The 127,547-nt window shown below is 44.1% G+C and overlaps 2 protein-coding genes and 1 non-coding gene across 10 annotated transcripts; all 3 read left to right on the top strand.

Moving 5' to 3' along the window:
- The first annotated feature begins 2,730 nt into the window (after positions 1–2,730).
- LOC129061093 (U6 spliceosomal RNA) lies at positions 2,731–2,834 on the top strand. The gene has a single exon (XR_008528067.1). It is a non-coding gene; the product is annotated as a U6 spliceosomal RNA (small nuclear RNA).
- Positions 2,835–55,859: 53,025 nt separating this feature from the next.
- On the top strand, positions 55,860–106,004 carry MTMR14 (myotubularin related protein 14). 7 transcript variants are annotated; one of them, XM_054595492.1, is made up of 19 exons: positions 55,860–56,144; positions 58,114–58,262; positions 67,784–67,892; positions 71,785–71,860; positions 72,141–72,201; positions 73,720–73,842; positions 74,904–74,977; positions 80,135–80,205; positions 80,819–80,893; positions 85,628–85,694; positions 86,899–86,984; positions 87,243–87,319; positions 87,498–87,534; positions 90,410–90,480; positions 91,271–91,329; positions 91,505–91,643; positions 92,380–92,559; positions 101,911–102,066; positions 105,430–106,004. In XM_054595492.1, the coding sequence occupies exons 1-19, from the start codon at positions 55,989–55,991 to the stop codon at positions 105,611–105,613; spliced, it is 1,950 nt and encodes a 649-aa protein (XP_054451467.1). In that variant the 5' UTR covers positions 55,860–55,988; the 3' UTR covers positions 105,614–106,004. The 7 variants fall into 7 exon arrangements, with proteins under 7 accessions (XP_054451467.1, XP_054451472.1, XP_054451469.1 ...); XM_054595497.1 differs by having other exon boundaries at positions 101,952–102,066; positions 105,430–105,556; XM_054595494.1 differs by lacking the exon at positions 80,819–80,893.
- Positions 106,005–107,209: 1,205 nt separating this feature from the next.
- Positions 107,210–125,711, top strand: CPNE9 (copine family member 9). 2 transcript variants are annotated; one of them, XM_054595631.1, is made up of 20 exons: positions 107,210–107,325; positions 107,829–107,869; positions 107,975–108,021; positions 108,127–108,230; positions 108,685–108,721; positions 109,193–109,269; positions 112,810–112,873; positions 112,998–113,101; positions 113,341–113,445; positions 114,797–114,838; positions 115,156–115,231; positions 115,344–115,397; positions 115,805–115,866; positions 116,630–116,676; positions 117,578–117,759; positions 118,045–118,172; positions 122,578–122,680; positions 123,295–123,352; positions 123,731–123,804; positions 125,331–125,711. In XM_054595631.1, the coding sequence occupies exons 1-20, from the start codon at positions 107,258–107,260 to the stop codon at positions 125,514–125,516; spliced, it is 1,659 nt and encodes a 552-aa protein (XP_054451606.1). In that variant the 5' UTR covers positions 107,210–107,257; the 3' UTR covers positions 125,517–125,711. The 2 variants fall into 2 exon arrangements, with proteins under 2 accessions (XP_054451606.1, XP_054451607.1); XM_054595632.1 differs by lacking the exons at positions 107,210–107,325; positions 107,829–107,869; positions 107,975–108,021; ... (1 more) ...; positions 108,685–108,721; positions 112,810–112,873 and having other exon boundaries at positions 109,197–109,269.
- The last annotated feature ends 1,836 nt before the right edge of the window (positions 125,712–127,547 follow it).

Raw genomic sequence — 127,547 nt, 5'->3', positions numbered from 1 at the left:
CGAAGGCGATATTATTTGATAGGGTTTGAACTGATCTCTTCTTCCTAAATTACCTTCCTTACAGCCTATCACAGTGCCTCAAGTTGCACCATTACGCTTCCAGGCCTTTGGATCTTGGAAGCGTTGAAGGTTCCCAGAGTCTCCTAGGAAACAGCCAACACCCCTAGGAAAGGGAGCCCCCTAAACTGTTAGCAGCCCATGTCTGGTGGTGGGGATTCATTGGCCGCCAGCGCAAAGAACCGGACCTAAGGTGAGTATCAGGGGACAGGAGAGGAGGCTGGGACATGCTGGTTACTCTCCCCAGTGCATGGCACGAAGAGGGCACCTCATGAAGAACAAAGCATCCAAATCCGGGCTCAAGGTGAGGTCGAGAACACCCTGAGGGCACTCCAAGAACGCCAAGGTGGGTCATTTCTTTCCCTTCAGGGAAAAAGCTTTGGCTTAGGATCTGTCAAGAGATGTGGGTTGACGCTCAGGCAAGCTGACTACTACTTGCTCTCTCTGGGACCTTGTACTTGAGCTCTCTGAACCTGTGTTCCCCCATCTGTAAAGGGGGCAGATTAAACCCACTTAAGAAATGTGGAAGGGGCATTTGAAAAATAATCTCTATTAGTGGGTTCCAAACCCTAGACCTCACACGGGGGTCAATCTGATAAAATTTACATCTATCTGTAGTGTGTGTGTGTGTGTGTGTGTGTGTGTGTGTGTGTGTTTCACAGGGAAAAGGGACTGGTTGTTGTTTTCCTGAGATTATGTACTTCCTTCTATCTTCTGTAAAAGTTCCCTTTTTTAAAGAAATGGTGAAGATAGTTAATGGAAATTTCTTTTTAATATCCTTACTTGACAAGATAAAAAAAAAGCTGTGCTATTTTCATCCCAAATATATATATGTCTGAGGTCTCCAAATTGTGGGATTTCATGGATATATATATATATTCCCATGTGAGGACCCATGTCCCATGTGAGGTCATCTCACCTGTGCACAGAGTGCTTGGTAAGTTTGGTTACCTCCCATTGGTCCCTTGGAGAGGGCATTCTGTCTGTCCCCTGAGAGCATACTCCAATCATAAGCTGGAAGAGTCTGTGGAGAGTGTCTCATTCTATACCTTCTCCCACCTGACAGGTGGAGAACAAAGGTCAAAGAGGGGGATTGACTTATACAAGGAAGTGGATGATCCTGCCAATTAGGCTGATCGACCTGATTCATGAACTTATTCCTCCAGGAAATAAGCTTGCAATAAGCCCCTGCAAGGGGGAGAAGATGGTGGGTAAAAAAGACATGGTCCCTGCTCTTCTGGAGCTCACAGCTTCATTGGGGTGATAGAAGGTGTTAAAAGGAGGGAGCAGGCAACTGGTCATCCTCAAAGAGTATCTCAAAGCCTCTGAGGACTCCTGGTTGGGTTCTGTTCTGAACACAAGTTATTGGAGCCGGAAGCTCCACCTTTTCTCCTTACTCTGCTACGAATTACTGCCTTTTTCTCTATCCTACTGAACAAGCTAGGCAGTCCAGGAGAAAAACCAGAGTTTTCCCTTACTACTCTTGAGGGAAGAACTGAGAATTCTTGCTAAGGTGGGCCCCGAGTTCCTCACTGATTGACTATTTTAGCTCTGCAGAGCAATGGCACCTGTAGAGATGTGCCCACCACCCAAACCACTTCTGACTTCAATATATATTTTTTTTATTTAAAGAAACTAATTTCTCCCTTACTCGGTCCCTGGGTTTGGTAAGACTTATCCCATCACCACCACCATACTTTTCTGCAGAGGGTGGCAAATAAGCAGGCCTGGACAATGAAAATACTCCATTATATCTCACACAGCAACTGGTTCAAGAGTGGGGCCCATATGCAAACCCAATAGTTGAAAATGATTTCCAGTTTATAAGAAAGAGATGTTCTCTTTCTACTGAGATTGTTGAGCTGGGGGAATTGTAAGTTTTAGCTACTGGGGGCCATCTTTGACACCCCAAGCGGACAGTTTGTCTTAGAATATTATGAACATACAAGGAAGACAGAAGGAAGTGGAGAGAGACAATTCTGATGACATAGCTTGAGCACCTAGATCCATCCAGTCCTGAAGACCTGCTTCTGAATTTTTCTGTTATATAAGAAAATAAATTCAATTTTTTGCTTAAACCAGTTTTAGTTGGGTTTTTATCACTTCCAATTGAATTAGCCCCAGATAAGTTACCTACATCCCCCCTCCCAAAGAGAGTAGGTCTGATACACTGGAGTTTTTATACTGCAAAAAATATCTGAAGAGATGAGCTATTTCTGGCATTTTGGAACCAAAAGAGCAAAATCTGAGGCCCATCTCTGCCACTGTTCAACGGCGTGACCCAGGACAGTGATGCTACTCTTCAGAGCCCTATTTTCTCCATCTCTAGAATGGAGAAGACCTCCTTCCTTCGTGTTTTGTGCGGATTAAAGGAGATAATGGATGGAAAAGAGCTTTGTAAACTGAAAATGGCTTTATAAATGTAAGTGATTATCATTAAAGTTTAATAAGTAGCTTGCCCAAGGAGTAGGAATAACAATAGTATTGGAAAGGCACTTGCTGAGCTGGGAGTGGCTGGGACAGAATGTCTCCTCATTTTAAACACGAACCTAAGAGCAGTTACAGAAAGAAAATTTGAGAACTTCTCATTGTCCCCAGGGAGTGGCCAGACCAGAACGGAACAGTTGTGGGATCAAGATGGGGACTACTGACTATAAGGGAAAGGTGATGTTGGTGCTCACTGCGGCAGCACATACACTAACATGGGAACAGTACAGAGGTTAGCATGTCCCCTGCGCAAGGATGACATGCAAATTTGTGAAGCAGTCTATATTAAAAAAAAAATAAGGTGATGTTGGACTGAGCATCTGGCTGAGAAGAGATGCCCTCAGGGCACATCCAGCCAATATCCTACCAAAGAGAGCCTTGTAACTTGCCAGATACCCTTATGTCTAAGTTAAGTATTCAGTTACGTTAAACAGTTATTAAGCTCTTAAAACATTCTAGGTCCCCTGATCTTTGCTTTACATGTATTGTCTCATTTAATTTTCACAATAATCCTATGAGATTGCATTATAGGCTGAGCTGTGCCCTCTCTACCAATTTATATATTGAAGTACTAACCTCTAGTACCTCAGGATGTGACTGTATTTGGACATAGGCCCTTTAAAGAGGTAATTAAGGTAAAGTGAGGTCATGCAGGTGAGCCCCAATCCAATATGACTGCCCTTATAAGAAGAGATTAGGACGTATAACACACAGACCAAGGAACCACCATGGAGGGACACAGTGAGAAAGCAACCACAGGAGAGAGGCCTCAGAAGAAAGCAAACTTGACAACAACAGACTTGATCTTGGACTTCTACCCTCCAGAACTGTGAGAACACAAATGTCTATTGTTTAAGCCACCCAGTCTGTAGTATTTTGTTATGGTAGCCCTAGGAAATTAATACAGGTAGACACTACTATATGGCCATTTTACAGAGGTCAAATGACTTCCCCGAAGTCACACCTCTAGCAAGTGGAGGGGCTGAGATCTCCAAATATTCTCCACTAAAGTGTCCATACTTAATTACTGCACTATATAGATAATTCCGTAGAATGGATTCAATTTTTCTCAATTACTTTTTTTCCTTTTTTAAGTCCATATCATTTAATTATGAGCACCTGCACTGGCAGCAGACTTTTGGGTTCAAGTCTCATTTCTGCTCATGATTGCACTTAAGCCTCAGTTTCCTCAGCTGTAAAGTGAGATGACGATAGTAGTATCTCCAAGTGCTCAGGAAGGTTGAATGAGATATTGTGCACATCAAATACTGAGGACTTGGAAAACATTCAAAGCTATTTGCTGTTATCATTGCGTTGCTAGAAAGTGGTAGTTTCAGGATTCAAACCTGGGACTGGTTTGGTCAAAGCTAGTGCACATAACCCTTACATTGAACTGTTCAAAGTTGCTGAGCCCCTACGGAGAAGCATGGGAGCTATGGAGTCAGACAAATGGGTATTTGTATTCTAACCCTAATACCCAACAACTGCGTGGGACTGGGTAAGTTATTTAAATTTTCTGAACCTCATTTTTTAATCTGTAAAATTGAACTAACAAATTCTTAACCTCACATGATTTAAATGAGGTAAAATGTGAGATGTTGGTTACATAGTAAATGCTCAATAAACAGTAGAGAGGATTTCATCTTTTGTAAAAGGTTATGTTCTAAAGACAAAATGCAATCAAGGAGGAGTATGGTATAAATTATCTTTTATTACCAGCATGTGTTTCTGCACAAATGCTTTCTTTTTAGAGAAAGCTGGCAACAACAAAGCCATGTTACAAGACTTTAAGACATTAAAACATTAAGGTCCCTGAAAATGTCTATGAGAAAAAAAATACCCTTTAAAAAATCCCTTATTTGTCCATAGAGTACAATAAACAAGGTTTCATGTATGCCATCCCATCCTGTCTTTCTTAGGTACTAAAGTTTAAAAAAACTGAAAAGAAAGAAACGAAAGGGAACTCTATTTTCAGGTACAGAGCCATTCAAACCATTCTGCTTTTAAAATATTATTAATTCTTTAAAAATGAGGGATAGGTGGAAAATTCTAAAGGATTCATATTTTTATCTGTATGTAGAATTTCCTCCTTACTTATCCATAAAGTCTCCAAAACATGAGAACAAAAATAGATTAATTTTTACTTGTGAGTATTAAATAACACTGTCGCCTCTTAAGGGGTCAATCATTAAATGTGTATGTGAAACTGTAATGAAACAGCTGTGGGCCCTGGCTGGGTGGCTCAGTTGCTGGAGCACCCTCTCATACACCCAAAGGTTGCAGGTTTGATTTCTGGTCAGGGTGCGTATGGAAGGCGACCAACCAATGTTTCTCTCTCTCTCCTCTCCTCCCCACTCCCTGTCTCTTCCTCTTTCTCTAAAGTCAATAGGTATATCCTTGGGTAAGGATTTAAAAAGAAAAGTCAAGTCTATGGTGTTTGTCCAGTAATCCTTTTCCTTTTCTTCTGGTAATAGTATCCAGCTTCTGTTAGAAAACTGCCACCCCTTTTCTCTCTCTGGACAGGATGGATATGGGTACCACGCCAGCCAGTTATAGTACCTGTCTTAGTCAGCTCTGGCTGCTATACCAGGGTACTATAGACTATGCGGCTTAAATAACAAACATTTCTTCTTTATGATTCTGGAGACTGGAGATCAGGGTGCCAGTATGGTGAGAGCTCTCTTCCTGATTGTTGTCTTCAAGTGGCGGAGAGAATTCTAGTTTAGGACACTAATTTCATTATGGAGGCTCTACCCTCATGACTTCATCTAAACCTAATTGCCTCCCATTAATTTAATTTGATTTAATTTGCATTTCCCTAATGCCTGGGGATGTTAAACATATTTGATATGCTTATTGTTTGTATATCTTCTTTGAAGAAATGTCTATTTTCTAATTTTTGTATTGGGTTGATGAGTTGTAGGAGTACTTTTTTTTCCTAGAGTGAGAGAGAGACACAGAGAAACATCGCTTTGTTTTTCCACTTATCTATGTTTCCATTGGTTGCTTCTTGTTTGTGTCCTGATCAGGGATCAAACCCACAAACTTGGGGTATCAGGATGGTGCGCTAACCTAACTGAGCTACCCAGCCAGGGCCGAGTTGTGGGAGTTTTTATATTTTCAGAATATTAACTATATGTCACATATATGGTTTGCAAATACTTTTTACCATACCGTGGGTTGTCTTTCAACTCTCTTAATAGTGTCCTTTGATGTACAAATGTTTTAAATTTTGATGAAGTCTAGTTTATCATTTTTTTTATATTGTTGCCTGTGCTTTTTGTGTCATATCCAAGAAATCATTGCTAAATCCAGTGTCATGAAACCTTTTCCTATGTTTTCTAAGAGTTTTATAGTTTCAGCTCTTACACTTAGGTCTTTGATCAATTTGGATTAATTTTTCCATATAATGTAAGGCAACAGTCCAACTTCATTTTTTGCATGTGGCTATTTAGTTGTCCCAGCACCATTTATTGAAAAGACTGTCCTTTCCCCACTGAATGATTATGGCACCCTTCTTGAAAATGAATTGACCATACATATGAGGGTTTATTTTTAGGCTATTTTATGCCATTGGTCTGTATGTCTATCCTTATGCCAGTACTGCTGTTTTCAAAGAATCAATGTTTCAGTGGTTTTAATCATGTTAAATCTAAACATGATAGATTGTTGCCAGTATGCAGAAGTTTCACTGCATTTTATTCATGTTTTAAGAAATTTTCTGAAGTTTGGCATTGACATGTCATGCATTATAATTTCTCCCATGTAAAATAATGGGAACCAGGCTTCCTTCCTGTCTATTTTCATAAAGAATATGTGGTTTCTAACACAGATTACTAAACAAGAGATTCCTGTATTTTATATCTAAACTTTATTGGTTATTTCTATATCTTTAGACATTTATACTTAACATGAACTCTGAAATAAATTAAGATCTTTATGTTCCTTCTATACAGATATAGCTCTTAGAAAATTTTAACTCAGAGCCATATTCTTCCATCTTCTAGTTAAAACCCCAAAGGGTAACTCTTAAAAGTCAGATTTATCAAAGTATTGTTTACATGCAATAAAATCCATACTTTTCAGTATTGACAAATACATGCAGTTGTGTAACCACTACCAAAACTGAGATATAGATCCACCACCTCCCAAAGTTTCTTGCTTTTCCTTTGATGTTGGCTTCTCACCACATCCTGAATCCTGGACAACCATGTGATTGTTTTTTATCTATATGGGTTTTGCCTTTTCAACAATGTCACATATGGAATCATATAGTATGTAGCATTTTGAGCCTGACTTCTTTAACTTGGCATAATGAATTTCAATTCAACCATGCTTTTGGGTACATCAGTATTTGATTCTTTTTAATTGCTGCAGAGTGATCTACTGCATAAATATAGTTTTTTATCTGTTCACCAATTTGAAGGTCATTTCAATTGTTTCACATTTTGAGAATTACAAATAAAGCTTCTATAAACATCTCATGTATAGGGTTTTTTTTGCCCATTTTCTATTGGGCTGTTCATTATCTTGTAATAAAGTTTTGAGAGTTCTTTATATACTGTGAATACAAGTCCTTATTAGATACATGTTTTGCAAACATTTCCTCCCAATTTTAGGCTCATCTTTTCATTTAACAGTATCTTTTGAAGAACAAAAGTTCTTCACTTTGGTAAAGTCCAGCTTATCATTTTTTTATTTTATGGATTATTTTTTCATATAATACCTTTTTAAAATATAATATAAAGATATAATATCTTTTTATATAATATCCTTTTGTGTTACATATTTTATATAATATAACAGGTTAGGGTTGGAATTCATCTTTTGCATATGGATATCTCATTGTTCTGGCACTACTTGTTCAAACGACGTCTTTCTTCTTTTCAATAGCTTTTGCACCTTTGTCAAAAATTAACTGAAACAGCACTGGCCAGGCAGCTCAGTTGGTTAGAGCATGATCCCAATACACCAACATTGGGGGTTCGATCCTGGGTCAGGTCACATACAAGGGGTAAAACCGTTAATGCATAGATAAGTAGAAAAACAAAGTGATTTTTCATTCTCTCACTCTAAATCAACAAAAAAAATCAATCAAAACACATTGAGATACCTCTTCACACCCACCAGGGTGGCTAAAGTTAAAAAGATAATAACAGTGTTGCAGAAAATGTGGAGAAATTAGAACCCTCATACATTAATGGAGGGAATGTAAAATGGAATACGTACTTTGGAAAACAATTTGGAAGTTTCTGAAAATGTTAAACATAATAATACCATATGGCCCAGCAATTCCACTCCATGGATAGGTATACAATGATTAGACCACATCCTCAGTTCTGTGGCACATAGAAAGGCTATAAGAGGCAAAAATGAGTGCTCCTGGGGAACTCTCAATGACTAGCAGATGGCATAGACACAAATTCTCACGCTGGTTCTAAACTGACCATATGGAGCTTTATACACCCTAAGCACAGACAGTTCAACTTAATTTAGGGGCAACAGAACGCTGTGCATGTGTTCCAAGATCAATGTCTTCCGAAGAGCAAATGTATGTACACACAAAAACGTGGGCATGAATGTTCATAGCAGCATAATAGCCCACAAGTGGGGACAACACAAATGTCCATCAACTGATGAGTAGGTTCATAAAATGATACATTTTCTTTTTAATTATATTTTATGATTATGCTATTACACTTGTCCCAATTTTTCCCCTTTGTCTACCTCCACCCAGTGCCCCCACCCCCTCAGGCAATCCCCACACCATTGTTCTTTTCCATGGGTCATGAGTATAAGTTCTTTGGCTACTCCATTTCCTAAGCTGTACTTTACATCTCCATGGCTATCCTGCAACTACCTATTTGTACTTCTTAACCCCCTGACCTGTTCACTCATTCCCCCATACCCCCTCCATCTGGTAACCATCAAACCCTCTCCATCTCTGCGATTCTGTCTCTGTTCTCCTTGTTTGCTTAGTCTGTTTTGTAGATTCAATTGTTGATAGATATATATTTATTGCCATTTTATTGTTCATAGTTTTGATCTCCTTTTTCTAAATAAGTCCCTTTAACATTTCATATAATAATGGTTTGGAGATGATGAACCCCTTTAGTTTTTTCTTGTCTGGGAAGCTCTTTATCTGCCTTTCAATTCTAAATGATAGCTTTCCTGGGTAGAACAATCTTGACTGTAGGTCCCTGTTCTTCATGACTTTCAACATTTCTTGCCAATGCTTCTAGCCTGCAAAGTTTCTTTTGAGAATTCAGCTGACAGTCTTATGGTAACTCCCCTTAAAGGGTTTAAAGTGGGGGAAATCAGGCCAACTGTAATAGCATCATCAGTAAAATATAATTTAAAAAATAAGAATCACACAGTCATTTCAACAGATGCAGAAAATTCTTTTAACAAAACTTGACATCATTTCATGATAAAATATGTCACAACTTTGGTATAGAAGAAACATACCTCAATGTAACAAAGACTATATATGACAAACCCACAGGTAATCTCATAATCAATGGTAGAAGTTTGGAAGCTTTCTCTCTAAGATCAAGAACAAGAAAAGCATACCCGCTCTCACTGTTCCTATTCAACACAGGACTAGAAGTTCTAGACAGAACAATTAGGCAAGAAAAATATGCAAAAGGCATCCAAATCAGGAAGGAAGAAGTAAAATTGTCTCTGTTTGCTGATGACATGATCTTGTATATACAAAATTCCTAAATATGTCTCAAAAGAACTATTAGAACTAATAAACAAATTCAGTAAACTTTCAGGATACAAAATCAACATATAAAAATCAATTGTGGGAACATTTAAGATCTTTCTCCTCTGCATATGTCCTCGGTTGGGCTCAAATAAAAATTTTCTTTAAAAAGTCAATTACATTACTATACATTAACACAGAACTATCTAAAAAAGAATAAATAATCCTGCTTAGCATCAAAAACAGTAAGATACTTAGGAATAAAGTTAACTAAGGAAGTGAAAGATTAGTACTCAAAAAAACTGTAAGACATTGAAGAAAACACAAATAAATGGAAAGATATCCCATGTTCATGGATCAGAAGAATTAATATTGTTAACATGTCAATACTACTTAGAGCCACCTGTATAGTCAATATAACCCCTATCAAAATCCTAGTGTGGGTGTGGATAAATGGCAACTTTCATTCATTGCTGGTGGGAATGCAAAAATAGCATGTCACTTTGGAAGACACTAATAGTTTCACATAAAGTAAACTAACCATTACCATAGCATCCAAAAATCACACTCTTTGGTATTTACTCAAAGGAGGTGAAAATATATGTCTGCACAAAAACCTGCACATGAATGTGTATTGCAGTTTTTTTCATAACTGTCAAAACTTGGAAGCAAGCAAGATGTTTTTCAGTAGGGGAATGGATATATGTGTGTATATATATATACATATACACATATATATATTTACATACACACACATATATATATGCAATATCCAGACAATGAAATATTATTCAGTGCTAAAAAAGAGAGAGAGAGAGATTTCCAGTCAGGTTGAAGATGTAGGTAAACACAGACCACCTCCTCGCACAACCACATCAAAATTACAACTAAACTATGGAATAACCATAACTCAGAACCATCAGAAATCAAGTTGAATGGAAGTCCAACAACTACAGAATTAAAGAAACCACATCCACCCAAACTGGTAGGAGGAGCAGAGACGTGGAATATGCTGGTCCCACATACACATGTGGTAGATAAAAATTCTGGAGGAATAATTCAGGGGTAAGAGGTCCTGGCCCAACATAAGGACCTCCAGCCCAGGGTTCCAGTGCCAAGAAGATAAGTCCCCACAAATTCTGGTTGTAAAATCCAGCAGGGGATTGAGTTGGTGGAAGAAACTGTTGGATTCCCAAGCAGTTCCCCTTAAAGAACCCACATATGGACTTACTCAGACTCAATCCCTCTGAGTTCCGGCACCCAGGTAGCAGCCTGAAAGGCACCACTGGCATACAGGGAAGAACTGAAGTGCCTGGCTCAAGGCAAGAGCCGGGGCACAGTTTCTCACAGACAGAAAGGTGAGTAGAGGTCATTGCCCCTTTTCTGAACCCTACCCACACAGAGTCACAGATTCTACAGGTAGATGCCATATCTGAGATTCCATCAACCTGGCTAACATTGTTCACTCCACCCAAGAGATTCCCTGAAGTTCTGTCCCACCCAAATTACAGCCCACGCAAGCTGTTAACAGTGGCTTTTCCATGTGAACGGCTCATGCTTCACAACTTCTTAAATCCTCTCACAAGCCACAACTAGCCTCAGTGAGCCCCTAGCTGCCATACCTCTTGCTAAGTGACCTTGGCCTGGCACTAGCAACAAGCAGCCTAGACTCACAGCTTAGCTTTTCCTGGGAACCTCCAAGCCCAGCACAAGTAGCAAACATCTCAGATTGCTTTATAACTCATGCAATATGGGCCCTGGGAAGAACACAGGTTGGGGCTGACCTTGTCCTGCACCACTTGGGACACCCCAGAGCCTGCACACCCAGTGGATGGCTGCAGACCACATCAGAGCACCACCACCCTACCTCTGCACACCTGAGTCTTGACAGATGGCGGAGATTAGGAGTGAGTGGTAAGAGCTAGTTCTTGCAGCTGACCGGCCTGGATAAATCCCTCCCATTAACCTGCCAACAGCAATCAAAGCCCAACTACAAGAAGAGGGTGTACTCAGCCCACATGAAGATGACACCTCAAGTATCCAGCTTAGGTGATAGGGGAGGCTGTGCCATTGGACCCTAGAGGACACCTACTACATTAGGCCACACTACCAAGACAGGGAATTACAATAACTCTACCTAATATGTAGAAACAAACACAGGGAGACTGCCAAAACAAGGAGACAAAGAAACATGGCCCAAATGAAAGAAAAGAACAAAACTCCAGAAAAAAGAACTAAATGAATTGGAGATAAGCAATCTCTCAGATGCAGAGTTCAAAATACTGCTTATAAGTATGCTCAAGGTCATTAGTGAGGACCTCAACGGCATAAAAAAAGATACAGTCAGAAATAAAGGATACACTAACTGAAATTTTTAAAAAAATTTACAAGGAAACAACAGTAGAGTGGATGAATATGAGAGTAAAATCAATGATTTGGAACATAAGGAAGCAAAAAACAACTAATCAGAACAATTAAAAAAAGAATTCAAAAAAATAAGGATAGTGTAAGGAGCCTCTAGGAAAACTTCAAGCTTTCCAACATTTGTGTCATAGGGGTGCCACAATGCCACAAGAAGAGAAAGAGCAAGAAATTGGAAATCTATTTGAAAAAATAATGAAAGAAAACTTCCTTAATTTGGTGAAGGAAATAAACATGCAAGTCCAGTAAGCACCGATAGTCCCAAACAAGATGAGTACAAAGAGGCCCACTCCAAGACACATCATAATTAAAATGTCAAAGGTTAAAGATAAAGAAAGAACCTTAAAAGCAGCAAGAGAAAAGAAATTAGTTACCTACAGAGGAGTTCCCATAAGACTGTCAGCTGATTTTTTAAAAGAGACTTTGCAGTCTACAAGGGATTGGCAAGATATAGTCAAAGTCATGAAAAGCAGGGACCTACAGCCAAGGTTGCTCTATCCAGAAAAGCTATCATTTAGAATAAAAAAGTAGACAAGAAAAATTAATGGAGTTCATCATCAGCAAACATTATAATGTGAAATGTTAATGAGACTCATTTAAGAAGAAGGTTGTCCAATGGGCAAGATGTGTGGGGGAATGGGTGAAGATGTAGAGCATTAAGAATTACAAACTGGTAGTTACTGAATAGCCATGGGGATGTAAAGTACAGTATAGGAATCAGAGTAGCCAAAGAACTTATACACATGACCCATGGACATGAACCATGTTGTGCGGATTGCCTGAGGGAGTTGTTGTGTGGGGTGGAGTGGTGCAAAGGGGGAAAATTAGGACAACTGTAATAGCACAATCAATAAAATATAATAAAAAAAGAAAGGAAAAATAAATGAGCTATCAAGCCTTCAAAAGACATGAAAGAAACTTAATGCGTATTTCCAGTGCTGAAAAAAGCCAATCTAAAAAGGCCACATACCATATGATTCAAACTACATTATATTTGGAAAAGGCAAAACTATGGAGACAGTGGATTATAGAAATATTCTATAGAAACATTTCTCATTTTCTCTGGCAGTGCCTGTAAGTATCATCAATTCTTCATCAACTTTTGAAATCACTTCTTTGCTTGGAGGGGTGGAATGGATTCTGACCCTTTATGTATATTTGTATTTATAGCAAGGATTAAAGATTCTCAGGTTAACTTTTTGACAATGACAGAAGAGACCCAAGAACTTTTCATCTTTCCACTCTACAATCCATCTGTAATAGTCTTCATCATAACCACAGATGGCTGCAGCAGACATGGCTGTGCCCAGAGAATAAGAAGGAGGCACTCCTTCCCATGCATCTCTTTCTATTAGAGACACTTTTTCCCACAGTCTCTTTGTAGACTTTTCCTCAGATCCAATTGACCAGGATTATGTAACCTGCATATATCTATCCATGAGAGAGGAAGGTGGTCTCTTCAGTCCACCATATTGGCTGAAATTCAGTATTACTTTTATAATTAGAATAAAATAGTTCCAATTTAGCTTTAAAAATCTGTCCCAAGAATCTCAGTCATTTTAACTATCCTCCCAGCCATCAACTCTAGTAAGAAACCCAATCTATTGAGAAAACTCAACTGATTTGGATTGTCCCACTCAGGCAAATACCTAAGGCTCTGCCCCTTACAACATGACAGATGTGCCTGACACAAAGAAATATGGTCCATATCCCATCTTAGAATTCAAAGTAATGACTTAAAATTTTAACTCTGGACTTCCAGCCAAGATGGACGCATAGGTAGATATGCTTTGCCTCATTGAACAATCAAAAGAAGGACAACAACAAATTTAAAAACAAAAAATACCCAGAACTGCCAGAAAATCAAACTGTATGGAACTCCAACTACCAAGGAGTTAAAGAAGAAACATTCACCAAGACTAGTAGGAGGGGTGGGGCCGGGCAGCCGGGGCAGAGAGGACACACAGCAAGGCTATAGCTGGAGGCCCACGTAGGACTGGGCAGTCTCACATTTGTCTGCAGATAAACCGGAAGGAACAGCTGGGCAGTGAAACAGGCAGTGTGATCCAGGTTTCCAGTGTGGGAAAAGAAAGCCTCAAAACCTCTGGAGGTAAAAACTTGTAAGGTTTATGGCAGCAGTAGAAACTCCAAGCCTCACAGGAGAGTCCACTGGAGAGACCCACAGGGTTCTAGAACATACACAAACCCACCCATTCACGAATCAGCACTGGAAGGGCCCAATTTGCTTGCAGGTAGTAGGGAAAGTGACCAAAAGTCGTCGGAGAGCTGAGTAAGTGGCATTGTTCCCTCTCAGACCCCTCCACCACATACAGCATCACAACTCACCCACCTGGGTTGCCCTGCCCTAGCGAATACCTAAGGCTCCGCCCCTTCCAATGTAACAGGCATGCTGAGACAAAGAAATATGGCCCAAATGAAAGGACAGATCAAAATCCCGGAAAAAGAACTAAGCGACAAAGAGATGGCCAACCGATCAGATGCAGAATTCAAAACACTGGTAATAAGGATGCTCACAGAAATGACTGAATATGGCTGAAAACTAAAGAAGTGAAAGCTATATAAAGTGAAATAAAGCAAAATATACAAGGAACCAACAGTGAAGGGAAGGAAACCAGAATTCAAATCAACAATTGGGAACCAAAGGAAGAAATAAACTTCAGAAAATGAAGATGGCGCAGGAGTGAGTAGAAGTCACATGGACCTCCTCCCAGGACCAATCTGGAATTACAACTAAATTGTGGAGAAATCACCTGGAACAAACAACTGAACAATGGCGAGAGAAGAGCCTTATAACCTCAGACAGACAAAAGAATCTGCTTTAGCACAATCTAACTGGTAAGGAGTGCGGTAGAGACTCAAGAAGGCAGGTGGGGCACCCATGGCCAGCAGCACCAGAGCGATATTGAAAGGGCCATTTGGATCCCCCTGAGAAGAGTGGGGTCTAAACCAAAAGTGGGGATCTCCAGCCTACAGCACCAGAGCCCAAAAAGTACACAGACAACAGCTGTGAAAAGCAGAAGGGTTGCTCTCTGCCAGAAACAGGTGGCTGGAGACGCAAAGAGCCGTTTAAAGGACAAACGCATATATTTTTTTGCAGGAACTTTGCCTGGTCTCTGGCAAAGACAGACCAGATGTGGGCTAGAGATGCCTGAGGAGAGACTGGGGAAGGAGGCTTTGGGGAGAGAACTGAGAAAATGGCTGGCGGGATCTCGGTGTTGACTCCTCCCCCATATGGTAGCAACCATCTGGCTCAGGCAGAGACCACTCCCCTGAGCAGCAGCAGTGGGAGGGGACCCAATAACCCCGCCCCCAGGAGGGACTCTACCTCTCCCTGAGCTGTCTAAGCCAGCCTGCTGAGTGCAGAGTGAATACATTAACAGCTGAAGGAGACAGCCACCGACAATAGATTCCTGGAAGTCTTGAACAGGCTGCCTAAGGTCAGGCAGGGACAACATCTGACATCATCAGAGGCAGATCCAGAAAGTGAAAACAGCAGTCTCCAACTATAGAAGTTCACACCACAAAGTCAGGGGATCAAGACAGATCAACTTAAGAATCAGAAGCAAAAGAGAAGAGTCTCACAAATAATGGGAAGACAAAGAGATACCCCCCACGCAAAAGGAAAGGAGCAATCCCCAGAAAGGCAACTCAGTAAAATAGAGGCAAGGAAACTATCAGATATTGAGTTCCAAACAATGGTTCTCAGGAAGCTCAATGAGCTCAGAGAGAATTACAAAAAAACTACAGGGAAACTATGAGGAACTTACTGCAAGCTATAACATCTTGAAAAAGGACATAGAAACTATCAATGAGACACAAGAGGAAATTAAGAATACAACTTCTGAATTGAAGAACACAGTAGAAGGAATCAAAAACAGGCTAGGTGAAGCAGAGGGCCGAATCAGCGAGCTGGAGGACAAGGCAGAAAAAAGCTCCCAGAAAGAGCAAGAAAATGAAAAAGGACTCAAAAAGAATGAAGAAGCATTGAGGGAAATGCAGGACAACCTGAAACGTAATAATATCCATATATTGGGGATACCAGAAGGAGAAGAAGAGGAGCAAGAGAGAGAGAACCTGTTTGAAAAAGTAATGATGGAAAACTTCCCTAATTGGAGCAGAGAAAAAAAAATCACACAAGTCCAGGAAGCACAGAGGGTCCCATTCAAGAGGAACCCAATGAGGCCCACTCCAAGACACATCATCATTAAAATGGCAAATATCAAAGACAAACAGAGAATCCTAAAGCAAGCAAGGGAGAAACAGGTAGTAACATATAAGGTAGCCCCAGTATGGCTAGCAGCTGACTTCTCAACAGAAACACTGCAAGTCAGGAGGGAATGGCAAGAAATATTCCAAGTCATGAAAAGGAAAGGCCTGCAACCAAGACTGCTCTACCCAGCAAGGCTCTCGATTAAAATGGAAGGCGAAATAAAGGAGTTTCCCAGACAAAAGAAGGCTAAAAGACTACACCTCCACCAAACCAGCGCTGCAAAATATGCAGAAAGGACTCCTTTAAGATGAAGAAAAAGTTTCTGTGAATACCCAGTTCCTTTCACAGTTGCCAATACTTGATATTACCAATATTTTTAATATGTATTAATCTGATTGTGACAATGATGTGTTATTTTAATTCTTCCTTTACTATTTGTTGAAACTAAACCTGTTTTAGTATATTTCTTGCCTATTTCTATTATTAAAAAAAAAGCTTTAAATGACTTTTTGGTTTTCTTTATCTGTTTATTGATTAAAGGTTTGTACAACTTTTTTCCCTAAAAAGAACCCCTATTAACAATGTTTTAGATGTGTTGCAAATACTTTTCTATTCTATTACTTGTCTTTTAACTTTTTTAATGTATATTACTATATAGTTAAATGTTTAATATAGTCATATTGTCAATATTTATAGTTTCTGTGTTAGAATATTTTACTTCAGGTCATGAAAAATATTAGTTCTATTTTCTCCTAAAATCCCTTAGATTCTACATACTGATTTGTAACTCACCTGGATATTTCTTGATAATGTGTGAAATAGGGCTCTATATTTGGTTTATTTCAAGTAATAGTGGTCATGTACCTTATTTGTTGAATAAGCCTTATTTTACCCATTAATTTGAAGTATCAACTTAATCATATATTTTATTGTTAGATATATACGTTTGTCTCTAGAATGCTCATTATATTTTATTGATCTACTTGATTATTTCTGTGCTAATGTCATGTTGGTTTAATTGCTGAGATTTTATAATGGTTTCAATTTTTTAAATATTTTATAATTAACTCTGACATTTAAAAATAAATAAAATCAATCTGCATTTAAGAAAGAAAGAGAGAGAGAAAGATGGAACTCCTAGCTTTTGCGACACATGGGTGGAACTGGAGGATATTAAACTAAGTGAAATAAGCCAGTTGATGAAAAACAAATACCATATGATCTCACCTATAAGTGGACTCTATTCAATAAAATAAACTAACGAACAAAATAAACCACAGGCATGGAAACATTGAGCAGACTGAAAGTGACCAGAGGGGATGGGGAAAGAGGACAATGGTGGAAAGAAGGGGAAGGGACTAGACAAAGAACATGTATGAATGACCCATGGACATGGACAACAGAGTGGGAATTGACTGTGGGAGCAGGGGCGGAGGGCAGTGGGATGGTGGAGGGCAGTAAAGGGGCTAAAATTGAGACAACTGTAATAGAATAAACACAATGTATAAATTAAAAAAGTGTATATTATTATAATTAAAAAAAGAAAAAAGAAAAGTACATGGACTTTGGAGCAAGACAGACAAGTTTATGCTGGGTTTCTAGGTTCTGCAACCTTGAGCAAGGCAACCTCCATTCTCTAAGCCTTAGATTTCCTTATCTGTAAAATGGGGACATTGGTATCTATGTCACTGGGTTATCGAAAGGATGAAAGGTAATAACATAAAGAACCAACACATAGCAGTAAAGAACAACTGTTTTCTTTGTTTTTCCCTTGTTGCACAAGATGACATGTAAATCAATTGAGTTTTCTTTTTTTTAAGTACCTTTTATTGATTATGCTATAGTTGCAACTGTAGTTGTCCCATTTTTCTCTGCTGTATCCTCCTCCACCTGGTACTCCCATTCAATCCAGCATTTCCTGCCCCTCCTTAGTTCATGTCTATGGGTTGTCCATATAAGTTCTTCAGCTTCTCCATTTCCTACACTATTCTTAACCTCCCCCTGTCTAGTTTGTACCTACAAATTATACTTCTTATTCTCTGTACCTTTTCACCCATTCTCCCCCTCTCCCTTCCCACTCATAACCCTCCACATGATCTCTATTTCTGTGATTCTGTTCCTGTTGTAGTTGTTTGCATAGTCTGTTTTTGTTTCTATTTTTTTAGGTTCAGTTGTTGATAGTTGTGAGTTTGTTTTCACTTTACTGTTCATAGTTTTGATCTTTTTTTCCTTAGATAAGTACCTTTAAACACTTCATATAATAAGGGCTTGGTAATGATGAACTCCTTTAACTTTTCCTTATCTGGGAAGCATGTTATCTGCCCTTCCCTTCTAAATTATAGTTTTGCTGGATAAAATAATCTAGGTTGTAGGTCCTTGCTTTTCATGACTTGAATACTTTGCAGCCCCTTCTTGCCTGCAAGGTTTCTTTTGAGAAATCAGCTGATAGTCTAATGGGAACTCCTTTGTAGGTAACTCTCTCCTTTTCTCTTCCTACTTTTAGGATTCTCTCATCTTTAATCCTGGGTAATTAATTATGATGTGTCTTGGTGTGTTCCTCTTTGGGTCCAATTTCTTTGAGTTTCTCTGAGCTCCCTGGACTTATATGTCTATTTCTTTTGTCAGATTGGGGAAGTTTTCCTTCATTATTTTTTCAAGTAAGTTTTCAATTTCTTGCTCTTCCTCTTCTCCTTCTGGCACTCCTATGATTCGGATGTTGCTATGTTTGAAGTTGCCCTGGAGGTTCTTAGGCCTCTCCTTACTTTTTTTGAATTCTTGTTTCTTCATTCTGTTCAGTTGAAGTTTATTTCTTTATTTTTAATTTTTAAATCATGTTTACTCTATTACAGTTGTCTCAATTTTCCTCCCTTGCCCCCATCCACCCATCCCACCCCCACCCCCTGCTCCTACAGTCAATCCATAATATTTAAAGCTGTTTGAAAATAATAGAAATAGGCAAGAAATATACTAAAACAGGTTTAGTTTCAACAAATAGTAAAGGAAGAATTAAAATAACACATCATTGTCACAATCAGATTAATACATATTAAAAATATTGGTAATATCAAGTATTGGCAACTGTGAAAGGAACTGGGTATTCACAGAAACTTTTTCTTCATCTTAAAGGAGTCCTTTCTGCATATTTTGCAGCGCTGGTTTGGTGGAGGTGTAGTCTTTTAGCCTTCTTTTGTCTGGGAAACTCCTTTATTTCGCCTTCCATTTTAATCGAGAGCCTTGCTGGGTAGAGCAGTCTTGGTTGCAGGCCTTTCCTTTTCATGACTTGGAATATTTCTTGCCATTCCCTCCTGACTTGCAGTGTTTCTGTTGAGAAGTCAGCTGCTAGCCATACTGGGGCTACCTTATATGTTACTACCTGTTTCTCCCTTGCTTGCTTTAGGATTCTCTGTTTGTCTTTGATATTTGCCATTTTAATGATGATGTGTCTTGGAGTGGGCCTCATTGGGTTCCTCTTGAATGGGACCCTCTGTGCTTCCTGGACTTGTGTGATTTTTTTTTTCTCTGCTCCAATTAGGGAAGTTTTCCATCATTACTTTTTCAAACAGGTTCTCTCTCTCTTGCTCCTCTTCTTCTCCTTCTGGTATCCCCAATATATGGATATTATTACGTTTCAGGTTGTCCTGCATTTCCCTCAATGCTTCTTCATTCTTTTTGAGTCCTTTTTCATTTTCTTGCTCTTTCTGGGAGCTTTTTTCTGCCTTGTCCTCCAGCTCGCTGATTCGCCCTCTGCTTCACCTAGCCTGTTTTTGATTCCTTCTACTGTGTTCTTCAATTCAGAAGTTGTATTCTTAATTTCCTCTTGTGTCTCATTGATAGTTTCTATGTCCTTTTTCAAGATGTTATAGCTTGCAGTAAGTTCCTCATAGTTTCCCTGTAGTTTTTTTGTAATTCTCTCTGAGCTCATTGAGCTTCCTGAGAACCATTGTTTGGAACTCAATATCTGATAGTTTCCTTGCCTCTATTTTACTGAGTTGCCTTTCTGGGGATTGCTCCTTTCCTTTTGCGTGGGGGGTATCTCTTTGTCTTCCCATTATTTGTGAGACTCTTCTCTTTTGCTTCTGATTCTTAAGTTGATCTGTCTTGATCCCCTGACTTTGTGGTGTGAACTTCTATAGTTGGAGACTGCTGTTTTCACTTTCTGGATCTGCCTCTGATGATGTCAGATGTTGTCCCTGCCTGACCTTAGGCAGCCTGTTCAAGACTTCCAGGAATCTATTGTCGGTGGCTGTCTCCTTCAGCTGTTAATGTATTCACTCTGCACTCAGCAGGCTGGCTTAGACAGCTCAGGGAGAGGTAGAGTCCCTCCTGGGGGCGGGGTTATTGGGTCCCCTCCCACTGCTGCTGCCCTGTGGCGGAGCAGTCCGCACTGGGATCCCGCCAGCTACCCTATCTATTCTCTCCCCAAAGCCTCTGTCCCCAGTCTCTCCTCAAGTGTCACGAGACGTCTCTGCTCCTTTAGCCAGGGATCTACTATCTGTGGCTGCCACTCTGCACTCAGCAGGCAGCTTAGAGAGCACAGGGCCAGGTGGAATCCCACCTGGGGGTGGGGCTATTGGGTCCTTTGATGCTGGTTCCACTCAAAGGGAGTGGTCTCCATCTGAGGAAGATGGTCTCTGTCGCATGGGGGAGGAGTCAGCACCCAGATCCCACTGGCTACTCTCTCAGTTCTCTTCCCAAAGCCTCCTTCCCCAGTCTCCCCTCAAGCGTCTCTAGCCCACTCTCCCCACCTTTGCCGGAGACCAGGGTTAGTGGCTGCAAATAAAAACTTATATGTTGGCCTTTTAAACAGTTCTTTGTGTCTCCAGCCGCCTGTCTCTGGCAGAGAGCAACCTTGCCGCTTTTCGCACCTGGCTGTTTTCTGTGTATCTTTTGGACTCTGGTACTGTGGGCTAGAGATCCCTACTTTTGGTTTAGACCCCACTCTTTTCGGGGGGGATCCAACTGGCTGTTTCAATATCCTTCTGGTGCTACCACCCGTGGGCGCCCCGCCCGCCTTCTCAGGTCTGTACTGCACTCCTTATCAGTTAGATTGCGTTAAAGCCGATTCTTCTGTCTCCAAGGTTACGAGGCTCCTCTCGTAACCATTGTTCAGTTGTTTGTGCCAGGTGATTTCTCCACAATTTAGTTGTAATTCCAGGTTGGTCCTGGGAGGAGGTCAGTGTGACTTCCACTCACTCCTCCGCCATCTTGATTCCCTCCCAAAGTCCATGTACTTTTCTTTGTACCATTTATTTATAAGGATCAGACCTAAGGATCAGGAATGTAATTTCCTGGATTTCAACTGGACCTGAAACATCTATCTTGAAGGCAGAAATCAGAGTGGAGTTTGTTGTTAAGTAATCCACCACACTGGCCCTTGATTCACAATAGAAGTGAAATTCTACCAGACTCTGGGGGTGCCATTTAGCAATATTAAATTTAGGGCATAAATTAGTCTGGCTGGAGAGTTAATTCCCCTTCTGGTTCAGGCAGTTATCACGAGAGATGTCTAGTGGGAATTCATCCTCCTGGTTCAGATTTTCTGTGTACAAGATTTCAGAAGAGCCAAACTTTCCCACAGTATCTCAACTGCTCTTCCTTGGCACTTAGCCCACTGGATTTGTTGTTTAACTTTCACCTTCCCTGCAAGACTGTGAACAGAAAAGCCCAAGGATTGCCTCACCTTGCTCACCACTGACTTCCAGGCCCTGCACAGTGCCTAGCACATAGTAGCACTCCATACAAGCTTCTTTTATTAGTTGATTGATTACTAAGTCATTGAAAGTTAGTCACTCAAAAGTTAAGTTTAACTGTTCATGTCAGGGTTTGCAAAACTCCCAATGGTCAGGTTAGAACCGGTAAGAGAAACTGCCTTGATGGCACCTCCTGGTCTTTGAGAGTTTTCCAGAGGAAATCACTGGGTGCCCTAATTGGTGTGGCTCAGTGGATTGAGCACTGGCCTGCAACCCAAAGCGTTGCTGGTTCGATTCCCAGTGTAGGGCACATGCCTGGGCTGCATGCAAGCCAGGTCCCTAGTGAGGGGTGTGCAAGATACAACCACACATTTATGTTTCCCTCTCTTTCCCCCTTCTCTTCTCTAAAAATAAAATAAATAAAATCTTTTTAAAATTCACTGGAAAGTCACTCCTTGTGTCTTTCCTGTGACCCAGCTGTGAAGTTGTAACCAAGTCACTGTTCCCTTCTTCCAGACTTCAGCCTTTCTTTCTTCCACCCCTCTCCTGGGTAACCACAAAAGACTCCTACACAGTGGTGTGTCCAAGAAAGAAGAACCCTAGCTCTTGGTCCATGCTTGAGAAGATTCCATATATCACAAACACACAGATAAGAAATTTTAGTAAAGAACATACAGGTATCCTGTCCTTTGAGATCTGGTGCTCAGTTCTGGCACTGTTCAACCCATAACCCTAAACGTCCACTCTCACAATGCAGAGCCATGCTTGCTCACACTTCTAAAGAAAAGACACTACATCTATATGGTTTTCAGTGTGTTGTGTCACTGCTAATATTCAAGACACTGTTTCATGGTGTGTGGTGAGGGGGTTGGGGATTTGAGTGGTAGAACTACTTGGATAAGAGAAAAGACAAATCAATGGATTTATCAAAGCCTTCCCTGTCAGATAGCATGACTGCCATAAATTTTTACACAACAAAGCATTGTTTCCCAGTAGTGCCAAGTGCTACTGCCTTGCTGCTTTCCAAGTTCCAATCCATGGTTGGAGAAGTGCTCACAGATTAGTTCTATATTCACAGGAGTTGCACATGGTAATAGTGATAAGTTTATTACCCTTAACGTGGCTTGCATAGTTGCTTAGATGTAACACGAGTGATATGTGATGCCAGTTCTTTACGCTGGCAGTGGGAGGGACACTGTTGTTGCAAATGGGCTTGCAAATGGCTTTACTTTTATCAAAATATTGAATTAAAATGTTCAACAATGAATTTCAGATTTACCTAAATAGTTTTGATTTTAAAATTAAACATTCAACCTTGGCTGGGTACCTCATTTGGTTAGAGCTTCCTGCTGATATGCCTAGGCTGCAGGTTCAGTCTCCAGTCAGGGCACATACGAGAAGCAGCCAATGGAGGCGTAAACAAGTGGAACAACAAATTGATGTTTTTCTCTCCCTCTCAAATCAATAAATAAAAAATTTAATATTCACTTAGTATAATTATATTTTGCCTTTTAATTTTAACAAGTGTTCACATTTCAGGAGAAAAATAATGTTTAAGAAACCATACATGAACAAGGATTTTTAAAATTTTAATATTTTACAGTTGTTAAAATGTCATTTTGGGTGAAAATATATTCAAATTTCATATAGTTTGAAAATAATTTTTAACCTTGCAATCATTACTGTCAATAGGACAGTTGTGAAAAAGTTTAACAACATAATTAGTGATAGTTCTGAAAGTACAGCAGGAAAAATGTATTTACTAGAATAAATTCATAATTATTTCTACATTATGTATCATGTTATTATTCTTCAAAACATCATAAGTCTATGAACAAAACATTCATAAAATTCACAATTCAATCATCTTTTCAAAATTCTGATATTACAATTTATTTTTAATAAATATTTTATTGTCCTATTACCGTTGTCCCAATTTTTCCCTCTTTGCTTTCATTCGCCCAGCCCACCCCCATTCCCACAGACAATCCCCACCCTGTTGAGGGGGAGGGGCTCTGTCCCGCAGAGCCACTCGAGGTCACCGTGGATGGGGAAATAAAATAAGTTGTTTCAGACACTTCTCAGTCTGCTAGGGAAAGGGGGTGGCGATTCCCTCCAGTGGAGAATGCCCTGAGCCCCTGTGCTCAATAGCTTTTATTGAAGGGTTATCAGCAGAGGATAGGTAGCAGGAATGTGCAGGTAATCTCATTACCTCAGTATGTTAATGTTTACAAAGAATAGGTGATGTTTGAGGAAGACAAAGGGCAGGAACACACCAATTTGCATGGGTCTGAGATGAGTAAACATAAGAGCACCAAATGGTTTAGGGTTGGGGTCTATGAATAATGTAAATTTCCTTCCCCAATGTGAGCTGATTATCATAACTTTAGGATAAACAAAACATGTTTCAAGGAGTGTAATTTACTTCCAGGCCTGATTTCCCCTGAGGAACCCCCAGATCCAGTTTAGGGCTGACTCTAGTATTGTTTCAAGCCTGAGCCAGGCGGGTGGAACAGAGCAGCCAAGAGATAAGGAGACTTCTTTCAGGTAGAATGAGGACTCCAGCCATGATAAAGCCGAGGGGTGAGGGTCTTTTGCCCCTTCTCTGTGCCCCCCAAGTCCTTCCCTGATGGCCCCCGTGTGACTGTGCCTGTCTTAGTCTGTCCCTGCCATGGAGGGGTCTTACCCATCCTTGACTAACCAGCCCTCCTCCGGGGCCAAGCAGGGTGATGTGAGGGAGGCAGGGGCTGCAACTCTGACATAGGGGGACAGTTTTGTCTCCTCAGTGGCCTCTTTTCCCAAGGCCTCCTAGATTAGCTCCAGCCTTGGGGCCCTCTCACCTGTCAGCGAGGCTACAGTCCCTGAAACCAGGCAGGACGGTTCCCAACCCCCTGCTGTCCATGTCCATAAATTCAGCCATGGTTAATGTTGTGTTATTTTTAGTCATATAAAAGCGTGGCTTTCCACATTTTTCAGTTTAGGCATTGAATAGTGTTAAGGTAAGAGGACAGAGGTCCCATAAAGACAACTCTGTACATGACCCTCTTTTTTTGCACATCCCCATGGCTGGGGGATGATCACAGCTTCCGGTCCCTAGCCTTAGGCACTGCATTATTCCTCATGTTTTCCCCATACCAGGGCCATATTTTTATAACTAGTCCTTTTATTAGAACTTTCTCCATTTATCCAAATTTGATGTGCCATCTACTTCCTGCTAACACTCTGATACAGGTGACAAGGGATCATGATGTCAGGGGATGCTGGGAAACGTGTAGAGCAGACAAGGGGTGAGCTGCCACCAGGAGAGCACAGCTGGCTTGTAGTGTGCCACTCCCACAAGGTAGTTTCTATAAATTGCCAGGGGTGGGAACAAAAGCATGAAATAGCTTTCAGTATTTACCTTTTTCTCTTAGTAAAATATTTGCTTGATTGTTTCTTCATAATATTCTTATTAGAGAATAGAGGAATCTTCCCCTTAAATGTCCCAAAGGAGAAAGGAAAGTGTTGAATAGATATTATCCCTGTTATTCATCTGTGATGTAAGAGGAAGTGGCCACTTCAAAGGGGAGAAGCAGAAAACTGGTGCAGTTCACAGAGTATAGTGAAGAACAATCTTTCTGTTACCTCCTGTTACAAGTTGAAATGTGTCCGCTCTCAAGAAAAGATATGTTGAATTCCTAACCCCAGTGCCTCAGAATATGACCTTATTTGGAAATAGGATCTTTACAGAAATAATTAGGTTAACATGATGAGTTAACTAAAGCCATAAAACTCTCATAAAAAACATAGATGGTATGCTCCTTGACATAGGCCTGGGCAATGATTTTTGTATTGACACCACAACAAAATGCTACAAAAGCAAAAATAATGAGGGACTGCACCAATCTGAAAAGCTTCCACACAGCAAAGGAAACTAGCAACAAAATGAAAAGGCAACTTACCAATGGGAAGTAATATTTGCAAATCATACATCTGATAAGGGATTAAGATCCCTTATCAGATTCAAATTACATAAAGAACTTATACAACTCAGTAGCAAATACAAATGATCTAATTTTAAAATGGGCAGAGGTTCTGAATAAACATTTTTCCAAAGAAGACCTACAGGCCTTTTATGGCCAACAGGTACATAAAAGGTTCTCAACATTGCTAATGTTCAGGGAAATGCAAATCAAAACCATAAGATATCACCTCACACCTGTAGAATAGCTATTATAAAAAAGACAAAAAAAAAAAGAAATAACAAGTGTTGGCAAAAATGTAGAGAAAGGAAACCCTTGTGCACTGTTGGTGGAAATGTAAATTGGTGCTGCCACTATGGAAAACAGTATGAAGGTTCCTTAAAAAAATTAAAAGTAGAATTACCATATGATCAAACAATCCCCCTTCTGGGTCTCTTTCTAAGGAAAACAGAAACACTGACTGGAAAAGATATATGTAAACAATAATATAAACAGAGTCACTTTAAAACCAGAGCTGCCTGGCCAGAGGAACTGCCTTGTGTGCTTTATGTCTCAAATCTTTGGAATGTTAAAACAGGGCAAAATAGCCTAAACAGTGTTTACAAAGATGATGACTACTAGATTGAAGATTGAAAACATTTAGAATGCACATGACTATGCTATGGTATTTCCACCAGTAAAAATGCCTTCCTTCTTGGTAATGATGTAGTTGTTACCTTTCCCTTTCTCATACATACTCATTGCTTTGGTCTCCAAATCAGAATATTATTGAGCTTCTGCCTGAATTAATGATTCTTGAATAGCTATTCTCATTGATTTCAAATAAACACTTGTTTGCCTTTTAATTTTAAAGGCCTTTTTATTTTTAAGTTAACATATCCTCCCCCATGGTCAGTCCATTGATCCTAAAATACGTATGGCAAGACAAAGGAACTAAAATGGCAAAAACAGTATTGTAAAGAAAAAGTAAATTGGTGGAATCATGCGACCCAATTCTACAGTAATCAAGGCAGTGTGATACTGGCAAAAGGACAGACATATAGATCAATGGACTAGAATGAAGAGTTCAGAAATAGACCCAAACAAATATGACCAATTAATTTTTGGCAAAGGTGCAAAAGCAATTCAATGGAACAGTTGCTCCACTTGGAGCAACTGGCCATCCTTGTGTAAAAAACAAACAAACAAATAAACAAAAAAAAAACCCCTCAACCTAAACCCTAGAGCTTATACAAAAATTTACTCAATTTGAGTGCTACTGATGTGCAATTGTAGGTTCATCAATTGTAGCAAATGCACCACTCTGGTGGGGGGACATTGATAATGGGGGAGGCTATAGTTGTGTGAAGGCAGGAGATATATGGGAAATCTGTAACTTCTGCTCAATTTTGCTGTGACCCTCAAACTGCTCTAAAAAATAGTCTATTTCAGTCTACAGCCATACCACCCTGAACGCACCCAATCTCGTCTAAAAAATAGTCTGTTTCAAATGGTCATAGATCTAAATGTAAATGTAAGACTATAAATAAAATCTTTGTGAATTGTAGTTAGGAAAATTGTTCTTTGACATGACAACAAAAGCACTACCCATAAAAGGAAAAAATGATGTTGGGCTTTATCAAAATTTAAAACTTTGCTCTGCAAAAGACACCGTTAAGAAAGTAAAAACGTATGTCACATTCTGAAAGAAAATATCTGCAAATAATTTGCAAGATTTTAATCTTGCATCCAAAAAATATAAAGAACTCTTAACACTCAACAAAAAGAACACAAACTCAATTTAAAACTGGACAGAAGACTTGAAGAGTCACTTCACCAAAGAGGATATGGAGATAGCAAATAAGTGCATAGAAAGATATTGGACCTCTTAGCCATTTGGAAAATACAAATTAAAACCATGAAAAAATACAACTGTACACTAGTGGACTGGCTAAAACAAAAATTGTTGACAATATCAACTGCTGGTAATGATGCAGAGAATTGGAATTCTCATGCGTTGCTGACGGAAGTACAAAACGGTACAGGCACACTAGAGAAACAGTTTGACAGTTTCTTATGAAATTAAATATACACTTACCATATAACCCAACAATCCCACTCCAAAATATTTACCCTGGGAAAATGAAATCTTATGATCACACAAAAACATGTACATGAATGTTTACAGAAACTCCAATTCAAGGTCACCATAAACTAGAAGAATGTTTGACGAGTAAATTAGCCAAGGTCCCAGCTCAACTAGCTCTAACGCCACGGAGTGGGCACCAAGGCTGTGCGGTGCAGAAGGAGCATGGGCTCAGGCCCAGCCTGCCTGACGCTGAGTTCTACCACCTTAGCCCCGGAGCCCTGGCTTTACCCTCTTCGTACCTTGGTTTCCTCAAACACAAAATGGAGTCTGTTAAACTGAAGAGTAAATGAGTTCCCACATGAAAACATTATAAATAGTGCCTGACACGGACCTTCTAAATACAAGTGAAAGCTGGTTAGCATTGTGAGCTCTCTGCTGGTAGCTTCAGCAGCCACCACATATTGGACACCTACTATGTTTCAAGCACCCAGCTAAATTCTTCACTTACATTATCACATCTCGTCCTGCCACCCCTATGGGGCAGAGATTATTGTACTTATTTACGAGTAAAAAGACAGACTCAGGGGAAATAATTTGTCTATGGTCAAAGATTGATGGAGACAGGTATCTGCCTCATGGGCTATGTACTGTAGCAGCAGCTTTCAAAGTGGGGTCCCAGGAACACTGGAAACAGAAATACAAATATTTGGGCCCCAGCCCAGGCCAACAGAGCCAGAAACTCTGAGGGTGTAGCCAGTGTTGTTTGCTCTAATAAGCCCTGCAAGTGTCTGACTGAGTTCTGATACAAACTCCAGGCTGAGAACCCCTGTTCTGGAGGACAAACAAAATAATCTGCAGTTCTCAACATTTGGGAGGCCCACCAGGCTTTTGAGTCTCTAAACAGAGAAAATAAAATTAACCAAATGAATTTAACTATAGATTAAGTTGGAGTCATCAACTGAATAGTAAGGATTTGTTTTAAATGACTTTTAAACAGCAACTTCAGCAGGAATCCTTAGTGAAATACATCTTTAAAAAAAAAACTACGGAGCAAATAAAAGCTGACTTCAGTAATTATATTAATAGTAATAATCCTGGTATCGTTATTTTAGAACTCTTATAAACAAGACAACAGATCCAAAATGAAGTCTCTGATGCTAAACCACATGGCACCAAACCAAGGCTTAATTAAAATTTCAGCTCTCCCAGAAATGAAATCTTAAACCAGTCAACCAGAAATCGCCTGATCGACACTAGTTAAGTAATTCACCTGATAGACCCCAACAATCCCCTAAAGGAAAGTGACCTTGCTGTAACCAATCCACTTTTTCGTCTAATATAACTTCCTCGTTCTCACTCTCTTGTGCCTATAGAAGTCTTTCATTACCTCAGAGCCCCCTTCTATCTGCTAGATTCGATGCTGCCTGATTCATGAATCATTGAATAAAGCCAAGATCTTTAAAACGTACTAAGTTGAAATTTTTAAAAATAGTTTTGGTGGCAACGATGGGATCTAAAAAAGACTTCTCATGGCTTCCTGGACAACAAGCAACGCAGGTGTTAATACCCACTGAACCCTTTGCGTCCTCTGTCTTTGTTGCTCTTTCTGAGGTTTGTGGTAAGTTTCTCCTGGGTTCCAGCTCCCCTCTCCTTTGCATGAGCTCCCCATATAATTGGCTTTCCAGTCCACAGTTAGCAGGTCAGTCAACACTGATGGAAGGCTCTAACAGAGCCTTAGCCCTTGGTTAGTCTGCAGTCCCAGTCCAGGGTTTACCAGGTCACCATGAGCTAACAGATAGCTCCACCCAGAGCTGAGTTCCCTACCCCTGGGTTAGCCATAGCTCCAATTTGTGGGGTTGCTGGTCCAGTCCAGAATTCCACTTTAGGAACTGCTGGTTTTGTGGGTGCATACCTACGGCCTTCTTTTGATCAGTTCATAGTACCATCTCTTTGGTTGTTTTTGGCCGCCAAGTTTACACTTGGTTTCTGCTAATGTACATATGAAGTAAAGGAATAATAGATTTGTTGTTAATGGGAATGTCAGAGCCAAACCCACAAAACTGGTGGACATGAGCAATTAAAAGCTATTAGAATACTTGCCACCTAAATCCAAAATTCTTATGCTAGAATTATTTGGTCACAAAATGGGTTAGGTTGATGCAAAGTGACTTGCTACTCTCAAAAAACTTTTGTGTGACAAAGTACACCGTAAAATAAAAAATTTTAAAATCCACAAGCCAGTGCCATTAATTTGGCTCCAATAGACCCAAGGTTTAGCTAGAGAAATGGGGTACTCAAGTTTCAAAGAATTGATTCACCACCTTCCAGCATAACTGCTTATGTTATATCTTAGAACTGTGGTCCTGGAGCTATAGATCTCTGCAAAAATGACAAAATGTTACTTACACATCCTAGAATTACAATGACCATGATGTGGGTACTTTTCAATTAGACAAAATTGTTTATTTAACATGTGTACTTGGAAGTAAGGGTTCCCAAATCAACAAGCAGAATGGGATTTAATTGGTATGCATAAGCCTCCAAAGGGCTTCAGGACTTCAAAAGAGCTTCATTGAAAGATTCATTGTAAAAGACTACTGAAAAATTAAAGCACAAGAGGTACCTAAAATGAAAAACTATGAAACTGATGTGACCCCTACTTCTCCCCTTCCTATCCTCCTTTACCTGAGTACTCATGTTATTGAAGCAATGTCCCTATGCTCAACACTTCAAAAGGCCAAAACTCAAAATGTCAGGGTTCGGGGTAAGGAAAGGTTTATTGATCAAGAAGGCACCAACCGAGAAGACGCAAGACATAGCAGTGCCTCAAATCCATCTTCCTTACTGGACTAGGCCAAGGGTTTTTAAAGGGCTGAGGGAAGAGATTCGCAGAAGTGCTGGTGGGGAAAATTTTACTCCAAAGTTGGAGTACCTTGGAATTTGGCCACTTACGGTAAAGGAGCATCAACACTGGGTCTTCCCAGACAAAGGACCATTGGCTTCTGAAAGGGTTCTGATGTTCAAGTTCCAATTAGGCCCTGGTCCTCTGATTCCATGGAGTGGGGAGAGGGAATGAGAATTTGGTTCTGGGGGCAGCTGGAAGCCAAAGTTCTCTCTTCTGTGTATGCTTTGGCTGCATGACTTGTGGTTTTGGTCTGTTGTCTCTAAAAAACAAGCAGGATAGAACTATTTCAAGCTGGTTTTGTGGTTACAATTAGCAGTCTACTAATCCTCTGAATTGCCTTTCCACTCTGAAGTGTGCCTAGTTAGTGGCCTTACAGTTACGGGTCTTCCAAGGCCAGAACCCTAAAGCACCTGGGCTTCCCCCATTGCCCAGTATTCAATGTCTTATTTGCAATCAACTAAGACACTGGAAAAGAAGGTTTTGTTAATTCCTTCTACACCGATTCAAATGCCCCATATCTACTTTCAAAGGAGTACCCCAATATGGGTCCCTCCCAGGGTTGATAGGACTCTGAGGGATTCTCTGGTAAATTGCTATCAGCTATTCCCTTAGACAGCCATTAAAATTAATGGAAAACCTTGCCAAATTCTGGTAAATACTTAGGCTACTCTGTACTTTAAGCCTCCTTTGTTCAGGATCCTGAAAATGGGTTTAAACCTTCCTTGGTCAGGGTCCTGGGAAAACTAACAGAAGCCTGAGAAGGGTTAGATTTCTTACCGGTGTCTGCTTTACTGGTTCTCTGCAGTGCCTGGTTGAGAAAGGAAGGTAAAATTTCACATTGATCAATCCTTTCATCCAGACTTTTGTAAATTTTGTTTTGGGTCACCCATTGGTTATTGATCCTTTCTTTCCCAGGGACGGGTAATGCCTTCTTCTTTGTTTCATTTTGTGTCTTGAGAACTTGGCTGGGCTTTTTGCCTGACTGGGGCATGCAGGTTGTCACTTCTTGTGCACGCAGACAGCTCAGCTATCTGGTTGGGGGACCAAATACGGCTTGACAAGATTTGGGGTTCTGGCTAGGATCCTACTAACTATTGCCAGCTGTCAGGGGAATTGTCTAAGTCTTTCTCTTTTTTGAAAATATATTTTATTGATTATGTTATTGCAGTTGTCCAAATTTTCCCCCGTTGCCCCCTCCACCCAGTACCCACCATTACCTCCAGTAGTCCCTCCCCCTCCTTAGTTCATGTCCATGGGTCATACCTTTAAGTCCTTTGGCTACTCCATTTCCTATACTGTTCTTAACAACCCCCTGTCTATTTTGTACCTGTCAATTTGTTCTTCTTAATCCCTGCACCTTTTTCCCCATTCTCCTCCTTCCCCCTCCCAACTGATAACCCTCCAAATGATCTCCATATCTAGGATTCTGTTTCTGTTCTGCTTGTTTGCTTAGTTTGTTTTTTAGATTTAATTGTTGACAGATATGAATGTATTGCCATTTTAATGTTCAAAGTTTTGATCTTCATTTTCTTCTTTTTTCTTTGTTTTGTTTTTTTATTTTTTTCTATACAAATGTCTATTTTATTTTATTTATTTTTTCAAATACATTTGTCTCTGCCTACCCCCCACCACTTTCCCTTGCCCCCTCCCTCCCTCAGCTCTTCCCCTTTGGTTTTGTCCATGAGTCCTTGCTATATGTTCCTTGACTTTCCCCTTCCCTTCCTTTTCCCCCGCCCCCGTCCCTCCTCCCTTCTTGTTTCTGTTGGTTCTTTTCCTTTCAGAGTTGCTGGTCTTATTTTCCTTGCATCTTTGTATTGTTGGTTAGGTTCCACTTATAGGTGAGATCATATGGTATTTGTCTTTCACCCCCTGGCTTATTTCACTTAGCATAATGCTCTCGAGTTCCATCCATGCTGTCACGAAGTTTAGTAGTTCTTTTTTTCTTTCTGCTGTGTAGTATTCCATTGTGTAAATGTACCCTAATTTTTTGATCCAATCATCTACTGATGGGCATTTAGGCTGCTTCCATCACTTGGCTATTGTAAATTGTGCTGCTATGAACATTGGGCTGCATAGGTTCTTTTGAATTGGCGTTTTGGGATTCTTAGGGTATAGTCCCAGCAGGGGAATCACTGGATCAAAAGGCAGTTCCAATTTCAGCTTTTTGAGGAAATTCCACACTGCTTTCCACAATGGCTGCAACAATCTGCATTCCCACCAACAGTGTACGAGTGTTCTCTTTTCTCCACAGCCACGCCAGCACCTGTTGTTTGTGGATCTGTTTATGATGGCCATTCTGACAGGTGTGAGGTGGTACCTCATGGTGGTTTTGATCTGCATTTCTCTGATGGCTAGTGATGCTGAGCATCCTTTCAAATGCCTCTGGGCCCTCTGTATCTCCTCCTTGGAAAAGCGTCTGCCTAAGTCCTTTGCCCATTTTTTGATTGGATCGTTTCTCTTCTTGGAGTGGAGTCAAGCGAGTTCTTTATATATCTTGGAGATCAAACCTCTATCTGATGTATCATCAGCGAATATATTTTTCCATATGGTTGGCTCCCTTTTCATTTTGCTGATGTTTTCTTTAGCCATGAAAAAGCTTCTTATTTTGATGAGGTCCCACTTGTTTATTCTTTCCTTTATGTCCCTTGCTTTAGGAGACATATTGGTGAAAAAACTGCTGTGTGGGATATCTGAGAGTTTCCTGCCAATGGTCTCCTCTAGGACTTTGATGGTGTTGCGACTTATATTTAAGTCTTTTATCCATCTTGAGTTTATTTTTGTGTATGGTGTCAGCTGATGATCCAATTTCAATTTTTTGCAGGTAGCCGTCCAGCTCTCCCAACACCATTTGTTGAAGAGCCTATTATTGCTCCATTTTATGCTTCTGCCCTTTTGTCAAATATTAGATGCCCATTTAGACCTGGTCTTATTTCTGGGCTTTCTATTCTGTTCCACTGGTCTATGGATCTGTTCTTGTGCCAGTACCAGATTGTTTTGAGTATAGTGGCTTTGTAGTAGAGTTTGATGTCTGGTATTGTGATCCCTCCTACTTTGTTTTTCTTTCTCAAAATTGCCGCAGCTATTCGGGGTCGTTTATAGTTCCATATAAATTTGAAATGTCTGTTCTATTTCTGTGAAATATGTCATTGGTATCTTAATAGGGATTGCATTGAATCTATAAATTGCTTTGGGTAGTATGGACATTTTGATGATATTAATTCTTCCAATCCATTAGCAAGGCATATGCTTCCATTTATTTGTGTCTTCCTTAATTTCTTTCTTCAATGTTGTGTAGTTTTCTACGTACAGGTCTTTTACCTCTTTGGCTAAATTTATTCCTAGGTACTTTATTTTTCTTCTTGCTCTATCGAATGGTATTTTTCTTTCTGATTTCTTCTTCTATTTCACTGCTGGTGTACAAAAATGCCTTTGATTTCTGAATATTGACTTTGCATCCTGCTGTTTTGCCAAATTCACTTATTAGGTTGAGTTTTTTGGTAGAGTCTACAGGGTTTTCTAATATATGCTATCATGTCATCTGCAAACAATGATAGCTTTACTTCCTCCTTTCCTATTTGGATGCCTTTTATTTCTTTTTCTTGTCTGACCGCTGTGGCTAGGACTTCCAAAATGATGTTGAAAAGAAGTGGTGAAAGCGGACATCCTTGTCGTGTTCCCAATCTTAGTGGGAAAGCTTTTAGTTTTTGCCCATTGAGTATGATGTTGGCTGTAGGTTTTTCATATATGGCCTTTATTACATTGAGGAATGCCCCATTTATTCCCATTTTGAGTGTTTTGATCATAAATGATTGCTGTACCTTATCGAATGCTTTTTCTGCGTCTATCAAGATGATCATGTGGTTTTTGTCTTTTCTTTTATTTATGTGATGTATTATGTTTATCGACTTGCGTATATTGAACCATCCCTGCATCCCTGGGATGAATCCCACTTGATCATGATGGATAATCTTTTTAATGTATTGCTGGATGCGGTTTGCCAATATTTTGTTGAGGATTTTAGCATCTATGTTCATCAGCAAAATTGGCCTGTAGTTTTCTTTCTTTGTAGGGTCTTTTTTCTGGATTTGGGATTAGGGTGATGCTGGCCTCATAAAAAGAGTCTGGGAGTCTTCCCTCCTCTTGGATTTTTTGGAATAGTCAGAGAAGGACAGGGGTTAGCTCTTCCTTAAATGTTTTGTAAAATTCTCTTGTGAAACTCTCTGGCCCTGGGCTTTTGTGTGCCGGGAGTTTCTGGATTACTGCTTCAATTTCCCCATCTGTTATTGGTCTGTTCAAGCTTTCTGTTTCTACCTCCTTCAGTGTTGGAAGATTATACTTTTCTAAAAATGTGTCCATTTCATCAAGGTTTTCAAATTTCTTGGCATATAATTGTTCATAGTAGCTTCTGATAATCCTTTGTATTTCTGTGTTATCAGTTGTTATTTCTCCTCTTTCATTTCTGATATTATTAATTTGGGTCCTCTCCCTTTTTTTCTTGATGAATCTGCTTAAAGGCTTGTCAATTTTATTTATCTTTTCAAAGAACCAGCTTCTGGATTGGTTGATCCTCTGAATTGTTCTTTTCGTCTCTATGTCATTCAGTTCTGCTCTAATCTTGACTATTTCCTTCCTTCTACTTGCTCTGGGATTTATTTGTTGTTGTTTCTCCAATTCTTGAAGTTGTAGTGTTAGGTCTTTTATTTGAAATGTTTCTATCTTTTTTAGGTAAGCCTGTATTGCTATGAACTTGCCTCTCAGGACTGCCTTTGCTGTGTCCCATAGGTTTTGGACTGTTGTCTGTTCATTTTCATTTGTTTCCAGAAATGTTTTGATTTCTTCTCTTATCTCATTATTGACCCATTCATTGTTTAATAGTCTACTGTTCAGTCTCCAACTTTGCAAGTTTTTGAAGTATGCAAGTTTTTGAAGTTTCTCTTTGAGGTCGATTTCCAGTTTCAAGCCCTTGTGGTCCGAGAAAAAGTTTGGTATTATTTCAATTTTCCTGAATTTGCTGAGGCTTGCTTTGTGTCCTATCATGTGGTCTATCCTTGAAAAACTTCCATGAGCATTTGAAAAGAATGTGTATTTTTCTTCTTTGTGATGTAAGGTTCTATATATGTTCAGTTAAGTCTCTTTGATTCAGTGTGTTATTTAGCGCCACAATATGTTTATTAATGTTTTGTTTGGAAGATCTGTCCAATTTTGACAGTGGGGTGTTGAAATCCCCTACTATCAGTGTGTTTCTGTCTATATCTTTTTTGAAGTCATCCAACTTATATACTTGAGGGCTCCTATATTTGGAGCATATAAGTTTACAAAGTTTATATCTTCTTGACATAAATGGTATATGCTTCCATTTATGTCCGTTGTCATAAAGGGACATAAATATCTCTTTATAATACTTCCTTTAAGTATTATAAAGTGCCCCTTTGGGTCTCTTTTTATGGCCTTTGTTTTGAAATCTACTTTGTCTGATACAAGTATGGCAACCTCGGCCTTTTTCTCTTGCCCATTTGCTTGGAATATTTTTTTCCATCCCTTTATTTTCAATCTGTGTAGGTCTTTTGGTCTGAGGTGGGTCTCTTGTAGGCAACATATGTGTGGGTAATTTTTTTTTATCCATTCGGCTATCCTGTGTCTTTTGATTGGGGCATTTAGTCCATTTACATTCAGAGTTATTACTGATAGAAACTTATTCATTTTTTCTCTTTGTACCTGTGTTTTTCTCTTTCTCACTCTTTTCCTTCATCTTCCTAAACCAGTCCCTTTAGCATATCTTGGAGTGCTGGTTTGGAAGAGATGTATTCTTTTAGCCTTCTTTTGTCTGGGAAACTCCTTATTTCCCCTTCTACTTTAATTGAGAGCCTTGCTGGGTAGAGCAGCCTTGGGTGTAGGCCCTTGCTTTTCATTACTTGGAATATGTATTGCCATTCCCTTCTGGCTTGTAGTGTTTCTGTTGAGAAGTCAGCTCCTAGCCCTATCAGGGCCCCCTTGTATGTTACTTTCTCTTTCTCCCTTGCTTGCTTTAGGATTCTCTGTTTGTCTTTGATAGTTGCCATTTGATGGCAACTAATGATGATGTGTCTTGGAGTGGACCTCCTTGAGTCCCTCTTGAGTGGGTTCCTCTGTGCCTCCTGGATCCATGAGATCCTTTCTCTCCTCAAATTGGGGAAATTTTCCATCATTACTTTTTCGAGGAGGTTCTCTATCCCTTGCTCTTCTTCTTCTCCTTCTGGTATCCCTATTATACGGATATTATTGCGTTTCAGGTTGTCCTGCATTTCCCTAAATGCCTCTTCATTCTTTTTGAGTCTTTTTTCCATTTCTCGTTCTTTCTGGGAGCTTTTTCCTACCTTATCCTCCATCTCACTGATTCGATCCTCGGCTTCATCCAGCCTGCGTTTGATTCCTTCTACTGTGTTCTTCAACTCAGAAATGGTATTCTTCATATCCTCTTGTGTCTTCTTGATAGTTTCTATGTCCTTTTCCAGGTTGATATAGTTTGTTGTAAGATCCTGATAGTTTCTCTGCAGTTTCTCGTAGTTATCTTTGAGCTGGTTGCGCTCATTGGGCTTCCTTAAAACCATTGTTTTGAATTCAATGTCTGATAGTTCCCTTGCCTCTATTTCATTTAGCTCTCTCTGTGGGGAGTCCCCTTTTCCACTCATTTGGGGGACACTTCTTCTTCTTCCCATTTTTGTGAGAGTCTGTTAAGTTATTTATTTATTTATTTTTGCTTCTGCTTCAATTGAGCCGTCTAAATTTCCTGACTTTGTGGATTAAACATCTATAGTAGTAGGTGGGTCTTTTTATTTATTTATTTATTTTTCCTTTACTTTTCTTTCTGGGCCTGCCTCTGATGATGTCAGTTGTTGACCCTATATTACCTTGGGTCATTTGTTTGAGCCTTCCAGGAGTCTACTGTCTGTGTCTGACTCCTGCTTTGGGCAGCTCTGTGACCCCTTCAGCCAGGGATCCATTATTTCTATGGATTGCTCTGCACTCTCCTGCCGGCTCCTGGAGCGCGCTCCCTGGCCCGTCAGGATCCCCCACCTGCCCGGGCTTGCCCCAGCCCAGGGTGCTTATTCACAACCTCGTGTACTCGTCTGGCCCTCCAGGCCGATGGGCACCAGGCACTGGTCAGTTTAGGGTCTTCTACTGTGTGCTTTCCCTGCTTTTGGCTCTTTGGATGCGTTGCCTGCCCTCGCCAAATGGAGACTACAGAAATGGGAGGAAGTCAGCTCCAGGACTCTCCGGTTAATCCTGTCTCCAGTCTCTCCTCCAGGGACTCTGGCAGCTCTGTGACCCCTTCGGCCCGGGATCCACTATTTCTGCGGACTGCTCTGCACTGGCGGGCCCGTGCAGGTCAATTTACACCTGCCCTTGCCGATCTGCGCACTCCCTCGTAGGACCCGTCAGTGCTAACCTGTGGGAGGCCTTGCCAGCCTGCGCGAGCCCTCGCCAGCCCGCGCGAGTCCACACACACACTCGCCAACCCTCACCGGCCACTTGGCACAAGTGTGAGCGCCTGCACTGGATGATCTTCATTTTCTTAAATAAGTCCCTTTAACATTTCATATAATAATGACTTGGCGATGATGAACTCCTTTAGCTTTACCTTTTCTGGAAATCACTTTATCTCCCCTTCCATTCTAAACGGTAGCTTTGCTGGATAGCAAAATAAGGTTGTGGGTCCTTGTTTTTCATCACTTTAAATACTTCTTGCCAGGCCCCTTTAGCCTCTAAACTTTCTTTTGAGCAATCAGCAGGCAGTCTTATGGGAACTCCCCTGTAAGTAACTACCTTCTTTTCTCTTGTTGGTTTTAAGATCTCTCTTTATCTTTAACATTTGGTATTTTAATTATGATGTGTCCTGCAGTGGGCTTCTTTGTGTCCATTTTGTTTGGGATTCTCTGTGCTTCCTGGACATGTATGTCTATTTCCTTCACCAAATTAAAGAAGTTTGCTTTCACTATTTTTCAAATAAGTTTTCAATTTCTTGCTCTTCCTCTTCTCCTTCCATCATCCCTATGATTTGAATGTTGGTATGTTCGAAGTTGTCCCAGAGGCTCCTTAATCTATCCTTGATTTTTTGAATTCTATTTTCTTCTTGCTGTACTGATAGAATATTTTTTCTTCCTTATGTTCCAAATCATTGATTTGATTCTTGGCTTCATTCACTTCATTGTTGGTTCCCTGTAAATTTTTATTTCACTTAATGTAACCTTCATTTCTGCCTGGGTCTTCTTTATGCTGGTGAAATAATCAATGAGTTCCTTGAGCATCTTAATAACCAGTGTTTTGAACTCTGCATCTGATAGATTGCTTAGCTCCATTTTGTTTAGTTCTTTTCCTGGAGTTTTGTTATGTTCTTTCATTTGGGCCACATTTCTTTGTGTCCTTATTTTGGCAGCTTCCCTGTATTTGTTTCTATGTATTAGGTAGAGCTGCTTTGACTCCATGTTAATAGTGTGGCCTATTGCAAAAAAGTGCATCAGTACGTTGGGTGAGGCAGAGCCTTGGGTAATCACCAAGGCAGGGCAACCCATATGAGCAAGGTTGATGGAGTCTCTGTGTCACCGCTCTGTGGCTGTGTGTGTGGGAGGGCTCAAAGAAGGGACAATGCTGTCCCCTGGCCTCTGGAGTTTTGTCCAGGAGGAAGCTGTCCACTGGCACTTTCCCTGGTGCCAGACACTTCAATTTCTCCCCTTATGCTACTGGTGCCCTTCCAGCTGCTGCCCTGGTGCTGAAGCCCAGAGGGAGTGAGTCTGCATAAGTTCTAAACCTGTTGTGGGCCCTTTAAGAGGAGACTCCTGAGAATCCCACAGTTTCTTCCACAACACCAACCCCTACAGATTTTTACAGCCAGAAGTTATGGGGATTTATCTTCCTGGCACTGGAACCCTGGGCTTGCTGGTCTGGTATGGGGTTGGGATCCCTTGCTCCAGGTACCCCTCCCAATTTTTATTTACCACATATGGGTGTGGGACCACCCCACTCTGTGTCTCCACCCCTCCGCACCTCCTGCCAGTCTGGATGAATGTGACTTCTTTAATTCCTTGGTTTACAGACTTCCATACCACTCAATTTTCTGTCAGTTCTAGGTGATACTTGTTTTGCAGTCTAGTTGTATTTTTGCTGTGGTTGTGCAAGGATGCCAGCCCTGTTTTCCTATTGCCTCCACCTGGACTGGAAGTCCTAAATCTTTCTTTCTCTCTCTTTTTTAGGTCACTTAGTTATTTTTTAATATATTATTTTTTAGGCTATTACAGTTGTCCCACTTTTCCCTCTTCTCCCCTACTCAACCCAGCCTATCCCCCACTTCTATAGTCAGTCCCCTCTCTCTTGTCCATGAAATCTGTCTTTCTTTGGGCTATCTTTGGGAGTGTCTCTAGATCTTGAAATGATAGACTTTTAGATGCTCTGCATCCTCTTTGGGGATGTTTCTTGTGTCCATGGGGTTGTTCAATATTGAACAGAATATATATTTTGTCCTGGATGAAATTTGACAAGCTATTTGGAAGGGTTTTTTAAAGTAATTCTATAGTTGAAGTAGTCCAAATTGGAAGTTGATTTATTAGAATTATTAACACCTAGAATCCCTGACAGAGCCTGACAGAAACTTTTTAAGACCTTTTCTTTTAAGCTAAAATGAAACTATATACCCAGAGAAAGAAAAAAATTCCAAAGACAAACAGCTGTACACTTACAACATAAGAATCTTTTGATTTCTGTCTTAAAGATCTTCTCTCTAATATAAAGAAACAAATAAAAATAATGTAGTTGGATGGGTGAATCATCCTTCAGGTTGCAGCCCAATTATCTGAGGAATTAAAAATGAACTTGAGTCTTTACAAGAGCAGAAAAAGCTAACATATATATATATATATATATATATATATATTTTTTTTTTTTTTTTTTACCAATTCAGTTCAAAAAATTTGTAGGTATTATAAAAACTCTGGATTTAGGAAACGAAATTCTTTCTGGAGGAACTTGCATTATTTCTCTGTGCCTCTGAGCTAGAAATGTTCTAATGTGGTTTCTCTAGGAACCCATGAGGACATTTATTTGTAAAACAAACTTCAAGTAGGTGATTGTTATCAGAAGCAGGGGAAAAGAGGGGAAAGGCTATTTGGAACCTAGGTGAATGAAAAGTCTTAAAAGCCTTCTTCACAACTATTACTAAAAAGTTTAACCCATCTGAACAGGGAAACTTATACCATCTGTCAGAAACACAGTTTGGATCCAACTGTTCTTTTTATAAACTAGTGAGTCTTGCATTATCATACCCTCCTCATGACTAAAACGTTAAAACAAAAGCTGTAAGATCTTTGTTTGTATCTGCATGTTTATGAATGTCTATATATTTATATTGTATGTCTGTGTTTTTTTTCTACCTCCTGGCGATATTGCCAAAATTAATTTGTGAGTTCTCTTTTATTGGCTTAAAGAAAATTAAACATTTATGTAAATCAGGTACACTCTCTGAAATATAGAAAACTATCCCAAATGTTTTTCAGGTTCTCGTGATTTAGGATAACCTGTGGGGGGAAAATCTAGTTTAAATTTGCTAGGTTTAACTAAAACAAGCATATATTTAGAGTTATCAGAACTAAATATTATACAGACATACAACTTTTATTCTACCTAGATTTACTGAAAGTTAAATAAGCTCATCTCTATTACAGAATTTGTCAGAAAGAGAGATGACTTAAGGTGATGATTAGCAGTTTAATGTGTAATAAAATTTTCATGAGTAATCTAAACATAATTATTATGAACAAGTAAATTAAAAAGATATAAGTAAAAGTGATGAGGGAATGCAAGAGTTGGAACATTTTAGTTTTAGTTAATAGTTAATAAGCTTAGTAGTTAATGCATGTAAAAAGCTCTTGTTTCAGGAGCTGAAGGTACAGTCCTCTCTGACTCTAGGAGATCACAAGCAATTTGACTTTTGTGCTCCAGAAAATACCATAAGCAATCAAGATGGGACCTGAGCCATTGTGTTCCAGGGAGACACATCCCACCTTCCAGAACACAGATAAAGAAAATCACCCAGGACACAGGACACAGGACACAGCCACCGGATGAAACGATGTTAAAGAAATTGCCGGACTGCAGCTTTTATCTGATTAACCTCTTTCCTGAATTCCAAATCCCTTACCTACATATTTTTCTCCTTATAAAAAAGGCTGACTTGAAAGGAAATGTAAGAGGGTCTGATAGGGTACACAGTTTGTCATAAAGATACAATCCCTGTCTCTGCTTACTGGTTCTGGTAGTGATGGGCTGAGCAAATACCAGCTTTACTGGTATCAAAAGTTTACAAATGAACTTTTCAATAATAATTATCCTTTACAGTATATCTACTTAAAAATATAGTTTCCAAAACCTTTTTAGTAACTTGAAACCTTAAACTGAGATACACTAAATGATGGATATTCATTGGATATCTAGATCATTTCCAAATAATGTAAAACTTTGAAACATTAATTTTTGAACATAGGTGTATCCACTTCTGGCTTCCTTTGATATTTGGGCCTATTAGGAAACATATTTTTGTATCACATTGAAATTTTTACTATGAGGAATATACTTATAGAAATTATGCCAATACATGAAATAGGAGTATAATGCTCCACAAATTTAGTTTCACTAGGAATTAGGGATTCTAAGTGTTAAGAATTCTAATAAATATATTTAATTAAAACTACTAGAAATATTAAGTAAACATCTTTATTTAAAGGAAAGTAGGATATGTTTTTGGTGAGAACAGGTGTAAGGTAAGCAGATTTGTTTGTTTTTAAGGGGAAAAAGAGAGTAAGTTATCTTAAAGTAAAACAACTGGCTGTTCCAGAATGAGAAAGAAGGCAAAATCAATCAATCAATCAATCAATAAGGACAAAACCTCAATGGAAGTAAAACAAAAGTCGTAGATTTGTGGAAAAGAAAACAGGAGAAGAATTTTATGTGTGGTCAAGCTAGCTAATTATGAAATGAATTTAAGTTCTTTAAAAAATGAGTTTTAATATCAAAAGTACACTGGTTCAAAATTAGAATTTGGTTTTCTCTCTGTTAAAAGTTTTTTTTATTATTATTGGTTTGTTCTTAATAAGAAAAGCTTTTTCATTACCTTTCAAGTAATCTGCCTGGAAAGCAGATTTGTGCCTTAACAGACTAATACACTGTGCTTTACATTGTCTTTGTCAGGTCTTAAGAAAACACAGTCTTCTCAGTATTAAAAGAGTTAAGGGTTGTTTTTTGTTGTTTTTTTTTTTAACAACTGTGTAACTGTCATAATGTCTGTATTTGCCCTTGAAGTCTTTAATTGTCAGTTTTTAAAATTTTTTATTATTTATTGATGTGACATTGGTTAATAAAATTACATAGGTTTCAAGTGTACAGTTTTATAAAACACCATCTGTATATTGTATTGTGTGTTATACATCACTGTTGTCTTTTTCCATCACTATATATTTGACCCTCTTTACCTCTTTTATCTCCATCTAATTGTCTCTTTGGATAAATGGATATTTTTGACAAACTTTCCCAAAATCAAAATCTAAGTGAAGTGTTCTTTGTGTGTGTGTATCTGTGGGTTTGTTTTTTTTTTTACTTCTAACTAACTTTGGGATTTTACAGAGTCCCTGAAACATTTCAGATTTGTTCTTTCTCCCTATACAAAGAGAAATTTAAATTAATGAGGTTTATTTGAGCTGTTAAATTATACAGGAAGCATTTTCAAATAAAATGTGATGTTTAACTCTCTTAGTTTATATTTGTATAAGTACATTATTAAAAATAAGTGTTCCAGAAATTGTATAAAATTTCTAAAAATCTGTTATATCCTGGTATAAGGTTATCAGTCATAATTCCAGTTATCATTTAAAAATGTTGTATGTCACAGAAATAACCAAATTTCCTTGTCAATTTCATTATAATAAGATCTCATCAGGTCTTCAGCCATGGACATTTTTAAGTCTTTTGTCATTTATAGATAGTTTTTGTTGTTTTTTTCTACTTTGATGCTTTGGAAAGCAGATTCATGGAAAGGGCCCTACCAAGTATTTCTGACCACTGACACCACTGCCAAATTACAGTGTCAAATCTTGGTGTATATTTCACAACTCATGAAGGCTCCACCTGACATCCAGTCCTGTCCAAACATAAGAGACCTCAAGACCAAATTGATTAGGAAGAAAAGTAGCTGACTTTGAGGTAGACTGCTTCCTCCCAAGAAGTCAAATGAAGAGTGTTTCCTTTCATTCCTCCTTCTCTCTCTGACCATCTTTTTTCCTCTAATTCTTACATTATGGAAGTCTTTATGATTCTTTTTCTTCCCCTTTTGCTTTGCCCTGGCTTGGAAAGATAATGTCATTGTTCACCTATCTCAGGCCACATAAAGGAGGGTAAATCAGCTGTTGGATTTGCTATGATGCTGGTGGTCTTGTAGTTTTTTGCCCATAACAAACTTTTCCCTGATTTCCAATGTATTAGTTTCTCTGGAGCGAGTTCACTGGGTAAACACTTCTGGGGAAGTAGAAACGTAGTTACACAAAATACACTAAATACATAAACAGGCCAACTGGCTTAAAGAAATATCCCCAATATTCTAGCTGGTTTGCCTTATGGGGACCCTGGCTCCGGAGTGGCCTTCAAACCATAGATGTTGCTTTGTTACTAACAATTATTTTTGTCTCCCTAATAAGCTTTATTCTCTCTGACTGGAATGACAAAAGAGAATGGAAAAATGTAACCAGCTCCAAGAATACAAGCCTAACATCATCTCTTGTGAATACTACACTGAGACCTGAAGAGGTAATGATAGCTGAGAATCACTCTAACACTGATATTTTTAAAAGATTTTATTTATTTATTTTTAGAGAGAGTGGATGGGAGGGAAGGGGAGAAAGAAAGAGAGGGAGAGAAACATCGATCAGATTGCCTCTTGAATGTGCCCTGACCGGGAATCAAACTGTCAGCCTTCTACTTTGCAGGATGATGCCCAACCTACTGAGCTACACTGGTCAGGACTAATACTGATATATATTTTTTAATCAAACCTCTTGTATGGTCAAGGTTACGCTGCTCCGTAGGGGAAAGGAAAATTTTTTCCTCTACCCTTCTGAATTCTTGGCTTGGACATCCCTATAATAAAAGGCAGATTAACATGAAAAAAACAAACAAAAGCTTAATAACACACATACTTCCTGTACCTATGGGAAAGACCCAAGAAAACTGACCACAATGGCTAAAGCCACCACCTTAATCTTCATCTGAAGACAAAAGATGATCTCGTTGGTAGGGGAGAGTCAGTAATGGGAGGTTCCTGTGCCCCCACCTCTCTTCCATTTTGACAACCGTCAACTTTATGTCTAGATAGGTCTGTTTCTGTTTTATTTATTCATTTCATTTTTTTTTGTTTTTTAGCTTTCATATATAAGTGAAATCATATGGCATTTTTTCTTTGTGTGATTTATTTCACTCAGCATGATACCCTCTAGGTCCATCCATGTTGTCATAAATGGCAAGATTCCATTCTTTTTTATTGCTGAGACATATTCCATTGTGTATATATACCACCTCTCCTTTATCCATTCATCTACTGATGAACATTTAGGTTGCTTTCATATCTTGGCTATTGCTACTAATGTTGCAATGAACATACACAGGGAGGCATATATCTTTTTGAATTAGTGTTTTTAAAGCTAAAAATGGAACTGCCTTTTGACCCAGCAATACCACTGCTGGGATTATACCCTAAGAATCCCAAAACACTATTTTGAAAGAACCTATGCACCCCAATGTTCATAGCAGCACAATTTACAATAGCCAAGTGCTGGAAGCAACGTAAGTGTCCATCAGTAAATGCATGGATCAAAAAACTATGGTACATTTACACAATGGAATACTATTCAGCAGAAAGAAAGAAAGAGCTGCTACCCTTCACGATGGCATGGAGGGAATTGGAGAGCATTATGCTAAGTAAAATAAGCCACGCCGTGAAAGACAAATACCATATGATCTCACCTATAAGTGGAACTTAACCATCAAAGCAAGCAGGCAAGGAAATTATGACAAGCAACATTGAAAGAGAGAAGAAACCAACAGGGACGGGAGGGAGGGAGGGTTGGAGAGGGGTAGCGGGGAGGGGAAGGGGAAGGGTCAGATCAAGGAACAGGTGCGAAGGACACATGGATGAAGCCAAGGCGGGGAAGGATTAAGGTGGGGAGAGAGCGGATGTGGCAGGGGAGAGTGGTGGTGGGTAAATGGAGACAAATGTATTGGAACAATAAAAAAAATTTTTAAAAAGAATAAAATTACTCTGATTTCTCTTCAGATTATAAAAAAGAATAAAATTAATTAACTTCCTTTAAAAAAAGAATTAGTGTTTTTATTTTCTTCAGATAAATACCCAGAGGTGGAATTATAGGATCATATGGCAGCTTCATTCTTAATTTTTTGAGGAACTGCTCTACTGTTTTCCATAGTGGCTGCACTCATTTACAATCCCACCCAAAGTATATGATTCCCTTTTCTCATGAAGGTTTTGACTTGCATTTCCCTGATTGGCGGTCCGGACCATCTTTTTATGTGTCTGTTGGCCTCCTGTAAGTCCTCTTTCATGAAATATCTATTCAAATCCTCTGCCTATGTTTCACATGATATTCTGTGGGTTTTTTGGTGTTAAGTGGTATGAGTTCCTTATATATTTTAAATATTAACTCATATGATACATCATTTGTGAACATTGGAACAGTAGGCTTTCCTTTTGTTGATGGTTTTTATTATGCAGTTGAAGTCACTGCCTTCTACATTATATCAATGAGTTTCTAAAGGTAAGGTCATCCATCTCTCCTGGCAAAGCAAATGGAGATTTTCCTTACAAATTTAAATGTCTTACAAAGGGTAATTTCTACTTGGTTCTCAGGGCTTCTCCCCTATCTAGTGATCCTTAAAATTAACCAGCCTAAATTAATTCTTATGCTAAGTAGGCATATTTTAGAGTGACAAATTTTGTTCCCCTATAGCTCCTAAGCTACAAACCTGTGCAGCATATTACTGTACAGAATACTGTAGGCATTTGTAACACAATGGTATTTGTGTAATCCATTGCACTATAGTACAAGGGCTACAAAGGCTAGTCCACCAAGTGATAGAAATTTTTCAGCTCCATTTTAATCTTATGGGACCACTGTCATATATTAGGTCCATTATTGACTGAGATATTAAGTCACATATGAATCTACTTACTTCCTTGTTCTTTATTCTGAGGCAGGGTAAGTAATAAGCTAGGAAAATTCCTTGGCAAATGGAATAGGGAAACTGAGACAGATAGCTGAACAAACTGGCCAAGTAATTTACAGCCAGATACAAAAGTTCACTTCCCTAGAGACAACACCTGGGCCTCAGTTGTATTTCAGGTCCAGGCCCAGAGAAGCAGCAAAACCAGGTGAGTTTCACCAGGACCAGCTGCAATGAATGACCCCTTGCCCTGGCACTGAACAATCAGTGAGATCACGACCCTGAAAGAGCCCACCTGGAAAACTGATGCATATTCTGCTGAACCCTCCCCTGAAATTCCCACCTGCAAGAAAGAGAAAAAGGCCTCAAGACAAAGGACCCAGTGCATGTGCACAGTCTTCCTCTACGGAGCAACCAGGGAACAATGGGCAAATCTTCCCAGGCTAGTCCCCTGCACCTGTCCTTAAGCCTCCTTTTCTCTGACTTCCCAACAAGCTAAGGCAGCCAAGCCTAGGCTCTCCTGTTGCTTCTTCTCTTCTGAGCTATTAGGGTGGCCATTGACAGGGGCTGTGAAAGAATTCACAAAGAGAGGAAGATGTAGGCAGCAAAGTTATATTCATTCTCCAAGAGAGGAAAGGGGCCAGGTGTGGAGAATTATGCTGGCCCTGAGGGGTTTGGGGTTTTGAGATTTTACTGAATTATAAAGGGTGTGGGGAGTGGTGGTGTGTGGCTGCGGGGCTGTTAGGGGCATTGCACCACAGGAGATTTTGGTTGGTTTTGCATAAGCTGCAGTTTACTCCAATGTTATCTTTCGCCTGCAGCTGTGGGGAGTGGTTAGTCATGGTCTGTTCTTGCTTTTCCAGTAATTTTCCAGTCCTGGAAACATAAGCTCAGAAGAGAAAAATGGCACTCATGTTTAACAAAGTCATAAGCCTGCTCAACAAATGGCACCACAATAGCAAATGGCGCTGGCTTTGTCCTTTCATGAGCCCTCCCTCGTTTCATTATCCCCAGCTTTAATAAATGTACCCTCATCGCCCCCTGGATTCATGTTGTGAAACTGATAAACAGAGATTTGATCAGATTACTGGGGAGGATTAGGGAGGAGCCCCAGGAGGGGGTTGCTGAGGTAATAGTAAACAGTCTAGGACAGGATTGGTTGAGAAGCTTCCAGTGCACATGGAATTATGGGCCAGAAGATTTAAACAGAAGGAAGGCAGACTGGCTCTCTTGCTCTTCCTCAAGGATGCCTGGATGATTGTGCTGTAGTGGCCTGTGTTTCACAAAGGACGGTATTTCACATGGGAGAAGGAACTCTGGGCACAGCCTAGGATTGGTCAGGCATGGCAAGGGTGACAGAGTTATCTTTCTTTGGGGGTTCTAGAGTGAACATGCTCTGAGGCAGACGCCTGCCATTCTTCCAAAATTGTGTAGCTTTTGTATCTTATATTGTTTTAGTTTGTAAATTAATCTTATAAAGATAAGGTAATTAAAAACTAACAGGGCGAATGATAGGGGAACCCAGAAGTTAAAGATTTCAGCCTTAATTGATAGGCTTAAGTGGTTAAAGCTGGAACTCAACAGTTAAAAAGATTTCAACCTTAGTCAATAGGCTTAAGTGACTAATGCAATGTGGAAAGCTGTTATTCCCAAATTGTGTAGCTTTTGAATAAAGACTCATTTTCTATTTCACCAAACTTCTGCCCCTAGTATTTTGCCTAGATGGTGGCAGTGGGCAGCAGGACCCCTTTTGCTGTTCAGGAACAAAATCTTTCCTACATGAAGTCAAGAACCACACACTACCAATTGGCCCTAGGCAGACCTGCTGAAGGTCAGGTCCCATATCCAATAACACTTCATTTCCTATTTTTATCTGCCTTGTTCCTATTCCTTATCAAATAAAATTTTCCTGTCTTGCACCCATTTTACAGTTTTCTGGACCCTTGGGAACAAAGACTATCCACTTCATTAAGTTTGTTTTTATTACCTAATTTCATAAAGTTTGTTTGTATCAATGGTTGGTTTGTTTCACCTACGTTGCCTTCCTTAACTCTGGCTGGTCTAGCTCAGTAGACTGAGCACCAGCCTGCAAAACCAAAAAGTCACTGGTTTGATTCCCAGGCAGGGCACATGCCTGGGCTTGCCAGAGGCAACTGATTAATTTATCTCTTGCTCATTGATATTTCTCTTCCCCTCCTTCTCCCTCCTGTCCCCTCTCTCTAAAAATAAAATAGAGAAGTCTTGTTGTGGCAGATTGGGAAAGGACTCAGTCGACATCAGGAGTAGTGAAGGGAAGGTAAACTTTATTTTATTAACGCATGCGGGCCCACTGGAGTAACCTCGCAAAGTCTGGGCCCCCGAATCACGATCCTGTGGTCCTTTTATGCTTGGCCTAAGTGGGAGGGATTCTACAGGGTAGGGCATTGTTTTTGGTGTGAAGCAGAAGAGAGCCATTATTCCTCAGCCAGGATCTTTCCTCTATATCTCCCTCTTTGATGCCTATATTATATATGGCATCATCATAGGCATCATTCTATTCCTCTAAAGTTACTCAGCCTCGACTTGGTTTGACTTCAGCAAAATCAACCTGCGAATCTTCAAATGGGGCCGTCCCGGATAGCTGGATTCCTGGGGGGGGGGGTCTTTGGCCCTTGCTGGGGGTTGTTCTGGGCAATTTTGGGCATCTAGTGTATACGGATGCACATATGCTTGGTAGTCTCGCTATGTAGTAATACTCGCTATGTAGCAACACCTCTCATGCAGTTTTCCCTAAATGCATGAGATGACGGCATTCTTGCACCAGGCTGTGTGCTGGCCCCGCAGGACATATAACCTTCCATCTGGAAGTCGCCAGAAGTCATTTGGGGTCTCCCGACATTCTTCTTTCTTGGCCCAAGCTACCTCCTCCGGAGCATATGTGGGTTCCTGGAGGTCTTGTGTGAGTAGGGGAAGCACTCGGGCGGGGTGTGGCCTCACCTCTATCTCTCCCCTCACAGCCTGTTTGGAGGTCTCATCTGCTTTCCGGTTTCCTTGCGCAGTATCTGTGTCCTCCTTCTGGTGTCCCTTACAGTGTATTACTGTTACCGTTTTCAGTGCCCACACTGCTTCTAGTAGTTGGTAATATTTTATCTTTATTCTTTATTTCCTTTCCTCCTGCCGCAAGGAGCCCTCTTTCCTTGTAAATTGCCCCGTGGACATGCAGGATGGCAAAAGCATACCAGGAGTCAGAGTAAATGTTGACTGTTTTTCCCTCAGCTACTTTAAGGGCTCGGATGAGGGCCCATAGTTCCGCTCGCCATGCTGACCACCCTGACCATAGGGCTGCTACCTCAAGGACCTGATCGGGGCTTACAACAGTGTAGCCAGTGTGTTGGACCCTGCCCTGTATGTAACTGCTGCCTTCGGTATACAGGGTCAGATCTGGGCCGGTGAGTGGTTGATCCTGGAGGTCGGGCCAGCCTGCATAGACTTCCTCGGTGACCTTGATGCAGTCATGTTCAGGGTCCCCTTTGCCAGCCAGGAAGAAGGTGGCGGGGTTTAGTTTTTGTATTGTTTCCACGGTGACCCATGGGTTTTCATACAGGAGACCTTGGTACTAGGTAAGCTGGGGGTTGAAGAGCTACTTGTACCCATGTCTATTTAGGAGGCTGGTGAAGGCGTGTGGGATGTAAACCTTGATGTTCTGACCCAGGGTCAGTTTGTCTGCCTCCCGGATGAGGATAACTGCAGTGGCGATGGCGCACAGGCTTGGGGGCCACCTGGGTGCTACTGAGTCCAGTTGTTTTAACAGGTAGGCGACCAGTCGCTGCCAGGGCTCAATTGTTTGGGTTAATACTCCTAGTGCAGTTTTATTCCTCTCACGCACAAACAGGTTGAATTCCCTGGACACATCTGTAAGTTCTAAGCCCTGAGCCTGTCCCAGTAGGGTCTTAATAGTCTTGAAGGCCTCCCGCTGCTCTGGTCCCCAGCAGAGCGGGTCTGCCTCTGTGCTGGTCAGGGCCTGGTACAGTGGTTTAGCCAGAGCCAAATAACTGGGGATCCAGATGCAGCAAAACCCTGCCGCCCCAAGGAACTCCCTGAGTTTCTTCCGTGTAGTGGGGGTTGGCAGGGAGAGGATGACTTCCTTCCTCTCTGCCCGTAGTGTTTGGCTTCCTTGGATAATAACAAAGCCGAGGTATCTCACCCATTGTTGGCAGATTTGTGCCTTCCTCCAGGTTACCTTATACCCTGAGCCCGAGAGCAGTTGCAGGAGGCTGCACATGCCTTCCCAGCAGGACTCCTTGGTTGGGGCCACCAACAGGAGGTCATCTACATACTGGAGCAGGGTGAGCTCTCCTCCCCATGTCAGAAACGCCACCAGGTCCTTGGCAAGAGCCTCCCCAAAGAGTGTGGGTAAGTTCTTGAACCCCCAGGGAAGTCTTGTCCACGTAAGCTGGGCCTTCTGTCCGGTGTAGGGTTCTTCCCACTCAAAGGCAAACAAGGGCTGACTTTTCTCAGCTAGGCAGAGGCAAAAGAAGGTGTCCTTTAAATCCAAACAGGTAAACCACGCCGCCTGCAGTGGAAGCTGCCCAAGGAAGGTATATGGGTTGGGCACGATGGGATGGAGGCTAATAGTAGCCTCATTAATGGCTCGCAGGTCCTGGTCTGGCTGATAGCCTGTACCGCCGGGCTTACGCACTGGCAGGAGTGGGGTGTTCCATGGTGACTGGCATGCTACCAGGATACCCCCTTGTAAATGACGGTGTATGATTTCTGCTATGCCGCACCGGGCTTCCCGGGGGAGGGGGTATTGTCGTACCCGGGCAAGGGTTGCCCCGGGATTCAGATCAATGACAAGAGGTGCATGGTTAATGGCTAGTCCAGGTGGGTTGTCCTCGGCCCATACCTTTGGGAACTGGTGTTTCAGCTTCTCTGCATCCGAGCTTGTAGTGTCTGTGGAGGCTGAGTATAGCTGGTATTCCTCCTCACGGGGGATTGTGACTAGGAGGGTGAGTCCTCTCCCTACCTGGAGGCTGCCAGGGCCACTTGCCTGGAAGGTTATTTGTGCCCCTAGTTTTGTTAACAAGTCCCTTCCAAGGAGGGACACTGGGCATTCAGGTAAGTAGAGGAACTTATGGGTGACTTGTTGTCCCCCTATTTGGCTTCTGAGCACTGGGCTGTCCCGTTGTCCCTATTATCGAGGTTGTTGTCCCTGAGAGTGGTGCAATTGGTGTGGTAACAACAGAGTGTTCAGCCCCTGTGTCTACCATGAATGGAACTGTGTGACCCCCTATCTGGACAAGGACCATGGGCTCTCAGGGGCCTAGTTCAAGGGAGCCCGGTCCTCCCTAGTCAGAGTCCAGTCCTGCCAGCCCTAAAACCGTCGGTAGTGGGGGCTCAGCGGTGAACTGGTCAGGCCTAGGTCTGTCCTGTTTCTTCTGGTTTGGGCATTCCCTTTTCCAGTGTCCTTTTTCCTGCAGTAGGCACAATGATGCCAGTCAAGGGGTCCGTGGCCCCTCCTTCCTCCTCTTGTGCCCGGTGGTCCCTCCCTGTTAGATGAGGGCAGCTGTCCTAGTGCCGCATCCAGGAGTATGGCCCTGTTCATTTGCCTTCTTGCCTCCCGCTCGTGGTCTCCTCTCCGTTATTATATACTTTGTTCGCAATCTCTAGCATTGGTTGATGTTCATCCCGGCAAAGCCCTCCAGTTTCTGCAGTTTCTTCCATATATCCGTGGTAGCCTGGATAATGAAGGCAGTGTTCACCATGCGCTGGTTGTCAGGGCTCTCCGGATCAAACGGGGGTAGATGGGGTATGCTTCGCAAAGGCGTTCATGGAAGTCCCCAGGACATTCATCTGGCTTCTGAATTATGGTGGCAGTTTTGGACATATTTGTGGGCCTCCAGGTCCCTTCTTGAACACTGTGCAACAGGGCTTCCCAGTATCTCTGGAGGGCCGCTCACCCCTCTTCAGTATTATGGTCCCACTCTGGCTTGGTCTCTGGAGCCGCTCCCCACGCCCAGGCCTCTGGGTCTAGTGTCTCAACTAGGGCAGTGTTCTGTAAATATTCCTGAACTTCTTGCAGAATTTGTCGTTGCTCCTCCATGTTAAACAGGGTGAGGAGGAGCTGGCGGCAGTCATGCCAAGGGGGCCGATGGGTTTGCATGATGGACTCCATGAGCTCGATGAGAACTTGGGGCTTCTCCAAATATGACAGGGTGTGGTGCTTCCAGTTCAGCAGGTCAGTGGTGGTGAATGGTTGGTAGTACATGATTGGCCATCCGGGCTATACTGTCTCATTGGGGCCTATCTGGGGTGGACCCTGAGCTTCCCTGAGGGGCATCTGGAGGATGGGCTTCACCAAACGCAGCCTCCCAGTGATAGGGCTCCCTGGGCTGCCTCGTCCCCCTGGGGCAGTTGGCAGGGAGACCAATGGGGGAGGTGTTCCTGGGCCGACCTCAGGTCCTACTATACCCGGGGCAGAAGGGGGTGGGCAGATGGGCATTGGTGGCTTTTCACTGGGGACTCCCTGGTAGATGGGGTGTTTTTGTGTGCTAGCGGGTTGAGTGACTAGGATGCACAGCTTCCTGCACTTGGGGGTTGGCATTGACCGAACTCGATTCCGGCCTTCTGCCCTGTTCCTATTTGTTCCTTTTCTTTCCTGTTGAGCTCCTGCGCACCCTTGGAGCCATGCCAGCATTTGCTGGGCCAAGTCCTGCCACCAGTCTATATATTGGAACTGGTCTGGGTGCCCTGGCCTCCCTGTTACCCTGATGTGGACAGCGCTAATAATTCCTAAATCTAATGTTCCCTCCGGGGGCCATCCTACACCCAAGGCGGGCCATTCTAATTCACGGAGTGTAGTCAGGGTATCTGGACCCATGGGGGGAGAAACGCCATAGTCTGCCTTGAATTTGTTAAAGTTCCAAACCATGCAGTCTGTGGGGGTAAGACTGTGGGGGTAGACTGTCCACCTCCCATGTTCCCCTTTATGGTGCAGACAGACAAAGGGTCGGGGTGCCTCCAGTCAGAGACCAATCAGGTGCCTGCCTGGCCTCTTTCTCTTGCGAGAAACTTAAACCCATCTTAGCTAAGAGTTCAGGTTAATCAGCCGTTGTGCCATATGATGGTGTCGAGGTATCAGAGGTTCGGGCCCACTCAGGCTCCATGGTTATTCATCGTGGAGTCACAGACTGGGTGCCCAGCAGCCAGCAGCTGGGACCCCCACTCACTCGCTCACTCACTCACTCAGAGGCTATACAGTCCGCCCTTTCCCTCCTGGGAACGCCCTACCTGGTGGACCTCGTGGTCCTGGGAGGTGATCAGTTCCTATTACATGGGGGGAGCCGGGCGGGGAGACAGGCCTGACTTGGGGTGGTTTCCCAGGGAAAACTCACCCAATTCTGACACCATGTGGCTCCCAGGTTCCGCTCGCTCTTCTCACGGTCCAGGGTCGGTGTTGAGGTTCCGAGCACCATCCAGGGAAACCTCAGCGTGAAATGGGTCCAGGAAATTGTGTTGGGCAGTGCCTCCCTCTTCGCTGCTGGACCTCCCTGGGGCAGCCACCGGTCCCCACCACCCCCACCTGAGGCAATTTGCCTGCGCAAATGGGTCATTTCCTGGTCAGGGAACCAGATGTTGCGGCAGATCGGGAAAGGACTCAGTTGACACCAGAAGTAGCAAAGGGAAGGTAAACTTTATTACGCATGCGGGCCCAGTGGAGTAACCTCTCAAAGCCTGGGCCCCGAATCACGATCCCGCCCGCGATCCTTTTATGCTTGGCTTAAGCGGGAGGGATTCCAAAGGGTGGGGCATTGCTTTTGGTGTGAAGCAGAAGAAAGCCGTTATTGTCTCAGCCAGGGTCAAAATGGTGTTTGCCGGCAGGGTCACGATCTTCCCTCTATAGTCTTAAATTGTCCTCTTTAAGCATTTTTGACACTATTAATCCATCAGAGATAAATATTGAGGTATTTGCAGATGAAATAATGAGATTTGCTTTAAAATAATTTTACTGGATGGGGATTGATTAAACAGCTAGAATGGCAGGTATTGATTATTGTTGAAACTGACAAATGGATACATGAGGGTTCATTATTCTATTTTGTCCACTTCTGTGAATGTTTGCAATTTTTCTCTATGCATGAAAAAGAGATTCTACAGAATGAAACTCACGGATGTTCTGATCATAAATCACTAAGTGTCAATGAAGGTCATAGTGGGCATCTGACCTTTTAGTCAAAAATTTATCTTTGTCTTCAGCAAGCCCTGTCCATTGTTTTTGTGCATCTAGGTTAATACACCTTTAAAGTAAGTGCAATCACCCTCATAATCTTATTAACTATCCTGTAATCCAATCCCCACCTTGGTTACTCCTGTCTTCAGGTAATATTCCTTAAATTCTCTCCATAATTTCAAATGCATAGAAGAAACGGCAAAACTGTCAGTTCTCTGGAGCATTTGAGATCTTGCTTCCCGTTATTGTTGCCTGTTTGGATCATATACACTCTTAGAAATTTTTTTTTACACCTTTGGACGTTCTTATCAAGGCCATTAAGAAAAAGAGAAAAAGAACATGGGGATTTCAATCATAGAATTTCAAGCCAGTTATGACTGTGGTTTTCTTCTTCAATAAAATAGGTGAAAGATAGGAGCACCACAAAATCACAGGTACGTTGTTAAGGAGCAGTGAAAGCAGAGTGCCTTATGAAATGCTGTTTTAGTCTTACTATTATTATGGTTGCCAACACTACTTGCCTCCTATAGTTTCCACCTCCTCTCCCTGAAACGGTTTACTTCACTCTTACTCTGCCTCTTTCCCATGGTTCCTTCCTTCTACTTCACTGTCTCCCGCCACGCCCCCCCCCCCCCCAAGCCCCTGTCCCTGCCCCAGCCCCAGCCCCACCCCCAGCCCCACCCCCAACGGTTTAGCCCGGTGTCCCCAGGGGAAACCCTGTGGGACGGAGAACCAAGTATCTGTGAGTGAGACCACTTGGATCGTTCCGCGTTTCATAGTGGGCTGGTAATCAGAGGGCAGGGCTCGAGTTCCGGGCTCCCATTGGCCAGAGCCGAGGTAAACATCCGGAAGGTTGGGGCGGGGCCGGAAGTGGAAGCGGAAGGAGGAGGCTGAAGCGGTTCTGGAGGTTCCGGGCTTGGAGCTGGTACCCCTAGGTACCATGGGCCGAGTTGAGGCGCGCTGAAGGGGACGCGGGACGTCGAAGGGACTCAGGCTGGGCCATGGCTGGCGCTCGGGCCGCCGCTGCCGCCTCGGCGGGGTCGTCGACTTCTTCGGGCCATCCGCCACCGCAGGAGCCGGGGCTCGGGGAGCTGCTGGAGGAATTCTCCCGGACTCAGTACCGGGCCAAGGACTGCAGCGGGACCGGCGGCTCTAAGGTGCGCTCGGAGGCCTGACGAGCAGGAGAAGGTCCTGGCTTGGAAAGTTGCAGTGGAAAGACTGAAGTTAGGGGTCAGAGGAAAGAGAGAGGGGAGTGCCCAGGATCTGGATCTGAAGAGTAAAGGTTGGGTTTAAAAACCAAAAAAGGAGGAACTGAGGTCAGACAGAGGCGAGGAAGGATGTCTTTTTGGTTTTAGACAAGGGGTTTGGAGAGCAAGTCTCAGTGAGGGGCTTTGTTCAGAGATTATAGAGGAGGGGCTGAGGAGGGTTACTTCCCTGCATGGGGAGAGGAAAGAGGGAGACAAAAGCCTAAAATTAAAAAAAAAAAGTCTAGAGTATTCCTCCATTTCAGAGGTCAGAATGAAGGGGCTGGAGTAGTGGGGCCGAATGGAGCCAAGAGATGAACTGTGTTGCCTCCTTATACTGTCTCCTATATGGCAAGACACTAAACTTAGGCCCATCCCTTTCCTTTCCCAGTAGAGCAAGAAGACCGCACACACTCCCGCTGTTCCTTCATTAGAAACAGGCCTCACTTCCTCTTTTTTCTACCCTTGGGATTCCTTTCAGTCTCCTATTTCCAGACCTGGAAGGCTTCCAATCTGGTCAAGCCATTCCCATCCTAGGCACTGTCTGGCAGTCTGATGGGAATCTTGTCGACTGTGCAATGACCTGTCTCTCATTCCCTGCGTGGTTTTAGCAAGTTTAGCATCAGGTTTTCCAGTGGATTCTGTTCCATCCTGGGCCACGAAACTCTGGTTTGGTCCCAGAAGTTATCTGTGCTGCAACATACCTCAGTTCGCATCTGCTAGTCTATGGACTAACTGAGGAAAGACTTCAGTCATGATGGGAATTTTACACTCTCCAAACCACTAAGTATGTTAAGAGTTTAGTCTGAGGAACATCTGTTTCTGCATTGTCTGAAGTGCTTGTTAAAAATTAAGGTTTGTTGCTCCCACTCAATCCTACTAAGTCATAATTTCTGAGTGTGAGAACCTGGAATTTGTGATTTTTCAAACAGTCTTCCTAATGAAACTCATGCTCCTTATTGTGGGAGGATTCCAAGTATCAGCTCCTGTGAATTTTTTCCTTCCCATTGCTCTTTTCACAGGCTGAATAGGGGTAATGGTTTTACTGGGCCCTTTTTGTATCTTACACACCCTTGAAGATTATGGTTGCCATAAGCTATCCCCGACTTTCACTGCACCAGCCCTAAAGCCTCTCTGAGCCTCCTGAATTCTTGCAGACTTCTCCTGATGTTAGAGGTCTTATGCGTATTTTAATGGGCCTTTCCCTGAACTATGAATAAAATGAGCAATTTTAAGGGGAACTGTTCCTTTAAAAACAAAACAGGTTTTGTTTGTTTATTTTTAGAAAGGGGAAGGGAGGGAGAAAGAGAGAGAGAAACATCAATGTGTGGTTGACTCTCTTGCACCCCCCAAATGGGGACTTGGCCTGCAACCCAGGTGTGTGCCCTGACTGGAAATCCAGCCGGCGACCCTTCCATTCGCAGGCCGGTGCTCAATCCACTGAGTCACACCAGCCAGGGCTATTCCTTAACTAGAGCTTCTAAGTACTGGTCTGTGGCTGGAGAATGGGAAAGAATCTGGAGCCAAGGGAAGAGAAGGGCTTAGTCCAGTTAAAGTAAACTACAGCAAGGTTATTATTATTTATGGATTATGAACTCCTTTGAGAGTCTAATGAAAGCTGTAACTCTCTCCTTCAAATGTTTATCAAGACAATTTCACTGCCGCATTAAAGGGTTCAAGACCCTCCCAAAGTATCCCACATGCTGCTTAATGAACTACACATTGAGGGCCTGTGACCCAGCAATAGATCTTTTCCTGGCATAGAATAATAATCACAGAGGCACATGTCATTCCCAGTGACCTCTCCAGGTCATGAACTCCCTAATAATCACATTCGGAGTCCCAAAATCTTCTTTATGCCCAGGTCTCGTCCTCTGTACAGGTTGAGCGCATCGAGAAGAGATGTCTGGAGCTGTTTGGCCGAGACTACTGTTACAGCGTGATCCAAAATGTGAATGGGGACATCTGCGGCCACTACCCCCAGCACATTGTGTTTCTGGAGTATGAAAGTTCTGAGAAGGAGAAAGACACGTGAGCATTTTGTGACCAGAGTATGCCTGTCTGGGGAGGCCTTATCCTCAGAGTCAGGAAGTCTGCAGCTGGGCGGAGTGCTGGGCTGGGCCAATTCACTTTCCCCAGGTGTTAAGTCTTATCTGCATCTTTATTTACTTAAGGGTTTGAAGGGTTTGATATCTAAGTCTGGCAAGGCAGCAAGGTATAGAATGGGAGTTGGAAGTCACAGCCCTGGACTTCTATTTCACTCCCACTCTAGAGCATCTCATTGTCCTAAGACTGCTGACTTCACACCTGACCTCTCTGAACCTCAATGTCCTTTGTTTTTTGTTTGGTTTTTTTTTTTAAGAGAATGCGGGTGGTAAAAGAAATGTGGGTGGGAGGTGTTTGTCATATGTCAGCATTAGCCTGACTGTGGTCTGGAGTCTGGTTGCGTGAGTTTACATGCTGGCTGCCTAACTTGCTGGTTGTGTAACTAACTTGGGCAAATTATTTAACTTCTTACTTTTCTCATTGGAAGTGTACCTCTTTAGAAAAGTGGCTACTGCAATCCCTGATGATGAACGTGCTGTTACAAGCCTGGCATGTTTGTTGTAAGAATTACAAATAAGAACTACCATTTATTTAGGGCCTAGCCGACATAAAGCATCTGGCACAGGCTGCGGCCTATGGGTGGTCAGCAAATGGTAGCAGTTGTTTGACACCAAAAAGTAATCACAGAATTAAGCCTCTAGGAAATGCTCTAAGTCTATCTCAAAGTTTGTTTCACCAGTCTCCCTGCTTGCTGCTGATTTTAAGGGAATTCTAGGGGCTATTTTCAACAATATCTGTGAACGTCTGACCCCATGAATGCAATGTTAGAATAAGCGCTGCAGGAGTTATGCTGCGTAGTGTAGCAGGCCATCCACACCCGCAGCATGCCCATCAGTGCACCCAGGAACTGGCTAGAGACTCTGAATCTCGAGCTCCATAGCCACGAAATCAATCAAAATCACAGCATAACAAGATGCCCCAGTGGTTTGTGTGCACATTAAGGTTTGAGAAGTGCTGTTGTAGGCCTACCAGCAGTCTGGTGTGTGTGTGTTTCGGAAGGCCCCATGGTAGAGATCCTTCTTAGATGGAATTGGTAGGATGAGTAGGAGTGTCCCTGAAATATCGTTTAGGACCAGTTTGTGCAGGGTCTTGATCATGAGGCCAAAGAGTGTGGACCTGTGGGTGTTAGTAGTTTCATTTCCTAGTATCTCCTGAACACTCATTAAAATCACACATTCTAGGGCTCCTGAATCAGAATTTCCAGAATCTACAGTCTCAGAGAGCTCCTTAGATCATTTTTACATACGCTCTAATCTGAGAACTTGTGCTGTGGGCCACCAGGAGTCAAAGAAGGCTTTCAAGCAGAACAACCAGTTTAGAGGAGTTCAATGACTATGCATTAGTTTTCTCTCCTGTAAAATGGGATGTCTATAAGTATGCCATCTCATGAGCTCGTGGTGGGGTTCACTGAGAAAAGTCAATGTATTAGAAAAACAAATTGTACGTAGAGCGTGGAAATTGTATCATAACCTCAGTTGTATACCCTAAGAACTCCAGGGACCTCCAAGCCTAAAGAATTGGGATTCCCTATGGTTCTGTTATTTGTCGTTCCTCTGTGTTCCTAACTTCTTTCAGAGTTAGGTCAACTCACCTTCTATAAGCCCTTAAGCTAAAGTTTCTGAATGGGCGCTCTTTTTTCCTTGCCCTTTCCCCATTCATAGCCCTCTTCAGTGCTGACTGCATTCTAAAACCTTACAATGGTATAATGATACTAAGCTCAGCTGTAGTCACAATGGTGCTTTTCTCACTTGATTTTGTGAATGGATCACCTGGGGCTCTACTTCCAAGGCAGAATCGGACTCAGTGGGCCTAGAGTGGGGCCTGAGCACCTGCATTTTCTAACAAACTCCCAGGTAATGCCAAACCACCCTGTAGCAGCAGTGCCCTAAGGTTTGGTTTCCTCACAGCTTTGCTGCGGAGGATGTAACTTTAGTTCTGATTAAATCTAGCCTTTGAAGAGAAGGAAACTAACATTTGTCAAGTGCCTAGTCTTTGGCATGTGTTACAGTTTCACACATGAAATTGCTCAAGTCCTGCAACCACCTGGGGAAGGAGACAGTATCACTTCAATTGTACAGAAGAAGCTGAAACCCGCTGAGGTAGTTAGCAAAGTAGGCTTAACACCTAGGTCGTCTTCACCCTGCTCTGTCCACCTTGCTACCTTTTTTTGTGTCATCACCATGGCTCTCCCACCTTGTCTAGTAGGGTCTTACCTTCTCAGCCAGGGTGACTGTGGTACATCCCTAAACCTGGAGTTTTTTATTGGAGTTTGTTTTTACTTTTCATTGCTTGCAAGGCCTTGAAGTGATACTGAGTGAGTTAAGTCTGTTCATTGAAGAGAAGGGAGTATATGCATGTTTAGGTGGGAAGAAGTAGAAATTTTTCTTCTTTGCATATCTGGCTTTGGTATTAATATGACATTAATTAGACTGAATTACATAGGGTAGAACTGGATTCAGGAAGTGGTTAGGTCTGCTTAACCCGCCTCTTTGGTTTAGCCCATCATCTGGGAATAGAAGCCTGGACAAGGAACTCTGAATAGCTAAGACATGTTTTGGGGGGTTTTTTAAATTTTTACTTACTAACTTTAGAGAGACAGAGGGTGGGAGAGAGAGAAAAAGAGAGAAACATTGATTTGATGTTCCACTTACTTATGCGTTCATGGTTGACTCTTGTATGTGCCCTGACCAGGGCTGGAACCCACAACCTTGACATGTCAGGTGACACTCTAATCAACTGAGTTATCAGCCAGGGCTGGCCAAGACATATGTTTATCAACAAGTATTCATTGAGATCCTGCCATGTGGCAGACCCCAGCGATCCATTTGGAAGCCTTACCAGTAGATAAAGTCCCTATCCTTAGGTCTAGTGGGTAACACAGACCAGTAAATAAGCAGTGAGAGTATAACAAGAACCAGAATTAGGGAAGTACAGATGAGGCCTCGGGGGATAGTGGTTAAAATTCTGCACCCATTTCCCTCAAGCGTGGAGGGGGGTTGTTGTGTTGACGGGGGTTGTCGGGGCTTTCTCCACACCAATTCTCAAGACACCAGTTGGGTGTCCTACGATTCAACTCAAGTCTGACACTGTCTCTCCAGAGATAGCATCATATTGCACAGCTTAAGGACTAAGTCCTGCAAGACAAACAAATATACAAGCCTACTCATTCAAATGTGAGCATCATGTGCCAGGCACAGTTGAGTGCTTTGCACTATAAGAAGATGATCCTGAGGCCAAGAGATAGTGAAAATAAAAACAGGAACTGGGAACAGAAACTAAATTGGTTCTTTCAGTGGGGGAACCAGGAAAATAAACCATCAGCTAGCCTAACAAGCGTAAGTGTGCTCGCCTCTACATTAAAAGGCTGCGCAGAGCCCCTATGAGGGAAGTACTGGCATGTTCTCTACCTTGGTTTTGTAGAAGGTTTTGCTTGGTCTTGCTCAATGGAAGGACTCAACCTGGGAGAATCAAATGTAGTCTCAAGGCATTTAGAGCTCAGAGGGAACTGCTGGTGTGAACCAAGAAGAGTCCGTTGGAGCAGACAGTGCTGGCTAGATCGGTGAAAAGGGCCTGGGGCCACCAGAAGGCAGAAGACTGCTGTGAACAGTACTGTATGTGCTCTCTCTTGTATTCTAATGGCCTCTGAGTTTAATTAGGCAATTGTTTTGTACTGAGGTGCCTTTTTATATCATTAGAGAAACTGAGTGAGGAGGAGGTGACAGAACTTGGTGTTCAGTGAACCATGTGTTTTCTAGAGCTTGGCCGGTTGGCCTGTGCCACCCTCCAGGCACCCTGAATAGGCACCCTAGCTTCTTCAAGTTTGCCACTCATTAAAGAAGATATAAAAGATTACAAAAGTAACATTTTAAATCAGACCTTCAGAAGAATACACAGCGGAAAGTATAAGTCCTCTTCCTTTACCCTCCCCCTGCCCTTATCCTCCTCCCTCCCCCCGCCCTTCTCTTTCCAAGATCAAACTGTTAGTCCAGGGTTTTATTTGAAGACCCCCTTTTAACTTTAATTTTAGACCCCTACTTGATAGTAGTATTTTTGGTAACTGGCTTGAGAATGTATCTATGAAGGCTGCTATGAAATCAGCAGTGTTTTAAAAAGACTTAGTATTTTTTTCTTTTTTTTATTGTCCTGTTACAGTTGTCCCAATTTTCCCCATTGCTCTCCTCTGCCCCTCCACCCCGGAGTCAGTCCCCTCTGTTATCCATGTTCGTGGGTCATTTATACCTATTCATTGATTAGACCCTTCCCCTTTTCCCCCTTATTCCTCTCCCCTCTGGTCGCTATCAGTCTGTTCCTTGTTCTCTTGCCTCTGGTTCTATTCTGCTGGTTGGTTTTGTTCATTAGGTTCCTCATATAGGTGAGATCATGTGGTATTTTTATTTTACCACCTGGCTTATTTCACTTAGCATAACACTCTCTAGTTCCATCCATGTTGTCATGAAGGGTATGAGCTCCTTTCTTCTACTGCATAGAACTCCACTGTGGTAAATGTACCACAGTTTTTTGATCCACTCATATCTGATGGGCACTTAGCCTGTTTCCAGCACTTGGCTATTGTAAATAACATTCCTATGAACATAGGGGTGTGTAGGTTCTTTTGAACTGGTGTTTCAGGATTCTTAGGTTATAATCCCAGCAGTGGAATCACTGGGTCCAAAGGCAGTTCCATTTTTAGTTTTTTGAAGAAAATCCATACTGTTTTCCACAGTGGCTGCACCAGTGTGCATTCCTACCAACAGTGTACTAGGGTTCCCTTTTCTCCACATCCTCACCAGCACTTGTTTTTTGTTGATTTGTTAAAGGAGGCCATTCTGACTGGTGTGAGGTGGTATCCCATTGTGGTTTTAATTTGCGTCTCTCCGATGGCTAGTGATGTTGAGCATCCTTTCATATGCCTCTGGGCCCTCTGTACGTCCTCTTGAAAAAGTGTCTATGAGGGTCCTTTGCTAATTTTCTAATTGGATTGTTTTGTCTTTCTGGTGTTGAGTCATATGAGTTCTTTATATATTTTGGAGTTCAAACCCTTGTCCTAGGTATCATTGGCAAATATGTTTTCCCATATGGTTGGTTCCCTTTTCATTTTGATGATGTTTTCTTTTGCTGTGCAGAAGATTTTTATTTTTATTTTTTAAGATTTTATTTATCTATTTTTTAGAGAGAAGAGGAAGAGAGGGAGAGAAACATCAGTGTGCTAGAGAAACATTGATGGGTTGCCTCTTGCATGCACCCAACTGGGGACCTGGCCCGCAACCCAGGCATGTGCCCTGACTGGGAATCGAACTGGTGACCTTTCAGCTTGCAGGCCATCACTCAGTTCATTGAACCACACCAGCCAGGGCTGTGCAGAAGGTCTTCAATTTGATGAAGTCCCATTTGTTTATTATTTCCTTTATTTCCCTTGTCCTAAAGGGATATATCAGTGAAAATTTTGATGTGTGGGATATCTGAAATTTTCCTGCTATGTTTTCCTCTAGGACTTCATGGTGTCATGGCTTATGTTTAAGCCTTTTATCATTTTGAGTTTATTCTGTTATATGGTGTAAGTTGGCAGTCTAGTTTCATTGTTTTGCATGTACTATTCCAGTTCTCCCAGCACCATTTGTTGAAGAGGCTATTTTTACTCCATTCTGTGCTCCTCCTACATTTGTTGAATATTAACTGACCATAGGGTTTATTTCTGGGCCCTCTATTCTGTTCCATTGATCTATGTGTCTGTTTTTATGCCAGTACCAGCCTGTTTTGATTACAGTGGCCTAGTAATACAGTTTGGTATCAGGTATTGTGATCACTCCTACTTTGTTCTTCTTTCTCAAGATTGCGGAGGCTATTTGGGGTCGTTTTTGGTTCCATATAAATTTTTGAAGTATTTATTCTAAATCTGTGAAGTATGTCATTGGGATTTTAATAGGGATTGCGTTGAATCTGTAGATTGCTTTGGGTAGTATGGACATTTTAATGATAATTCTTTCAATCCATGAACATGGTATATGCTTCCATTTATTTGTATCTACTTTAATTTCTTTCTTCAGGTGTTCTGTAGTTTTTCGAGTACAGGTCTTTTACCTCCTTAGTTAAGTTTATTCCTAGGTACTTTATTTTTCTTTTTGGTTATTTTCCTAATTTCTCTTTCTGATATTTCATTGTTGGTGTACAAAAATGCCTTTGATTTCTGAATATTTACTTTGTATCTCACTGTGTTGCCAGATTCATTTGTTAGGTCGAGTAGTTTTTTGGTGGAGCCTATAGGGTGTTATATGTACACTGTCATGTCATCTGCAAATAATGACAGTTTTACTTCCTCCTTTCCAATTTGGATGCCTTTTATTTCTTTTTCTTGTCTGATCACTGTGGCTAGAACTTCCGATACTACGTTGAATAAAAGTGGTGAAAGCGGACAACCTTGTCCTTTTCCGGATCTTTGTGGGAAGGTTTTTAGTTTTTGCCCATTGAGTATGATGTTTGCTGTAGGTTTCTCATTTATGGCCTAAGTTGAGGTATGCTCCTTCTATTCCCACTTTGCTGAGGGTTTTTATCATAAATGTGTGCTGTATTTTATCAAATGCTTTTTCAGCATCTGTTGATATGATCATGTGGTTTTTGTCTTTCCTTTTGTTTATGTGGTGTAGTATGTTTATTGATTTGCAAATATTGTACCATCCTGGCATCCCTGGGATGAATTCACTTGATCATGGTGTATGATCATTTTAATGTGTTCCTGGATCTGGGTTGCCAGTATTCTGTTGAGGATTTTAGCATCTATGTTCATCAGCGATGTTGGCCTGTAGTTTTCTTTCTTTGTTGTGTCTTTATCGGGTTTTAGAATTAGGGTAATACTGGCCTTTTAAAAGGAGTTTGGGAGTCTTCATTCTTCTTGAATATTTTAGAATAGTTTGGAAAGGATAGGAGTTAGCTCTTCCCTAAATGTTCGGTAAAATAAAGCTGTGAAGCCGAATTCAGCTGTGAAGTCCAGGGTTTTTGTGTGCCAGGAGTATTTTGATTATTGCTTCAATTTCACTAGTTATCAGTCTATTCAGGCCTTCTGCTTCTTCTTGATTCAGCTTTGGAAGATTATATGTTTCTAGAAATTTGTCCATTTTGCCACGGTTGTCAAATTTCTTGGCATATAGTTATTCGTAGTAATTTCTTAAAATTCTTTGTATTTCTGTGGTATTCGTTGTAATTTCTTCTCTTTTGCTTCTGATTTTATTTATGGGTCCTCTCTTTTTTTCTTGATGAGTCTGATTAAAGGCTTGTCAATTTTGTTTATCTTTTCAAAGAACCATCTCTTCTATTTATTGGTCCTTTGAATTGTTCTTTTGGTCTCTATGTCATTTATTTCTGCCCTGATCTTGATTATCTCCTTCCTTCTAGATTTGGGCTTTGTTTGTTGTTGTTCCTCTAGTTCTGGTAGATGTTGGGTTAGGTTTATTTGAAATGTTTCTATCTTTTTTAGGGAGGCCTGTATTGCTATGAACTTCCCTCTCAGGACTGCCTTTGTTGTGTCCCTTTAGTTTTGGGCTGTTGTGTGTTCATTTTCATTTGTTTCCAGAAACTTTTTGGTTTATCCCTTGATCTCATTGTTAACCCACTCATTATTTAATATCATGTTATCCAGTCTCCATGAATTTGAATGTTTCTGAGTTTTTTCCTTGAGATTGGTTTCTAGTTTCAAGCATTATCATCTGAGAAGATGCTGGATATGATTTCAGTTTTCTTGGAATTTCTCTAGGCTTGTTTTGTGTCCTACCACATGGTCTATCTTTGAAAATGCTCCATGTGCATTTGAAAGGAATGTATATTTTATTTCTTTGGGGTGAAAGGTTCTGTATATATCAATTAAGTCCATTTGATCTAGAGTGTTGTTCAGTGCCACAATATCCTTGTTGATTCTTTGCCTGGAAGATCTGTCCCTTGTTGAAAATAAGGTGTTGATATCCCATGCTATGAGTGCATTGCTATCGATATCTTTCTTGAAGTCCTCCAGTATTTTCCTTACATACTTGAGTGCTCCTTATATACTTGGGTGCTCCTTATGTATACTTTGATGCGTATATGTTTACAAGGGTTATATCTTCTTGATGGATTATTCCATGTTATGAAGTGTCCTTCTTTGTCTCTTTTGATGGCCTTTCTTTTGAAATCTATTTTTTCTGATAGAAGTATTGCTACCCCGGCTTTTCTTCCATGTCTGTTTGCTTGGAATACTTTTTTCCATGCCTTCACTTTCAGTCTGTGTAGATCTTTTGTTCTGAGGTGGGTCTCTTGTAGACAGCTTATATGCAGGTCCTGTTTTCTTATCTGTTCAGCTACCCTGTGTCTTTTGATTGGAGCATTTAATCCATTTACATCTAAGGTTATTACTGATAGGTATTTATTCATTGCCACTTTTCCCCTTTGTTCCTCTGTTTCTCTCTACCTCGCTCTTTCTCTCCTTTCCTTCATCTTTTTAAAGCAGTCCCTTTAGCATCTCTTGTAATTCTGGTTTGGTGGAGATATATTCTTTTAATCTTAAAAAAACTTAGTATTTTTGATAATGCCAACAGTTATCCATGCTTTAAAAGCTACAGCAGTTGTGTAGGGTCACTGAACTTACTCATCCTGAAGCAGTTATTTGTGTACATGTGCCTTGCAGTAATATGCAGATCCCTGGAAGGATTGCAGTGTGGGGTTAAGGACCCTGTAGGACTTGATCTGGAAGTTTTACCCTTGTTAAGGAGGGAATATGAGAGTCTTCCCTCCCTTCTACTTGGCTACTATGCATAGCTGGGATAGCTTTCCACTCTTTAGCTTTCCTGCTGCCTGTTTCTTTTACAACCAGAAGCTCTGGTGGGCTGATTTGGAGCCTTTTGCTAAGGAGCAGTAGGTGAATCTATGAGAATAGACCCTTATTTTAGAGGTCTGTTGATTAGATAAGGGTGTGATTTGCTGAAGCTCATTTTTAAACCTGAGTCATTTTTTAAAAGCTCCCTTACTAAACCAGTGCTATAACTACTGTGTTCCTTAATGTCAAAAATAGCTTGTCTTTCACCTCCTTTGTTCCAGCAAAAATGGCCCTATGATTTCCAGAGGGTCTCCAGAACACCTGTTATCTTACTCTGAGAGGAAAAAACTGGTAATAACACTCAGTTTGCTGTGTGTATTTCTGTGTTTTATATACCATGTCTTTAGAGTAGCTCATATTTTTTTCTTCTCAGAGGTTCTGAAATCAGGATGACTTAAATTTTAATACCTATGATACAAGCACTTTTTTCCTGAAAACCTTATGTCCATGATCTAGAATTTAGGGATGAGAGCACTTACTAAATTTCAAGTGGATATTCATACATACATGCAGACCTAGCTTGCAGTCTTGGTGAAAACACACACACGCACATATACACAGATACCCACCTAGAAACCAACCTGACCTGCCTCTCTTGTCCGTGTCTCAGGTTTCAGAGCACTGTGCAAGTGAGCAAATTGCAAGACCTTGTTAACCGCAGCAAGACGGCCAGGTGCAGAGGACGGTTTGTTTGCCCAGTGATCCTGTTCAAAGGCAAGGTAAGATCATGCCATAGCCTTAAACACTCCCTGAGACCATCTTCTGGGGTAACTGGCTTAATGCAGAGTGTGGGATAACTTTGTTCTTGGCCTTTGGCAACTGAGTATTGGTGGTTATTGGGTGCCCGGTGCTGTGGAAGCAGGCCAAAGAAACAGACCATTCTGATAACCACCTTCAAGGATAAGCCTACGTAGTGAAGGGTTTGTCAAAACACCACAGTACCCGACCCTGTGTTTTGGAGCCAGACTGCCTAGCTTCAGAGCCTGGCTCTGTTTCCTGCCTGTGCAAGGCCTTAGTTTCCTCCTCTATAAAATGGGAATAACAATCATGCCTACATCAAAGGTTTATGGAATAGATTAGATCAAGTGAGTTACTACACTGTTGTTTGTTCATTCTTTCAGTCAAGTATTTACTGAATGTGTACTATGTTCCAGGCACTGTTTCAAGCCTTAAGTTACATCAATATGTAAAATGGATAAAAATTCTTACCCTCATGGAGCTTATAGTCTAGTGACAATTGTTAATTTGCTCTTATATGGTCTCATTTCACCTACCTTTTTATAATTCTTTGGTGTAATTGATGTTCCCAAAATTTCTTTAGGCTACCACACTGTAATTCAGAGTCACATGGTGTGGTGTAAGAGGAACTCACCAAAGAGTGATGGTAATGTGGACTAGTGGACTAATGGCTTCATTAAGTGGACTTAGCTTGAGAGCATTGAAAGATTAGCAGAGTACTAATTGGCAGGAAGGGGTGGGATGGTGTTCCAAGTAGGTGATACAGTGTGGGAAAAGGCATGGAGGCAGGAACAAGACACGCCAGAGGCCAGGAGACCTCTCTGATTGGATTGGAAGGTACATGTCAGAGCAGAAGATGGAAGGGACTGCGTGCAGGAGGCTAAATGCTGACCAGGGTGTTTGCATTTGCCAGCAGAGCCATTGTGATTCTTGAGCAGGCAAATACAGGGTGAAAGTAGCATTTTGAGGAAGATTACTCCAGGAAGAGTGGACTTAAAGTAGAGAGCTGGAGGAGGTGAGGGCAACAAGGATGCAGTCTCTTTAGTCATTGTGCAGGTGTCTGAGCGCATGCGCCATAGCTTACACCCCTGTGGCTTACAGGCTCCAGTTGTAGGTACCCAGCATGAGCGGTTGAAAGCCAGGGCAGGGTGGGCAAGGCAGTGGGGAGAAGAGCTCTGTGGCTTGTTTCTGTCCCTTGTGTCTGTCTTTTGTAAAATGGGAGAAAGGCAAACGTGAAATGGGTGGTGGGAAGGTAAGTTTGGCCAAGGGCTTTCTTTGGCAGGTTAACTTTAGGGGAAAGTGTGTATGGAAATTAAATCCCCAAAGGTGATCATGTTAAAACTATTTATTTTCCTCTTTGGAAAGTTTTCATGTTCCTGGAAGTTACCAGAACACTAGTTTAAAGATCACTGCTCTATGGGGCATAGAGCTTGTCCCTAGAAATTACACAGGAAATACTCAAACCAGTGTTTCTCAAAATGTATTCCATAGAACAGGAGTACTGAGTCTGTGGCCTATTAGGAAACGGGCCGCAGAGCAGGAGGTGAGTGGCAGGCAAACGAGCAAAACTTCATCTGTATTTACAACCACTATGGCAGCATTAGATTCTCATGGGAGTGTGAACCCGCCTGTGAACTATGCATGTGAGGGATCTAGGTTGTGCATTCCTGATGAGAATCTAACGCCTGATGATCTGAGGTGGAGTTGAGGCAGTGATGCTAGCGCTGGGGAGCGGCTGCAAATACAGATTATCATTAGCAGAGCGGTTTGACTGCACAGAGACCATAGTAAGTCAGTTGCTTGCAGACTCATCAGTGAGTGACAACTGACAATTAAACTGCATCAGGTGACAGGTTTTAAAGCCATCCTCCACCCCTGCCCAGGTCCATGAAAAAATTGTCTTCCACAAAACTGGTCCCTGGTGCCAAAAAGGTTGGGGAACACTCTCATAGAACAGTAGTTTAAGGACATGAGAAAATGATTCCCTGTTCAGCAAGAATGAGAAATACTGCATACTAGGTTTGACCTGACCCCCAAGCTCCAGATACATAAGGTTCATTGATACACGTACATTGACACAGTAAAGGCTCTGAGAAGTCCTGTAGCAGAGGAACCTCTGTAGCTTTGTTAGGTCTGGTATTTCTTACTCATTTGTCTGCAGGCCATGAGTAAGGAACTTTCCTGAATATATTTGGGAAATGCCACACTGAACAGCTTAGTCTAGTGGAGTTGCTGAATGACAGATGGTTAACACTTACAGACTAAGCAGGCCTATGAACTAAGATCCCTAAATCAACGGATTTCAGAGGGATGGTGATGAGTTGAAGGGATTATTCTGAGGAGGCTTGGGCATTCTTTAATCTTTATGAGGGCTTTTCTCCCATCCAAGCACTAACCAGGCCCTACCTATGAGGGCTTTTCTGTTAATCCTGCTTTCTTCCTTTGAACTTCTTGTCCAGGCAATGTGATACCATTTTATACCCATCAGCTTCCCCTGACTCAACTGGTGTTCACTTAATACCTACTTATATGTGCTTTAGTCTAATCGTGTGTCTGAACATCTGTCATTTATGTGTATGAATGCCTGTCATTTTCTCTCTGCTGTAATTTCTTTGAGGGCAGAGACCTTGTCTTACTGCTGTCCTTCCAGCACCTGGCAAAGTGCTCGCCTAGCTTGTAAGTGCAAGCTCAACAGGAAGACATTGCTCTTGGATAAAGCACAGTGGCCCTGTGCTAGCTTCTAGGGGGACAGAGATGAAGAAGACAGTCCTTGTCCACATGGAGCTCAGTGAGTGGGGAAGGCAGACAAGTGAATGAGCAGTTGAGAGGGAGATTGGGAAGGGCACAAAAATGTATTCTGTTGTGCGGTAACGATGTTGTCCTTAGAGATGTATGGCACTCCGAAGGTACTGGTTACTAGTGCGATGATGGCAGTGTTTATTATCAACATTACTCCAGAACACGAGCCTCTGCCAAGTTGGGGAAGGGGATGGAGTTAATTGCTTGCTTCCTACTTCAAAGCTCAGTTCAGTGTGGCTAGTTCAATTGTGGGACTAAATGTTTTATTTTATTTTATTTTATTTTATTTTATTTTATTTTATTTTTAATCGAAGTATAATTGACAGCATAATATTATATTAGTTTCTGGCGTTCAGCATAATGACTCAATATTTGTGTGTATTGCAAAATAATCACCACAGTAAGTCCAGTTAACATCCTTTGCCACACTGTTACAATTTTTTTCTTGTGATGAAAACTTTAAGATCTGTGCTTTTAACCACTTTGAAATATGCAGTACAGTATTATTAACTCCAGTCATCATACTGAACATTACGTCCCATGACTTATTTTACAACTGGAAGTTTGTACTTTTTGTGTATGTTTGTGATTTTAAAGATTTTACTTATTTATTTTTAGAGAGAGGGAAGGGAGGAAGAAAGAGAGGGAGAGAAACATCAATGTGTGGTTGCCTCTCGCGTATCCCCCTGGGGACCTGGCCCACAAGCCAGGCATGTGCCCTGACTGGGAATCAAACCGGCAACCCTTTGGTTTGCAGGCCAGCACCAATCCACTGAGCCACACCAGCCAGGGCAAAAGTGATAGAAATTTTAAAAAAAAGAAAGAAAGAAAATCACAGAGATCTTAAATTTTTTTACCACAAAGAAGAAATGCTATTGTGTGATGTGATCGAGGTTTTACCTAACCCTATGGTGGTAATGATTTTGCAATATATAAGTATATCAAATCAGTATATTGTACACCTTGAACTTACACAATGTCATATGTCAGTTATTATCTCAATAAAGCCGGGAAAAACAAAAACAAAAAACTCTAGAAAACCATCTGATCCTGAAAATTCTGTTTCTCTCTCAGCATATTTGCAGATCAGCCACACTGGCTGGCTGGGGGGAGCTGTATGGACGCACTGGCTACAACTATATTTTCTCAGGTGAGTGTTAAGCTGTGTCCTTTGGGACTAAGAACAAGAGCCCAGTCATAGAGAAGAGCCACCCCCAGCAACAGGTAGAGGGTGTGACCAGGCTGGGGAAAGACTAGGAGCCTTTGTTTATCACTTGAGCAGATGTTTGGGATACAAGACCACCAGCATATGAGGCGTTGGTGGTAAAAATACACAAGAACTGCCAGTTAGGGATGGAGCTGGTTGGGAAGCCCCTGGGTGGAGCCCCGTGCCACCGCCTCCATGCTGACAAGACAGGTTTCTCTGGCAGGGGGTGCAGATGATGCCTGGGCCGATGCAGAAGACGTCACAGAGGAGGATTGTGCTCTTCGGTCAGTGCCAGGTTGTTACGGGTCTGGGCTTGTGTTGGGATTGGGGTGTCTGACCAGTGGTGGCCATTTCCATATTGACAGTGTTGATTCATCCCTGGTCCAGGTGAGTGGATTTGTACCCTTCCTCCCACTGCCAAGTCCATGTAATAGGGTTGTCGAAGTACATCCCGTAGTTTTACACCGCAGCTGGCTTTACTGAATATTTATTTGAGCAGCCTTTCTTCACCCTGCTGTGCATCAGGATCCCAGAGATAATATCCCAGCCCTGGGTTCCTGGTACCACAGTCAGAGACAAGGCCCAGACATTTGTGTCTGTCTTAGCCTACAATTTCCAGGGTGTGGCCAGCGTGGTGATGGCTGGCCTGCCTGCCAGGTGTCAGACAGCACACCTGGTGCTGAGGCGCAGGACCAGAGGCTTCAGTACCCATGTGAGAGGTGTAGGGACAAGAAGCTCCACAGCTGTGTGATTGGTGCCGTAAGAGTACTTGATACAAACACGTATTTTCGGCCCCTCTGATGGCAGGAAATGGGCTAGTTCACACTCTTCATACCTTCTTTCAAAATGTTTTTAGAAAACATGATAGGATATTTTGGAAAAACTCCTTTGCGTAGTCTGTGCCACATGGAAAGTCTTCAACTAGTATCCAGTGTCTCTGGAATACACATGAGCACCCCAGTAAAATCAGCTGCCCGAAATCATGGCTCAGTACCTGAAAGGCATCTTGCTGTGCCCAGGGTTCTGCCTGTTAGTTCCAAGAGCAGTAGCTCTGGCTTGTGCTCAGGAATGTTTGGCTCTTTCCCCGAAGCCAGCCAACCTCTGCCTCAGCCAGGCCGTCTTCCACAGCATACACTGTTCTTGGCTAGGAGACTACGAGGGACAGCTAAGCAGTGGGCATTAAAAAAAAGAAAATTAATGGTGACTGTTTACTCCTTCTACTTTTGCCTTAGTCTGTGAGACTAGTCAAAAGGCTGTCTGGGGATTAGGAAAATTGTATCTTTCTCTTCGCTTCATAGGCCTCCTGCTTAGAAGGAATTCGGTTGGTAGTATTTCATGATCAGTTGATAAGATAGCTTTAAAAAGTCCATCTCCCATCAAGAATTTCAATCTCTTACACTCTGAGCAAGCTGTGGCTAAAAATGGTCATAAAAGGTGGAGGGATATAAACTCTAATGGAAACTCAAAGACTCTATCAGCCACCAGCTTGCTGCTTTTTAGAACTCGCAGATTATCTTCGGTCTTTTGGCTTACTGTCAAGCTGAGCTAAAAAGCATTTTCCTGGTTCAGAGCTGCAAATTGCTTCTTTGAAATGCATCCCAGAGTTGGGGGTAATCTCTTAGAAAGTCACCTTCTCTACATCTTTTCTAGAACCAGCTTTCCTGTCTCCCCCTTCCATCTTCTGGAGACGGGAAACAAGTTCTTGCCGGTGACATCTGTACTTCCTCGAACATGCTCCCCGCCCCTCAGACTTTCCTGAATGAATGTGCAGTGCAATTTCTCCCTCTGGCTCTTTGTTTCAGAAGTTCCGACACACATCTTTTTGATAAGGTCAGAGGCTATGACATCAAGCTGCTTCGGTACCTGTCAGTCAAATACATCTGTGACCTGATGGTAGAGAACAAGAAGGTGAAGTTTGGCATGAAGTAAGTACAGGGCATCCACCATGAAATGGGCAGAGGCGATGTGTTCACAGGCTTTACAGGTTGGTGATAGTACATAGCAGTTACCAAAGGGTCACCACCTGCCAGAACTTGTGCTAAGGGTTTCTGTCATCCTTTCGTTGTGTCTTCAAACAGCCCTGTAAGACAGGTTCTAGTGTTACCCCCTCTTGCAGGCAAGAAACTAAAGCACAAAGAGTTTAAGTAACTTGCTCAAGGTCATCCAGGTAGAAACTGAGGGAGCCAGGAGTCTCTAACCTGTGCTCTGCTGCCTCTGTCTCATAGACTCCCATGAAGATTTGCCTTTGGCTCTGAGTTCTACACCATTTCTGGTAGATTAGAGGCTCTTTTAAAAATGGATAAAAAAGATCAGTGTTTTATTTCACGTATGAATCATGTTTTATTCCACGTATGAATCAGATCTTCATCTGATAAGACAAAGGTTGAAAAACATGGAACCTGGGTGAGGGTGATGAAATGGTAGGATATTCTGAAATTTTATTTATTTTTTATAATACTTTTAATTATGCTGACGTTTTCCAAGAAAATATGGCATACTGAGGCTGAGCTACAGTTTAGCTCTCTGCAGATATCTGAAGTCCCTTATCCCTTCCTCCTTCATCTGTCAGAACTCTCCTAAGTCTTTACCTTTCAGGTGTTGTTTGTTCCCCCTGTTTAGGAGAGTCCTCAGAGTAGTGAGGCGCGCGTCCCCCAGAGTTATTTGGCTCGCATCTTACTCCACACTCCAGGTCAGAGGGCTGTGCTGCCTTCATTTGTGGGACTTAGGAGGCAACCGGTTCTGCAGCTTTAGGTTCTCGTTGTGGTTGCTACAGTGTTAGAGGGAGAGTAACCTCTCTGGCTTAATAAGTTAGGGTAGGGGCAGTTACATTTCTTAATTGTTCAAAGTAAGCACTGCTGAAGGGCATCATTTGTAACTCTGAAGAATAGTTTCTTTAGCAAGAGGTTCATTTAACTTGTTATAATACTCATTGGGGAATGGCGTGTATGTGTTGTGATGTCATAACACATTGTGTCCTGTCTTGTAGTGTAACCTCCTCCGAGAAGGTGGACAAAGCCCAGCGCTATGCCGACTTCACTCTCCTCTCCATCCCGTATCCAGGTAGGGAGCTCTTTTCAGGGTCTAGTCAAATGATAGGCTCCCAAGGACTGGGGGCCCTTGGAGGCCATCAGGAGACCTTTTGTACTTAGGTATATAAGTGTCCCAGGGCTTTTCGGGAGAACCTTGTGTCGGTCAGCATAGCACACTGTGGATCCCAGTCATAGGCTTTCGCACTCAGGGCAGGGCGTTGTCTTGAAAGGGGCTTTCCACTTGGAGGGGTCCAGGGGTTGAGTCCTGGCTTGAGTCCACAGCCTTGAGCAAGTTACTTCATCTCTCCCAGCCTTAAGTTTTCTCAAGTGTCATTTGGAGAAAGGCTTAGTTCAGGGTTTTGCTGTGAAGATGAGATGAGATCACATTTACCAAAGTGCTCTGCAGGTAAAGGAGAAGTGGCATTATTAGTACTGTGGGTCAGCAACTAATCACAGTAGTCTGGCCCAAGCAGATATGAACCTTTGTCTGAAATTGCCTCAGGCAGGGCTGTTCTGGTGGTAGAAGAGTGTAATTGTTCTGCCTCCAGTTGTACAGAGTTGGTGATGGCCTCACCATGTCGCAAAGCACTTTGGTGTGCACAGAGGTAGCCGCATTTGTCTCTGGTGTATAGACATGTATACAACTTGTAGCGAGGGCAGTATTCTCTGCCCTGGATCCTAAAGCTGTGTCGGTCCAGTTGATAACATTTAAGCTTTCTGGCAATACCTGCTTATTCAGCAAGGGAGGCCAATGAGCTCTAACGGCAGCATAAGACGTTTTCAACAAACAGCAGGAAGTGTACGCTTTCTCCTTTGAAACATCTCTCCTGCTTCTCAGCACAAGCATCTGCCTCAGTCCTGTGTTGAACCTTGTCTCCTCATCTTGTAGCCACATAGCCTATAGCAAGGGCAGGCCAGTGACAGCAGTTTGCTGTATCGCCAGGAGGCCTTCTCATTAGAATTGCAAGGTCATCTAGTGCCTGGTGGAGAGCGTATCCTCATCATTGTAAGCGGGTGACCCCAGATAGCCTGGTCCTCTTACAGTGGCTTCCACCAGAGCCTTCATTCTTCTCTGCCAGCTTAGCATTTGGTGCCTTGTAGAGCTGGGCTTGAGTCCCAGCCATAGCACTGCATATCCTTGAACAAGTCCCTTAATACCCTTCTGAGCATCGGCTTCCTCATCCATAAAATGAAGACGATAGTGCTTATTTCAGAGCAAGGTGCCAGACCCATCCCTAACAGGTGCTTCGTAAACACCGGACCAAATGATGGGTACATGGAAGTAAAAGCTTAGAGAAGCTCCTCTTCCCTAAAAGCCACTTTAGGTAGTTGCAGACATCATGATGATTCCATGAGCTTTACAGCATCAGAGCTGTGTCATGACAGGAGTGTCCCAACCAGAGCGTCTTATCCTGGAACTGTCGGGTAGATCTGGTTTTCAGATCAGGCTCTCGATGCCCAGGAGATGCTTTGAGGATACTTGACAGGTGGAAGTAGTCTGTGGAACAGGAGAGGTCTGTGGGGCCTGAAGAACCAAGCATCGCTTTCTTTGTTTATATTTAGGCTGTAAGTAGTACTTAATTACAAAAAATAGTAATATTTAGAAGTTACTATTACAAAAAATGGTGATATTAGAAGTTTGAAATACACTGCTCTAGAACAATAGCACAATATCCTTTCTGCTGTAGTTTGGCAACTTGTTATTACTCCCAAAATGTTAATACCCCTTGTTTGACTCTGTTACTCAGTAGGCCGTAGTCCAGCTAACTTGGAGATAAAGATGTTCATCACAGTGTCTGTTTATACTAGCAAAATGTGGAAAATGTCATTAATAGGAATAACTATTATGTAAATGATGTTACAGCCATTGATAGTAGAATGAAACATTATAGTCATAGAAAAATGCTTTAACTTTTTGACATGGAAAAATGCTTAAGACGCTAAGCAGGATACATTATATAAAGTGGTCCTCCCTTATTTGCAGTTTCATTTTCTGCAGTTTTGGGTATCCATGGTTAACCATAGTCTGAATATATAAAATGGAAAATTCCAGAAGTAAACACTTACAAGTTTTAAATCGCATGCCATCCTGAGTAGCATAATGAAATCTCACGCTGTCATGCTCTGTTCTGCTCACGATGTGACTCGCCTTTGCTCAGGGTATCCACACTGTTTATGCTCTACCTGACCATTAGCCACCTAGCAACCATCTTGGCTTTCAGAGCAACTCTCATGGTTTCACAGTGCTTGTGTTCAAACAACACTTATTTTAACTTAATTATGGCCCCAAAGTATAGGAGTACTGATACTGGCAATGAAGATATGCCAATGAGAAGCTGTAAAGTGTAGAAACATATAGAAAAAAAAGAGTTTATGTAGGGTCCAGTACTATCTGTGGTTTTAGGCATCCACTGGGGGTCTTGGAACATATGCCCCATCAATCAGAAGGGACCGTAGTACAATTTCTTTCTTTTTTGAAAGAAGATTTTATTTATTTTGAGAGAGAGGGAAGGGAGGGAGAAAGAGGGAAAGAAACATTGACTGGTTGCATCTTGCGTGCCCCGTACTGTGGCCCCCAACCCAGGCATGTGCCCTGACCGGGAATTGAACCAGCGACCTTTCAGTTTGTAGGCTGATGCTCAGTCCACTGAGCCCCACCAGCCAGGGCTACAATTTCAACTAAGGGGAAAAGTCCTTATACAAAAGGTTGAGAAGGAGATATGCTAAAATTGTAAGATGATATACTCTGAATTTTTTCCTTTTCTTCCCAAAATGTTCATATATTACATCTGGTAGTTTTCATATTGAGGGGAGCGGAAGGGGGGATCTATAAAACAAAGCCAAGGATGGGAGAGATGCCATTGCACGCTCAGGTAAGGGGACAGGAGAAGCCCTTTTTACTTTCTATACTTATGTTCTTGAATTTCTTCACATGCTTGTATTACTTCATACAAAGGAAAAGAGCCCTGGCCAATGTGGCTCAGCTGGTTGGAGCATTGCCCTGTTAAGCTAAAGGTTGTGGGTTTGATTCCCAGCCAGGGCACATGCCTGGGTTGTCGGTTTGGTCCCTGGTTGGGGTGTGTGTGAGGCAACTGATCAATGTTTCTCCCCCCCTTCCCCTCCCTCTAAAATTAATATTCATGTCCTTGACGGAGGATTTTTTAAAAGGTGGGGGTGGGGGGACGACAAAATTACTATTATCCAAGCCAAGTCATTGAAATGGACTTTGCTGAGGTTTCAGGGGCCTCATTTAAGCCCCCTAATGACTTTGAAGCCCAGGCAGGAACTCTGATGGTATCAGTTGTAGTTCTATCAGAGCAACTTGGTCTTAGATTGGCCCTTGAAAGTGAGAAGTGTTCTGGGAGCACTTCCTTCTGGGCACCAAAATAGATGGGACCAAAAACTCCCAACATGAGTCTAATTTGTTTCCTCTTTGAGTGTGGCTGTTCTCCCCCACACTTAGTCCCATTTCTCTTGCCTCTTAGTAGGTTCAGAAACCTGTTCAGGTAATGAATGTTAGAAATTGCCCTGGGTACCAAGTCTATTTTAATTCTGTTTGTTTCTCACAAAAAAATTGCTTCTGCATCATAGGCTGGTCAGGGCTCATCCTAGAGCCTGCGGTGTTGATTTGAGCAGCTCGAGTTTGAGGAAACAGCACTTCACAGGAGCTCTAAGAGATAATTGATGTCTTCTAAACCTGGGCTCATAGCTCAGGACCTTTATCTGATATTTATATTTCTTCTTTCTCCCAGGGAGGCACCCAAGAATAGGCTGAAGTGTTAGAGTTGAGGACTGTTTCTTGGCTTCTGAGGCAGAAGTGAGGTCTGGGGCAGTAGAGTGCAAAAGTATGTATGGGATGAGAGCCGGGCTACAAAACATATGACCTGTGTCTCCAGACCTTCATCTCCAAAGGAACCCTTTCTTTCTTCCCTGGACCTCAGACAGGAACTTGGCCCAAGAGGAGTAGCTAGAGAGTTCCATGTGAATTTTTTGGCTTGTGAACACTTCCATGGAATTTGGACAACTGTTTTGCCTTGGAGGATCTCACCAAAGTGGGACCTGTGGCCAAAGCCATGTGCCTTCCAAAGTTTGTGTTGGCCCTGGTTGAGGAACTGAGAATAACTGCGAAAAGCTACTTTCAAAGTGCTCCTTTCCCGTCCTTGGGGCCGAAGCCCCTGTGCTGTGGTGTGAGAGCAAGCCTCGGTCTTTCAGAACCAGGCAGTTAACCGTAAGCTGCAGGGCTGGCACTGTGGGCTCCTGTTGCCGTGCCAGCATGATGATGATAATATGCTGCCATTTGAATGCCATTGTACCAGTTGCTGTGCCAGGTGTTTTAGATGTTATTTTATTTTATCCTTAACTATGTTACAAATGAGAAAATCAAGGCTTAGAGAATTTAAACAACTCGTTCGCAGTCACACAGCTAAGCAAAAAGCTGAGATTTGAGGCTGGGAATGTTGCCTAAGCCCTTCTCTCTCCACTGTTCCTGTCTGTATTCCTGAGGGTTTACCCTAGTAGAGTTTCTTACAATTTTTCCAGCAAAATACTTCTTGGCCAGGTTTGTTGGAGATGGATGTGTCTCTTGAGCACCTGTCACATTTCAGACCCTGTTTGTGGTCCTTTCCAGTATGGCACAATGTTTAGTCCTCACTGAAAGACATCAAGGTCAGTGTTAGAGTGGAGAGGAGTGATCTGTAAGTACGTAAATTGCCGAGATAGTGCTGACGGGGCTCAGATTGCAGGCCATGCTTTTTGTTTGCTGGCTGTTGACTCTTCAGGGCTACGTAGGACAAAAGGGACCAGAAAGGAGAAGTAACGAATAACCAATGAGCGCAGATGGGGAGAGATACAGAGAGGCAGAGAGGTGTGCAGGCAGGTCGTACATCCTCAGGAAGTCGAGTAACTAGAAACCAGAGGAGCTCAGGAGGCTTGTTCCCTGTCTCTCCCCTCCCCATTTTATCCCCTCCCTGTTCCCCCTACCACCACCACCCCCGCGCCCCCCCCCCACATATATATAGATATATAGATATATATATATATATATATATCATGTTAGCTATGGCTTCATCTGGGGCCTACCAGTGTGGAGAAGTGTGTGAGCTGCCGGCCACCTCAGTCCTGCAGTACTCAAGCACCTCAGGAGACTGGGCTACAAAGAGCGGTGTCATAATTCTGCTTTCTTTTCCAGGCTGTGAATTTTTCAAGGAATATAAGGATCGTGATTACATGGCTGAAGGGCTCATTTTTAACTGGAAGCAGGTACGGATAATAACATTCATCAACTTGGGTCTTAATGTTTCTTTGTAAAGGGAGACCATGGAGAACAGCTAGTAATCTTTTTGGAGAAAACAACTACCCTTTTCCTTTCTGTTCTCTTCCCTGAATGAGTCTCATTATTTTCTCTCCCTCTTGTATATACATGTTTACATTCTCATCATATATACTTTACTTTCTCCCTTTAATTTCTCTCTTTCTTTAAAGGAGTTTCCAGGGACAAGATAGGAGGAGTCCTTCCCCTTTGCTCCACCTTCTGTGTCAGGCCGGGGGGCCAGCATTCTGTTCCTTCCCCAGCCAGTGGGAGCAGACCACAGAGGCCTGCTGGAGGCTGCATACAGGTCACTTACATCTGTCTCAGCAGTAAACAGTCAAATGGCCAACTGAAAAGCTCCACTTGGCAGCAGTATCTGGTCCCTTCATTTTTAAGCTCTCACTCCCAGGGTAGCAGAGGCATCTGGCCCGGAGAAGGCAGGCTCTATGGAGGGACATCGTGCCTGCCTGTGGTAGCCACAGCTTCAGGGCCACAACCTGCCCTGTCACCGTGGCTTCTCTTGGTGTCCAGCCTGCATCTCACAGGTGTCTTTTCTGTCCCCAGGACTACGTCGATGCCCCACTGAGCATCCCCGACTTCCTGACTTGCTCTCTAAACATTGACTGGAGCCAGTATCAGGTGAGGGGCCTGACTGTAATAGGGCAAGACAAGGGAAGGGGCCAAGGGGACTGTTGGTGCCTGCCCCACAAGTCCATCATGCAGATACCTGAAGACCTGGCTGGTGTTCTCGGACCTTCCACAGCCTAGGACAAAAGGCACTGCTAATCTGTTTAACTCTCTCTCTTCTGATTTGCTCTTGGCCCAGAAAATACAAGCCTTCTGAACGTGACTCACTCAAAGATTTGCGTCCTCCAGGGGATTCTTTTTCCAAAGGACCTCACGGTGGCTGCTTTCCAGCTCTGGGCTTTAGTGACTTTTTCCATTTTTCCTTTTAAATGCATGTTCTGCCAGAGGAAGTGCAGAGCTGCCTGACCCCATTTGATTATAGAAACCTTAAAATTATTTCCATCGTGCTCCCCTTTGTCACTGTTTGCCATGGAAAAGAGCTCAGCCTTACTGGGTGGATCCATCTCTCTGCTGTGTTCATCCACTGTACGAGCACAAAGGCCGTCAGCCGTCTTCCTTGCTATTTGCTTCAGCCAGGACAAGTAGCCTTATTCTCCCACCACCTCCCCCATATTCTGTTGCCTCTGCCTGGATGCTACCTCCTGGCTTCCTCTTATCTGGCTGACACACTGCCTTTAGGATTTGTCCTGGGTGTTCATTCCAGGAAGATTTCCCTGATGTCTTATTTCCCTCATCTCCAGGATCAGATCCCAGTATGTACGTTCCCATTGACCCCCTGAGCATATCTATCATGGAATTTTCCACTGAGCTGTGGTCACTGATTGAGAAATCTGCTTCCCCATCTCCAGTAGACTGAGCTCCAGGAGGATGGGGAACCACGGCCTGTGCATCTGCAGCACAGAAATACACAGAGCCTCGAGCTGGAAAGGCCGAGCCAGTGAATACCTTGAAAACATCCTGTTTCCCTCTTCCTCCTCCCCCAGGTCTGGACAATTCCTGTCCACCCTTGGGTCACGGAGAGGCTCAACTCACTTGTTAGGCAGCTGTGTGCTACCATATGACCTTGGATTTTGTTTTCTTGGTAGCAACTGGTCTGTAAAGGTAGAGGCTATGCTTATCTTGTTTTATCTTGTACATTCAGCCCCTAATCGCAAAGTGGGAGCTTCATGACTATTTGAGTGAGTGAATTAGAGTCGTCTCAGGTCTTCTGTATGCAGGTGTTTCTATAAGAGAGGGAGTTTTAGAAAGGAGAACGGGCCAGTTGTTTGTTGTGCCCCAAGAAGCCTGGATACGGAACAGGTTCAGAGAAACCTGCTTCCTGGTCTCAAGTTCCAGGCTGTACCCGGACAGATTGAGTGGCCAAAGGAACTTACAGGCTTTCTTCTTAATTTATTGTATGCAGAGGTGTCAGATAACACTTACTCTCTTACGGCATATTCTTTCTCCTTATGTAGGTTCAAACAGGTTCTGATAAATTGCTTACCAGATAAGATGCAACTGTAGGGCTGCAGTGTGTTGACACTGCCAAGGACATTTGTCTCTCTGAGAAGGAGTCCTGTCTGTGTGTGTGAGGAATTCTGTGTAATATAAGCCCGGGGTCTAGGGCCTTGAGCAAATGACCTCACTTGTCTCTGAAAGTAGAGTTGACAACACCTATTTCAGTATTGTGGCAAGTGTGGTTCAAGTATGATTACCGTGTGAAAGTGTCCTCTTAACTGAAATGCCAGGCTGATTTTAATGATGATAATTAAGAACTAGGCTACTAGCTTGCTACCTCAAGGAAGCAAACACTAATAATGTTCCAGACACAAAAGTAGAAGGGCAGGGCTTCCTCCCAAGAGTCTTTCCTCTCCAGTTGCTCATTGGTCTTACTGGGCCTCCTACCATCCTCTTCTCAGCCAGGTGTAGGTTTTGGCCATTCAGTCCCTTCATCATGGAGATCCAGGACTGCCCATTGCGCCTCATCTCCCCAGGTGATCTCATTCATCATTCACTCCATTAGCCCACTGCCAGGTTGCCGAGGCCGGGCCTCTCTCACCACCTGTATCTGTGTCTGCACCACCTTCCACAAGTGCCCCTCCATGCTGCCACCTCAGACTCAGGCCATCCAGAATGGAATTGGCCACAACCTTCAGGGCCCCCAGGCCCTCCAGCATTTACTTAGATGCTCAAACTTGAAACTTGGGTGCTTTTCTTCCCCCACATCCATTGCCAGGCCCCATCAGCTCTTTAAATCTCTGTCCCTGGTGAAACGCTCCAGTCCTTCTTGCCTCCATCTCTTAGCCTAGTCCAGGCCACAGTCATCTCATCTCAGTGAATGCATTTGAACATGAGGCACATGGAGGGGTAACTGGAAACAGTGAACGTAGAGCACTTGAATAGGGCCTCACAGGTAGCAGTGCTCGAATCATGGAGTGAGGTCATCATCGTCATCCCCTTCCCTAAAACCCACCACTCACTTTGACCATTTTCCTCAGAATAGAGTCCAAGGACCCTTCTATGGCCCACCCAGCTCCTCATGTTCCATCCTTGTTCTTGTGACTGGCCATCCTCTCCTCCAGCCACACTGGCCTCCTTTCAGCCCCTTCGGGAAGAGTGCTTTCCAGGTTTGCACATGCTGTTTTGCTGCCAGAAACACTTGTCTGCTCCCCCGCCCCTCCTTAGATGCATGTCACCATCTCCAAGGAGCCTTTCCTCATGGTCCCCATGGATCAGGCTCGCCTCACCTTACCAATTACACAGTCCTGCAGCACCCTAGAAGTCGCCTTTTAGTCCACACACCTGCAGCAGTTCACTTCTCCTTCACTCAGCTGCAGCCCCGTGAGGGCTGAGGTGATCGTTCGCCGCTGTGTGCCAGGGCTGGGCCCTCAGGGATGTTCACAAGCGGGAGCACTGTTGCAGTATATGTATGGGCCTTGCTGCCTTCCACGCGATCCTATTGAATTCCATAGAGGTCTGCTTTTTCTTTCTGGGCCCTAAGACCCCTTTCAGTGTCTGCTTCTCTTCAAGCTAGCCCCTGACAGAGAATAGGCAGTGAAGGAACATTCTACAGGTGTGGCCTAGTACCTAAGCACTAAGCCTTGGGGATGTACAGATGCCAAAATGGTCTCTGTCCATACTGGGCTTGTTCTAGGGAAAGAGGCAACAACATAACCATCATCTGCCTAGTAGAGGTATTGACCAGTGGCCACAGAAGAAGACTGCAGAGAACATAATGGGGCTGGGCCTTTGCATGAGGAGTTTGCCAGCCAGGGGGAAGAGTACTCCAGGCATAGAGATGAACAGGCATGGTGCTCAGCTCTGCACCCAGAGACTTTTTCATGGAGCATGTCGGATAAGATGAGTCTAGGTTTTAATGTATTTCCCAGGTCTTCCTCACCTTCTGCAATCCCCACACTATTGTTTCGTACTTTGGTATTATAGGGAAAGTCTCTGCAGTGTAGCATGTGATAAGAGCATGAACTTCGAAGTCTGGCAGGGCTGGGTTAATGCCCCAGGTCAGCTTAACTCTGTGGCCCTGGGCCTCTACCCACCCATTGCTCCTCAGCCTGTGGTTCCTACCCGAGCACTGGGCTCATTGTGATATACTCCGCTGCCTGGTTTCAGTGTCCCCTTTGAATAACCACCGTGATTGAAGCTGTGTAGGTTCCAGTCCTTGGTCAGGTCCTGCCCACCCCTGACTACCCCCAGCCCACCTGACTTCCCTGGGCGTTGTGCTGCATAGTTTTTGCCTCCTGCTCCTGCTCCTGCTCTTCCCCACCCTGTGAGAACTATAGCTCTGAGGGAATCTATTGGCAATGGTGTGTGTGACACGTTTGAGCCAGATGAGTGGAGAGACCCCTGTGCTACTACGGGTAATGACTTTATTAGTGCAGCATTGCAGCACTGTCTCTGGAGCTGCGGAAAGTGGGTCAGAACTCTCCAGGGCCTGTGGGAGGGTCAGGTAAATGAGTCTGTTTTCAGTTCCTGGGAAAACCATGCCAATTACAGGTGCCATGTTCACCCTCCCTCTGGGGAAGTGCTCTCTCTCTGGTATTCTCCACCCACCCTGCACGGCCCTAGAACACTGATAAGCAGCTGTATTGCAAGGCTGCCCTACTAGGGGGAAAGGGGCTGCAGAACTGGGTCAAGCCCCTCCATGGAATTCCAGATTACGAGGGGACTATTTCTAAGAGCATCTGTTCTAGGCCTCTTACTTGAACTAGAAGAGAGGTCCCAGTCTCTTTACAGCCTTTAACTATTTTTCATCTCCCACCTTGTGGGCCTACTGTTTTAAAAGATTCTGTCTGCCAAACAGACTGCATTTATTATTCATCAAAAGACAGAGTACGCAGTGAATAGCAGTAAAAAGTGAATAAAACATGGTTGATGAGAAGATTGATATTTTCCTTGGTTTCTGTGATGTGATAGCAGAGGAAGGAATGGCTCTTTCTGTTTGGCAACAGTGGCCACTAGCTCAAGGTTCTTTGTTTGCCTCTGTTAATCCCCTGGAGAGCCCTGTGGGGAGCCCAGGGCTTAGAGGAGGCTGTTGGTGGGTTGCCTGACCTTCTGCGTGGCTTCCCCCTCCCCGATGTCATGTTGGGATAGAGCGTACTGAGTACAGGAGACCCGTGGGGTGAGGGCGCAAGGGAAGGTGAAAAGAGGTCTCAGAATGGGGAATGAAGTCTCCGATTAATTGGTGTTTGAGACCAAGAGCTCGGGGTATTTTATTTTTTAAATACTTCAAATTCCCAGTATGATATAAATATCTGTTCCTAGACCCCTTTTATCCTTCTTCCCCAACAGAGTTGGGACCTGGTGCAACAAACACAAAACTACCTGAAACTGCTGCTTTCCATAATTAACAGCGACGGTGAGTCAGCCCCTGCCTGAGCCTTCAAGCCATTGGATCTCCTGGGTGTTCCCAGGTCATGACACTGAGAATGTGTTTTTGCTTGGGCCACATGAGTACCTTTTGCTCTATGGTAGAAGGATCTGGGGATTCCCTTCTCCATTGGCAGCTTTATTCCACGTCATCAAAACCATAGAAAACAAAATTAGAAACTCGTTGCTGTCAGAACCCCACTGGATTGGTTGACTTTTGAGCATCCGTGTTATGTGGGGGGCCAGAATGGCCTCTTTTAATTCAGAAAGAAAGAGAAAATCAGTCCTGGCTTCTTATTGCACATAAGCAAAAGCCTGTACGGGACCAGTCAACCCACCCCAGTTCACTATTTTGATTGGATAGACCTTTAACACTTGGTGTCTCTGGGGCAGGCTGACTCTTGCTTCTCGATATTAATCAGGAATTTCATGGGATTGCACTTGCTTGAACAAGTAGAAATACATTAGCTTATATAATCAACAAGGCCCAAGAACAGAGCCAGGCGCCCAAAAGATATCACAAAGAATCTCTTCTCATTTCTCATACCCACTATCTAATTAGCTTCACGGCTGGCAACTGTTCAAGACTTGTTTCCTGGCATCTTAACTCCCCCAGAAGAGAGAGACCGCTTCTGTCCCAGAGCTAATGCTCATAGGCCCATCTCTGAACCAGTCCCTGTGGCCAGGTTTGCAAAAAAGTCACATTCCTGTGCCTGGAGCTAGGCAGTGATTCTCTCTGTTGCAGTACTGCCTGTCAAGGGGGCTTCTGGAGAGTTGGGTGTTGTAAAAGCTAGGGAAGGCCTACTGATACCTGGTGGGTGCTAGCCAAGGACCCTAAATGTTCTTGGGACAGCCCCGCAGAGTGATTTGTCTTCTCCTAAAATATGTATAGTATGCTCCCTGAGAAATGCCGGGCAGTGACGTGCAGGTCAGTCCCACCTCAATGACCTGGGCAGAGTGGACTGCCCACGGATCACTGCTTCCCTAAAAGTGCACTGTAGCCAGAAGAAAGAGATGCTGCAGACAGACAGGTGCCCACCGCCACCCCCTTCTGGGACTAGATTGGTGAAGAATCTTGGGGAAGCCCACCAGGCGGAGGGACACTTGGGGTGGTCTGGCTCTCACACCAGGCCAAGGGGGTGACATGTTTCCTCATCAGCCTATGTTTGCTTCTCTTCTGGGTTCCTGAGTAGATGACAGCGGGCTGCTAGTACACTGTATCTCAGGCTGGGATCGGACCCCCCTCTTCATCTCTCTTCTGCGCCTTTCTTTGTGGGCTGTGAGTATGGATGGGCTGGGTGGAGGGTCAGGGAGCACTCAGAGGCCCGTACCAAGAACTACCCTTCGGGGGCATTAGGACTATCTCCAGAAAGTAGGGATTTAGAGTGAAGTGTTGTGTTTAACTCCATTTCTGGGGGGCTGGTGGGCAGCCTTGCCACTGAGTTTATAGTTGTGGTTCAGCCTCTGGAAGCAGGAAGGGTCCCTGTCTCGGGGAGGCATCTTTTTGATCTTGGCATGTCATCCCCGTCTCTTCCAGGATGGGCTCATCCACACGTCCCTAAAGCCTGCTGAGATCCTCTACCTAACAGTGGCCTATGATTGGTTCCTCTTTGGGTAAGCCTTTGGGGAATACCAGGCTTTGGGTGGGGGGGATACCATGAAAACTACATTTCTGTGTGTACATGTGTGTAGTGGCTTCTGTGACAGTGTCTGAGGTCGCTGTGACTTGGGTCCCCCTTTGCCTACCTGTCTCGGTGCTACTCACTGTGACCTCCTTGCCTTTTTGTTGCAGGCACATGTTGGTAGATCGGCTCAGTAAAGGAGAGGAGGTGGGTACTGTTCACAGTCTGCGAGCACATGCCAGGGCCCCAAGAGCTTGGACTTTTTACCCACAAGAGGGACAGGATGATGGTCTGTTTGGTATCCACACTTAAGGGGACGGTCCCTTCCTGGTGTCCTCTGGGATTAGGCGGCAGGGGAGGAGAAGCACTAGCACCACAACCCCTGGTCTGAGCCCGGGTCCCTGTCCTGCACTGTGGAGGTAGCGCTGCCCACACACTGCCTGTGACCTTCGCGTGTCACTCCTTTTCCCATTTTTGCTGCCATCCTTCTTAGAGCTGACCTTGTTTTCTCCATTCAGCTCTGGAGCCAATTTACAAGTCCTTTTCCATCCCCCTCATCCTTACAGCTAAAACCAGGTGCTCTTCCCTGCCCTCTCTCCTCTCATCGCACCCACTCAGCAACTTCTAAGTCCCGGGGGTATCCATGCAACCAGGGTCCTGCCCTGCTTCTCACCACCAGCCCAGCCCCAGACCAGGCAGGGCCAGCTGGGCTCCAGGATCTCCTTCCTGCCTTGGGGTTGCCCCTTCCCCCTGTCTACTCTGACCTCTCCACACCCATCTTTTTTGCTGCTTTTCACAGTCTTTGCCTCTTTAATATCCTTGTTTTCCCCAAACACAGACCTAGAGTCAGACCTGAGTTTGAGTCCGAGTTGTCCCACTTACTACCTGGGTGACCTTGGGTAATGTGATTAACCTTGAGTCTCCTGCTGTCCATCCTGCTGCCTCACAAAGAGGATGAGTCCATATGCCCGGCATGGCAGCCACCATGCAGTGTTAGTTCTTTTTCTTCTGCCCCCTTGCTACCCCCCTTACCTTCTTGAAGCACCTTCCTCCCTCTCCTGAGGCTGCTTTCTTTTCCAGGCATCTTACCTTGTGTCTCCTTTTGTTCCTCCCTCATAGCTCTCCCTGCCCCTTCCAAATCTCTTCCAAGCACTTACTGCATCTGCCAGGGCTGCAGAGCTCATAAGCCAGTTCCTCAGAGGCCTCTCTGAACTTTGTTAGAAACATTGACTTTGGCACTGTAATCTGCACGTAAAACCCCTTTGCAGTCTCATTTTGAGACTCACTGGCCCTCCAGGACATCCTTCCTCCATGCTGTTTCCCCCATCCCCAGTGCAGGCCAGATTCTGCCTTCAGAGGGTCTCTGCAGAAGGTGAGGCTGAGCCCAGTGGGGTCTGGATTTAAACCCTGGCCATCTCTCAGCATATACAAGAGGCTCTCCTCAGCTGAGGGTTGGTTTTCAGGGTATGGGCTTTTCTCTTACCCCCACCAGACACTGAAGATATTGATGGCTTTCTGCTGCAACAGCCTCACAAGATGAGGAGCCCCCCTGGCCTGGGGCCTCCTCTTCATCTTGGTGTGGGGGTATGAGGGGAGATGGTAGGTAGGGATAGTGGGTGGTAGGGGGCTGAGGGGAGGGGGCAGCTGCTATCTTTGAGACAGAAAGATGCAGGACAGCATTTCATATGTAACCATTCAAATGTTTTTGCTGTTTTTATAATTCATAACCTTTGTTGGGGGTTCCTGGGAGGCTGGGATATGAGAGCTTCCATTTGTCCAGTAGATTGCACAGTAGGGAGCGGTTGTGCTGGGGGCAGCTGCTGGTGTGGTTGCAACAACCAGCCTCTGTTGCCTGGGTGCTAACTTCAAGGTGAGCCTGTACCCCTGGATCCCTGAAGGTCATGGCTCATGCCTGGCCAGTCCCCTCTCACTGGGGCCTCTCTGCCCTTCCCTGCCCCGTTGCCACCCTTCGGACCAGGCCCATTCCTGACCTTACCAATGATCATTTCAAGAAACCTCTGTTTGCTGTGCAGCACCCAGGCAAAACATGCCCCACAAGTCCAACTTATGTATCTGGCAGATTAAACGTGACATTTTTTTTTTTAAATTGATGTTTTAAAAAAACTGAGGCCTATTAAATAGTATTCTGTTCCCCTCCCTTGTCTTTTGAGGTTCACAGCACCTTAGCATATTGAAGACTAAAAAGTCTTGGGTGAAAACACCTGTCTAATTCTATTTTATGTAACAACATTTTCATACTGACTGGATGCCCTCCCCCCCCCTTTTTTTTTTTGAGGATATCATATGGGGTTCTGGGATACCATGAGGGGAACATGGACCATACCTGTCAGAATCACTGGGGAGTTTTAAAAACTGCAAAGACTATGCCTTTTGTGCATTTAATGGAAGTCCATCCGATTAGGGCGATGGCTGAAAGGCAGAAGGGTGGCGGGGCTCTGGCTAGAGGTCAGGAACCTGCTTCTGTCTGTGCCCACCTCAGACTTAGACCTGGCCCTCATAGCACCTAAGCAGAGCAGGGGCTAGGCCCTGGCTGCCCCTCACCCCTGCTTCTCCTGAGCCACTATTTCTGGGCATCGCCCCCTACAAAAAATCTTATCCCTTTCCCTACCGTTGTGTTCCTTAATTTGTGTTCATTTAATCTCCTTGTCTCAAAACCTCTCCCAGCTGTCGTTCTCTGTTAGCTTCTCTCCCTGGGGTTCTTAGGAGAGGCTGAAGGGAGAAGATGCTGTGCTCTTCATCCTTTTCAATAGCTTGAGATCATGCATGTTAAGTATGAAGAGTTTGAAAAGTCCCTGGCTTACCTTCTTGCATTCCCGGGAAGAAAATACGATCCCTTTCTTCCTTGCCCCAGCCAAGTGCACTTGCCCAGCCTGCTAAGCCCTCGCTCTACACCCACACGATTTACAGACCAGAACAGCAGCAGGGTCACCCGCACAGGGCTGCTGCCCTGCAGAGGGTTGACCAGGGTGGCTGGCTGCCCTTTCCTGGGCATTCTGCCACCTAGATTCTTCTCTCTGGAGAAGGCTTTCTTTTCATGTGTGCTGTTTTATTGTCTCTTCAGATTTTCTTCTTCTGCTTCAATTTTTTGAAGCACATCATCTCTGAGGAGTTCTCTTCTCTGAAGACACAGAGGTAAGGAGAAGCCTGCTTTCACACTGTGCCAAGGCACTCGTGGAAGGGCCATTCTGGGGCGGGCAGGGTCGTATTTGCCATCTTATCCCTGCCCTGCTTCCCTGCTCGCTTGGCATGCCGGCCTTCTTTTCCACGCGTACCCTCTGAGGCCAGGGTAGGGGTCCCTGGTGAGGGCTGCTGGGTAAAGAGGCTGTTCTGCCTGTGAGGCAGGGCTGGGATCAGCCTGCAGTCATACTGTTGGAGAGGTTTTGGGGCAGATAAGTGGCTTTTCCTAACTAGGAGAATAGGATGCTGTGCTGTAGAAAAGCCAGCCCAAGGACAGGAAGACTTGTAACTCCCCACAGCCCAGCCACAGCAGCCAGTTCTTCTGCCTGGATGGATAGTTGCCACCACCCTCGACCCCGGGCTTCTCTAAGGTGTGTCTGCACCCCTGTGCAGCCCGTCACCGTGGAGCAGTCTGCTCCCAGACTGGGGAATGCAGGAGTCTTGCTTGGCGGTTGCCTTAGGACCCCTCTGAGAGCAGGTGTCTTTTCTGAGTTCCCTTTCCAAATTCAAGCTCCTAGTGTGTTTGGCCAGATTTGACCTCTAAGGAGCCAAGCAGACAGGGAAGAGGCAGGCTTTGCTGATCTCCCAGAAGTGGTTCTGGGATTTTGCAACACTCTAGGGTAGGACCTGTCTCCATGAGTTGCCAGTGAGTTAAAGCTTCTTTCCAGGTGAGCGGCATGGGGGTGAGGGGTCAAGGAAGACCCCAGCCCAACGTGGAATTCACCATTCTGGGTTCTGTTTATAGGAGGAAGAGTTTACCAGCCCGGGATGCAGGCTTCACTCTGGAAGATATCTGCATGCTGAGTGAGTCACAGGCCCCAGCAGATTTCCCTTCCTCTAGGCCTCTTTCTCACTATGGACCACACAGGAATTGTTTTTTTCTAGAAGCTTCTTTCTCCAGTTGTATGGTGTGGAAGAGGTGGGGGACCAGTAGTGGGAGAAGATAATGTGCTGAACAGATGGCCTTGGCCTCTTTCAGGACGAAAGGACCGTGGCAGCACCACCAGCCTTGGCAGCGACTTCTCTCTGGTCATGGAGAGCTCCCCAGGAGCCACTGGGAGCTTTACCTATGAGGCCGTGGAGCTGGTCACTGCAGGAGCACAGACTCAAGCAGCTTGGTGAGGGGCCAGGCTGGAACTAAGCTTGCTCACAGCTGTGGCCCAAGGTCACCAGCTCCAGGGAGTCCCAGGAACAAAGGGGCCCCTGGCAGTAGGGCTGAGAGCACAGCTCCATGCCCTGCTGTCTCTTCTGGGCCTTTGAGGCCAGCCATCTGGTTGGTGAGGGGCACTGCCAGTGGTGGCCCAGGAGCACGAAGGGCTGGGGCTGGTTGTGAAATCAAGGAAGAAGCGACAGGGCTGGGTGAGGGAAGGCTAAATGTTGAAGGGACTCCCTGGGGGAGCTCCCTTGTATTATTTGACTGGGAAGTGGGGGGAGTTTAGAAAGAAGAAGAAAACGAGAAGAGGTGAGTACAAAGTGATGATTGGGAACTGGGGACTTGGTTAAGTCAACTCCTTTGAGAATCCGATGAAATCTGAGAACCTAATGACTTTCTCCCTAGACAAATGGCTCAAGATTTTGTATAACATTTGGAGGGAGGGGCAGTTACTGAACTGTTAGTTAAGGATCTGTTTTCTAGCATGTGCTGTGAGACAACTAGGTATGATTTGGATTCCACAGCCCTTCCATGAAGACTCGACTCTTGCTGCCCGTGGCTGAGTCTAAGGGAGCACTGGTATATGCCATTCCCACGTGGCACTTTCCCACCGGAAGTTAAGATTGGGCCCTGAGATTTGGTAAAAGTAGGGCTTGCCTGGGGCAGCCCCTTGGCCAACAGTCCTCCTCTTTTCACTGCAGGAGGAAAAGCCACTCATCCTCTCCACAGAGTGTGCTCTGGAACCGGCCACAGCCCTCAGAGGACCGCCTGCCTTCCCATCAGGGGCTGGTAGAAGCCAAGTCTTCCAGCTCCTCCTCCTCAAACCATTCTGACAACTTTTTCAGGATAGGTAGCAGTCCCCTGGAGGTCCCCAAAGCCAGGTGAGGAGCTCCAAAACCTCTAATGGTGGAGGTAGCTAGCCCTCCCCCCACCTCTTAATAAGACTGGAGTGTGGGGTTCCAGCACCTGAGGAGGTGCCTCAGGTGCTGTCTTAGGACAGGGTTCCTGGCATGTGGCTTGGTGGGCACTAGACCCAGGAGACCAGAGGGAATTGGCAAGCTTGCAGGCCAACTCACTATTTGGAGGATGGGTTAATGTTTGGGTACAGAGCAAGAGCTGGTTTGTAGAGTGGTTTGAGACTCCTTCCTGGAGCCCTGGCAGATGGTGAATTCAGAAGGCATAGCGGTTGTGATGTGAGTTGGGGCTGCCTTCACCTGTTGCCTTTGGTAGGTCTCAGCCCACTACCTTACCCCCTTCCCTGTGGACCTCACATTCTCATTAAAGAGATGAATCTAGATCCTTTGAGTCCCTTCTGGCACTCACATTCTGTGTCTGAATTGGTGGAGCAGTGAGAAGAACAGATAATAGGGAACTAGGCCAGATGTGCTTGGCTGGGGTAAACCTCAGGAGACTGTGCTTACCTGGAATGGGAGCAGCTCAGCCATGATGGACAGGTGTAGCTGGAGTTGCTGCAGGAATGATGTTTCCTAGATGCAATTAAAGCTGAGCATGTGCAAGGGCTTAGCTTTGAGGGATGGTCCGGCACTTGCAGAAAGCATTTCTGAGCTGAACCCATACCATTTTTTCGAAGTCATACTCTCAGGGAAAGAGTTCTGTGCATTGCTTTGTTTTCTAAAGCCTTGAGAATGCCTGACCCTTCTGGAGAAAACAAAGCAGTGCAAGACTTAAGAAGTTCTTAATAAATTCTAGGGAGAAACAGGCATTTAGCAAAAAGAGTGTGAGCATTGAAGTCCACCCTGGATTTGAGCCCAGCTCTCCCAGAGTTTCAAGCCTTTATTGTAATAAGCCTGTACCAAGAAGGAAACAAGGAGCCCCAAAGTCACAAGCATATTAAACAAGAGAAACTTGAAACTTCTGGAACTCTCCTCTCATTACCATCTGGTTAGTGCTCCCTTAACTTGGAGCACTAACATGCCTGCCAATGCGGTAGTGAGTCTATTAAACAAAGACCACAACCCCTCTGACCCAACAGAAGGTTTGGAGGGACAGAGGGGCTGAGCAGAGATTGTGCTAGGCAGCAAGTTCGCATACCTGTGCTTGTTCCCATCCTCTATATGCCCACTGCCACGCCACCTTTGTCTGCATGCCCAGCTTTCCAGAGGCAGGTGCAGGGCTGCTGCAACGCTGTATGACCCTGGCCATTCTGGGATAGAGCTCTTGCTCATCATCTCTGTCTCCTTTTCTGCCCATGCAGTGTTGCTGGACAACTGGGAGGGAAACCAGAAGATTGCTCTTGTCCTCTCTGGCCCTGCCCTGGTGTTAACTGTCCAGCTGCTGGGGGTTCCCCTGCTGAGGCAGCAATCCATCACCTCTTCTCACACCCTTGCTTTTGATCTTTCGCATATTCCTACCAAAAGAGCCTACTTTCAAATCTTGTGATAGTTTCCCTGAGTCTCACCGGTGGTTGTCCGCTTGACCGTGGGGCTCAGACTCTTACGGCCAGTACAGGATAGCAACTAAGGCCACTCCCTCAGAGGCTGAGCCGGGTTGGGGTATCCTCTGACTTCTCAGCCCTTTGTTCCAGGGCCTGATTGAGGCTGGGACAGCTGGTCCAAAATAGGACACAGAGCTTTGGAAAGGCATGAGGTGGGCTGCTGTGAGGTGTTTGATGACTCTGCTGCGCTATTCTGGGAATGCCCACTCGGAGCCTGACGGGGCTGGCCAGGCAACAAGGTTCTGGATTGGATGCCTGTTTGCCAGAGGTTTTGAAAGACTAGATTACTCAGATTTGGAGCATTCTAATTATGTATTTCCATTAACATTAAAATTAATTTAGTCTCTTGTATCTTAAAGTGCCTGAGGGATCCTGTCATTAGCTTCCCTGCCTCTCTTAGGTAACAATAGCCAATCAGCTTTTTAGTGCAGTAGGGGGGACTTTATGGAAAGAAACCCTTTGGAAAAGCTATCTGTGACAGCCAAAATTCCTCGCATAATGTGAATTCCCTGGGTTTCATGTGCTTCAGATTCCCAAATTCTCTTCTAAGGCAGGCTTCCCTATAAAAGGAATCAGTAAAGCTTTGTTCAAAGTGAAGAAGTAAGTGATGGGTTGGGAAGAAACTTCTGTGGGGGTACTGCTTCTTACCTAGCCCTAACTCATACCCCTCACCAGAAAGACTGGTGGGGTTTTTTTGCATAATTAGCTGCCATTAGTAGTGGCCCAGTTCTGTGTGGCCTTGGTCTCTGCTTCAGTCAGAAATCCTTAGGGTGGGGAGTTGGTAGCATAGCACTGTCAATGCCTGAGGAAAAATGGTGCCATCACTGAGCCCAACATGAAGACAAGCTGCCTGAAGAACCTTTGAACTTGGCTGAGGGTCACCTAACAGCCTGGTTAAATAGCTAAGTAGCAACATAAGAACCAACTCTGTCGCCCAGCCAGCTGCTCTTCCCCAATCCTGCACCACCTACTACCTGCTCATTAAGAGCAGTGAGCTCTGTCCCAGGTTGTGTTTAATGAAACAGAGAAACAAGATTGCTTTGTGTAATACACAGGGTTCATGTCCCATGTTTGATGTGTTCTTGCATGGGGCCACGGCTCCAGACCAGCGATGAATGAGAAGCCTAAAGGCATTGCCAGCTTGAGACCCTGAGGAGAAAACCTGGAGCCCCCATAAAGACCTCTTCTTGGACTTATGCAGAAATGCAGTGGTCCCTGGTTGAGTCACATGCATGCATACACGCATGTGCCCATGGTTAAAGGCCAAGCTGGGAGAAAGTGATGTTTGTTTTTTCACATGTGGTAAGAAGTCCCATTCTAGCAATCTCTGAAGTCAGTTGCTCTGTGAATTCAGGACCTTGTTGAAACTGAAGTGTTCTTCCCTTAAGGCCCCATTCCTGGAGGTATTCACTCAGGTAGAGGTTGTGTGATCATCATCTGGAGGCTTGGGGGTTGGTGAGGGGCAGGTGTGTAGATTAGGTAACATCTGTTCCCCTCAAAGTCTAGGATTCTGGATCTTGGCTCAAATATTGATTCCTGGCATGACCTCAGACTTGGCACTTCATAGTTTAAACAGTAAAGGAAAATATTGCTCCATATGGAGAAATCCAGTGGAAAAGGCAGCCTTTGGTTCTTTCCTCTTGCCTCTTTCTATATCTATCTTTGTCTTCTGTCCAACTTCCCTAATGGTGGCCGGTCACTGCTGGGACACTCTGCTTCCTTTCTCATATCCAGGGATCACATACCTCTTTTCCAGCCATAGATCAGAAGTTCTATGCTTTATTCCAGTTTGAAGTATGTGTCCGTCACTGAACCAGTCCCTGAGGTCCTTATCACCCGTTATTAGGATGGCCTTTGGTGAGACCTGGGTTTCACTCCCAGTTTTGCCACTTCTAGCTTTTTGACTTGGAAAAAATCACTTCCCTTCTGAGCTCAGATTCTTTTGTTTATTTGCCAGGCCTTGATTTATATGTCTGATTTATATGGTTTCAGAGGAGAATGGGGAGTTTTACTTCAATGAATTTTAGAAATGAAAATTTAGCCATATTGCCAAACTTTGGCCTATTTTGATGTGTTTTTGATGGGCAGGATTCTAAATGCATTACAGTCCCATCTCTTTTTGTTTTGTTTGTTGTTTTTGTTTAAACATCAATTTGTCGTTCTGTTTACTTATGCATGCAGTGGTTTCTTTTATGTGCCCTGACCAGGGACCGAACCTGTACCCTTGGCTCATCGGGATGATGCTCTAAACAATTGACCTACCAAGTCGGAGCTGTTTTTAAATTTTTAATAATATTTTTTTGTTTTAATCATGGTTGACATACAATATTAGTTTCAGGTGTATAGCCCGGTGATTATACATTTATATAACTGACAAAGTGATCACCCTGCTAAATCTAGTACCCATCTAACATCATACATAGTTATTACAATATTATTGACTATATTTCCTATGCTGTACTTTACATCGCCATGACTATCCTGTAACTACCAATTTGTACTTCTCAACCCCTTCGCCTTTTTCACCCACTCCTCCCAACGCCCCCAGCCCTGGTGCCATCTGGCAACCTTCAGAATGTTTCCTGTATCCATGAGTCTGTTTCTGGCCTGCTTGCTCGTTTATTTGGTTTTTTAGATTCCACATAGAAGTGAAATCATATGGCATTTGTCATTCTCTGGCTGACTTATTTCACTTAGCACAATACCCCCTAAATCCATCCATGTTGTTGCTTATGGCTACGTTTCCTTTTTTTCTTTTTTATGGCTGAGTCATATTTCATTATATATAAGTACCACTTCTTTATCCATTCATCTATCGATGGACACCTAGGTTGCTTCCAAATCTTGGCTATTATAAATAATGCTGTAATGAACATATGGATGCATGTGTCTTTTCAATGTAGTGATTTGGGTTTCTTTGGATAAATAGTCAGAAATGGAATTGCTGGGTTCTCCTTTGTCTCGTTATAGCCTTTGTTTTAAAGTCTATTTTGTCTGTAGGAACAGAAGCATGGATACATGGAACAGACTGACAGCTGTCAGAGGGGAAGGGAGGTAGGGGGTTGGGTGAAAGAAGGTGAAAGTGATTAAACAAAAAAAAAACTTACATGTATATCACACACAGAACAGTGGGGTGATAGCCAGAGGGTAGGTGGAGGTGAGCAAAGGTGGGGAAATGGGAAAGGAAAGCCTTTGCTTGGGGCAGTAGGCACGCAATGCAGTGTGCAGGTGATGTTTTATTGAGCTGTATGCTTGAAACCTGTATGGTTTTGCAGACCAGTGTCACCCCAGTAAATTCGAATGAAAAAGAAAAGAATTGATTCTGACAAAAAAGAAAGTCTGTTTTGTTTGGTATAAGTATTGCTACCCCAGCTTTTTCTTTGTTACCATTTTCATGAAATATCTTTTTCCATCCCTTTACTTTCAGTCTGTGTATGTCTTTTGATCTGAGGTGAGTCTCTTATAGAGAGCATATGTAAGGATATTGTTTTGTTATCCATTCAGCCACTGTATGATTTCTGATTGGAATATTTAATCTATTTCCATTTAAAGTAAGTGTTAATATGTTTTTATTGTGACTTTATTTTTCATTTTTTTATCCTTTTTTTTTCCTTAAAGAAGATCCTTTAGCATTGTTTGTAGTAGTAGTTTTGTGGTAATGAACTCCTTCAGCTTTTTCTTGTCTGGGGGGCTCTTTATATGTCCTTAGATTCTAAATTATAGCTTTGCTGGGTAGAGTAGTCTTGTTTGTAGATCGTTGCTTTCCATAACTGAATATTACATACCACTCCCTTCTGGCCTGCCGAGTTTCTGTTGAGAAGTCAGCTGACAGTCTTCTAGGAGCTCCCTTGTAGGTAACTATTTTTCTCTTGCTTCTTTTAAGATTCTATCTCTCTCTTTAATCTGGCTTTTTAATTATGTATCTTGGTGTGGGCCTCTTTGGGTTCATCTTGTTTCAAACTCTCTCTGCTTCCTGGACTTATATATCTTTTTCCTTCACCAGGTTAGGGAAGTTCTCAGTCATTATTTCTTCAAATAGGTTCTCAATTCCGTGCCCTCTGTTTTCTTCCAGCACCCCCAAGATGTGAATATTGGTATACCTGAGGTTGTCCCAGGGACTCCTTAAACTATCTTCATTTTTTTAAATTCTTTTTTTCTTTTTGCTGTTCTGAATGCATATTTTCTGCTTCCTTAAATTCCAAATTGCTGATTGAATCCTCTGCTTCACTGCTCTATTGTTGATTCCCTGTAACATATTCTTCATTTCAGTTATTATAGTCTTCATTTCTGACTGGTTCTTTGTTTTCTATCTCCATTCTTGTTTTCTACCTCTTTGTTCAAGTTCTCACTACTCTTCAATAAGTTCACTTAGCATCCTATATGCAGAGTTTTGAACTGAGCATCTGGTAGACTGCTTGCCTCCACTTTATTTAGTACTTTTTCTGAAGTTTTGTTCTGCTCTTTCATTTGGGGCATGATCCGTTGTCTCCCCATTTTGGCTGCCTCCCCATATTTGTTTCTGTGTATTAAGAAGAGCTGCTTCATCTTCCAGTCTTGATAGAATGGCCTTAATGTAGTAGGTGTCCTGTAGGGCCCAGTGGCACAGCCTACCCAGTCACCCAAGCTGGGTGCTCCAGGTGCACCCCCTGTGTGGGCTATATGCACTCTCCTATTGTGGTTGTGAGCTCAGTTTTTTGAATTCTATCTTTAAAATGGGAGTAATGATCCTGGCCCCCATAAGTTTGGTTTTAAATGAGGTAACAGAGTGAAATACCTGATACATAGTAAATACTTATCTTTTCTACAAATGCTCAGTAAACTGTTCCTGTAGTTAAGAGCCTGTCCTTACTAGTCACATATCTGAAGGCCAGTGGGCCATGTCAGGGCACTGGGCAAGTAAAAGGCCGAGCAAGATCTGTTTCTTTTTACCACAGCTGTGTGGGTTGGGCCAGTTCTGCTTGGATGGGTATTCTTCTACCTCCTTGCAAAAAGGACTATCTAAAGACACCTGCCTGAGTTGGCCCGCAGCGGGTATCTGGAAGGAGGTGGAGGGAAGGTGGAAGCTGCAGCCTTTTTGACGCTGTGAAGATGGCCTCGGCTATATCCATCTAAAGGAGTGAAACGTTGCCAAGAAGCCAACCTCCTGGGCCCTCTGAGCCACAGGGATGTGAACAGGTGACCTTAGAAGCAACATTGGCTCCAGTTCTGCAGTTTGAAGATAGTTTAGCCTCATGTTCTCTCCAGTTCTCTAGACTGGATATTAGAGGGGGTGGGGCTCAAACATCGCCCCTTTTTGTTGCTCTGTTTGTCTGCTACTCTGCCTGAGTAAGGGTATGGGGCAAAAGAGTAGGGGGTCTCATTAAAAATGGTTGAATTACATGTGTATTAAGACTCTTTTTCTTCCTCCCTCTTTTCCTCCCTCTCTTCCTGTTTTTCTTCACCTTTAGTGAAAAGTTTCCCTTTCACTAGATAGATACAAGTGCTCCCTACTGGTGACTATTTCCTTTCATTTTTAGGTATCCCCTATAGCCAGCTAATGCAAACTGGCACTTATAAGCACTTCTCTGCTTAGCACAGCCCCTTGCTCTCAAATGCAGGAGCTGAATGGTTTTTTTGCAACCCTTTGACAAAAGCTTCAAGTAGGAAGACTCATTTAGAGCCTGTATGCTCATTCTTGAAAAAGATGCGAAAGATTGCTGCTTGCTGAGATGGCTTCATGTCCCCTGGGATCATGTCCCCTGATGTTGTCTGTACTGCCTATTCCATCCCACAGCTGTCCCCTGACTGCTTCAGGTGCAGCTCTTGCCTGGTGGTGCTACCTGCTGGACACTGGGGAAATAAAGGGAAGTGACTAGCCTAGGAAACCAGGAATCCTAGCAGGGAACCTCTCTAACCACATTCCATCTGTCTACTATTTTCCCATCGGCAGTGTGAGTCTCTGGTAGCCATGGGGGAATAATGTTGGGACTTAAGAAACCCCCCTGGTCCTTGCCCCAGGAGTGCTTCATTCTGCCCAGCCTCTTCTACTCAGCATCCCTTCTTCTCAGCATCGGCTCTGGTGTTTAGGAATTGTTTTTTCCACAAACCACTAAAACTGGAAAAGAAACTACCCTAAAGTTTGAACAGTAGATGAGATTTGCAGAGCCAGGCTGACCGCAGACTGAAGGCGCCAGCATGACCTGGAGGAAGCACTGGGCATGTGCCTGACTATGGCATATGGCTTGTCTCTTTGATTTACAGACTGCATGAGCTCTACCAAGTTTCTCCATCTAGAAACAAGGCCTCCCTGCTTTCCTGGGTGCTAGGGGCTTCCACCAGGTAGCAGACCATGTCCTATTCTCGTCTCTAATGCTGTCACACACCTTCTGGGGTTTAGCAAGAATGATGAATGTGGCAAGTCTCTGTTACAGGAGGTTCCGATTCAGGGTGGCTTTAACGTAGAGAGCCATCTGTTTTCCCTTGTTTCAAGGTGGTTCTGTTGTAGGATAAATCTGTAATCAAACTTGGCTTTAAAAATCTCTTATACTCACTAGCTGTGGCACTTGGGGCAAGTATCTTTACTTGTCTGGGCTGCCATTTCTGTCTGTAAAATGGGGATAGTTAATGATCAGTAGAAAAGCAGTGTCTGCCTAGAGCTGCATTCAGGTGGCATCTGCTTGAGGATAAGGTCAGCCTGGTGTGGCTGGTGTCGGGAACTGTTGCCTCAGACTAGGAGCCCCTTACGTCAGCCAACTGGGTGGGTTGAGGTCAATGAATGTTTTTCTCTGTTCCCCACCTCCTATACCACGATTCATGTTTCTGCTCTGTTTCTGGGTCCCTACAGGAGCACCTTCTGCTATTCTTGAAATAAAGAATAAAGGGTCAAGCATCAAAAGATGATGCATCTCTGGGGACTGGGATATGGGGTAGTTGATGGAAGGGCCTTTGTTTGATGTATCCCTATCTCCTCCCCTCCTCTTGTATCCCTACTGGCTGGGCTGTTGCCCAGACATGGCAGAACGGGGTTGGCTCTGAGTGGGAAGGAGGTGGCAGCAGTAGGTTGCCAATGCAACTTTCCTCTCCCTGCACTCCACAAACTTCCATGTGAAAAAGGCCTGATGAAGCTGTCAAGTTTCCTGCCTGATTCATCCCTTCCCTCTGGGCATAGCCAGTGAGTTTGCTGGGTGTGCTTTTGAATGCAAACTAGGGCTCCTAGAAGGCACTACAGAGTGGGGGCCAGGGCTCCCAGTACCTCTTAATCTAGGTCACCACCCTCCACTTCCCCACAGGCTGATTCTCCCACCTCTCTGAAAGGATCTCAGCAATCCCTGGGTTCTGCGTCACCCTCCCCACCAATCTGCATGCTGGGAAATGTGGGGTTGATCCTGCCTCCCTGGTTCCTGGGACATCCTGCCTTGCTTACCTCCTTTTGGTGCTGTTGAGATTGTACTTGCTCTGTCCTAGGCTTTGGTTGCTGGCACCAAGCACCCAAAGCTCTTGTCACCATGCTTTGCTCTTGGTCTTTTGTTCCTGAGAGTCTTGGCACTAAGCACAGTCCTCATAGCTGGTCCTGCCTTGTGGTCTATACTCTTCTTTCTTGGTCACAACCTCTCCAGCTGTCTTTGCACTTTTGGAGAAAGCGGTTGACTTTACAGATGCTCCACCAACAACCTTGTGGCCATGGCCCAGAGCCAGCATGGCCTCCTGACCCCACCCCCCCGCCCTGCCCCGCCACTGCTTCCCGTCAGGCATATGACTGACTGCCTCATCTCCCCTCTCTCTCTCCTCTCTGTCCCAGATCAGTGGACCATTCCCTGCCTGGATCCTCTCTCTCCACAGACTTTGGCAGCTGGCAGATGGTTACAGGCTGTGGCAGTATTCAGGAACGGGCTGTCCTGCACACAGACTCCTCTCTCCCTTTCAGCTTCCCGGAGGAGCTCCCTAACAGTTGTCTGTAAGTGTCTTGCTTGAGAAGGCAGGATGCTCCCCTGCCCATATCAAAAGCTGTTGAGCAGTTAAGAGTGCTGGTTAGGAATGAGGCAGCAGCTGGTCCCCAGGAGCTGGCCTGGGATCCCTGCCCCAACCCAGTGTCTTAGCTAAGTATACTTCACTGCTTATGGACCCGAGATACAAAGGAGGCCTTATGGGATGCTCAGGAAATGCATTGGAATGTATTTTCACTCTCCCCTGCCTCCAAAACCTATCCATTGGTGTCTTGAGGCACACCCTGAGGGAAAGCTGGCTGGACTGTAACTATAGAAGATTCTATTTCTGTTCAAGGCTTTGCCTGACAGGAGAATCCTTTGAAAGCAGAACCATGGGGAAGTGAATTGAAGGTAGATGTACAGTGGAGCCCAGAGCCAGAATGTTGGCTGGGTTAGCCCTAGGGCCATGCTCTTCTCCATTAGAACCCTGCGTTGCATGCCAACCCCTCCTCATTTTTGTCTTCTGCTTTTGCCTCTGGTCAGGAGAAAAACAGATGGTGATACTAAATCCCGAGCCTATAAAATCCAAGTCTCAATACTGGGCTTCCAACTCTGATAATATATCCACTTGAGTGGCTGCCTCTGTGGCAATCCCCTGCCTCTTGCCTGCTCTGCTGCTTCATAGATGCCAGTGCAGGAAGAGCCTCTGGTGGCCGGGGGAGCTTCTGCTGGCCTGCCCCTCAGCTGTGGCTGCCTGGAGGCCTTCCCCTCTCTACCATGGGTGAATGACTTTAAGGTACTGGGGATTCATCCCCACCACCGGAATCCAGCTCATACCTACTGATACTGAGAGGTTGGGGGCAGATTGTCCTGGGGAGTTGAGAAGATCCCTGCTTCGGGCAGACAGGGGCTGGACCTTGGGGTTCCAGGATGGCACTCACAGGCTCTGGCCCTGCAGCTGGGGAGTAGCCCAGGGACTTCAGATGCCACTTGTGCCTAGTACAGCCTTTGCAGCCAGGCCCTTAAGGGGTTCGAACTATAGCCAGAAACAAGATCCCTGTCTTAGATTTTTGATGGATTAAAAAAGATAGTTGTCTGCACCTCTCTGTAGGTACTTTCTACTTCAGCTACACTGGCCTAAGTAATCTCTACAGTAAACAGACATGTTTTCCCCTGCTTAATAGCACCCCTCACTTACCTGGCATTAGCCACTAGAATGGGCAACTCCAGTCCCAGACCCTATAGTTTATACCGTGGGCAGCTCTCTGAGCTCCCAGCTTAGAATTCTAGTTGGTTCTGGTGGTTCCCAGAGGAAGGCTAGGTTCTACATGATGTCATGACCTCCAAGACTGCATGGAGGGGGTGATGTCAGGGTTGATTGCTGGTGAGGTCACATAGCATCTGAGGTCAGTGCTTTGGTTTAGTTATCAGAGAAATTTTAGTCCAAATACTAGCTCTTCTGCTTACCAGCTCTATCTTGGGCTGTCAGCCTTGACTTCTCTTGAGCCCATTCGCTCATCTCTTGAGAGAAGCTAATGGCACTATTGTAGCTCTAGTCCCTGTCTACGCATTACCTGCTGTGTCCACAAGTGGATCGCATATCCTCTCTGGACTCCAGTTTTCTCGTCTCTAAATAGATTGTGATCTCTCCCCCTCTTGCCTCCCAGAAATGCACTCATATGGACCTCTGGATGTTCCCTGTGAATATAAACTACTAATCTGAATTTCTCCTGGTTATATGCTCTGAGAAAAAGCTGAAGATGCACACATGGCTTCCAGCCTATGTAAACCCTAAGAAAGTAATCTCCCCCAAATGCCAAGAGATACTTCGGAGTTGTTCATGATATTGCAGGAGTCCAGTATCAGCTCCATGTTCTTAGTGCTGTTACGAGAGCTATTTGACTTTCTTTCTCCCTTAAACTTCCTCCTTCCTAACCCCCCCCCGCCCCCGCTTTCCTCTTCTTTCTCTCTCTCCAACAGACACACACACACTTCACTGCTACCAGTCTACTTTCCCTAGATCTGTTCTCCCCATACTTACACAGGATTGTCATTTATTTTTATACCTCCATCTGTTCCCCAGGCCCTGGGGTGCAAATCATTTGGGCTTGGGAATTGCGGACATTTCTGCTATTTATGACAAATTCCCAAGAGGGATTACCCAGGGATTGGTCTCCTTGGGGAAATTCTGGAGTAAGTTAGTAGTCAGGGCTAGTTTTTGTGTTTAGGTGGATAGGAACGTGAGGATTCATCTTAATTCAGGTGCATCACCTGTCTCCCTCCATTTGAGTACTGACCTTTTCTCTGATTCCATGTCCCTCCCACCTCTAGACTTCATGCCTTTTTTAGTCCAAGGGCTGGATGTGGCTGGTACCTCAGGTCTCTTCTATTAAAGAGTTCTTCAAGCCCTGACTGGTGTGGCTCTGTAGGTTGGGTGTTGTCCCGCAAACTGAAAGGTTGCCTGTTTGATTTCTGGTCAGGTCCCTGGTTTGGGGACATGTGAGAGGCAACTGATCAATGTTTCTCTTGTGCATTGATGTTTCTCTCCCTCCCTTTATCCCTTCCCTTCTCTAAAAACAAATAAATAAAATCTTTTTTAAAAAAAGAAACAAGAAACCTTCAAGGTGTCAAATAGCCTTATATGGAATTCACACATTGATAAGCCTGAGTTTTCATGCACATATTCCCCTTCTTGACTTGTAGTTCCAGGCCAGGGAGAAAAGGGAGGCTTTCTCTCTTCTTTCTGTGATAAGTGCCTGTAGTGGCCAGAGAAGGAAAAGTATATGTCATCCGAAGAAGAATACCACTGGAAAAGCCTGTACTTTCCTAGCTGTTTACCTGGGACCACAGTGGCTGAAGGTGTAGCTAGAGCTTTGGGGATTTCCAGTGAGGACCCTGGGCCTCTCTAGGACACTGCCAAGGCCTTACTCCCAGGATGCTCCAGGTCCTGGCCTCAAGAAAGCTGAGACCTTTGGTCAGCCAAGGCCTGTTGTCTGATGTTAGGGTCTCTCCCTATATTAGACGTGAGACTTGTACCTCAGCTTATTCTTATTAAGGAATGGAAGCCAACAGCTGTTGGAGCAAACTCCCTCCTGCTTGGCTTCTCCCCTTTCAGATTATCCAGAGTTGGTTGTTTCCCCGAGAAAGTTAGACCAGTGCCCCAGTAAAAGGTGCTGCTCCTGGGTAGGAACAGTAACCTGAGAACTGAGAGGAATGGTTTAAGATGGGAATAGGGTCAAGTATTTGGGGCCTGAACCATAAGGGTAGTGTGACCACAGGACAGGTGTTGGTCTTGCACTGGTGAAGACAAGAGGATAAGCATTGTGGCATGAGGATTAAGATGTTGGATCCTGCCCCATGATAATGCATTCGTTCTTCTTCCCTCTCTATAGGCTTGCAGCCCTGAGTGAACGGGAGACTCGGCTGCAGGAGGTGCGCTCAGCTTTCTTGGCTGCATACAGCAGCACAGTGGGGCTTCGGGCAGCTGCCCCCAGTCCCTCCGGTGCCATTGGGGGCCTGCTGGAGCAGTTCGTCCGTGGTGTTGGGCTTCGAGGCACCAGCAGCAGCACCTTATGAAGCAGCCAGCCCGCAACAGTTTTATGCTTCTCTCTCACCTGAGCCCTGAGTGGAATCAAAGCCATGCCCGGCCAAGGGGTGCTTCAACGTCAGGGGAAATCTCTTCTCTCCCCCATCTCCATCATGCACATGGCAGCCCCAAAACTGAGCAAGGCCAAGGACAGGGTTCTCCAACCCCCAGCTTCCTGACTGATGACCATCACGCCTCTTGTCACTGCCTCCTGCCCACCCTAGTCCTTGCTAGGATTCCTGCCGACTCAGAACTATGTGGGGTTTCCCTGGGGCCTTGTAGAGGCTGCGACTTCACAGAAGGCACCCCTGTTTCCATTCTTGTTTCCTGGGGAGGAGGGGTTCACCTCACTGAGAATAGGCAGTTTGACACAAAACAAAATAAAATCAAAGTCTTTCTAAACAGTAGCTCTCTGGAATTCTCATTTGGTTGCTGTATTTGTGAAGTTACTTGGAAGGTTTTCACTGCTCTTGTACTGGAGGAAGGGGTTAGGAAGGTGTACCTCAACTCCTGTCACAATAGTTTCAGTGAGATGGGGACATGTAGTCAGGCTGTTAAGGGGTGGAAACAGTTGTCCTCAGGCTTAAGTAGGTCCTAGTTACCTACAGAACCTGTTTATCCATGCAGATTCTTAGGGCTGCCTGAAATTTAGACTTGAGGACGCTGAGATAGTGATCTAGCTGGGAATGGGGTGGGGGGGGGTGTGTTCATTTTTAACAAGTTCTGGAGGCAGCCCAGTTCTGTACACATGACCTGCAGTTGCTGTCTATGGTGGAAGGACTAGCTCTGGAGTTTGGAAGCAGTTGGTGTGGGGAGGGTGAATCTGTGACCACCACCTCAACTACAGCATAACCTGGAGTGGGTTGCACCCTCACAGAGTGTCAACATTTCTAACGCAATGAAGTCATTAGGATTCAAAGACCTGGGCGAAGGGCTTTGCACAATGCTGTTAATGGCCACCATTTACTGAACTCTGACTCTTAATACAAAGGAGGTCATTGGTGTAAATGCCCAGAGGAAGGAAATAATGCCAGCAAGTATTTCTTGAGAACTTACTGTGCACAATCCTCTGTGCCAAGTCCTTGCCATAGATTATCTCAAAATTTTACAACACCCCAAGTAGATGCTATGTAATTGCCTCTCTACCAGTGAAGGGACTGAATCACAGAGATGTTGAGTAACTTGTCCAAGGTCACACAGCTAAGGAGAACAAATGTATAACTTCCTATTCAGAGACCTAGGAAGGGCAAGAGTGGGAAGGAAGAGAAGCAGATTGTTGACTTACCAGGCGCCCCAAATCCTTCAGCACCGCAGACAGCTCCGCAGGGGGCTTGCGGGGGTTTGTTTGCTCCTGACAAATGCACTGGAAGGACTCTCCTAGACTATGGGTTCGAGTTGAGGTCTGGATAAGATTCCCCGCTGGCCAGAGGCTGCTCTAATGGGGCGGGGGCCACCCGCAGGGCTGGGCGGGGCTGTGTTGCCTTCTGGAGTCGCTGCCGCCAGCGGCCACAGTCAAGGCGTGAGCGACGGGAGAGCACACGGGCTGGAGGGAGTACAGCGGCCGCCGCGGCGGTGGGCCGGCCCCGCGCCACCGCTACCCCTAGCCTTCCGCGGCTTCTGCCGGCCGACCGGCCATGTCTCTCAGCGGAGCCTCTGAGCGCAGCGTCCCGGCCACCAAGATTGAAATTACCGTATCCTGCCGGTGAGCTGGTCAACTGGAGAGGGCTTGGGGACTGCCCCAGACCCAACGGGCTCCGGGGCTCGGTGCGGAGAGGGGCTGGACCCCGGGGGAAGAAACATCTGGAGCTGGAAAACCTCGGATGCCGACTCTGGGTCCGGGAAGGGGGTTTCCTTGAGCAGCCCCACCCGCAAAAGAGGGCTCACTCGGCCTGCGGGTTCAAGGGATGGGTCTCAGGGATCCAGTAGGATCTGGGCCCCAGGAGGACAAAGTTCTGGGGCTAACCCTCATTCTGGGGTCCCTGGAGACCTTGTGGACGTGTACGCGTCCAGTCACAGGGTACAGTCCTTGGGCGGAGATTTCCGGTGCTGTCCAGGGTGCTAACAATGCGTCTGGGTGTAGTAATGAGGAAGGAAGGTGCGATTTGAGCCCCACGCCTCCCCCGGGGTGCCCAACTCAGGGCAGAGTCGAGGCGGTGGGCTTCAGGATGATCCACCCTCTGTCCGTCTGTCTATCGCTTTCTCTAGGAACCTGCTGGACCTCGACACCTTCTCCAAATCCGACCCCAGTAGGCGGCACCAGGGCGGGGTGGGGAGAAACTTGATTGAGGAACGGGGAGGGGGTGCGCACTGACCTGACGTCCTTCCCTCCCCGCCCCCACTCCTGCCTGCAGTGGTGGTGCTTTATACGCAGAGCCGGGCCAGCCAGGAGTGGCGGGAGGTGAGTCCGAGAGTCCCCTTCCAGCCCAGAGTTGCCCCCGGGAATCACCTTCCCCGTTGCAGGCCCCGTGCTGACTCTTGGAACCCACCCCACCCCCCGATCCAGTTCGGACGGACGGAGGTGATCGACAACACGCTGAACCCAGACTTCGTGCGCAAATTCGTCCTTGACTATTTCTTTGAAGAAAAGCAAAATCTGCGCTTCGATGTGTGAGCCCCGCCCAGTATTCTGGCTTGAACCAACACCCCCACCTGGATCCACCCGAAATTCTGGCTGGCCACGCCCCCCGCCTGGCGTCCAGGACTGGTTTCTCCCCGGGGCCCAGTTCTCTGAAGGGTTCCACTCTAGTCTTAGCTCCGCCCCCAAGTCTAGTTTGGCCCTACCCTTAGGTCATATCCAATCCAGTTCGCTCCCCGGGCCTGATCCTGCCCACAACTCTGCTCCGTAATTTACCTCCACCTCCTCTAGGTCCCGCCCCCCACACGACCCCGCCCCCGGCAAGCCCCGACTCTGCCTAGCCCCAGGCCTGACACTCTCAGACTCTGATATCTGTCCCAAAGGAGATCCAGGTGTAATTCGGGTCCAAGCCTCTCCCTCCACCCACAATTTTAACCAGGGCTCTCCCACAAGCTCCGCCCCACTCTGGTTCCCCTCTATTTCCAGGTACAACGTCGACTCCAAAACCAACATTTCCAAACCGGTGAGCGAGCGTCCCCTTGCGGGCTGGGCAGAACGGCGGCGCTCAGTATGTTAAATGACCCTATTTGGAACCCTCCTACCCCTCAACCCTGACTCCACCTTCTTCGGTCCTAACCCACCCTCCGGGCCCTGCCAAAGTCTCCCACCTGTGCCTCACTCACTGCTCCTCTTCTTTCTCGGACGCTGCTGGGCCCTGCAGAAGGTGAGGCTGAACCTGGCTGGGCGGGGTAGGAAGGGTGGAGGTGAGGCGTGGGATGGCAACCTGGGGAGCAGCTTTAAGTAATGGCAGGACCAAGAAGGGGAGCTTGCCTTGGGTCCCGTCCCTCCTCCCCCATCTTCTCCTTTAAAGCACCTGCTGGGTCCCGCCTTCTCAGAACTCCCTGGTCGTTGTAGCTGGGCTGGGCTGATCACCAGGGCTAGGCTGGGCTGGAATACTGCCTCCAGGCCTCGCTGACTCCCTATCCCGATGCAGGATTTCCTGGGACAAGCGTTCCTGGCCTTGGGAGAGGTGATTGGAGGCCAGGGCAGCCGCGTAGAGCGATCCCTCACGTGAGCTGAACCGGAAGGGGTGAAAGGGGAAGGGTGGGTGCTTCCAAATTTTGTCCCAAAGACCCTGCTGACCCAGTAGTAGTGGAAGCTGGGATTCCCCCTGGTAAGGAACCCTCAATGGTTCCCATCTCCCTCGGAGGAAACTCCAATCTCAAGGACTTGGCTAAAGTCAGTCTCAGGTCTGGCATGTCTTTTCTCTCTCCTCATTTTTCTGAGTCTTTCAACATTTAAAGTCCATTTCTAAGCCCTTCTCCTCAGGCAGCTTCTATTCAATCAAGTCCTCTGGAATTTCCGTTACTCACTAAATATTTATTAGCACATTTTATATGCCATAACTTGTGCTAGGCACCAGGAATTATTCCATTCCACAAAGATTAATGGGTACATGCTCTATATCACCCACTGTTTAAGGAGCTTAGGTTGTAATGGTGAACAACAAAGGTCCCTGCTCTCAAGGGGTTTATACAATAGAAGGGAGGGGAAAGACCTACAAAATAGACATAATAAATGAGTAAATTACATAATATATTAGAAGACAGTAAGTGCCATTGGGAAAAGGCTAAGTAGAGCAGAATTAGAGGGACTGGAAATGCTGGGTTGGTGGGAGTTGCAATATTCAACGAAATGGTTAAATAGGCCTCTTGGTGAGGTAACTTTGGAGCAATGACCTGAAGGAAGTAAGGGAGTAAGCCACACAGATATATGGAGGAGGAGTGTTCCAGGCAGAAGAAACTGCCAGTGCAAAAGCCTAATCTACTCTAAGAGCAGCAAGAGGCCACTGTGGCTGGAACGAAGGGGAAGAAAGGAAGAAGTGAGGTTGGAGAGTTAACAGTGAAGGCCTTATAGCCACTGTCAGGACTTTAGCTTCTACTCTGAGCTGGGAGTCACTGGAGCATTCTGAGTAGAAAAGTGACATGATCTGACAATGCTTTCAAAGGATGATGCTGGCTGCTAGATTTAGAATAAATCTTGGGAAGACAAAGGTAGAAGCAGGGAAGCAACTGGAAGGCTATTACAGTAATCCTGGGTGGTAATAGTGAAGGAAGGGAGAAGTAGTCAGATTCTGGAAATATCTTGAAGGTGGAGCCAACAGATTCCTAACAGGCTGAATATGGATGTAAGAGGAAAAGAGAAGTCGAAGAAGACACCAAAGTCTTTCACCTAAACGACAGGAAGAATGGAGTTGCCATAAACTGAAATGGTAAAAAAAAAAAAAAAAAAAAAAAAAGGGGGGGGAGGAAGGAGTAAGTTGGTGGATGATTCAGGCAGGAGTTCAGTCTGACTTGTTGAATTTCATAATTTTTATTAGGTATCTCAGTGGACATGTCAAATAAGCAATAAGATACACGAGTCTTAGATGCTCCTTAAGGCCATGAGGTTAGGTGAACTCACCAAGGGAGTGAGCAGAGAGAAAGAAGACCAAGGAGGTCTTCTTTCCTTGACTCCAGGAGTTGGAGCTAGAAAAGGAGACAAACAAAACACATTAATGAAGTAGGAGGAGAACCAAGAGAAGGTGATGTTGTCCTGGAAGCAAAGTGAAGGACGTGGATCAAGGAGGAGAGAGTGACTAACCATGTCAAATGCTTCTGCAGGTCAAGTAATGTGAGAATTCAAAGGTGACCATTGGATTTAGCAAAATGGAGGTCACTGGTGATTCTGACAAACATAGTTTTGAAGGAGAGGTGGAAGTGACAGTTGGAGAGATTTAGAAAAAAATGAAGAGAGGAAAGGGAGTCAAGGAATCTTTCAGTGGGGGTTTGCTGCAAAGAGTAGAAGAGAAAAGGAAGGGTGGCTAGAGAGAAAAGAGAGGTCAAAAATAGTTCTGTGATTTTTTAACATGAGGAAAATTATGCCACACTTGTATGTTAACTGAAAAATTGACATAACAAAATGAGGGGAGAATTGCTGGAATGATGTCCTTGTGTAGGCAAGAGGATGTGGAATGTAGCACGCAGTGGAGGGATAAATTAGGCTTCTGGATAGTCATTTATAGCAACGGTAGGAAGACAGTCATGTTGGTGAAGATACTGGAGGCAGGGGAGGTATGTTGGTGGGTCTGTGGACATTTTCTTCTGGTTGCTTCAGTTTTGTCAGTAAAGTAGGAAACAAGGTCATTGGCTTAGAGTGAGGATGGGGAAGGAGACTTTTCAGGTTTGAGGAGAGTGGAGAAGGAGTGAAACTGCCATCTATAAGAACCCAAGAGTAAAGGATCTTGGGATGTATAGTATGATTAAGGACTCTCTTGAGGTTTGTGGCCATGCACTTAAAATAAAACCAGTTAGGATGATTGTATTTTTTTCCTCTGGCCATATTCAGTTGCAAGGTGTAGTACAGGTTAGGCAGAGAATTGGACTTACCTAGGGCTGCAGTTCTGTCAAATGAGTATAAAAAAGTGAGAGAAGGTCAAGGGAAAAGGGGCAGGATGCAAGGTGGTAATGATTATAATCATTGACTGGAATTCACATTGGGTGAGGCGGTGAGGAGGAAGATCAAGAAGGCGAAAAACAGTGAGAAAGCAATAGGATCAATGACTTTGCCCTGGATGTCCAGGTGAAGAATCCCTGTACTCATCACACTTACCTTTTTAAAGCACAAAAAATCAGAGATCAAAGAAGCCAAAGAAATGGTTCGGTGTTCTCATTTTAAAGATGGGGAAAATCACATAGCAAGTCGGAACCAGAACTTAAACCTGGAACACTCCCGACCTAGCTTTCTCTCCCATACTTGGGATCCTTTTGAGGATCAGGGTTCACACGTCCATATCAACAAGGTCCCTGACTGCTTGGAGACGCAAGGCAAGTTGGGGATGGATGGCCTGTTATGCACCCTTCATGCACATGGGTCAGGAAGGGTTAAGGCTGCCCTGGTCTTTTTTATTTCACTCTTCACAGTCTTTGGAAAGCACAGCATTTTTGATCTGACAAACCAGCTGTTTGCCCCAGGTCTGGATGGAAATTCCTCTCTCATTCAGAACTGCTACATCATACTCTACTTTCCTGTTGGCTTTGACTTCGCACCTCCTCCTGGACGCTGCCTGACTGCAGAGTCTAGCAGAGCTGGACAGTGCCAGCTGACCAATTCATACCTAGCACAGTGTCTGGCATATAGTAGATACCAGGGTCTTCTTTGAGAACTATAACCACCTTCATGTCTATAATGTTTTTCTTTCTATGCACTCATTCAGATCTCTTCATAGCCCTAGGAGTGGGCATGATTCCCATTTCATAGAAGAAAAAGCTAGGGCCCAAATAAAGGGGAAATGACTTGCCCAATACTCTAAATCCTATGTCTTTCCCATGCTGCCATTGAGATGTTTGTCTAGAGTATAGTAACCCCATCCTTCCAGACTATAGACCCCTCCTCAGTCAAAGTTAAGTCCTTCCCCACTAGGAGCCACTCAGGACAGAAGGAGACACACTCAGGGGACTGTCAGTAAATGGCAAATTGAATCCCTTGGCCCACCCACCCAATCCCAAATTGGCCACCCCAATCTTTGTTGCCTACATTCCCCCATCACAGAAAGGCTTTTTCTGTTTCCAGGGGTGTACCAGGCAAGAAGTGTGGGACCATATTGCTGACTGCAGAGGAGCTTAGCAATTGTCGGGTTAGTAAGGGCCACATGCTAGACCCAGGAAGCTTGCTTTTCTCTCTAAACTCCCTTTAGTGAGCTGTCTGAGGCTACTGGAAATTTGAAGTTAATAGTCCAAAGGATATTGCTTCATCCCTAGGACATTGCTACCATGCAGCTGTGTGCAAACAAGCTTGACAAGAAGGACTTCTTTGGGAAATCAGACCCCTTCCTTGTGTTCTACAGGAGCAATGAGGATGGCACGTGAGTCACTACCCTCTCAGATGGCACCCCACCTCCCCTGCTGTGACTATGGGCCCATTAGGGCTCTTGGGCCGGGCATCTTAGACTCCACCAGGACCTGAGTCCAGAATTCACTTAAGGCAGCACACAATATGTGCTTAACGAGAGGGAGGATCCCAGGAATCTCCAAGAGTATCAGGCCCTCTCTCTGGGGTCAGTCCAACCCAAAGGCAGGTTCTAATCCTCTTGCTCCTCTCTAGGTTCACCATCTGCCACAAGACAGAAGTTGTCAAAAATACACTGAATCCCGTGTGGCAGCCCTTCAGCATCCCTGTGCGTGCACTATGCAATGGAGACTATGACAGGTCTGCATCAACATAAGCTAAGGAGTAAGAAAACAAGGGCGTGAGAGTGGGGCCCCAGAATCATGGCAGAAGAGTCATAATAGTGTTGGAGCATCCTGCTCAGTGAGAAAGTTTTGGGCGTGGAGATGACTAGATAAGGAAACAGCTTCATGGATGGATCAGTGGATGGATGAATGAATGGTTGAATGAATGGGTGGATGGGCAAATGAACAAAAGAATGAGCAGATACATGGATGGCATGTCAGATGGATGGATAAACTTGTAACTGGATGGATGGGTATATGGATGGGTGTTCTAAGGGGACAGATGGGTGGGTAGAAGGGGAGATAGATGAATGGGTAAATGGATGATGGTTGGATTAGCGGATAGAGTGATAATGGATGGATGAGTAAACAGGTGAGTGGATGGGTGGCTATATGAGAGATTGGTGGATGGCTAGAGAAGCAGAGGGGTGATTGGAAAAGCAGGAGAATAAATAAATGGAGTGACAGGTAGATTGATGGATGGACAGATAAATGGATGGTACATGGATGGATGGATAAGTAGATGGATAGGCTGACCATGTGAACTAATAAATGGGCAGTGGGAAGATAGATGGGTGGATGGATGGATGGGCACATACAATGGATGGTTATGTAGATGAATGGACTATCAGATGGACAGATATCAGATGTATCGGTATTTTGTTGGATAGATGAATGGACAGATATATGGATATCTGCATCTATAATTAAGTCAGTGAATGCCTGGATGTATAGTTAGATGGATGGACAAAGATAGGAATTAATACATAATTGGATTGGCAAATGTACAGGTAATTGGGTGGCTAGATGGATAGAGAGATGGTTGAAGGGACTGCCACACACATAGGTGGACACATGGGTATGACTTAGGCATAGTAAAGAACAAGGTCTTCAGAACCAGAATGTCTGAGTTTAAATCTCAGCTCACTTATAATCCTTAGTCAGGTTACTGGTTTTTGTACCTCAGTTTCATTATACAAAAAGTAAAAATAATAGTACTTACTTTATAAGGTGGTTGATAAAAAAATGAGACAATCTGTGAATGTTCTGAGAACAATGCTTAGAATATAGTAAGACTCAACAAATGGTAAAGAATAGCAATTGTAGTACAAATAGCAGTAGTAGCAATAATAGTAGCAGTAGTGGCAGTAGATGGGAATTGAGCATGGACTGATGAATGAATGGATAGGATGGATGGACAAATGGGAGAAATGTTGAGGGAAGGATTGATCGGTGGATGGGGAGATAACTTGTGTATGGTTAAGGGGTGGGGGCATCTCTAAGATTTATCATACACACCTAGCCTATCTTTATCTTTTGCATTTCAGAACAGTAAAGATTGATGTGTACGATTGGGACCGGGATGGCAGGTAGAACGCCTTTAGTACTTAACCCAAACAGTTCCCTATAATATGTAGTGCATTCATTAGGAAGCCCAAAGCAACTTTGGGAACCATGAAGGGTGATGATAGATGCCAGGACCTTGGGTGCAACTGATCCCCTCAGTTGTCTGTCTGGTACCCTCTCTCTCCCTTTCTCTGCCCCAAAGCTTGGCCCCTCTTCTGGCCCCTGCCCCGATGCCCTGCAGCCCAAGTAGGGGCAGGGTATAGTGAGAACAAAAGGCTGGCTTTAGGGCTGGCACCAAGCCAGCAGCAGATACTGCTCACCCACCCTGGCCTCATTGCAGCCACGACTTCATTGGCGAGTTCACCACCAGCTACCGGGAGCTGAGCAAGGCCCAGAACCAGTTTACAGTGTATGAGGTGAGAGCTCCAGCCCTGCCCAGGTTGTGCAGGTCGTCCTTCTAACCCAGAGCGCTTAGTCTGTAGTTCTCTTCCTCTGTTTCCTACCATCACCGTTATCTTTCTCACTTAGGTACTCAACCCTCGGAAGAAATGTAAGAAGAAGAAATATGTCAACTCGGGAACTGTGAGTGCTCCCTGGAGCTCTGACCCTCCCTGGATCCTTCTGTTTCTATCTCTATTGACATAGTATGACAAATGTTGGGGGTACTGGAAGGCTGTGGGCACAGATTATTTGGATTAGTAATGTTGAGCACAAAGCAGCACGATTAAGTTTTTCTCTCTTTTTTTCTCAGCTATGGAAATTTTTTGATATTTACTCTTCTGCAGACTTATTTTTTAAAACCTAAGTTGTATTTCCCAATTTAATATACTTTTGGAAATCCAAATATGTTTCCAACAACTTCCCCTTTTTGCCCTTTCCAAAAGTGGACAAGATGGGACAGGGTGCAGCAGGGGGTGGCATGTCTCTCTCCCTTCTGCCACCCCAACTGCTCTTTGCAAAGTAGCAGGGCTGCCTCTTCTGTCCCGCAGGTGACGCTGCTTTCCTTCTCTGTGGATTCTGAATTCACTTTCGTGGATTATATCAAAGGAGGGTGAGTCACAGGCCAACCTCTGGGCTAAAACAATGAGTTCCTCCCAGTTGTGAGTGTTAGTTTTCTTATTTATGAAAGCTCAGGGTCCAATGAGATCATGAAGATAAATTTTAAAACACTGGAAAAATATAAAGTGCTCTGTAAAATGCATAGTGTTGCCAATTTTAGTTCTCTTTCTGAGGCTTCATCCATAGCTTCCAGTCCCACTGAAGTCATAGCTGTGGTGAGGTTATGGATGGGTGAGCAGCAGCTGCTCCTGATTTGGAGCCAGTCCTAAGAGAACAGCCCAATGGTCTTCCATAACCCTAATCTGACTGGGATCCACACAAATGTACACAGGCAAGAGGGACAGGTCAAGAGACAGGCAAAAGCCAAAAAGACTATAGACTCATTCTGCTTGGTTCAATGGAGGCAGGCGGACCTGGGAAAGGTACCTCACTTCTCTCATCCTCACACTTCTCCTATGTAAAATGGAGATGTTAATTATTACTTCCAGAATATAGTAAGAGTTAAATTAAATTACATGTAATATACTTGTCACATAATAGGCATTTCATTCTGCTACCCAAAGTGTACTCCACGGACCATCAGCATCTCCATCACTTGGGAGTTTGATAGAAATGTAGAATCTCAGATTCCACCCAGACAATCCAGACAGAATCTACATTTTAACAGGATCCTCAGGTGACTCATGCACACTAGTGTTCAAGAAACATGGGTATAATGCCTCCCTTACTTCTCAATCCATCTGCTTCCCTGACAGGACCCAGCTGAACTTCACAGTAGCCATTGACTTCACAGCTTCTAATGGTGAGGCATGTTTGAGGGATGGGATGTGGAGGAAGTCCTTAGGGTTGACCTGGATTCCAAGCTAGAGATAAGAGTTTACCAACCAGGAGGCCAAGGCTTGAGGCAAAACTCAGCCAGGCTGGTACTGGGGCAGGAGTATTGAGGGGAGATTATTGGACGTAAAGGTGGGGTGGGGGGTACAGGAAAAGAGGTGGGTAAATGGATCAAGAAAGTTAAATGGATACATAGCTCAAGAAGTGGATAAGTAAATGAATGAATGGGAGAGAACAGGGGCTTAAGGAGATATGGATAGATAAATGGGTGGTGAGTGATGACTGAGTGGTAGACAGATGAACAGAGAGGGTAGATAGGTTGGAGAGTGAGGACGGTAGGATGCATGGATGAGTATGTGGGTGGATAAATGGACAGATGTTCAAATTGGGGGCAACAAGGGTTAAGTAGATGCAGAATGAATGAGTGGACGGGAGGATGGATCCACATGAGGATAGATAGGCAAGTGAATGAGTGGAATGGAGAGGGATGAATGGGTGGATAGACAGAAGAATTTGACTGTATGGATGGATAAAAAAGGAAGAGGAATGGCAAGTGGACAAGTGAATGGATGGATGATGGATGGATGGATGGATAGTTAGATAAGAGGTTGGAAAGGGAGATATAGAGGTGGATAGGTAGCCTGATGGATTTATGCCAGCAGATGGGTGGATAAATCAATGTATCAATATAAGGATTGGTGGGTGGACAGATGACTAAATGAACGTATGGATAATTGGTTAAAATAATGAGGGAGTACCTGGGTAAAGAATGGATGAATGGATTGGTGGATGGATGCATACAAGGATAGGCAGATGAACAGATGGATGAGCAAGGTGGCCATGAGGCTGGGGCTCCTGTGTCCCTACAGGGAATCCCCTGCAGCCCACCTCCCTGCACTACATGAGTCCCTACCAGCTCAGCGCCTATGCCATGGCCCTCAAGGCAGTGGGAGAAATCATCCAGGACTATGACAGTGACAAGCTCTTCCCAGCCTATGGCTTTGGGGCCAAGCTGCCCCCAGAGGGACGGATCTCCCATCAGTTCCCCCTGGTATGGTATGGACCAGAGCTTATACTCCATGCCCTGGCATCTGACCCACCCAAGTTGACAAATATCTTCTATTTACATTTCTTCTAAGGGTCATGAACCTGCAGAAGAGCAGAAAGCTATGACAGGGTAGAAGAGCAGGGAGGGTAGCAGGGCTGGAGGGTAGCAGGGCTGGAGTTTGGAGGGGGGCATGAAAGAAAGTGATAGAAAAAGGAAGGAATAAACTGGGATCAGAGCACAACTGGGTATACCCATGGGATCAGGCCAGCAAGACATCTTCCCTGACAGAACAACAATGATGAGGACCCCAACTGTGCGGGCATTGAGGGCGTGTTGGAGAGCTACTTCCAGAGCCTGCGCACAGTGCAGCTCTATGGGCCCACCTATTTTGCTCCTGTCATCAACCAGGTGGCCAGGTAAGTAAAGCAGATGGGGTTTGAGAAAAATGAGAGGACCCAGAGAAGGGAGTGATTAACCAAGGATCGTTAGGACCACTCCTAGTGAACGTGTGCTTTGGGGAGAGGGTAAAAGTTTGTGTTAGCCAGGCTTTCATATGAAGGGGTTATAAAATGCCTTATTCCAGGGCAGAGAAGGTATCAACAAACTACCCCAGCCCCAATCCCTGGGAACAACAATTCAAGCCTCATGTTTGGGGCGGGAGCGGGGGACGGGGGCGGGGCGGGGGGAGCGGTGGGTGGAAGAGAGGTCTGTAGCACTACAGCTAAATTACAAATTTGGCATCAGATCTGGGAGTGATCCTGGTTTCACCACTCACTAACCATGTGACCTTATGCAATTTAGCCTCTCTGAGCCTCCATTTCATCCCTGTAATGGGTGTAATAATGGATAACAATGGTTCCTCCTTTATAGGGTTAGTGGGAAGTTAAAATTAGATAACAATGTAAAAATTATTAGCACAGTTAGTGCTCAGTAAATGGCAGATTAAAAAATACAAAGCACTTCTCTGGAGCATGCCTGTGCCTCTCCCTTCCCTCTCTTCTTCCCCCAGGAACATTACCTTTGCCTTTCTCTCTCCTAAGCTCCAAGGGCCCTTCTTCTATCTCTGTAACTTGTTTCCTTAGCCCACACAGCCCAGCTGGCTCACTTCTACTCCCTCTGTATCTTTCTAAAGAACCTTTCTCTTATAATTTGAAGAATATATATATATGAGTAATTCCAAATTTTCACAATAAAAATATACAAAGTAAGGAAATCCCAGATCACATATCAAATTATTTTTTAAATGAAAGTAAAATAAAGTGACAAAACTAAAACCAAACATGTATCAATAAACATAAATTGATAAGGTCACCTACTAAAAGAAAAAGATTCTCTGATTAAATTTTAAAAATAAATAAATTGTAGTAAATACTGAATAGAAGAGACCCGACTGAAACAAAGTACCTCAGAAAGCTTAAAGTAAAAAGATTAAACAAACAAAAAGAATAAAAGTGGAAGGATTTCAGGGAGATTTATATGTCCATAGATTTTCTTTTTCCCTAATAAAGATTTGTTTATTTTCTAATTCATAATATGGATAATAGTTTCCTTAATTATAAAAGTAACATCACACATAACATTGCTATAGAAAATTTGAAGAATGCAGAAATGAAATAAGAAATCACCTAGAATGCTGTAGTTCTTGACAGTCTTTTCTTTATGCATACATAATTGCAGTCAAATTACATGTAATATTTCACTATTGATTTTTTCCACTTAATATTGAAGTCTGAGCATATCCTTTAGTTGTCATTAAACAGAATTCTCAAATATTATCTCAGACAAGTTCACTGATTCATTCACTCATTTATTTAATAAACATTAAGAAAAGGGGCAATGTAACAGGAATGTGGGATATAGAATCAGACTGGCTAATACATGTGCTCTACCACTCACTAGCTGTAAGACCTTGGGCAAGACTCTTAACCTCGTTGTGCTTGCTTCCTCCGTTGTAAAATGGTGATAATAATATCCAAACCCTCAGGTTGTTAGCTATTACTGTTACTATTATTATAGTTATTACTATTCAAAGGGCATCTGCTGTGTGCTCAGTTCTCTGCTGGGGCACTGGAGACTCACAGATGAATCAGATCTAGTCTCTGCCCTTGGGAGCTCCTGCCTTGGTGAAAGAGACAGAAATATAAATAAATCATTACCTTCTGTAGGCCAGAGCTTCCCAGACTTTTCCAGCAAGTTGCCTGTCAGCAAAGGCAAGTCACTGCTTCCCCCGGGGGAATCTGGGGGCACAGCTGAAGGCAGCCAGACTGAAAATGTCTTTGAAGTCCCCATATTTTTCTTAAAAAATCATACAAATTTTACATTGTTTTCACAGTGTCCATGTTCGCTTTAATTTAGAAAATAAAGTCTATTAAGTGTACTTAGAGTTATCCAGCTTTATCCACAAGATCATAGAATAGAATGGATGTTCCAAGTATCCTGTTGCCTTGGGGCCCCCTAGGCACACAAGGTGGTACCCTCAGGGGTGTGAGAGCCCATTTGGAAGGGCAGACAGCTCATCTCAGTGGGCGTATCCTAGAAGGCAGATGGAGAACAGGAGAGGGTGTGACCTAGTCTGAGAAATCCAAGGCAGCCTACTCATGGAGGGAACTGACACGCTGGGTCTAGAGAAGGGAGTAGAGTGAGCCTGTCAGAAGGAATCGCATGTGAAAAACACAGAGGCATGAAGGGGCAAGCTCAGGAAAGAGTGAACAGTATACTAGGATCAGAATGAGCTGTGTATATGGAGTGGAGGAGTATCCAAAGAGCAGGCTGGGAATGGAGAGAAGGCATCAGGAGCTCAGGCTTTAGGCTCAGCTGGTCAAGCATAGGCTTGGACCATGGCTTAACATCTCTTAACTTCAGTTTTCTCATTTTAAAATTAGGAATAAAAATATGCCTTTCTCATATAATGGTAGTAAGGATTAAATTAGATCATGTACATCATGTGCCGCTGTGATTCTCATGATCACAAATGACTCTTCATTTTTTTCCCACCCAATAGCCAAGTGGGGCACAGACTGGTCTCCCACAACAATTCACCCATCTCAAGGGTCTAAATGGCCTTGGTAATGTCAGGTATCTACAGGAAGTCAAAGATGTACCCTCCCATGTCCCAAACCCTTCCAGGCCCTCACCCACTGCACCAACCTCATCTCTCTTCTGTGGTACTACACGTGCCATCTAGAATATACATCTTGGTTTGCCCATACAAACCCTCTATCTGGAACACTTTTCCCTTTAGTTTCCCATCCATCCCCCACTCCAACAACAATACCTTCACCTGGCTAATTTGTATGCCATCTTCATTTTCAGGTCTTACATTAGATGCCATGTCCTCAAAGCCCTAACTTCAGTGAATCTTAATGGTGTAAGCTCCAATCTCCCCCAGGACAATATTCTATTCTCTGCTGGGTGCTCAGCACCGAGCTTGGCACCTGACACATAGCAGGTGTGCAATGATACTTGTAAAACAAGTGAGTGGCAGGAAACAGTACCAGTCCAGGCCTTTGAAGTGGCTATGGCCAGAATTCAGGAAAGGAGCAGGGGCTGCTAAGGAGGACTATAACCCAATCCCACCCTAGCACTGGGCAACCTGAGACACAGCTATTTGAATTCTCTACCATGCCTTTCTCTGATTTTTTAGATATCAGGCTTAACTACTGATATAATCCAATAGAACTTTCTGCAGTGATGGAAATGTTCTATATCTGTGATGTCCAATATAGTAGCCACCGGCTACATATGGACATTGAGCACTTGAGCCCTTGAACCATAGCTAGGGTGAACATGGAACTCAATGTTTGATTCTATTTAACTTAATTCATTTAAATTTCAATAGCCACATGTAGCTAGTAACTACTTTATTGGATAGTATGATTTCACCTTTCCAAGACTCACACGACTGTCAAGAGACCTGGATCTGTCATGGCCTTTGTGTTCTCGCAAGGTCTTGTTTTTCTTATATGTAAAATAAGAGGACTGGACTCAATTACTTCTGAAGTCCTTTCCCAATGGAAAAGTGTTAGATACAAAGACTGATGGGTAAGAGAAGAAAAAAGAGTACTGGGAACAGCAGTCAGACTGGCTGAGGACACAGCAGCCCAGGAAATGGGATACAGTCAGCAAAGGGGAGAAGGGAGAGAGACAAAATAGGTGAGAAGAGAGAAGAAAGGAGGCCTTCAGCCTTTGGTCATGCTCTTGTATAAACACCAGAATCTTTCCAAGAACTACAAAGCCCTGTGTGGTCTAGCTCCTGCCTTACCTCAACCAAATGATCCACTCTTTCTCTTACTTTCAGGGCTCCAGATAGGGTGGGCTTCCTTCACTACCATCACAGAACCTTTGTCCACGCTGTTCCTTCTGCCTGGAATGATCCCCCTTTCACTTAGTCTCTCCTTCATCCTCGAAGATTGTTTCCTCATAGCCTTCACTGACCTGGACTATGTCAGAATCCCCTATCATACACTGTCAAAACAGTGTCCCTTCCTATCACAGCACTAGTCATAAGTATAATTTTACATCTATTTCAGTGATTCTTGGGTCAATGTCTGCCTCCTATTGAGAGGGCTGGGGTAGATTTGTTTTTTCTCATGGTGTACCTTCAGTGCCTAACACAGAACCTACCATAGTAAGCATTCCATATATGTTACTGGAAGGATGGCAGGCAGGGGGAGCCAGCCAGTCTGAGGAAGGAGCATGAGCTTCAAAAGACCCAATCCCTGCCTGCTACATACACGCTGAATGTGGAAGCTTTAGGAGTGGGGTATTTTCCTTGGCCTCTCTGGGCTTTCAGCTAGATTGTTTTCTTGGCCTCTCACCCAGGGCTGCAGCCAAGATCTCTGATGGTTCCCAGTACTATGTTCTTCTCATCATCACCGACGGGGTCATCTCTGACATGACGCAGACCAAGGAGGCCATTGTCAGTGTGAGTCTGAGGAAGAGGGCTTGGCAGGGAGGGGTCACTTTTAATAACTGTGAAGGGATCGAGAATTTAAAATTAATTAAATAATAACTGTGAAAGGAATGAAAGCTAACAATTTAGCCTGCCAGTTTCATGGATACTGGCAGAAGACACAAAACTTGTGGATCAAAGGACTTTGTTATCCCAGCAATAGCAGTAGCTCAAGTATTGGCATTTTCTTTTATTCTCTAAGTCCCAATTCCCACAAGATGATGTGAAGAGGGCCAGATGACACTTGCATCCACAGTGTGTTGCCTTATGGGACAGAAACTCTGAGCTTAGGGAACCCATACCTTTTATAATGGGCAGTAAGCATGCCTGCCCATTGTTCCAGTGTGAGATATTTTATTATACTGGACATTAAATAAACCTGCCCTTTGCTCTAAAGAAAGACACTGTATCTTTCAAGGCTGTTTGTTATGCAGACGTCCTTGTAAAAATAGTCTGGAACAAAGGAAATCAGTGCCTCTGCTTGCAGGATATGCAAAAATGTAACATACACACAGAGAATTGCTCCCAACAGTCTCTTCTTTTATTATGGCTACTCACCCCAGCCATTCACTTTCTTTTCCTCACAGGCCTCCTCCCTGCCCATGTCTATCATTATTGTTGGAGTGGGACCAGCCATGTTTGAGGGTGAGTAGGATGGGAGGTGTCCATGAGTGGGACCAAGACCTGGGGAAATGAGGGGAGAATCTGAGCACCCAGGCTGCCTCCCAAAAAAGATAAGGTGGATGCCTGTGTTGGACCTTGGCCATGTTACAGACCTTTTCTGAACCTGGTTCCTCATCATAACTGAGGCTGTTGATCTGGTTACTTCCCTCTTGGGATTCCTGGGAGGATGGAATGTGTAGGAAGGCATAATAATAATGCCATAACAATGCCTGATACTTGTAGGATTTTGATACAGCCATTAAGTATTCTCATGATGACTCTAAAGGGAAACTAAGAGGGAGGGGAGCAGCATGGGTTGGTGTGGGAGAGGCCAATCAGCTCAAGGTATCTTTTCCGCAGCAATGGAAGAGTTGGATGGTGATGACGTGCGCGTGTCCTATAGGGGACGCTATGCTGAGCGGGACATCGTTCAGGTAGACCTGACCTGGGAGACAAAGTTATGGAGCTGAAAGACATGGTGGGAAGGAGAGGCTCATTTGGCAGCCACTCTACCTTCTGCCTTCGTAATCACCCACCTTTCTCCTCCTCGCTCTTTCAGCCTTCCTGCTGTCATTGAATAAAATCTTTGTGAGAAACAGACAGGTTGCAGTAGCCATTGTGGACCCATAGTATAGGAGATCCCCAAGTCCCCTGCCCTCTAGTGAAGGCAACCAGTAATAATCACACAGCTAAATATCTCATTGGATTGTGGTAAGTGCTCCGGAGGAACAGCAAATGCCACTAGCAGCCTATAACAGGGACCTCTCTTAGGTAGGGTAGTCAGGAAAGGCTTCTATGAAGAAATGACATTTGAGCTGAAACCTAAAGCAAGGTATAAGCATTACAGGCAGAGGGGCAGCATGTTAGAAGGCCCTGAGGCTTAGAAGAATTGGGCAAATCATGGAAAAGGCAAGAGGCCAGTGTAGCAGGATCACAATGAGTGAGAGAAAGAGGAAGCCAAGGCTTTGCTGATCATGGTGAAGATTTGGGGGTTTGTTCTTTAAAAATTGAAAGCTCTTTAATGACATTACATAGGAGAGTGAGATGGTCAGACTTCCATTTTGAGAGGATTTCTGCTTCATGGAGGGTGGACTACAGCAGGGCAAGAGGGAACGGGGAGGCAGACTCATTTGTAAAGAAGACTTTAAGTAGTAGAGATAAGATGATAGGGATCTGGATGGAAATAGAAGCAGTGAGGATAGAGGAAAGAAGCAGGTTCAAAATATTATTTAAGAAATACTGTACAACAACTGACTATTTGAATAAATGGTGATGGAGCATGGGTGGGGCTTTGAGGATGATTCTCCGTTTTCTCGCTTAAGCAACTGGGTGAGTAATAGTCCCACTTACTTGGAAGGGGAAAGCTGAAGGAGGAGCAGATTTGACAGAAAGAGTTAAAATCCAGTTGTGAACACACTGGATTTGAGGTATCTAAAACAACTGAATGCAGATGTGATACAGGGAACTGTAGAAGTGTATAAAATCATCTGAGAAGAGAATTGAGAGAGAGAGGAGACCAGGTTTAGCAATCAGATAGACCCCAGAAGAATGTCTGGGGGTAGGGGAGGGAAGCTTATCCAGAAAGGGAGGAGAAACTCCAGCAGTGTGGTGTATCATGAGTGGGATGTGCCCAGGAAGATTATGGTCAAATGTAATGGAAAGAGAAGGAAGATGAGGACACTTAGTACTCACTGGACTGATTTGGGAACATGGGGCTTTTGACAACAGTACCAAAAGCAGTTTCAGTAGACTGCATGAAGCCAAACTGGAGTAGGTTGAGGGTGAATAGAAGGTGAAAAAAAATGGGTAGAGAGAAAGCAAAAGAAGAAAGCTTTTTAGGATAGGCAGATATTTAGAAAGAGATGTTAGGGGTCAAAGAGGAAGCCGCCCTACTGCTCCTCTTCCCCACTCCCCTCTCTGCTGGCCACCACTCACACATGATTATCTGTTCCTGTTCTAGTTTGTCCCATTCCGAGACTATGTTGACCGATCAGGAAACCAAGTGTTGAGCATGGCCCGACTAGCCAAGGACGTGCTTGCAGAGATCCCAGAGCAGCTGCTGTCCTATATGCGCACCAGGGACATCCAGCCTCGTCCTCCACCCCCTGCCAACCCCAGCCCGACACCAGCTCCAGAGCAGCCCTAAGGAGCTTACTTATCCAATGCCTGCAGTCTGCCCACCTGTCCATCCACCTCTTCAGCTGAAAGCTAGAGGCACCTAAAACCCTGTGACTCATTGAGAGGCCAGCTTGGAGGATCAGTGCTGGGTGGTCAAGTCCTCCTCTCCCTCACCCACAGATGGGCCTGGCAGTGTCACCACCTCCCTGCCTTCGTGCCAATAATAAAGCTGATAATAATAATCATTCCATCTCTGTCTCTTGGGTCTTGAGGAAGGAGACTAGGGGACCCAGGGCTTGGTACAGCAAGAGGTAGGATTTATTCCCATCCTATTAAACATTCATCCAATCATTTCTTCAGACATTCTTCAAACACTTTCAGAAGTGCTAAGTAAAACTGTGTGTATGTTTTTTCTGAGAGAGGAGAGAGGCCATAGCTTTCATCAGACTCTTAGCGGGATTCCTGACCTCAAAAGAGGTTGGCTTTAAGATGATTGTATTACTCTGCTCTGATCCATTTATTCTGAGTTTTCTGAATGAGAATAATAAAAACAACTAATATTCTCTTTGAGTATTCATTACGTATCACACACTATGCTACACGATTTATAAGCATCATCTATTCAATCCTCACAACAATCCTGTAAGGTAGGCACTGTATTTTATTTCCATTTTACAAATGAGGAAACTGAGGCTCAGAGATCAAGTCACTTATTGAAGAGAACTCCTCAATTTGACTCCAGATCCCAAGATCTTAACCAGAGAACATCTTCCTGGAGTGTCAATTTTATTAAGATAGATGGTGGGGTGTTTTTGTTGTTGTGTTTGTTTGTTTGTTTGTTATACAAAAACATACATTATAGTGGGTCGAATGCAAGGTTTGTGTTAAAATAAAGTGAAAGCTTCAAGGTCCTTTGGACTTTGCCCCAGAACCTGAAAGACTCTTTCACACTTCTTTTTGATGGCAAAACTGGAGAAGCTCAGCTACAAGCGTGTTTAACAAGTGAACTCGCCCTGGCACCGAAGTTCTCCAAAGCCCCCAAGAACTGACAATAAAGCTTTTGAGCTCTGTTTTACAAATAAGGAGTTTGAGGTAGGAAGAATTTAACAACTTGCCCTAGTTCACATAGCTACTAAGTGGCCTAGCCACACTAAAACCAGCTCTATTTTGAGACCATCTTCCAAATGGCAAAGCATAGCAATGATACATTTCCCCGCCAAACTACAGGGTACCAGGCATCTGAATTCCATTTTACAGTAGATATGCCTTTGCACACCCCAATAACCTTCTGCACCTTCTCAAATCTGGCTCCTTCTTTAGGACCCACACCTCTCCAGTCCCGCTCCAATACTTTCCCAAATTTTTTTCCCCTTCCTTCAGCCACGCCCAGTTATTCCTAACCTAGTTCTATCCTTTTGGTCCAGTCCCGCCCCTTCACCTTTCCAAAGCCCCGCCCCTTCCCTTGAAGCTCAGCCTGTTTTTCCCAGGTCTGTCTTTTCTCCCTAGCCCACCCAGCTCCACCTTCCAGGCCAATCCAAAGCCCCGCCCTTTGTTTCCTGAGGTCCACTTTTCAGTTAGCCCCACTCTGCCTGGGTTAAGTCCCTATTCTCCTCGGTAGGACCTGCTTTACAGATGGTCCCGCCCCCTCCGCTAAACCCCGCCCTCTCCCCAAATCCCTCCTCACAGACTGGTTAATTCTTTTCCACCCCCGCCCCGCCCCTACCCAATAAATCCCGGCCCTCCTTAGGCTCAAACCCGCGTCCCTCTTGCTCTCGGCCCTGCCTCCAGCCCCGCCCCGTGGCTCCGGCTCCGCCTCGCCGCCTTCCTCCGAGACCAAGGCCAGGTCTTTACCGCAGCCGCGGCGCCAGCGAGGGGGGAGAGAAGGGAGGGAGGAGACAGAGGGGGAAGGGAGAAGGGCGGGCTCCTCGTTCCCAGCCCCGCGCTCAGTGTTTGTAGCCGCAGATTCGCCACCTACGGCCCGATAATTCCGGGTCCCGAGTACTGCGACTTCAGTCTCCGTAAACTGATCTCTAAGATGGAGGTGCTAGAGAAGCCCTGT

Source organism: Pteronotus mesoamericanus, unplaced genomic scaffold (genome assembly GCF_021234165.1).
Source record: "Pteronotus mesoamericanus isolate MK-2021 breed Mesoamerican mustached bat unplaced genomic scaffold, CSHL_Meso_final scaffold_54, whole genome shotgun sequence".
NCBI classification, from domain to species: domain Eukaryota; kingdom Metazoa; phylum Chordata; class Mammalia; order Chiroptera; family Mormoopidae; genus Pteronotus; species Pteronotus mesoamericanus.
Note: the sequence above shows the minus strand (reverse complement) of the source record. Positions and strands in the feature narration are given on the sequence as shown.

What these genes read in the sequence shown, in the direction of transcription:
- MTMR14 (XM_054595492.1), top strand. Translation starts at nt 55,989, where the DNA reads ATGGCTGGCGCTCGGGCCGCCGCTGCCGCCTCGGCGGGGTCGTCGACT. An exon ending in TCATTTTTAACTGGAAGCAG is followed by an intron (nt 80,206 to 80,818) that starts GTACGGATAATA and finishes TTCTGTCCCCAG; the next exon opens with GACTACGTCGATGCCCCACT. An exon ending in GGAAGATATCTGCATGCTGA is followed by an intron (nt 91,330 to 91,504) that starts GTGAGTCACAGG and finishes GGCCTCTTTCAG; the next exon opens with GACGAAAGGACCGTGGCAGC.
- CPNE9 (XM_054595631.1), top strand. Translation starts at nt 107,258, where the DNA reads ATGTCTCTCAGCGGAGCCTCTGAGCGCAGCGTCCCGGCCACCAAGATT. An exon ending in CCAGCCAGGAGTGGCGGGAG is followed by an intron (nt 108,022 to 108,126) that starts GTGAGTCCGAGA and finishes CCCCCGATCCAG; the next exon opens with TTCGGACGGACGGAGGTGAT. An exon ending in AGGAGCAATGAGGATGGCAC is followed by an intron (nt 113,102 to 113,340) that starts GTGAGTCACTAC and finishes GCTCCTCTCTAG; the next exon opens with GTTCACCATCTGCCACAAGA.